General features: G+C 34.7%; 2 protein-coding genes across 2 annotated transcripts; one reads left to right on the top strand and one right to left on the bottom strand.

The window, feature by feature from the left end:
* Positions 1-33,279: 33,279 nt before the first annotated feature.
* Positions 33,280-43,330, top strand: LOC129219136 (uncharacterized). The gene is made up of 2 exons (XM_054853455.1): positions 33,280-34,049; positions 43,106-43,330. Exons 1-2 carry the CDS (start codon positions 33,280-33,282, stop codon positions 43,299-43,301), a joined length of 966 nt encoding a protein of 321 aa, XP_054709430.1. The 3' UTR covers positions 43,302-43,330.
* A 17,799-nt stretch (positions 43,331-61,129) lies between these two features.
* On the bottom strand, positions 61,130-121,469 carry LOC129219137 (short transient receptor potential channel 4-like). Its single transcript, XM_054853456.1, has 12 exons — positions 121,305-121,469; positions 94,597-94,790; positions 88,745-88,941; positions 86,582-86,775; positions 84,991-85,164; positions 82,692-82,960; positions 79,783-80,162; positions 78,325-78,481; positions 74,715-74,937; positions 71,854-72,048; positions 66,560-66,625; positions 61,130-61,607 (listed from the first exon to the last, which is right to left on the bottom strand). The coding sequence occupies exons 1-12, from the start codon at positions 121,467-121,469 to the stop codon at positions 61,383-61,385; spliced, it is 2,439 nt and encodes an 812-aa protein (XP_054709431.1). The 3' UTR covers positions 61,130-61,382.
* Positions 121,470-137,301: the final 15,832 nt, after the last annotated feature.

A 137,301-nucleotide genomic window follows, 5' to 3' on the forward strand; every position in this document is an offset into this window, starting at 1 on the left:
TGTCCAGTCTATTGTAGCCATTTCGAAAAAAAAGCAACAACATTGAATCTGGAAATATGTTAAAGAAGTCTAAATAGTAGAAGTTCTGCGCTTAGTCAGTCACTTTGAATTCTACAGTCAATAAACGAAGTGAGTCGTAATCTTTTTTTCCGATACTTGGTATTATTGAATATCCACTATGTTGCACATTCGCTTTAGGACATTTTTTTTTTCTTTTTTGTTTTCTTGATTGATTGCAACTTTTCTAAAAATTTATAACAGTCTTTTGAACCATTCACTTTATGCTTATTCTTTAACTGTAACTTTTCTTTCCGACTAGAAACTTGTTTTTTGAAGGCTCAGTTGACCACTGTCACACTCCGTGGTTACCACAGTGGTCAAAATATTTTAAAACCCTTCTTAAACTACTTATACACAAGCCACTGATACCTTATTATGCATGGAAAAATGTAGAATCAACTTTCAAAAAAGGAATAATTTGTGGTGCTTATTAAAACTAACACAAAATCCAGAAAATGAAAATCAATAACGTTTTAACGCACACAGTTAGCAGATTACTGCATACACGTGTTTCGGAGTTTCAGGGAACCCTTTTTTCAATGCGAAATAGTGAGCTTTTTGGTGTAAAAACAGCCGGTAAACACAACGAAAACGAGCAGCAAACAGCATAAATAGTAAAAATAGCAAGTAAAGTAATCAAACAAGAAAAATGAAACTCAGACCCGACATTTTTTATATGATTCCCTTCGAGAAACAAACGTTAAGCAATAAGTTTCCCCAAAAATCCCATTATAATAAATTTTATTAAAAGGGAATTCGCAAAATTTATTTTAATTGGATTTTTTGAGAACTTTATTGCTTAGCAGTTTTTTCTCGAAGGGAATGATGAAATAAATTTTGGCTCTGAGTTTCATTTTGTCTTGTTTCTTTTGTTAATTTGCTGTTTTTACTATTTGAGCTGTCTGCTGTTCATTCTCGTTGCATTTATCTTAACGCCCAAAAGCTCACTATTTTGCGTTGAAAAAGGGTTCCCTGAAACCCCGAAACACGTATATGCAGTAATTTGCTAATTTTGTAAGTTAAACGTCTCTGCACAAAAATATTATATTTTTATCACAAAATCAAGTGCCGGACAGGATTTGCACAACCTTTGCAAAGAATGACCCATTTCCTTCAGAATGGTCAAAATATTTGAAAACCCTTCATAAATTCTTTGTGTTCTTACCATTGACACTTTTATTATACTCAAATAAAGGAGAATTCATAGAAAAATGATTGATTAGAGCAGCGTTTCTTAACTTCTTTGAGTAGTGGAATCCTTTTTAATGCTCACTTTTTTCGTGGAACCCCTGGTGTTTCAAAAGTATTCAGGGCGGTCATTCCAAGCTCATCAGCTTGTGAGATCGAGATTTTCGCTCACGTGATCGGTTGTGATGTAGAAATGTCGCAATTTAGTATTCTAATCTACTCGAACTTAGCTTGCGGCTATGTTCGAGTAGATGAGAATACTACTTTGCAACATTTCTACGTCACAACCGATCACGTGAGCGAAAATCTCGATCTCACAAGCTGATGAGCTTGGAATGACCGCCCTGAATACTTTTGAAACACCAGGAGTTCCACCGAGTAGATTAGAATACTAATTTGCGACATTTCTACATCACAACCGATCACGTGAGCGAAAATCTCGATCTCGCAAGCTGACGAGCTTGGAATGACCGCCCTGTTTCGGAGAATGCCCAGGTTCTTACCCGAAAGGGACTATCACATTAACTATTTGTCATTATATTGCTAATTAAATATACATAATTATAGATCATTTTAATTATTGATGATTGCTAATTATAATTTCTTGTTGTAAAATACCAGTACACTCCTATTTGTGTTTCTGAGAAACACTCAGATTTTTTAAAAGGGATAAATAACTTTAAAATTTATGCATGAGTTATATGATTAAAATGTCTTCTTAGTTAGGAAAAGAAATACTGATGTGCTTTGCGTACAAAAGTGTTAATAATTCACTTCAATTTACGTAGAAAAAGTTTTAAACCATAAAGTTAAAAATATTTAAATATCTATCATTTTTTAACATTTTTTTATTTATTTACAAATCAGAGTTTTTGATGTCACAGTGTGTTCTTGTAGACAGAACTAGAGTCGATGTATATATAGGGGCCTTACACAGAACTAAATCACTTTTAGACCCTCGTGACCAGTACTCCTCCTTAAATTGGTCATCACTTGTTAAATGCTTAAATTGTCCTTTCAACTGCTGCCACAGATACTATTCCCTTTTCACTTCAGAGTCCCCGTAGCTGCCACTAATTGTGGCTTAACCAGTTGGATGGAACTCTGAAGACAGCTCTGATTTTTTGAACCAGACCAGAAACTGAACAATCCCTGGTCCAGCACCAACAGAGGTATCGTTTCACTTGGAGGACTTTGTGACCACGACCATATTTAACGTTCCCCCAGTCACCATTAATGAAGACGGTGGATCTTCAACCAGCGAGGATCAAACCCGGGACAAGTCCGATGCCTTATCGATCAGGTCACCACGGCCTTGCCATAGATACTGGGAGAGCGGCTAGTATCGAGGGCAAAGCATTTGAAATTGATGTCGAAAATCATAACTTATGGCAATATTTGGTAATGTTGCAGGAGAAGCATTTGATGCACCTTCCCCAAAATTGTTCAACATTAAAGCCACTATTTTTGGCGTTATTAGGGAGTCAATAGCTTCTTCCGAAACTTTTTCAAAATTGAAGATTTTAAAACCCAATTTTATGTTATCTTTGGAGACATTAGGTGAAAAATTGGCGTTTTGGGATTAATCTCGGGAAAAATTCGAAGTTAAAACCTTAGAGGCACCATTTCATGCTATTTTTGACAGTCAAAAATTTGCATTATTTTAGGCGATAATTAAAATTATTGCTATAGTGTCTAATCCAGATGGGTAATAATGCTTAAATTAGATGCGAAAGTGACAGATGTATTTTTGAAAAGACGTCATTTTTGTCGTTTTTTTAAGTGACAAATTTGAAAGGTGTAAAAAGAAAATATACAAATCTCATGGTATCCCTGAGAGAGCTCCGCGGAACCCCTGGGTTCCGCGGAACACAATTTAAGAATCGCTGGATTAGAGGATTGGTGATTAATATTAAAATTCCTAAACACAATTCAAGTGCGACGAACAGGATTTGTACTAGTTTTTCGAGAACTTTTATTATACTCAAATAAATGGAGAATTTATAGAAAAATGATTGATGAGAGGATTGGTGGTTAATATTAAAATTCATAAACACAATTCAAGTGTGGCGAACAGGATTTGTACTAGTTTTTCAAGAACTTTTATTATACTCAAATAAATGGAGAATTTATAGAAAAATGATTGATTAGAGGATTGGGGGTTAATATTAAAATTCCTAAACACAATTCAAGTGTGACGAACAGGATTTGTACTGGTTTTGCGGGAACTTTAATTATACTCAAATAAATGGAGAATTCATAGAAAAATGATAGATTGGATTGGTGGTTAATATTGAAATTCCTTAACACAATTCAAGTGTGACGAACAGGATTTGTTCTAATTTTGAGGGAACTTTTATCATACTCAAATAAATGGAGAATTCCTAGAAAAATGATTGATTGGATTGATGGTTAATATTAAAATTCCTGAACACAATTCAAGTGTGACGAACAGGATTTACTAGTTTTGCGGGAACGTCCCGGATATTTTCGTGCTAAAAAAAAACTCAATCCGCAACTACCTAGTCTTTCTATGCAAAGCATCAGCGGCAACTCTTCCGCATTCCATTTTTAATTTAAAATCTTCATAACGAAATAGAACAGCTACAACTCACAAGGGGTCATTACAGGTTCAAAAAATTTAGAAAACATTTTCAGTCCGGAATTAAATTGAATCATTTATTTCAAAAAGGTTTTTCAAAGAAACAAAAAAGTCCCATGACCTCTTTTGCTATTACAGCTTACTTCAAGGTGAACGAAATGTCTTTCAGCTTGAATATTTAAAAAAAAAAATCATTAGCAGTGTTTAGTTTAAAAGGTTTATTTCCGTTGATTAAAATAAAAAGAGTCGAAATTAAGTAGGTAGTATGTATACTAGACTTTGCGTGTTGAAAGATAATCGTTTTACATCAGTCAACCGTAGATCTACACAATTCTGATTTGAAAACAAAAAATAAGATACTGATAACCCAAACCTGTTTTTATGCGGTTGAAAGGGTCCACATAAAAAAATCGCTTAAAAAATTGTTCGAAACTTCACGAGTAGCTACGATTTGCCTACTTATCTATCTATATATATACTTATCTACTTATCTATATACTTATCTATCTACTTATTTATCTATCTATCTATCTCCTTATCAATATATCTACCTATCTATATCTATCCACCTATCTATATCTTATCGGTCTATCTACCTGTCTATATATCTATCGGTCTATCTACCTGTCTATATATCTACTATCTATCTCTATATCAGTCTCTCTACCTAGCTATGTATCTCTATATTAGTCTCTATATATACCTATCTATCTATTAAACACTACCAAATCTATCAATAAATTTATCGATCTATCTATCTACCTACCTATTCTATCTCTATATTTATCTACCTATATATCTATTCACCTCTTATTTTTTATATATCTATCTCTATATCTTCCTCTATCTATTTATCTATCTATATACAAACATACATATCCACCTATCTATTCTCTCTCTTTGTATATATATTTCTATTTCTCTATCTCTCTATCTGTCTATCTATCAAGAGAGATAAGGATATAGAAAGATAGATTTAGGTAGGTTAATATACAGATAGAGATATAGATAGATAAAAGATAAAACTCAGTAAAAAGTGCATTGTTTGCAAAGACAAAAATAAAGAAATTATAAATTATATAACGAAATACATAAATAAATAAGCATATAAAACTATCTGCATTACAAAAAAGTACGAAAATGAAAATATCTCAAAGAAACTTCAAATTTATTTTTAAATCGAAAGAAATTTTGCCGTTGTTCATTTACTGGATTTTTGCAATTTTTCGTACCCAGTGACTGAACACCCCTCTACCTGAAAATCTACGCATTCTGCATTGAATGAAACAATTTAAATCCATAGCCTCAATATGTATACCTAATTTTTCTTTCGTAGAGTTAAAAAAAAAACTTATCGATAAAAATAATATGTATCAAAATAATTGCTAGCACGAAACCAGCCTTATTATTTTGAAAGAGAGGAAGAACGATTCACGGCAGTAAAAGTTTCAAATTTTTTCCAGGAAAAAAATACGCATCCAAAGTAACCAATCAGGTGTCAGATAGCTTAGAATATCAATAAAGAACGCTTTTGTAGTGAATTTATTCAGAAAAAAAATTTTGGAAGCTTATTTTTTTTAAAAAAATGACGCGCTGTTCATTTTCACTGGGTGGTGTTCACTCACTGGTCGGTCTACCCTAGTCGGACAAAATTTCCTGAATAAGGAAATTTTTGGGAAGTCACACTGATTTCACATCGGAGTGCCTATGCCGTCACTTGAAGATACTACCTAGTACTCGTTTTAAAAATAGTTTCATCAAATGAATCTCAATCTGATTGAAATTTTAATTTACCGTAAAAAAAGTTTGAAAAGTTTACAACGTTAAAGCGATAATCTATTGAAAATAAATTGATTGCTGCATTTCTACAACAACAAAGAAATATGGAACCTTCCAACATTCTGAAAACAGTTGTTACTTTTGCTCCAATAAAGTCCTGCATCACATTTCTCACAAAAAGTTCGCAATTCATATTGGAGCACTGTTTTTGGTGGAATATGCTGAGGAAACCCTTTGTTTTGTTTTTCTTCCATTCCTTCATCAACTTCACCGTTTTATTATTTTTTCCCCTGTTACTTTTGAACTTGGAACAGTAGCCCCTCGTTATTGTCGGGGTTCCAGTTATCCGAACTCTAATTGCCCGAACTGTCCAATTATCCGGCCATGATGCACCTCATTTTTTTATGACTGAGCACGCATAATCGAAATTATTTCCAAAGGGTATAACAGAGTAAGAACTTGAAGGAAAATGGGGGAAATTTATGTCAAGACAGCTTAATTCTAATAGAAAGAAATTTAAAGTTTGAATTTTAATTTCTTTTCTTCTTATTACTATTGTTACTGTTGTTAATTCTCCGTTACCCAACTGATCATTAGTAAGCTTTTACTCATTTTATGAAAAAATAAATACCTAAAGTGTATAATAAAATGTTTCTAACTACTTCTTACAAAAAGATTCACATCGATGCAAAGACACTTTTGACAGAGAAATTTTTATAACTTAAAAATCCGAGAAAGAGGGCACCAACCCAATGTTCAAATTTTGGAGCACCGTATTAAAGCTGGGGATTTTATGTTAATGTTTATTAGATTATAGGTTTCAACCAACTTGAATATCTTTACTGAAACTTTGAAGGAGTTGATTCTAAGTTTTTTTCTCCATTTTGTGACTATACTAAACGATGTACATATACTCTTTAGTAACTATGCTCGCTGATTACCAGTTTTCATAAAAGATCTTCTTTAACCCACAAACCTTCCAGACATACACAAAGCCTTCGAAGAAAGAATGTTTGTTGTAAAAAAGACAATGAACGTGTTTTCTGTAATTGGATTGGACCATGCTTACACGAAAAATAATGCGGTGGTGAAAGAAGACGGAAGTATAATTGGTCTATCATCGATTTAGTTACCCAATTTTGAAAAGTTATCTCAACTCATTTAAAGAAACGCTGTATATGCGCAATGAAGAAATGTTAAGTTTCCAAAGCCTGTTTTCAAGAAAAGTCTTAAAGAGTCTGACCTCGATGAGAAATAGCTGAACATGGAAACATTTTTAGAAACTTAAGAATTGTACTCATTAGAGACGAATACAGCAGTAGACGAAGAATATGTGGAGCAACTCATGAAGATTGCGCAAGTTGGGGAAAAAAGCAGTTGCAACAAATTCATAGAGTAAAGAATTGTGATTCAAAAGTCACTTCACATTCACGGGTAGAAAAAAAAAACTTTTTTTGTCCTTCATTTTTACAGAAAAACCAAGTAAGTCTGTTTAATGAAAAAATGAAAATTCGATGCAGATTCATTTTCAAAGCTTTTCATTATTTGAAATATCGTAAATTAAACCCTGGATGAATTTCTCCTTTATGAAAATCAACCTCACTCTCCTTGGATTTCAATAAATGGAGCTCTTTGAACGGGAAATAATTCTAGTCATTAACATTCCTGCTCAATTAAGTAATAACATTCCTACTGACGAAGACTACTCGAAGCTGAGATGCTGCAGAAAGGGAATACAGAAGCATCTGCGTAAGAACTGTTGGCCCCCGCTGTCATTTTAGGCATATCACACTTCCATGAGCTGTATAAAAAGGAGAGAAAGAAGATGGGACTTAAATTTGTAGCTGGAAGACACTTTCGACTTATACTAGTTCAAGATTTTGCTCACAAATTCGGTCAGCAAAAAAGCAGTTGCTCGAAGAGGGTTCCACTCATTCTCAGGATGTGACACGACCTTTTTTTTTTTTTTTGCAGGTCGGGAAAAGTGACGATGTGGAAAAGATAGAAAGACTATCCCGATGTTGTTATGTTGTTGGTGCATTTTTATACTTATCCCAACCTCAAAAAATTAATAAATAAATAATAATTTGAATTCTGACATTTTGAATTCAAATTATGTATTTCGCAATCACGAGTTGCGACAGGACTCTACTCATTGGAGTTATTGTTTCTAGAAACGGCTCGTGTCCACCCAAGCTTGCCCCTCATCCAGGGCGGTTACGTGTGTATAGTTGTGTATGTGTGTGCGTAGGCGCGCGTGCATGCATGCATGTGTAGGCTTGTGTGTGTGCGGAGACCTGTGTGTATGCACGTAGGCATGTGTGTATATGCGAGTGTGTATATGTGTGAGCATGTGTGTGTACAGGACATGGACGCCTCCGAGCAGGAAAAGCGGATTCCGATGCGCCTGCAGAGGGCGGTGGGTGGTGGTGCTGCAGAGGCCCCTGGTCCAAGCTGAAAAAGGAACCACAACGCCAAGGACGGTCAAGTAAGAACAATAAGCAATCGTGATTGCTCAAAAAAAAAAAAAAAGCATACGTACCTGATTAAAAATTTCAAATATCTTAGTGAATCTTCGCTATTCGTTTCCATGTAACTTCCGTCCTTAAATGAAGCTAGAAAATGTTTTTCCACCAGCAAACAAAGATCAACGATTAACTTATCACCCACAGCTGAAGCTCTTGGGCAACTTTTTACTGCTTATTAAGGTAGATATCATTGGGGCAGTATGCCTTAAAATTTAGCCTCAACTTAAATTCATGATTGGGGTTTACAGTAATTGATGAGAAGCAAGTTCTTGTTTGAAATACACCGCCAGCTCAGTCATTTCCAGCCGAGGACTGCAGTTTCGTGCTTATTAGCACTCATCAGCCCGGCATAGGAAAGTGACTGAGCTGGAGATGGAAAACCTCTGAACTTACTGAATAAGTTCTTGTTTGTTTGAGTTTCCCCGCAGTTTCAAGTGCTCAAAGCGAAATTACGTCATGCAAGTGCAAAAAAACAACTGCTTTCAAATTACTTGTGGGTACTTCAAAATTGGACTGATCTGCACAGCGATGTGTAAATACTTCAATGCGAAAATTCTATGTATCTTCGTAAATCGCTATTAAATCCAAACATTTTAAATTACCTTCTTGTATGTAATCATTGTACGCATTACTTACTCAGATTTGTTTTTAGTTGTAGTTTTTGTAATAGTGAGTTATATTTCAGTAAATAACAATATTATTAATAGTAACAATACTGTTAGCTTTATTAACATAGCACTAAACTTCTTTTTGCAGTTAATAATTTATTCCTCTTGCATCGTTTAGAACATAGATCGAACGCTTTAAATCGTCTAATGAGAAAAAACTTAAAATTTATTTTAAAGCTTTTAATAATATATTTTGGAGTTCTATGAGCAAAACATTCGTGCCCCCCCCCCCTTCTCATTTTGCCAGTGCAAATATGACATAAAACTGCAGAATGTGAGTCAAACTTCTAAAAAATTGCAAAAAAAGTGTTTAAAGGGGTTTTTTTTTTTGCCGATAATGAAAATTGATTTCGTTTTAACTAATCAAGGCATTGTATTCATTCTTAAAACACAAATCACATGTTTGTTTCAAGTTTTGAAAAAATTACTAGGTTTGTTTATAATTTTTTATTTCTAGTTTTATTCTTAGTTTTGTAATAGATTTTTTATCAGTAAATTTGAAAACATATGTTCGGATTTTCAAATGTTTCGGACTTTTGTAGTTCGGATTATTGGTTTCTGCTATAAATGAATTGATTTTATTTAACAGAGTGCTTTAAAATACATAAAAAAATCATTTCTCAAACAATTTCAAAGACTTTAGTTAGTTAAAGTTTTGTTTAAAAAAATCAATGTTTTTAAAATTATTATTAAAATTAGGAGGTTCAGAGATATTTTGAAGGCTTTTTACGCTTTAGTAATTATAATAGAACTGCCAAAAAAAGAAACAGTGGGTGTTTTTCTAAAACTAAAAGTAGTTTTGGATTTTTGACCAAAAATGGCAGCCAGGTGATTTGGGGGGGGGGGGGGGTTTGAAATGTCTCCCCGTCTAAAAACGTTTGTAAGGACATTGTCTACATGCATGCCAAGTTTCATGATTTTATCCCAAAATGCAGTTTCCGACTATATTTTTTACCATAACCCCTCTACTAACACGGAAAACGACGACGAAATTTACGTTGCGTCATAACAACAGACTTGATATTTGTCGAATAAGCAGTCACAATAAATCCCCGTTATTGAGGTGTGTATCGCTCCATGGCTTGTTGACAACTAATTCACTATATGAGGTGTTTACTTTCAAAACGGTTTATATCCACTTTTTGGATTTTTTTTTTCGTTTTCAGAATCTCTAACATAATCCCTATCGATCCATAAATTTTTTCTTCTCGAAGGGTTTTATATCTACTGTTAAAAAAAGGATAAACATTGGTTTTACCACCTAAACGGTGTATATCCATCCCCTTATTTCTCGCCAGCTCTTTTAAAGCAAAGTGGAACTTATCCCTTATTTGCCGGTAACCACTCATTCACTTTCATATCAGAAGGGTACGTACCCAAATTTGAATGTACCACTTCTAATTCAAAAGTAGTCCACTAATAAAAAAGCGGAGCGAAGCACTGGCTAAGCATTTCCAATCAAGCATGATACCCGTCTGTATTAAGTGATCGCAGCACCTTGCTGTTATCAGTTAGGCAAGCACGACCTCAAATTGTGATCACTAAATTAATATTAAACAATTAATATTACTATTAAATTGTGATTAATTACTGATTAAATTGTGATTAGTTACGATAAAAATTGTGATTGATTAATTGTGATAAAAATTGTGATCTATTAATTCTACGTTGTTATTTGAATAGGCATGGGTGGTTTTATTGTTAATACGTAATTATCCATTTTATTTATTTATTTTTGAAATGTTCAATGAAAAGAATAAAGTAAGTAAGAAGGAATAAAGTAGAGTAAAAAAAGTACACATTTTGTTTCAATCTAATACATTCATTTCTGAAGAATTTTTTTTTTTTTTTTTTTTTTTTTTGCGAAAGGGATGATATCCACTGTTTTACACTAAAAAGGAATAGATCCAAAATAAAATTGGCAATTTAGGTCTGATAAAATTGAGGAAAAATTCCTAGACTTATATGCCAAAAATCACTTGTTGTGCTACCAAAACATCGCGAGAAATTTGAAATTCTAACAGCTAGTGTTTGTGCGTAAAATGTTTTCTTTGTTTTGCCAAAAAACTATATAATTGGATATAATCCGTTTTGAAAGTAAACTCCTCATAGATGTACATCATAAATATGAAAGCACAGTGACATTTGGCACCATCGCCATCTGCAAAAAATGGCGGTCCATTCAAATTACGACCTTACTTTTGCGCAGCCCTGTACAATGGTTTTTCGGTGAAATAAGAGTTTAAACCATACACTGTTAAAAATTCAGGAAGATTTTCTGGTAATTGTTACTGTAAAATGACGGACTAAACGCATCGCGGATTTCTACGGTAATTTATACCGGAGAAATAAACGATCCCAGCGCCAATTGGTAAATGTGGCCTACCGAGGAAACCGTAAAATTTTACAGTAACATTTGATTTTTACGGTAATAGTTACTGGCAACATGGATGCCAGTAACAATTACCGTAAATTTTCCGGAAAATTTTTAACAGTTTACATAACTAAACATGCAGGGAATTCAGAAGGATGAAACACGTCCATGTTTTATTTATTGGCTAAAAAGGGAAATCAACAATTTTCCTGAGAAACGGAAATAACTTTGGTTGCCTCCGCTAACTGAGCAGCATTAGTTTGAATTAGTCTCTCACTTCATCTCGGCTATGTAACTTACGGTTTTGTAACCTTTGTCGTGCCAATAAACCGATCTTTTGTTCTGAATTTTTAATCATTTGCTTATCACTTAATGGATCAAAGTTTCATGAAGATAGCTCCTTTTCCTTCCGGATGCATCTATGGTTTTGTGACAGAATGTATATTATCGCCTCAGAGCAACAGTAAGACATCTCAGCGTAGAAATTACAGTAAGATATCCCACTGTTGCTCTCAGGTGACGATGTATGTGGGTTATTCTTCAAAAAGTAACTTTTCTGTCACACGCCTTTTACAATAAAAACTTCAAGGAGAACAATTCCTGTAACAGTGTTCTTTAATTTCATCAAAAATACAGTGGTTCCCAAAAGTGTTCGTACATTTACGATTTTCAATGAAATTCGCCATTATCCATGGGTTAAAACTAAAATTTTGGAATAGGTATTTAATTATAAAATCTATGATCTATTTTCAATAAAACTACATGAAAATTTTCAATAACATAATAAAACTTGATTTTTAAGAAATCAAAAACCAAAAAGTGCCAGAAACTTTATCTCACAAAAGTCTTCGCACACTTTGAAAAAATATCTATAATCGAACTTTTTACTAAGTGTATGTTTAGTAGAATATCACGCAGTATCAACAACAGCTTTTAAATGTCTGTGAATTAATTTCATTGTTTTTTTCTTTCTTTTTTTGCGCAATTTCTGAGTAAGTGTTCAATCATACTTCGAGTCTTACTGCTTCTAGTTCGCTTTTCGTTTCCCCCAACGCTGTATTTTCCTAATCTATCCTCTAGATTTCTCCAAGTATGTTACATTAAGTTAAAATCCGACGAATGAGGAGATATTTTCTAAGCTTAAAGACCATTTTTGAGGCACCAGACGCAAACGTTGAAGACCGTGTGTTTCTTATCGTTATATATATATATATATATATATATATATATATATATATATATATATATATATATATATATATATATATATATATATATATATATATAAAAACAAGGTTGTTTTCGATTACCAAATTTTGGGGTAATAGTTGAAAATTGTTTTTTTTTTTTTAATATTTAAATGAACAGCATGATTCATTATTTCATCAAAACATTCCAAACTACCAAGTCCTGATGCTAATATGCATCCTCACACAGAAACACCTTCACCGTTCTGATTAACTGATCCAACTAAGTTCTTAAGATTAAATTCTTCACCTTTTCTACTATTAACAAATGTACAACAATCTAACCAAAAATGTTGAACTTATTTTCATCTGAAAGTAAGACGTTATTCCAAAACGTTTTGAGCTTATTTATCATTGATTTTGCGAAGGGAAAGAGTAAGCTTTCTGTTTTTCGCACGAACAAGAAAATTTCTGCGGGAAGAGATCCCATTTAATCCAGCTAATCAGCGAAACTTGGCGAACAACTTAAGGTGAAAATTAAACGTAAAATTTTTCATTAAATTCTGTAGAAACTTTTACAGCACTCAAACTGTAAACTCCGATCAAGCTTTGTTAACTTCTTCGGTTGACCTTTTCTTGCCTTGTTTTCGATCTGATTCTTTTCTTTAAAGCGTTTTATCAAGCACTTTACTATTGAATGGTATAAATTAACTAACTTAGAGACATTTCAAACCAATTTACTGCTACTGTGAGGAAAAAAAAAATCAAGTTTAGAATGGTGATCGTTGTTTTTCATGAATACCAACCATTTAAAAACAATAAGCAGAATATTAGGGAATAAATAAACAAAAAAAATAAAGCCAAATGACTTTACTGTGTTAATACAATGCAAAAATAATAAAAAACGACACATAATAATTTTAATCATGAATTTATTCGAAAGTATTTCAATGTACGATGACTTTTGCGGCGTGTTTCTGTCTCTTCGTTCTTGAAAAATTTCAAAAATAAAATCAGGCAATATTTTGAAAAAAAAACTACATAGTTTTATTTAGAATGGCATAATAATGATGTGAAAAAAAAAAATTAGACTTCATATTCGAATTCAGTTTTGCGTTATTTTGGTTTTACTACAAAATTTCAAGCTGCACGATCACTTTTGGGAGTCACTTTATATATATTTAAACCTGTCAACAATTTTTTAATAATAATTTTTATTTTAATATATTTTGGTTCACAGCATGTGAATTCTCACCTCCGTGGCATATCACACACTTGATGTAACTGTATATGTTGCTTAATAATTTGTTTAATTAAAAGTATATATTTGTTTCTTATTTTTTTCACAAGTGTCTTAAGAAGGGGAATGTGGGGCAAAGTGAAATGGTTAAGATGACTGAGTTTTTTCAAAATGAACAAATCGGAAGTTTGTTTCCAAAATTACAGTACGCAAAGAAAGGACATTGTATTTTATAATAAAACTTGCGTTGAAACAGTATTTTTTATTTTTTGGCAAAAAATTTGAGCCTTCAAAAAAAAGTGGAAATTTTTTTTTTTTTTTTTTCATGGGGCAAAGTGAAAAATAAAATATTTTCCCAATGAAATATGTTCTATTCAATTATAAAACATAATTTTGAACAAAAGAATCGGTTTATAAAAGGTTGTATGAATAAATGAAAAGATAATGATACAATAAACAAACAATTAAATGAATAAATGAGCGAGTAAAAGAATGAATGAATTAGAAAATAAGTGAATGAATGAGTTAACAAGTGAATAATTAAATAAAGGAATGTAAATGAATGAATTAATAAATGAAAACGTAAGTGATTTATATTAAACGATTGAATGAGTAAATGAAACAAGCTATTTCACTTTGCCCCGCATGTACTTAACTAATTGTACAGTTTATTTAAAGTATAAAAAAGCTTAATATTAACTAAATTAATACTGCATTGAATATTAGGAGGTCTCAATTAATATTTAAAATGTTAATAACAGGAACTTTTATCATTTTATAGTAACAAAAACAGTTTTTGATTTACAACAAAATATTACAATATGAGTACCAATTTTTTTAAATTGCCTATATTACCAAATGCTTTAATCTTCGGCTGTATTTTGTTTCCTGACTGGAATAGACTACATATGGTACTATATAGTTAAAATAATACCAAACAGGTGAAGCTAAAAGCAGAGTACTTATTTCACCATTTCACTTTGTTCCATGTTCCCCTACTAATTGTTTAAGTATATTTATTTTTTTAATACTGTGTTTTAGTAGGATAAGGATTTGCGTCACACAATAAATTCTCACCTCCGGTACCCAACCGCAAAATTCCAATTTTTACTAACAGCTGGCAGTAATGACATCACATTTTATTTCCTTTGATACAAGGGAGTCCCCTTGTTTATTTCCAGCCATAAAGAAGACATGTAATTCTCGTTGAAAAACAAGAAGATATGTATAGATTTTGTTTCAAAAACCAAGCGTGGTTATTGGGAATTCTAACCTCCGTGAATTTGAATTTCAGGGATGTAAATTAATGTAAAAAAAAAGTGCTCACGTTTTCGTATGCTTAACATGTGCAGATCGTAGCAACGAAGGAAACCGTACTTTAATACAGACAGCTTAATATTAGATTCACACTAATCATTAAAATAGCTCATTGTTTGCACAATTAACAGAATTACTGCTTTGACATTAAATTGGCCTCTATTTTCAAACACTAAAAGTTATTTTCTATTTTTTTTATTTCCGTGAACAAGGGTTTTTTTTTTTAAATTTATGAGTAAAATAATTGGAATTCAGCTGGGCCATTGTTTATGGTTGCTTTTAGTAGGTAACACTTTCATGTAAGAACAGAGAAAAAGAAAACAAAAGGCTTTGAAATTAAAAAAAATATTTTCGTTCAAAAGTTAAATATTTTGGAGAATGACCCATATAGGTTAAGTGCTGCAGTAGTCGGCCACAAGGACATTAAACTGCTTATAAATAGAATAGGTATAACTCAAAATCGGATATAATGATTCCCACATTCCTTTACCTGTCCCCAATTATCATCCAATAACAATAAAAAAGTAAATACTTTTTATTAAGTATTAATGAATCATTTTATTTTAAATGGTGTGCCCATCATCCTAGTTTGAGATTCTGCTTATTGTTTTGTTAAGAAGACACATCATCTTTAATTGTTAAGTACCCTTCTTTTTTTCGTTCTACTGCAAATTTGCTTTTACTAATGCTTTAATGGATTGTATAACATGAAGTTTCAATTAAAAAATTAACTCCTTCTTAGACTCGATTATTTTTAGAGGGGTGGCAGACCACTGGGTATTGCACTGTTATGCGTTTCCAATAGTCGGCCATGGCAGATTGACTACTGGGTCTATACTGTTTAGTTGATCTACCCAGTTGTTGACTGTGTACTTCCATTTGATTTTAAGGAAGTTGCAACCTATTAAATGTTCATATTTTGGCTATTGGATATTGTTAATTGACCCTCAAAACTAAAAAATTCACCATCGCCGAATTTTAAAACACGGTGGTTGATTTTTAATGATTTTTTTAAAATCCACGCGCAAAAGTGCGCGCTCCTGAAACGTCACGAGCCTACGTCACAGGGCGCGAATGGGCAGCCTTCCGCCGAAGATCCCTTGTTTTCGCTAGGAACATTTTGAGCGCGCTAATATTTTTATTTTTTAGAAATTAAATAATCCTTTTGAACACACTATGGAGACCGGATTCGTTAAAGCACAATCTAAATAATCTCCCTCATGTAACATCAATGAGTATATTCGAATATTTCCGAGAGGATGAGAGGTTTAATGTTCCAGAAACGGGAGGAGTTAAATGCGAGGAGATAAGCTTTTTACGTTTCGTCTTCGAAGTCGAATGCGTGACCTTCGGCTTCTCCCCTACCGGAAGGCGCATGACGTCACTTCCTATGCCATCTGACGTCACAGGCGCTTGAACTTTAAAAATTAATTTAAAAAAAAACTACTTATCGAATCGCAAAAATTTTTTCACCTATTATGTTCATACATGTTACTCTATCATATAAAAATAAAATTGAAAAATCGAAAACTTCCCTATTAAAGTATTGACACAGCGGCAATTTAAAAGTAAAAATTCCCTTTCTAATGTTATTTCTTCAAAAGAAAATGTTAAATTTTGTGCCTTAACTTTTTTCAACAGAAAGAGTAGTTTCATCATTTTTTTTTTTTTTTTTTTTGCTTCTAATGTTGATTTTAGTTTAGAATTCTCAAAAACAGGGTTGAAAACAGGTTGTGAATTCAGTCCGTTGTTGCGTTTAGAAAATAATTTCTAATACTCAACTTGTCATTACCAAATGGTAATTTATCGGGGTTCTTTTTAAAAATAAAATCATGATTCGTTGATGAAATTGATAAACCAAATGATTTGATTGTAATTGGTATTTAATAGGCAATAAATAAACATTCCCATTGTAAGAAATTAAGATGTAATACTTCAATAGTTACGTTAGCTCAAATTATTGATCATTTTGCTAAACTATTTGCTTCACCAAAGGTTCAAGAAACCTGTATTCTGTTTAGACTAATTATTCCAAATGTTGGTACCACTTCTTATTACTGCTTCTAACCAAATATTTAAGTCATTGGGTTTTCTTCACAATGAAATCAAAATTTACTTCTTGTTTAAAAGTATGCCGAATTTGTTTACAAATAACATGGTTTCAAAGTTGCATCACGTTGTTACCCACTCCATTTTGGTTTATTCATTGTTGACTAATGTTCTTGTTGAAAGCTGTAAGATTGTCATCATGACGTCCCCCATTTCTCAATTTCAACTTACCCACATACAGGCTAGTCATCAGGGAAATAAGTGGGAGGGGGGGGGGGGAATTGTCCCTCTGTATTTTTAAAACATAATTTAAATATGAATTATTGCATGTATTTTGATGCCTTTTTCCTATAAAATGCACTGAATTCATACACTTTGCCACCCCTTGCCGTCCGAGAAAAACTTTGGAAATACGGACCAGCCAACATAATTCGTCATATTCTAGTTCGTTCACTATAAAAATATCTTTTTCTTATGATAAATTTTGTTTTAGATGTGACTACGATTGCCAATCTTATGTGCTTTCTGAACGGATTTCTACTTGCTTTGTTTTGAAGTGAAATTGTATTCAAAACTACAATTTTAACTTTATGTCCCGCATGTTGAAGTTTCGTTCGAATGAACATAGACCAGTCAAGTGTCAATCGTATTGATCATTAGATCACTTTTTATTTGTAGTGAATTTTATCAACTCTTTTATACAGTCTTTATCTTAGCATACACAGTTAAAACTTTTTGCGCCAGGGGCGGGGGGGGGGGAATCTACGTTCTCATGTTTTCAAAGTTCCTTTCCCAAAAACCCTGGGTCTTTTCCATTCTTTAATTTCTATTTTTGCAGTATATGATACTTCTTTAGTAAGTGATGTAGAAGATAAATAATAAAAAAATTATTGCATATGATGCATATCCAAACTGGTTACAAATGGAAAAATAACGTTAACATAGATATTACAAAGACATCAGGAATGCAGAATTCATTCGTAATTATTGGAATAATTAATTTTGTAAGAACAATGCTGTGCTGTAAGTTTCGCATTCAATTTTGTTTAAATTTATTCACTCAAAACCCATAATTGTAATGAAAATGAAACGGCCGACTACTGGCTCATACATGGCCGAGCACTGTACTTCTATGGCCGACTACTGGAGCATTTTCTCGTGTTAAAATTAGGTTAGTTTTTAAAGTTAAAATGTTTTTATTTCTGAAACAATTTAGTGAATCATTATCAGAAAGGTATAGCCTAAAGCCTTACACTGTTTTTGTTGTTGTATTGATTTCTGAAGTTTATAAGTTAACAAAAAAACAGCTATCGCTGTCTTTAAACGGTCGACTACTGGAGCTTTTACTCAGTATAGATTTCGCGCAAAAGGCGTACTTACGGCTTTAAAATGCGTATGAGGAGAGGCAGGAAAGGAAAATAAAAAAGAAATATAAGGGCGCATTTGTGTTCTCCCCCTTACCTTCCCTGCTTCCCCCTCCTTATTTAAAAAAAAAGTTTCAAGCCTTCATAAATACTCTTCTTAAAGTAAAAAAAAAAAGAAAGAAAGCTAAAACTTCGTATAAAACGTTTTTTCTCTAGTAAGAAAATTTAAACTTTGTCTAAGATCAAAATAAAAGTAAAAAATACTGATTAAAATAAAACTACTAGCATGCTTGGTACAAAAGCTAGAATGAGAAAAAATATTGTTGGTTTGAGTGATTCGTACAGATGAAAACAATGCCGGAATGAAATCGTCGGAATGCGGTAACATTTCCAAGTTCACATCTAGAAATGGGTTAACATTAATTTTTATAAAACAAATACGTAACCTTGCGGTCGACAAAATTAAGTTTAAATTAAATTTTCACAAGAATGCGGATACGTCTCTTAAATAACGCGTCATCGATACCGTAATTTACTAAAAGTATGTAAACAGGATGCGAATGATCCTTTGCAAATGAAAGAAATAATAATAATGGAAATAACTCTTTGTGAAACTGCCTCCGAGTTCTAGATTTTGACCAACTTCGGGTTTGAACGTTTTTAAACTCTTTCTGCGTCGCATCTTTAGTAAGCGACATTGATTGATCATCTATTCCTAGAATACGCAGAACTTGGGTTTTGGGGTCTCCCTCCAGACGTCTAATTGGGAACAGTGGTAGATATTCAATTTCCGCATTCTTCGAAATTCCGATTTATTAAGAATCTTTGTCTTCATCAAAACCGATTGAAATTGAGTCAGTTTTATGAAGAATTTCTTTCATTTTTCTTTTCCTAGTTTCAAACATTTTTAGTGAATAAAATGGCGAAGAGAACGATCTAAAGAAAACGCAACTGAAGCTACAAGTTTTTCAGTAAGGAATTCTCTGACTTTTTGCCACTTCACGTAAAATAAAAGTGTCAAATCTTAAACCGCGTATAATCAAGTCCGTGTAAAACAAACCCGTGTAAAATGAGGGTCTGATGTACTTTAACGCGTTTGGAACGTTTGATTGACTGTGTATGTAAAAGAATTTTCAAAATCGTTCCCATCCCTCGCTTTAAAAAAAACTCTTTCTTTTTCCGAGGAAAGCAAGAAAACAAACATAGCCGCGAAATGTTAATATTGTCTTTTTCCCTTTCCTCGCGACCTTTTTAAGTCTATTATCTCGAAAACACAACACGCCTTCGAGCTGCTTTCTTCGCGGATCATTCATTCTCTACTCGAGATTTTCTTTTTAGTTTGTTAGAAAGCGAAAAGCGTTTAAATATACCATTCGACGTTCAAATACACCCGCTTTTCTTCTTGCTGCTATCTTCAAGTTACTCAGTAGCAAAGCGTTTGTTTCGATCGAATTTATCTGCTAGAAGCGCAACGAGAGTAGCGCAGAATTGTGGGTGGAGCGAAGGTTATTTCAGACTGCGCTACTGGTAGATCGAATTTGATCAAATCAAATACGATCTGTTGTGTTAAGGATGAATATACCTCTTAATTCCCTCCGTTTTTTTATTAAAAGATTATACCGTCGCTAAAAAGACGATGTGGCGTATCTCTCTTTTAAGCTTTCTGCTGAAAACCGATTATAAAAATTTCCAGTTTACTGTATCGCTTGAGAACCGCCACCAGTGTGAGGGACTGTAACTTTTTTACTATTTATTGTAGAGATACGTCCATTGGTCATATAATAAAATCGACTTTGGAAATTTCTGTGGTGGTCATAACTCATTTTTCGATTTTTTTGAGATACGCCCATTCATCTTTTTAGCGACGATACATACATTTTTTCCAGGACATGACGGCAAAACTTTACTCGGCGATAGAAAGCATCTAAGCAAGCAAGAATAGAATTATTTAGAACAATGGTTCCCAACCTTTCTGAGCCCATCGCCCCCCTCTAGAGTTTGGTCAACACCTATCGCACCCCCACCCCTCTTTACCTTGAGAAACCATAAGTTGGCGCTAGTGAGCATGGATACCCTTGTAAAAAATCTCTTCGATTATTGTTTTAAAGTGGTAGCTGATTTGATTGCGCAAAAATTTGTGAAGTAAATCCGCAGCCAAGGCGGTTTTTTACAATCCGAGATCAGATTCTCCATAAACCGCTGTAACTACGGATTTATTTCGAAGCTTTTACGATTTCGCACAACCAATGAGCTGTCGTTTTAAATTTCATGGGATTTTTCTTTTAGTATATGAACCACTTTATCCTAGAGGTCCGATGCCGATGCATTTCCTTTTTCCACAGATATGTGTTTACTCGGAAAAAGGTTGAAAAAATAACGTATTTAAATTTGTTTCGTTTTTATTATTACTATTCGTATTTGTTTTCTTTATTTCCTATTCATTTTAACGTTCACGCTAAGCAGCATTTCAAGAATAGAATCAATATTTCCGAATTTTAGAAATGAGTTACATAAAAATCTTCTAACGAAATACATTAATTACATTATTTGTGGTGTAGTGACCCATTAAAAATGAGCTTTTTCCCACTTTTTGGAAAACGCTGCCTTACACCATTAATAATAATATACTCCTTTTAAATTTCAAGTTTTCATTCAGCCAGATGAATCATTTCCTGCAAACTTCCAAACCGCATTTCACATCTTTAACGGGCTAAATATGTAGATAAGGCACAATTTTGCATAGTTTACTGCAGTCATCCCAGTGAACCCAACAAAGCATCGTTCCTTTTCTAGCTCCATTTCCAGAAGTTCACCCCTTCCCACCCTTTCTGGTCATTTTTTATCCGTCTAGAATTTTTTAAATGCTTTATATGACATTAAAAAGTCATTAAATTCAAACTTTTCTTCCATATGTAATGCGGCAAAACATTTTCCATGACTATTTCCGTCCGTATGATCAACAATATACGTAAACATTCTTTTTCAGTTGCAGATTAGCAATTATTTCACAACACCATCTCCGAATTCGGATGATAGATTTAACATTGAACAAATGTACTTTATTTTCTCACTATACAAATTTCAAATCTGCATTTTTCCTTCGAAGAATATCGCAGCAATGTATAACAGATGGAACCATTTACAGAATTTATGATCTAACAAAAGCGTAGATGTCCTACAGTCTTCCGACTTGATTTAATATCGTAAATATCCTATATTCCATGTAGTATCTAGTACGTGTAAATTTACATGCAACTAAAAAGATTAGGAAAACTGAGTTTTCACCATGGGTCCCATGCAAATTAAATGTCATTGGCCATAAATACTACATGATCATCAGCCTTCGATAAACTTGCCAGACATCCTGGTTTGACCGGGATAGTAGGGGAGATTGTTTTACCATGAACACTGTTAATTTCTAAGAAGGTATTTTTACCAGCCGTGTTTTTGTAATCTATAATAGTAACCACTAAATGGTGCCATAGTAAAAATCAGCATCAAATGAGTAAAATTGACGATTTTGTGTGAGAAAGAAAATTTCATGACTCAAAAGTAAATATTTTCTTCATTTTTATTTCATTTTCTGTTTTTGTATTTGTAAATTTAATCAACTGAATATTAATTTTGTGATAAAACAGAAGTAGGTTAAATATTTTGATTACGAGAAAATAATGATAGTGCATCTAGATTGACCATCATTTTGGTTTTTCTCAAACCTTGGTGGTGATTGTATCTAGGGACAGCCAAACATTTGGCACCTTAGGACACGTTCCAAGGTACAACATATGGATGGTTCTTAATAATTAAGATATGTTTAGGAACATGGAACAATGTTTTGGCCATATGTAGTCTTTTAAACGCATTTAATGTAAGATAATAATTCATAATTAATTATTCATAATTCATAATCAATTATTCATATAATTCATAATCAATTATTCATATAATTCATAATCAATTATTCATATAATTCATAATTATTCATATAATTCATAATTAATTATTCATATAATTCATAATTAATTATTCATATAATTCATAATTAATTATTCATGACTAAATTCACTAACATGAAAAAAATATTTTTTTTTGTTTTCTGGTGCAAAATTGGTTCAAGTATAGAGCTGTCCTGAATCATGAAGACTTCCCCATAGTACAACAGGTTGTGTCTCAAGGTACAATAGGACGTTGTACGTTAGGACAGCTTGGAACTTTTACTTTAAACGGTTGGCAACATTTTATTTTCAAACTGTCTGAGTTTTAAGGAATATATTGCATAGAAGTATGTTGGCGTATTTTAATGTAACTTTTAGATTTAAAATTTGATTCAAATAATTGACGTTAAAAATTAAAATATGAAAAGTGTCACAAGGTCCCGATTTCCAGACAAAACAGCGGTGTTCCGGCCGACTTACTTCACGTCCCGGTAAAAGATAAATTTGATTACAAACGACCAAAGATCTCTTAAAATAATTAACTGTGACGGGTTATTTAGGAAAATTACTTTATCATTTGTAACATTGACTTGTAAAATTAATACCGGATTAGCTTGTGAGGATTTTTACAACAAGATTTTAAAACCAAAAAAGTCCTATAAAATGAAAAGTATATCTAAATATCTTTCATTTTTTTATTCATCACTTAAATTGTTTCTTCGAACGAAAATAAATTGTAACTATTTACATCTAAGAAGTGAAAAGTTCAAATTTTATCTGCTTATGTGATTTTTTTTACCTCTGTTTTAGGTTCATAATTCGCAACCATTTATTCATAGCATTGATAATAAACTGCCATCCAAAACACTCCAAAAATCAGCAACAGGTGGATACCCTTTTGAATACTAGGCAACGATGGGGGAGGGGGGGAGAGCATTCCTGTGTCCCGGCTGAACATTTCAGAAATCTGGCAAGCCTATCCTTAGACCATTTGTCACAAATACACAAAATCATAAGGAATGAGTTGACATATTTCATGATCATTTTTTTCGGTTTACTAGGCAGTAGTTTAAACGTCTATTTCTAGGGGAAGGAGAGGGGGAGGCAATACGAAACATTCTTAACCCTTCAGTCATAATGTGCGCTACGATGTCAAGTAACGTATCGATCTAGTTATGTCGTCTTCATCCTTCCAGAATTCACATGAAAATGATGAGAACTCAATCGCGTGAGAATTTCTCACACCACCTATATTTAGCTCAAAAAAAAAAAATTAATTTGAATTCTTAAATTTTGAATTCAAATTATGTTTTTCGCAATCACGAGTTGCGACAGGACCCTACTCATTGGTTACTACTCTACTCGCTTGTTTCTAGACACGGCTCTTGTCCCTCCAAGTCTACCCTCCTGTTGAACGGAGACGTGTGTAGTAGTTGTGTATGTGTAGGCTTTTGTGTGTGCGTAGACCTGTGTGTATGCACGTTGGCGTGTGTGTATGTGTGTGAGTGCGTATGTGTATGAGCGTACGTGTGTCTAGGACATGGACGCCACCGACCAGGAGCGGCTACCGGAGGACGGAGCCGCGCCTGCAGGTGGCGGTGGTGGTTGAAAAAGGCATGGAACATCAAAGACGGTCAAATGAGAACAATAAGCAATCGTGATTGCTCAAAAAGTTATAAAGCAAATATTTTCAACTAGCGACATTTTTATTTATGCTAAACACCTTGTGTGATACAAAATAATAGTTGATGAAACGAATAAAATATTTGATGAAACAATACAAAAAGAAAAGTTTTTTCTCTCTTTGGAGTGAGCATTTGGCTCACGGTACGAGTTCCGGAGGAAAAAAAAAACTATGTCTATAAACTATTTGAATAGATATTCAGTAAATTACCGCCCATTAGCCAGGGCTAAAGCAAAAATACGTGAAATACACCGCCAGCTCATCTCCAGCTCAGTCACTTTCCTATGCCGGGCTGATGAGTGCTAATAAGCACGAAACTGCAGTCCTCGGCTGGAAATGACTGAGCTGGCGGTGTATTTCACGTATTTGAATAGAGTTACGTGTAAGTGGCACGTTCCATTAAAAATACGGCACATCACCGTATTAACGTCATTAAAAAAAAATCCTGTTTTTCAACACTACAAATGCAGCATGTGAAAATAAAATAAGTAGCAGTGAACTGTCTTAAGAAATAGAAAAAATGAATTTGTCATATGATGCTTCAATTTCACTCACAGTTCATAACTGTTAATATGCTAAATAAACAACTAAATTTGATTCTCCATTTGATCGCAGTGAAAGTGTTAACCCTTTTATGAGCACTGGAGCAAAAAGTTCCGGTGATTCGAGAATGATGTTTTGGTTGTAGGCAAACTTTCCTTGCTTCCTTTTTATACATAGTGATGTGAAAGTATTAAGTACTGATCACTACCAGACTGTTGTTCGAAACAGAAAATGAAAAGAAAACAGATGCTTATATCTTGATTAAAAAAGCTTTCATTATCTTTTTCAAGCCAAGATAAGACATTATGAGACGCATAAAAGTAGGGGAATGTGGGGCAAAGTGAAATACGTACTGTTTTTAGGGCCACCTATCTGGTAATATTTAAACTATGTAGTAGCAGATGTAGTCTATTCCAAGTGAGGAAAAAAATTACCTCTAAAGATAAAAGCATGTGGTAATACAGGCAATAATCAAAAGCTGATACTCATATTGTAATATTTTGTTATAGCTCAAAAACTTTTATTTTTTTTAATTATAAAATGATAAAGTACTTGTTAATAACATTTTAAATATTAATTGAGACCTTCTTTGACAGAGTATTTGTATAGTTAATATTAAGCTTATTTGTAGTTTAAATATTTTGCACAATTATATTAATACATGCAGGACAAGTGAGTTTATTTCGTTTACTTATTCAATCATTTGCTAAATCACTTACGTTTTCATTTATTAAACAATTCTTCCATTTAGTAATTCCTTTATTTACCCATTCACTTATTTTCTTATTCGTTCACTATTTTACTCATTCATTATTTTTTTTCATACCTCAATTTCATTTTTTGTTTATTGTTTCATTATCTTTACATTTATTCATTCAATCTTTTATTTACTCATTCATTTGATCAAAAATAATTTTTCATAATCGATCAAAAAATATTTCATTAGATAAATACCTACTTTATATTTTCCCCTTTGCCTCATAAAAAAAAAGTGAAAATTTCCCATCTTGTTTTTTGAAGGCGCAAATTTAGTGCCAAAAATAAAAATAATGTTTCAATGTCAGTTTTATCGTAATAAACAATGTTCTTTCTTTACGTACTGTAACTTTCAAAATAAATTTTCAATTTGATCATTTTGAAAAAGCTGAGTCAGCTTAACTATTTCACTTTGCCCCACGTTCCCCTACTTTACAAATAAATAATCTGACTGAATCCGAACACGTAAGAATGAGAAACATAAACTGTGTTTTATATGTGATGACAACTTTCGAAGTAAATGTTGACGGAATGGTCTATCTATTAATAAATCACTGCATCGATTATAAGTTAAATTTCTGAGCGAGCGCTTATTAAGAAATTGGGAGGACGGGGGGGAGGGGGACCTTAGTGAGACGGACAATTATGACTTATAGAGCAGGAGTTTCCAAACTTTTTCGAGTTGTTGGCATCCTTTAAAGAATTCGATTCTTCTCGTGGCATTCTAGTATAAATTTATTATTTATATACTGTATATTTTGATGCTAAAGGGTCTTCCGGGCACGCTGAGCCTTTCTTCGCGACACCCACTCTGGGAAACCTTGACCTACAGCCTGCATTGCGCTTTTTTTGAGCAATCACGATTGCTTATTGTTCTCACTTGACTGTTTTTGACGTTCCTTTGATTTTTCCCACCGCCACCCTCCGCACCATCACGGTCGACGGGCTCCTCACGATGCTGCACCTCTAGCGAAAGCCGTCTCCAGGTTGCATCCATGTCCTACACACACGCGCATACATACACAACTACACACACACACACAAACACATACACAACTACACACAAACACATACACACATACACCTACACACACATACAAACACATACACGCATACATACAGACACCCACACATACACACAACTACCCACACATTCATGCCTGCACACAGACCCAAACACATATGCCTACACACCACCATACACATACCCCCCCCCCCACAAACATAAACACACATGCCTACACACACATAACCCCCACACACAAACACACACGCCTACATACACCCACTCGTGATTGCGAAAAACATAATTTGAATTCAAGATGTCAAAATTCAAATTATTTTTTTAATTTTTGCAACGTAGAATTTTTTTTTTTTTTTTTAGCAATCACGATTGCTTATTGTTCTCATTTGACTGTTTTTGATGTCCGTGCCTTTTTCAGCTTGGACCAGGGGCCTCTGCAGCACTCCCGCCCACCGTCCTCTGCAGGCGCGGCTCCGAGCACTGCCTCCTGGAACCCGTTTCTCCTGGTCGGTGGCATCCATGTCCTACACACACGCACGCTCATACAGACACACACGCACACATGCTCATACACACGCACACACTCATACAAAAGCCTTTACACAGATGCCTACATGCATACACATACGCAACTATACACACGTAACCGCCCAGGAGGAGGGGAAGCTTGGGGGGACAGGAGCCGTGCCCTCAACGATCAAGGGTCCTGTCACAACTCGTGATTGCGAAAAACATAATTTGAATTCAAAATTTCAGAATTCAAGTTAATTTTCATTTTTTTTTTAAATTTATTTTGATACTCGGTCGTTATGAGCAGGAGCACACCCAAGGGGGGAGGGCGGGGTACACCTGTTCGCCAGGGCCTCGAGTCTGAAGGAAACCCTAGATTTAAAAAAATATATTCGAACTTTTTTTTAATAGTATCCAAACGCTAGGTGAAAAAAAACTTACATTGTTACGATAAAATCAGTAAGTATAAGAAATTTATATTTAAATTTAAAAATGAATGATTGGAACTTATAAGGGTCCAGCGCGAGTTATGCTGTCAAAAACTAAATCGCATTTCGTCAGTGTTTGAAAACTCATCACAATAGAAGCAACCAATCCGCTTTTAAAGAGAAGACATTCTTCGTTTTTTGCTGTGACGCTATCTGCAGGATCTGAATACCGAACAGGCCAACTAATCACGGTCTAAGGCCCCCGATTTTTAGGGGAAAATTATTTCGAGTAGAAAGATCCATTTTTTGGTCAAAAAATTAAATCTCGAATAAAAACAGAACTATTCATCGAATTTTTTCAAAATTTTCTATAAACCATCTCGGCAATAATCTAAACAAACTGAAAATTTCAACGAAATCGGTCCGGTAGCTTCCGAGTTAACCCCAGACATACAATTTCGAGTTTGTGTTTTATTTATATGAAGATTACGTGAAATGATTCACCTTACAATAACAATGCAGACAAACATTTTGGGAAGCAAAGAGGATGTAAACTGTATGATTAAAAGAAATAGGAGAGGGCAGTTATTTGACATGCCTGGGGGTGGCATTGCAAGAAGTTCGTCATACCGACTTCTATTTAAACCACGAACGTAAATATGTTCCTAAGGAATAAAAGGCAAATTTTTATTATGTCACTGACACAATTGCATTGTCTTTTCAACCCTGTCTTCGGGTAGTTTTCTTGGATGAAGGTTACCGGAAAGGAATTCGCGCTTCCAGACTGCCATTTGCAAAGTAACCGGCTATCATGTGAGACCATTGAAATATTTCTAGATTAGCTTTCTGAGTTTCCAACTTTCAACGCTTTAATTTCTAATTGTTTGTGGATTCGTTGGCTATTTTTTCTTTTTTTTAACGTGTCCACTACAAATTTTTCACGATTGTTCAATCGTTTTCCAAACTGCAGTTTACAAGTCACTTTTTGAGTGTGTCACGACAATCTATTAAACGGATATCTCGCATGCCAAATCGATTAACGCCATAAAACAAAAAGTAGAGAAAAGTTATGAAGAAGATAGTGCTATCCATAGGAGTAAATAGGACCTCGTGTTACATTTTCTGCCATCACATGGCCAGAAATGTACTGAACCAAAACTTTAATATAAATTCACACACTAAGCATTGATTAAGCACTATTAAAGCAGAAATGTTTTTTTTTTTTTTTTTTTTAAGTGGAGTTAATCGATTTGGCAACTGAGGCGCATCCAAATATTACTGTGCCTCTGAAAATCTGTTGCGTGCCTTCGTACAAATTCTTCAGAAGAAAACGTTATCACTGACAAGGAGACGGCACGACCGTGGGGTCAGAGATTTGCCTCAATCTTTTTTGTGGTGAAGGAGGACCCCTAGTACCTTAAGTGGTTAGAGTAATACGATGCAATACTCAGAAAATTATGATTAAAATCGATTTAAAGTCGCCATTGAGTCTCCTAGGCACCTTATGAGTTTAAAATGTCAGTCTCTTGACGAGCGGCCGCTAACCTAGTTGGTTAAGGCGCGATCTTGTGCTCCAGAGATAGCACGATCGAACCCCACTGTGTTTTTTTTTTTTTTTTGCTACCACTACAATTAGTGGTAACGAAGTAGTAGTAGGATGAAAAATATGAATTGTTTTAAATTGTTTTGCTAGAACAAAAAAAGATAATTAAAAAAAAATGATGTAAATAAATTCTAAAAAATTATGTAGGGAAGAGAAACTATTTTAATAATTGCTGTGATAACAAAAAAAAACAAAAAAAGATCCGAATGTCCTATGAGCAGATGTCCCTTATAACCGTAAGGGGACCACAGGTCAAAAACCTTTACTAGGCAAATCAAACCTCACAGAATAACAAGCAAAAATGTTTTTCAGTGAATGAAAAAGTTTGCGATCCTTGGCAAAAATAAATTTCAGAAAGTAATATAGGGGTGAAACGCGTTACCACTAATTGTTGTGATAACAAAAAAAGAAGGGAAAAGAAAAAGATTCAGAGTGGGATTCGATCGTGCTATCTCTGGAGCACAAGATCGCGCCTTAACCAACTAGGCTAGCGGCGGCTGGTCAAGAAACTGACATTTTAAACTCATAAGGCGCATTGGAGACCCCATGACGACTTTAAATCGATTTATCTCGTAATTTTCTGAGTATTGCGTCGTATTACTTTAACCACGTAAGGTACTAGGGGTCCTCTTTCACCACAAGAAAAATTGACGCAAATCTCCGACCCCACGGTCGTGCCGTCTCCTTGTGAGTGTTCATAGTTTCAATGTCTGCTTCCAATCTGGACTTCAGTGCCTATTATAATGAATCACCAATGATACATAATTTCACAATTGAGGCAATGAGAAGCAATGGGATGAAAACTAAAAAAAATAAAAATTTGTAGATAACCAGGACAAATGGTAAGAAAACCTCCCTTCTGATTTGGGGCTAGAGATCGTACCAGTAACTCTGGTAGGTGTTGCTATATAGCATGACTTAGAAAAACATTTCAATGAAAGTCTACCTAAGACCGGAACTCGAAACTTCAAAATGTCCACTTACATCCCTTTGCTTCTCACTGCCTCAATTTTGTTTCCACACAGTGGGTTTAGTGGGGCGCGGTTTTTCGTCGCAAATATTTAGAAGATTTTGATTTAATTGAAACAATACTCAAAGCGGGTTTTCGGGACCAATCAGAAACGTGAAATAGCTCCTAAATTTATCAGCAAGTAAAATATCAGATTTGATTTCATAGCGGTTCTTATTCTTGGTGAAGCAACCACGATGCTTAAGAGAATAAATAAAAGAGAAAAACAAAAATCTTAATTGCAAACCAAAATTTCGCTCAGCAATTGTCTATGAAAGGGACAGATACATGTTTGAATTAAATCATTCACTCAGCGCATGTTTTGCCAAAAAATCGTCACCTCAGAACACTAGCCGGATATCTCGCGTTTTTTCTAAGCTTAAATGTTTACTGTTGCTCTGAGGTGACGATATAACTTTAAACAAACCAATTCCTGATGACATCTATCATATTGTTTACAGCAAACATTTTCCTCGTTCACCTGGAGACACAATAACGGGATTAATAAATAGATTTATTTCTTTTTCCTTTGAAGATTCCTGTCAAAATTGCGTAGGAAGTATTTCTGGAAATGTGTGTCTTTCAAAGTGTCATTAAAGGAAATCCCGGGGAGGTCCAACAGGTTTCGTTTCTCTTGGATGGCGTCCGAAGTGATGCGCGGCAGCCGATTGACCCGGAGAGGGAAGAACTCGCTTCCTGACCGTGGAATTCGTAAAACGTGACCTTCCCCCCTCCCGCCTTCCTCCCCCGGCCTTCCCTTATAAAAAGGGCGGCCTCGCCAGAGACCACAATATTCAGCATCCCTTATCCTTAGGATTCCACATCTTCCCTTCCAGGTGAGTGCTTCTCCGATTCCCCTCCTATAACGGTCACTTAGAATTCACGCGTGAGGATATCGTTTTCCAGTCACTTTTTTTTTTCATTTCGAGATCGTTATCTTCTTCACATTAGCATTTTGATATCATCTTTAGCCGGAACTAATGCAGGAGAAAGCGAAGAATTAAATATGCTATTTTATTCTTCGATATTTAGGAATCATTTGACAGTCTAGTGTTCTCCAAATCGCGAAGCTTACTTTTTGCAAGCCCAACTCCTTTTATTAACATTATGTATTTTCGCGTTCTCCACTCGCAGTTTCTATTGCAGAGATAAAAAATTTCTTTTCGGGGTGTTTTTCATCGTTTCTGAATTTGCCCCTCATACTCAGAATTCCTTTTGCGTTAGAACTGAGTTACATCACCACTGTGTATTTCCATTTCCAAAAATATATTTCACTGTACTTTTGATTATGCAAAAAGTAAGTGCAAAGGCTGCCCCTTATTCTTTGCTGTATAGCGGGACAGGACTCTTTATTTTCAATATATATATTTTTTCGCTGGTTTCATGATTAGTTATTGTTTTATTTAAATACTCCACCACATTATTTTTCCAAATATCTCATCTGAATCTATTTTTATCTTCATTTAGACTGTCGTAGATCTGCGTTGTTAGACCGGATAAATCAATACTGAGCTTATAAAGGAGTTTGGGAGGCTAAAAGCCTTTTTAACTATTTGACTTTTTGATTTCTGCTTTATTTTGCTTTCTTGCTTCAATTTTACTGGTTATTTTGAATTGTTGTATCTCTGTATTTAATCTTTGCATCGCGTTATAATTATGTCAAACTGTCTGTCGCATTTTAAGGTAATAAAATTAATAATGTGAATTAATCTAGCTCGGTCGGTTTATATGACCTGCATGTAATACTGTATTGTACATAGAGTTAGTAATCACAACAGTTTAGCAAAACTGCAGTTTTGATTCAATATTATTTTGATCCATCCATATTTACCTTAATGAAAGTATCACCAACGAGTAAATGCTGTCGTTTTCATTTATTTGACTAACATTCGTTTTTTTGGTCGCTTTTTATATTCTCTTAAGTCGCACATTCGCAAGAGATACCGAATCTTTCCCAGTGATTTCTTAAGTTTTTTAACGGCTATATTAATGGTCCTTCTTTAAATAAATGATTTACTTAATCTATAGGAGATAACTTAATTTCGGTCGTTTATTTTTGCAATGTTTTATAACCAAACGTGCTGTAACCGATGTCAATGACCATTGCAAGGCCGATTATGTAAATAACAAGAGTTGTTTTTTGAAATGTCATTTGTGGGCAACTTTCTTCATATACCGTTATTTATATATTATATGCGCTACCCGCTCTATAAAATACGCTGTTTTTGAAACTAAAGACCTAAAGGGAAGGGGGGGGGGGGTTGGCGCGGGAAATATATTTTTAATTTGTATAACTTCAGTATCTTAAGTATCATTCTCATCTATAATTAGATCATTTTGTTATTAACTGAGCAGAATAATCATAAATTTAAAGAAACATAACAGACACCCAAAGAGAGAGACTCGTTTAGGTGGCAGGATGCAGTCTTGCTTCCTTTTTGAAGCATCTTGAGTACTTTTAAAGCACCTTGCTGCCTTTTAGAAACTGCTGTTTCAGCTATCGTTTATGCTGTTCTCGTGTACAGCAAGAGTAAGAAGTGTTTTTCCGTGGTACTGCATCACATTCAGAAAAATAAACTAAATGGAAAAATATTATAAATTCGTATTAGCATCTTTTATTTATACATAAGTTTTACAAAAATTACGAAGTGATTTTGACATAAAGTTAGATCGTTATAGTGTTACTTTAATATGCGAAGTTTTTCATTTACACTTTCCAAACACTCTTACTTTTATGTATAAGTTGCTCAATCCATTTGCACGCGTGTGACATTTTTGCAAACATATTTGCACTTACTCCCGGAATTTTCAACGTTGACTTAAAAGTTTCCTTGTATTTCAAAAATAATGATCTGTACGTGATTCGGGGTTGACCGTGCAGTCACACTGCACCACGTAAAAATTACTTTTGAAGTTTTTTTTTTCTTTAAAGAAATTTGATAATTCATATTATGATACATAATTAATACTTCTCTTCAAATATATGAAAATTGAAAGTCAAAGTTTTAAATACCGAGCACATATTACAAATATAAACATAAAGTTGTGACATTCGTGCAAATCGATTGAGTAAAGTATAAAAATTAAATTTATTAAGTGAAAACCAAATTCTGAGAGCGCATAGGATACCTTGATTGACCTATAAGTCAAATAATTTTATAATGGTAAATTTATTTAAAGTATATTTGTGTGTGTGTAGAAGAAATAGGCGACAACTTTGTACAATGAAATGAGTAAAAATGAGACAACGTACATACAAATATACTTACAAATAAGAGAATTAAAAACCTCTGACTAGATATATATAGTTTTTTTTTAAATTGTCGGTTTCAATACATGCACATGAAACTTTTTGCGAAACTCTTGAAACTTCAGTGAGAGGCCATTTACAATCTTCTAATCCCGTGTAAAATTTATTTTTTAGGATCACGATGGTTTTGAAGATTGCAATATTGGTGATTGTTGCATGCGCTTGTTTAAGCGTTGCTTCTAAAGAAGCAGAGCAGAAACCTCCCGAAAGTGTTGTTGTCGTCGACAATCATGTTGAGCGAAGACCCATCCCTGAAATAAAACCCGACTTAACGACTAAAGAGCCTGAAACCAAGCCGGTTACCCATACTGCAGAAAACGGAGCTAAACCTATCCCAGAGAAGCAGAAATCACCGGCCCAATCCATCGAAAATCACACATCTGAGCACCAAAATGAAACAGAAATCGAAACCGAGCCGAAAGTCGAAGCCAGAACTGAGCATAAAGACGAAATGAGACCAGCAGCACAGCAGTCAGGTGGACGTCAATTCGCTCCTATGTACCAACCAATATTTCCTCCCCCTTCAGGCTTCAACATGATCCGTCGTCAATTGGGTGGTGGCATGGAAATTTTGGGTGACATCGTGATGATGGGCATGATTGGACTACCAATTCTCGGACTTCTGACCGTTGGTTCTTCCTCCATCGCCAACTTTTTGGGCTTCGGATCCAACAAGTCCACCTCGAAAAGGAGTAAGAGAAGTTTGAAAGAGAAAGCAGCCGGAGCAGTCGAGTATGCCAAGAACTTATGGGACGTTATGGAAGAACTGGAGAAAGCTTTTGAAAAATACGGTTTGTACCAGGCCGAGTGCCGTACTAGAGCTATGTGTGAAGCCCACCAGAAAACACCTAGGATGGGAAATTGGGGACAAACCCTCCTGGACCTCATGAGGTAACATTTGTTTCATAACTTAATCTGTAAATTATAGGAAATTTCTGCACTGTCGATGTTGGAGCAAAAGTCGCTAAGTCCTCACAACACATTTGACGATATCCATAATTCTGCTTCAATTGTTTAATGATGTAAATCAATCATCAAGTTACGTTTGTAAAAGTTTAGGAATTAGGGGGTCCTCAAAAAATGTAGGGAAATGCGGGGCAAAGTGAAATGGTTAAGATGACCGAGTTTTTTTCAAAATGAACAAATCGGAAATTTGTTTTGAAAATTACAGTATGTAAAGAAAGAATATTATATTTTATAGTAAAACTTGAGTTGAAACAGTATTTTTTTAAAATTTTTTGGCAGTAAATTTGAGTCTTCAAAAAAAAAAAAAAAATTCACTTTTTTTTCTCATGGGGCAAAATGAAAAAAAAAAAATATTTGTCTAGTGAAATATTTTCTATTCGATTATAAAACATATTTTTGATCAAAAGAGCCAGTTAATAAATGGCTAAATGAATAATTGAAAGGATAATGAAACAAACGAATAATTAAATGAATAAATAAATTACTATATGAAGAAAAATAAATGAGCGAGTAAAAGAATGAATGGATAAGAAAATAAGTGAATGAATGCATAAATAATTGAATTACTAAATGAAGAAATGTAGATGAATTAATTAAGGGGGTCCAGGACACAAAAATAGTCAAATTTTGCAATTTTTTTTTTTTTTTATCATTTAAAAAAATTACTCCGTTTCTTCTGCTTAAAAGGACATTTGAATCGTGTTTCAATCTTTATTGGAACAAAAGATATAATTCTTTTTGTTGCCCGCACCTAACTAATGTGTATTGGACTTTAAAACTTTAAACGCGTTTTTCTCCATGATGCAATTTTTCCCGATTTCTTGCATTCAAACTCTTATAAGTCAAGAACCAATGAAGATAAAGTAATGAAATTTGGAGCATGTCTTTTTCAAACAGTTTACTTAATTTTTTTATTCGGCGATTTTGAAAAAAACGTTTACTGCAAAAAATATGGTTTTTTTAAAAAAAAGTATCTTCGAATTTTTCGAAATTTTTCTTCAAATATTTTTAATTTTTTATTGAATCAATATTTTTAAAATCGCCGAATAAAAATTAAAGCTTAGATATTTGTGCATACTTTTTTGAAAAAAAATTGAAAATTGACCAACAATACTTTGAGTTATAGCAATTTAAAGCAACCCCATTTTTTTTAAAAACAAATTAAATTTAAATAAAAAAAAATTTTTTTTTTCATATTTATGTTGTGATTTTGCTTATTAATTAAACGGTGAATCGGTGTAAATAAATTCAAAACTCTAAAGTATATAATAAAAAATTTTTCAAAATGTGTCCCGGACCCCCTTAATAAACGAAAACGTAAGTGATTTAAGTTAAATGAGTGAGTGAGTAAATGAATCAAAACTATTTCACTTTGCCCCGTATGTACTTGACTAATTGTACAATTTATTTAGAATACAAATAAGCTTAATATTAACTAAATTAATACTGCATTGAACATGAGGGGGTCTTAATATTTAAATGTTAATAATAATAACTTTATTATTTTACAGTAGAAAAAATAATTTTTGACTTACATCAAATTATTACAACATGAGTGTCATTTTTAAAAAAATTGCCTGCATTATCAAATGTTTTAATCTATGGCGGTATTTCTTTCCTGACTGGAATAGATTACAAATGAAACTATACAGTAAAAATAATACCAGATAGGTGGAGCTAAAAGCAGAGAAAATACTTCACCATATCACTTTGCCCCGCTATTTTACTTAGCCCCATGTTCCCCTACTACTACAATTTCAATGGTTCAAAAGTTTGAATGACCAATGTTTGACAATTTAAGTTTTGCAATTAGCGACTTTTGCTTGAACGCCGAAAATATCATCAGCACCATGCTAAACTAACGAATGTGAAAATTGGCGAGCTAAAACAATATTTTTTTTCCACCTGACGCGTTTAGTTAATTTCAATGTTTAAATTTTTATTGACAACTTTTAGTGTAAAACTATCGTTTGAAGTATAGTTATAACCATAGGTAGCCATTTTGAGTACTACAGCAAACCATCGAATTTGAAAAACGCGATCCGCGATTTTTCACATTCGTTAGTTTAGCATGGGGCCACAATATATCCTATGTTGAATTTCAAAAGTAACTTTTCGTTCATATTCGGTATTACTTTATCACTTCAAAAACTTTTTAAGAGCTTATCTGATCATTCACAGTAGTACAAAAATGATTCTCATTTAGTGACAAAAGACAAGATTTAGCTTCACAATTAAGTATGAATGCTTGAAATCTGGAACAGAATTTTAAAAGGTTTTGTCCCTTAAAGTTTTATCGGAATCATTGGCGCAACTAGATTTTTTTTCCCTCTAAGAGAGGGGGGGGGGATTGGTTCGAAAGGTTAGCAGCATGGCGCAAGGCCAACCTGGGGGGAGAGGTGGATAAATTAACTCTAAAAATTCCTTATTGTTGAACTGCAAGGCGCAACAAGAATGTTACGTCATTTTGATGAGTGCATCAAAAAATGATTTAAAATATTGCAGTAGAACCAATACATGGAAATTCAAAAATATGGATAAAAGTTTGGCAGGTGATAGAGCTTACTAAAAGAAGAAAATTTCACTGTACACACAAGGGTGACCAAAAATCGCCAAAAGAATTATAAACTAAGAAAATTTTCAAAGCATCATTTTTTTTCAAAGAAGGTAATTATAAAAGTGTTTCTCCTTTGTTATGACCGCTGTCTAATATTACTCATTCGAAGTTATTAGAAAGGGAAATAATAGACAGGAACGTAAAAAAATTACTCGTAGAACTAAAACCAAACCCAGTGGCACGACAACCCATGGGGGGGGGGGGGGACTACTGTGCCCATGTCAGTCTTCCTTACCAAGGGTTCTGCGGTGCTAGGCAAAAGTTCCGGTTAGGTGGTCAGCCTAACGCGGGACCCCCAGGGTTTAGTTCCCAAGCACGCTTGGTACTCATTATATCGACCCACGGAAGGGACGAACGATTGATACTTGTAGAACTACTTCTAAAAGAACTAAACTGCAATTCTCAATCGTATAATACAAATAAATATGATTTAGGGTAATTGGTGAAACAGTTTTTAAAATCCTTTCAAATTTAAGACGGGGTTTCATTTAAAATCTTCTAAATTTGGTTTTAAAAACTAATTTACCTGCTATGAGCCAGTAGGAAGTTCAGGATAGTGTTATTCCTCTCTGTAGTAGGGTCAAAAGCTTTTTTTTTTTTTTTTTTTTAATAATCTCTTATTACCCCTCTTTCAACTACCAAAATGCATTAAGACAAGAAAGACAAACTTCGGGATTTCGTACTCTCATTTTATTACCCGGGTATGTTTCCGAAATGGTTCTTTTGAAATGTTAAAACTGAGCTTAATAAATAGTGCTGTTCAGAACTAAAAGTCGAAATCTCTTCTATTAAGGTATGAAGCAGAGTAATGCAAATGGAATCAAATATTAAAATAAAGGTTAAAAAAATGCATAAGGAAGAAAAAATGGTATTAAATTCGTGAAGGACCAGTTCTGCTTTTGCGCAGAAATTCGAACCAACCTCAGGACCAACCGTAAATCATATTTATTACGTAATACATGCACAAAAACGTCTTATTTTGTAACAAAAATAAATCTTAATTTAGAATTTTTGAGTATTTCATAAAAATTGATTCAATAATAAAAAAAAAAAAAATAAGTTGTGACTTAGAGCAACTTGAGGAAAAAAGCAATTTAGCTCAAAAACGTGCTTACTTGAAAGTGTTATCAGTTATTGCAGAAAGTTTCGAAAGATACTCAGCAAGAATGGAGAGGTAGGTAGCTGACGTCATAAAATATTTCTGAAACCATGTGGTTTTTTTCTTGAGATATTATTCGATTGGTTTTGGTTATAATTTCTAATAGCTTCAGGCAGTGAGAAGCAAAGGGATACAAGAGGACATTTTGAAGTTTTGAGTAAAGCGCGTTTAAAGATCAGATCCTAGGTGGGCTTTCATTCAAATTTTTTTCTAAATCAAGCTGTATACCGGAACCTACCAGGGCTACTAGTACTATATCTTGTCGTAAGATAGATGAGGGGTTCACCTACCATTTGTACTGGTTATCTCCAATTTGTTAATTTTGCCACTTGCATCCCTCTGCTTCTCACTGCCTCATTTTTAGCATATTCGTTCCAGTTGCAGCAAAAAGAGAAACAACAGCGCACATTGCAATAAAAATTACATGACGGAATGACCCGCATTCAGTAGAGCTTTTGGGCCGAAAATAGAGATCATTTGTCTCTCGGTCTTTTTTTTCGGTCACGAGGTTCTACTGAAGAAAGGTCATTCCGTTATTCATTTTTTTTATTGCAAAGTGTACCGTTGTTCTTCCTTTGCTGGAGCTCTCACGAATCTACTTCAAGTTCAAGCTATTAGAAATGTTAAGCAAAACCAATCGGTTAAAAGCTGAAAAATAAGATTGGTGGTTTCTTTTCCTGGCAAATATTCAGCATTGCAAAATAAATAACTACATAATCATTATTAAATGAACTAAGTAATTACAAAACACATGCGTACATCAACTCATGTCTGAGAGGAAGGGAACCTGCTATTTAAGAAACAATACACTGTTAAAAATTCAGGAAGATTTTTTGGTAATTGTTACTGTAAAATGACGGACTAACGCATAGCTGTTTTTTACGGTAATTTATACCGGAAAAATAAGCGATCCCAGCGCCAACTGGTTGCTGCGGCCTACCGAGGATACCGTAAAATTTGACAGTAACATTTGATTTTTACGGTAATCGTTACTGGCAACATGGATGCCAGTAACAATTACCGTAAATTTTCCGGAAATTTTTTATAGGTTATCACAAACGAAAATAATTTTCAAAACTACTGAGTGTATAACTGAGTATGCGTGAATTTAAAGAGAAATATACCAAGTTTTTTTTTTCAGTTGCAAATGTTCAATGCGTGAACCTTTTGTTATACGACAAACATCTAATCTGTAACCAAGTTCGTGCCTCACGCTTTGTAGTATCACTCAGTCGATTGTTCGTAACGCGTTTGTCACTGATTCATAATGATGCGCAAATGAGTTCTTTAAGATCTTGTAGTGTTTTCGGCCTCTGAGAGGATAAACAATGTCTCCGACATAACCTCATAAAACGAAATCACATAGCGTGTAGAACAAACTGGATCGTAATTCAATTTGTTCCACGCACTGATTTTATGATGGTCGTGTAACAAAAAAAAGGGGCGCTTTAATGGGAGGTCAAGGGAGGTCACTGTGACCCCCTAAAAATTTCTTATTCGGTAGATTTGGAGACATCGCTGCAATTTTTAAATGCCCGAATGTCCCTTTTCATGTGTATGTATGTGTGCAATGTGCATTCCCGTATTTTACAGTTTCACAAAATTTGAAGTTCCATTCGGCTAATTTAGAATTTCTGCCCTCCCGAAAATTCAAGTTCGAGGTGGCCCTGAACAAAACTGCCACACATTGAGCATTTTGTAATTGAGAAAAAAACGATGTTTTAATCTTTACATTCATGTATTTACATGTTGCAATATGTGCTGTCGTTTCAAAAATGTGTTTTTTTAAAAATCGGGTCCATTTGTGCTCACCTTGTATTTCCTAGTCTTTAGCGTTCCCACTATAACGTTGAGTTTTGGCTCACAGCCCATCTACAGATATAGGTCACTCAACAAAGCATTCACATAGGGCATGATAGTCATTCATAAAATAAATTTAAAAAAAGTAATTACTATTATTCCCAAAATTCCTACTTCGCTTGCTGAACATTTAATCATTCTTCCCTCGCGTAAATCATTATGTTCTTTTGAATGATTACAACAATGAGCTGATGTCACAAACAGTCAGCGTATCTTTGTGTTGTAAAGATAGCTAAGTAACAATTGTGTGATAAGTACAGAAAAAAACTAACCATGTTAGATTTACGGCAACTTTTAGACCTCCAATTTCAGAGCTGGTTTGATGTCGTATAAAATTACTAAATACAGAGCAGCTATCACTAAAAAGGGGGCTTTTTTTCAAAAATATAATGTTTGTGCCCGTCTACTCTTTAAAATTGATATAAAACTAAGAAAAGAGTGCTTAATAACATTATTTTAAAAGTATTCTGCTATTACAAAAAAGAAGACTGACAAATACGTTATTTCTGTCCAATCCTTGATGATATACATCTTCTCTGTAAGGTGACGTCTGAAATAATATCGCAAACTGTAACAAGTATACACTATTATGTTGATGACTAATTTCTACTCTCAATACTTCACTAAAGCTGTCCTTTCTAATCATGCATGAAAAATGTTTTTCGAACGTAAAGCAGCGATTTGATGTTGTCATTTCCACAATAAATTTCCTTAGTTAGTTATTTAAACACCAGGGATTTTTCTGAATAGTCAAATATCGTTCCACTTTATAGTGAATGAAACTATCACACGTGCTATTTCATTACATGACATTCATAATCATCTGTAACTACCGAGTTGATTTTTCAGTGACAAGTCAGAAAAAACTGATAGGGAAGCACAAAAACATTGACAGCTTTGCTTTCGTTTAATACCTAATGTTTTGTTATTGGCTTAATGACTTGGGCCACACAACACTTGCCTTGCAGACTTATTAAAAATCAATTATAGAATTTTTCAAAGCAGAGACCAAGAAGATAGAGTGGTATATTTGTGAGACATTACAATTTGCACTGTCAGACTACGTTTTGTGTGAAAGATTGGCAAGCAAAAAATAAGGGAGACTCGTAATAATTCGATCCAGCAGGGATCAAGGATGCTCAGCTCACATGAGTTGATAACATGCTTTTAAAATCAAAAATTTATTCTCGTAGACAGTATTGTTTAAAAAGAACAAAATGCTTAGAGCAAAGAATCAATTCTTTTAAAAGTAGTATATAGTAAACGTTTTATTTACTACGTGACTTTAACTTACAAAATAGAAGCTTGCAGCCTTAACAACTAACCGGCGGAAATTATTTCGAAAAAGATATTTACCTTTCATTAATTGGTCGTAAATCTGGACCGATGTAGCTTATCTATAGCTGTATTAAAAGGTCAGTTTCAGAAAAAAATTGAACATTTCACCCAAGTATTTTTAATTGATAATTGTAATTCTTAAAATATGTTATTTTCAGAAAACTTACGTTATTATCTAAAGAGGTTGAAGTTTTTAAGCCTCGGAATTTGATCCCGAATCAAGCATCTTTATATATTGCTAAAAGGACCCCTTGTATCCCCAGAAACGCGTGTGCGCGATATTTCTGCAAAAATGTGCTTTTAATGTTTGCAAAAAAAAAAAAAAATCGAAAACTTTGTTCTTAAATAGGGGAATTAAAATAACATAACGTACTTTAAAGTACAAATGATAGCGGTAAAAAGATATTTCGAATTCCTAACTAAGTCGTTTTGCGGCTGTGAAAGCGAGTGTTTTCATTGCTGCAAAAAAAAAAAAAAAAAAAAAAAAAAAAAAAAAGAGGTTCACAGTAACTCAAGAAATGAGCAAACGATGGGGATAGGTTCACTCTGTAAGACTTGAATGTTCACTCCATTTGCACAAATGAGACATTTTTTACGCATATAATTGCACTTTATTCCCGGAATTTTAAACTTTCGCTTTCAATTTTCATATATCCTACTACAAGGAACCATCAAGTATAATATGAAGTATCAACTTTCTATAAAGTTTTCTAGCATTTAAAGAATAATGTACGTGTTGCAGCGAGCGGTCACATCCACAACCCGTAAAAATAATTATTTTTCAAGTATATATTTTTTCTCTAGAAGTTAATACTTCATATTATGATACATAACTGTTTCTTATGGTCGAATATATAAAAATTAAAAGCGAAAGCTTAAAAGTATGCATAAAAAATGTCTCCCTTTGTGCCAAATGGATGGAGAATGAAACAGCTGTTTGTGAATTCGAACTCATTCTACCACTTTAACTTGAGGCAGTGAGAAGGAAAGGGATGTCTAAGTGGCAAAATTAAAAATCTGGAGATAATTATTAGAAATGGTAGGAGAACTTCTCCTTTGTTTTAGGGCAAGAGATGGTACAAGAACTCTGATAGGTGCTGCTATACAGCATGATTTAGAAAGAAAATCAATGAAAGCCTACCAAGGATGCGAACTTTAAACTCGCTTTACTCGAAACTTGGAAAAAATCCACTTGCATCCCTGTGCTTCTCACTGCCTTATTTGTGCTTTGAGTTGCATTGCGTCATTTTATTTCTCATGTGTTTTCCTTAGAGTAAGAATAAATGGAGGGAGTAAGTCCAATCATTGACTTAGCAAAAGCTGACACAACGACCCCCAAGTCACGTGACTCATCTACGACGAATGGTTGCACGTTTTGCGTGAAATAAGCGAAAGAAACCTGATTTCTTCCAATGCTTTGCTTTAAAATCTGTTACGTAACATGGGGTCTGGGCTTCATGAATGATAGTCTTCACTCCCTCCCTTACATATCTTCTCAATGGTGTTTTCTTAACATCGTTTTTGAAATGATAATGAACTCGGTAGTTTCCGTAGAAGCTTTTTGTTTTTGAGCAATCACGATTGCTTATTGCTTTCATTTGACTGTTTTTGACGTTCCTTTGATTTTTCCCACCGCCACCCTCCGCACCATCACCGTGGACAGGCGGGCTCCTCACGCTGCTGCTCCTATAGCGAAAGCCGTCTCCAGGTTGCATCCATGTCCTACACACACGCGCATACATACACAACTACACACACACACAAACACATACATACAGACACTTACACATATACACACACAAAAACCTACACACACAAAACTACCCACACTTTCATGCCTGCACACAGACACAAACACACATGCCTACACACACATACCCCATACACACAAACACACATATCCTCCCTCCCCACACACTCGTGATTGCGAAAAACATAATTTGAATTCAAGATGTCAAAATTCAAATTAATTAATTTTATTTATTAACTTTCTTTTTTTTTTCACAGGAAACAAAAGGAATTAGAGAACCGCGAGATTCTTCCCGTCTCCCGATTTTTGTTTTCCAACTACGTGGAAGCGGCTCAAGTGGGCATGAAGGGAGAAGACTGCGGAGTGGCCTACCCCGAGTGCGCACAGCACCTCGCCTACTACACCAGCGATAAAGCAGACGAGGTCGAAAACGAAATCCATGGTCCCGAGTGAGCACTCGTCGTCTTAGTTGGGTAGTAATGTTCCTGTAGTCCATCTCCTTCATTTTTTTTCATTAGGGATTATTTATGACACCACCGTTTCTTTCGGATGTACAAAGATTTACGTGTACCTGTGACTGTCCTATAGTTATTCAAATAAAAGTTTTTGCTTAGCTCTCATGACTGAAAGTTTCTATTAGCCTCAACGTAGTACAATCGACACTAGAGTCCCGTTAACCTGAAACTTGTTCATCCATAATAGAATTTCAGGAGCATTTTTGCCTTACAGATTTGGAAAGTTCATTTCCGATTTTAAAACTCAATTTTTCATTTGGCCACAACTGACTCAACATATCGGCAATTGTATTTATAGCCAGTTTGCTGCGGCCTTCCTTTCAATCAGTAGTGTCCTGTAAAGGGACAGTACAGAAACAGATAATTTGTCTTTGAAACTATACAGTGCTGCACTCCCATATACAATCTAATATTGTAATCAATAGAACTATTACAATACATTATATACAGTAAACAAAATGAGCTTTACGTTCATTTTCTCCGTGTAAAAAAAAAATTTCGGCTAACCTAACTTTGAACAACGTCCAGTCCCAATTAGAATTATCAGGACTCTAGTGTCAAAAGACATGACAACTACACTATGTTGTGCATAAACGAGCAACGTAGTGTTTATCCTACTTTGCGGCAACAAAATATTCTAAATTGAACGACATCATTGCCATAGAATTTACACCAAGTAACCATAACTAAAAAGTGACTTTTCCCAAAATGTCCCCCCCCCCCCCTTTTTCTTTTGGCTTACCTTCCATTTGCTTTGGAACAAAATCTTCATTGAAATACACGAGTTCTTACATTCTATTTTCAACCCGGAAGTTTCCAATTGTTTTTTTTTTCAAGTAGTTTTCTAGATATTCGACTAAACATCTAAAATCAGAAGATACCGGTTATTCATGGCAATGTAGCTGGTGCAGATATAAGTTTAAAAAAAGTTCCGTGCTTCGTTCGCGTGAAAACAAGGATTTTAAAAAATGATTTCAAGGGAAGCAAGAAATCTTCTAAAGGTTTCAAAGCCGAGTTGAATTTTCAAAGTAAAAGCTTCTATTTCGCAGTATTAAGTAAACCTATTACATATATAGTAATATACATATACATTACAAGATATTTATATCAGGGTGCACCAATTAAAAAGAAGAAAACTATTTAAGATTTATGTTAATTCCTTTTTTATTTAAATTTTGATCCTTATTTCCTCAAGTTTTGTTTAACCCATTAGCATAATATTAGCGAAATACGTAGGTGGATCTACCATCGGAAACTGAAAATTGCGTCGATAAAAGAGAAAACTCAATGCATTCTTTACCTGTTGGGGTTTTGTCAATGACTAAGTTTTTCACACATGTCCACGATATTGACATATTAAAGAAATGATTATGGATGCGATATCATTGGTTACAACAAATATGCTAGCTAATACTTGGCACCAGAGGGGGATTGAGAAGGGTAATATTATGGATCAGCCCTCCAGAAGCCTTCATTTTAACACATATTGCTGATCCTAATACGGCAATTTGTAACCATGAAAGGACTTATGACCTAACTCTCACCTCCAAGAAAGTAAACGCTGGCTACGCTAGTGCCTGGAGCGAAGTAGAAAATCTTCTAAATCTTGTCAGAACTATACGAAAGGTGCACGCGCAAAAGTGGATTACCAAAGCGAAAAAAAGTTTCCGTGACAAGGAACAAAATAAGAAGAAAGAATGGCGTTCAAATCTGAAGGTTTTTTTTTTAATGAATGTTTTTTTATTAGTGCAACTCTTTATAGGTACCATAGGCTCAAACTAGACTAGACGGCATTTTAGCATACATGGGGCCATGCACCTTCTCTGTGACCTTAAGGGAAGAGGCCATTAAATTTGAGCTTTCTTGATAGGGTTCGAAGCGCGTCGTCACCTTACTTTTTTTTTTTGGCGTAAAAAACATTTTCTTGAAGCAAAAGTTCAATAGACTGAGCTGCTACCGTTTCAGTAATTTAAGTGGCACCTTTTTATCGGTTGATTCAAAATAAGATTGATAATAGCAGGAAACATTTCCTACTATCTTGCTTACAGCCTTAGATCTTGCAGTTTCAATAAATGAAAATGCGCTGATAATAAATTTACCCTTTACCATGCTCAAATCGCTATCAGTCGAGATACGCTACACTGATAGCAAAATTATCAAAATAGTTAAAGAAACGATTTACGACAGTAATTTCAATCATTTAAAGATATTTTAAATCAGGGGGAAAGCATATCCATCAGATAAAAATAATGAGATGAAATTGTAACAAAAATTACAATATTTCTATTAGTCAAGGAATGAATGAGCTTGATAGTTTTAAAAAGAAAAATTCCCAACTCTATTAAAAGTACATTTACATATTTCAGTCATCAAGTTCTTTGGCTTTTGAGCCATCAGTGATACAAATCAAGCCGTCGAAACTATTGGTTAAAAGTTCTAATTGGATTGACAGCCAATACTAATTATATAGTTTTTTCAAGTTTATACGTAATTGACAAAATCTATAAACGAAAGAAGAGTGTTTACTTGAATTTCATAAAAAATGACTTATAGGGAACGTATTAACGTTTTTTGATAAGCATGTCAGACAAGAGTCGAAAGAATCACTGAACAACTTTTTTCAAAGTTTAGATTCCAGTCCACCGAGAACAAACATAAGTCTATTCGGGAATATCTTTAGAACTGCTACATTACCATCTGATCAATCTGGCTCCTAAAGGGAGCTTCGTGGGAGACTAGTACATTTTGGTTTGGCTATCACCTGTGTGCTTTTATGTTCCTTTTAAATGGCAATTTCCCACACTTCATAGCAACTCTGAAAACATTCACACACAAAAACATTCTCGAAAATAAGCTACCCATTCTTTTTCAATAATAACAGTTTTCTTAACTTGCCAATCAAATTAAGCAATAAGTTCCTAATGAATTGATACAAAATATTTCATTCATTTATTAACAAATCTTTCAAATTTTCAGGCTCCTAGGTTGGGGTTTGTTTGGTTGGCAATTTGGGGTACCGCTGCTTCACTTTTCCTACTATACCGTAATTCGGTGCGAAGTCCGACTTCCACAGTACACACATACCATAGGAACCCGCTTATAGGGTAGGCAACCATTCACAGCACGCCAACACATTCACACAAAGGAAGGACATGGACAGGAGAGAGAAAGTATATCTATGAAAAAGTACATCTATGCCCGAGGTGGGGTTCGAACCCGGGACCTCCCCATCGCAGTCAGACTGCTCTGACCACTAAACTGTAATACACAATTATTCCTCAAATTCAAATTGCTTCATCTCTATCAAGTGCAATTATTTCCTTTACGTTCATGGCAGCCCGTATTTCCAACATTTATTTCCTACTTGATTCTTATCCCATTACAATGATACAGTCTAATCATAATTTTATATTATGGTAAAAATATACGTAAATTAATGTATGTAATACAAATGCAATAAATATATTAAGAATGGAGCTGGGGAGGGGGGTTATCTGCGAGAGCTCATAACTCTATACTTCAAAAATATAGATTCATTAAAATTCTAACTGATGCAATATAAAATAATTATGTGATTGGACCCTTTCTGAAATCATCGACTCAATAACCAGCAAGAGTCTAGAGTATTGTTAAGCTAGGACAACAAACACGAGACATTTAAATTTATTTCTCGTATGCGTAATGATGCTCGCTATTTTTTCTTTAAAGGTTGCTACCAACAATATCTTTAAACCCTTTCAAAATTGTTCCAACCCTCGTAATTTCATTTGAAAACTTATTTAAATCTTAATCGAAAATAAAACAGCTTTTTCTACATTACACAAACTTGATGAACAAGTTAAAGGGTTTAATGTCGAAACATGTCCAAACTCATGAAAATCTGTTCTTTATTATTGCGTTTAAGTACATATTAAGGACAAAAACAGAAGTTTAATGGAATCACTACTGACTTATACATTTAGCCAAGCATTTTATCACTCATCTTGAACGATCAGGCAAACATAAGGAATTTTAAAAGCTACTTACTACCCAATGGCTCAGCAATCGATGGCGACTGAAGATAGATGTTTTTCAGAATAAATTGTAACAATGCTTATGGACAGCATTCGGGAAATTTCATCTTCAGTCGACGAACGTTAACCTTCGAGTCGGAATCATTTGGTGCAATTTAAAACCGGTGCAATATTAAAAATATTATGTCGCACACACACCCACAATAAAGCCTATACAAAAACAAACCAATAAAAAAACGACCTATACAAAAAAAAAAAAAAAACATCTATAAAGTGTAGTTGAAACTGTCAAGTTCTGTCATACACCCCGTGTGTCAGCGACTATTTTCCTCCTTGTAGCCAAAAACAACATTAATTACAATGCAAGACACATAACCCGGAAAAGACAGTATCAATAATCTGGTGCATTAATTGGGTGCTACCCCCCCCCCCCCCCCCATTAATATTGAAACAAAAATGACCTGTCAAATTTATCTACTATTACTATGAAAAATGAAACTAGCTATCGCGAGACATAATAGAACTTTCGTTTACGATCAACGTGAAAGTTGTTTAATCCTCGACTGGTGAGGGGATCTTCTTTTATCACGAGATTGGGTGTATGTTACCCCAATACAGTGGAGGATCCAAGAGGGGTGGGGCTAAGGGGGATATAGCCCCCCCCCCCTCCCATGAGGTCAGAAATAACTCTAGACAAAACCAAAATTTCAAATACTTTTGCGAATTTTAATATGCATTATATTTAAACAAATATATACACTATATACGGTTGCGTATTAATGTTGGGTGGGGGGGGGGGGAACTGCAGCCCCTTCTAATATTTGGTTAAAACTTACAGCAGATTACACTGTGATTTGCAATGGAATGGAAAGGCTTGGAGGAAACAGCTTCGTCCTGCTATCGAGGGTTTTTAATCTGAAGTTATTTATTTCAAATTAACATAGTCATATATTTTACTTCGTTCTCTTGCTAATGAGGCTATAGCCCCCCCCCCCCCTCCGAAGTCAGAATTTACATTGGATAAAACCGAGTTTTCGGAGCTTTTAAATACTGCAATACTTTTACAAAGAGAGCCTAAAACTGTTTTAGGCCCTCTTTGAAAAGGCCTCTAATTTCGGGATATTTTCACGGGTGAGCCCCCGCTCCCCCTTAATGTCATCAAAGATCTCTTCCAACAACACATTTCATACAATACGATACGATGCAATTAAACAAAGTCTGTGTATTAGTATCTTTTGGCATTGAAAAGTAACAGAAAATGGCTTTAAAAAAGCGGATCCTTCAAATCGATTCAAAACAGAAAGAGAAGAATTTCAACTTATAAGAAATTAAGTTTCAGCTTCCTCCGAATGAGGGCATGTACTCAAATTCAAAGCAATTAAGTCTTAGGTGATAAACCCAAATAAACCGATGTATGCTTATAATTTTTAAAATAGTATTTTGGTGCAAAATTCCATGCAAAATATTCGTGATACAATCGTTTTAGATATTGTGTCAACGCTTAAAAAAAGACTTGAAAGTTCTGAGCGGAACTTTAAACCATTCAAATATCAGTAAAAAATATTTACAGAAATGCTTCAAACATCCTGTTAAAACATTTTAAAATAACTCATAAATAATGCAATTTACTGTATAAGTATGAAATAATTTTTAACTATGGTAACAAAATAATTTTTAAACGCTCATGAAACGGACATTTTTAAAACCTGATTTCTTCGAAAAAAAATCTTTTGAGCAATTAATACATGTTTTTAAATACGCTCACTTTTCATGCATTTTAAACAGCTCAAGTATTATTTAATCAATTCTAAAGCATCTGTAAAACATGGAAAATAGAATTAAAAAAAAAAACGTATTTACCACACGCATACTCCTGTCTTCTCGTCCTGAGGAAAGGCAAGCGCGCGAATATTAACTTCGTACGTATCCTCGGAACTATCACAACAAAACAAGTGGCAGTTGCCAAAAAAATAATAAAAATAAAACTAATAACTCATTATAGTCATAAAAATGTTTTTGATTTTTTTCAAAATTAAATTATTTATGACTCAATACTATTTTAAATAATTGTATCAAATTTAAATATAATTTTAAAGTTCTTTTATATCTGGAAAAAAAATCCAACTGTTGTTTTGCTGAATCTTTGTCCGAGTGGTCAGAAGTGATTCTTCGACAGATTCCTGCGCGCAGTAGCGGGTTCGATCTCGCCTTCGCTCTAGGTGTAGTTTTCTGCTTTTGGTGATACAAATTTCATTCTTACACTTGTACTATCTGTGCTGTATAGTACTCTGTGCTGTGGGGCACGGTAAATGTCTGTAGTTAAAAAAAAAAAAAAAAAAAAAAGTTGTTTTCAGCTTTCCAATAATTACTTCTTGTTTTGTGTTTTAAAAAAAATATTTAAAAAATAAACACCCTAGAAATAAATCACTGTACAGCTATTCCCGGTAAATATTTGTGAATAAAGTTCTATGTTTACGGCAAATCAAATTGTGCAAAAAGAGTAGTATTCGAGCAGTTGTAATGTGGTTTACGACGCAACAAGTCTTCAAACTGGAGATCGTCTTGTCCCCCCCCCCCCGCCCTTTTCTTTGGTGACATGATAGAAGAAAGGTGCCAAATTTTGCTTTTTTTTTCTTTAATTTCGTCGATTTTACTAATTTATTTAATGATTTAAAGTTTCTGCACAAAGGCAAGCATTTTTTACTTTTCAACAAATTATTCAAACTCGCTGATTCGTGAGAATCGTTCGCGCTCGACAGAAGGAATTCAAAAACTGGATTTTTTTAAAGGTATTTTTTTTTACTATTAACAAAAATACTACTTTTTTGTTTATTTTTCACTGATAGCGGTGGAAAAATCTTTAAAATGGTGTCTTACTTTTGAAGTTTAAAGAAGTACCAAGGAAGTCATGGCGTACCCAAAAAATGCCTTTGAGAAAAAATATACATGATACTGCGATTTACCATGTTAAAATAAAGGGGTTTTTTTTTCCCTTACTTCAATACTACAACCTAACTGAGGTTCAGTATCCTGTCCCTAATGAGTTAAGATAACATATTCATGGAAATTTGGATCAGAGTTCAGCTAAAAAAAAATTAGTCATTCAAAAACTACATTTTCTGACCCATGAGAGGATCGATTTCAAGACTACTGCGTTATAAGCAGAACGGGAGATGCTATACAGTATACACTAAAGCAATGCTCAATAAAGCAGCAAAATAAATTGAAACCAATGACTCTATTTTTCTATAAAAACTTGTGTACACTGTTAAAAATTTTCCGGAAAATTTACGGTAATTGTTACTGGCATCCATGTTGCCAGTAACTATTACCGTAAAAATCAAATGTTACTGTAAAATTTTACGGTTTCCTCGGTAGGCCACAGCAACCAATTGGCGCTGGGATCGCTTATTTCTCCGGTGTAAATTACCGTAAAAATCAGCGATGCGTTAGCGATGCCATTTTACAGTAACAATTACCAGAAAAACTTCCTGAATTTTTAACAGTGTAACATTATACTGCGACTGTTAAAATTAGTCTTTTGTTTCTTGATTTTCATAACAGAACTGTAGTTCAGAATCCTGAAATGAATTTAAATTATGTATTCTTAGAAATTTGAATCAGAATTCGCTGAAGAGCATTAAAGATATTAAAACTTTATTTTTTCGATCCATGGGGATTTGAACTCACGCTGTTCCCACTATTAGCACGACACTCTATCCAACCCACACAAGCGGGTCTCGTTTTTGAGATACTATGCATTGAGCTAATGCGCAATAGAAAAAAAGGTATAAATCTTTTCTCCTTTTTTTTTTTTTGACAAAGCCACCAAAGTGAGAAAACTCTTTATTTTTCGCTGAAATCCTTGGAAGAAATCATTAAAATGCTGCCTTACTTACAGAGCCGACGAGAAGTCAAGATAGCCTAGTCGGAAATTAGGGGCCCGATCCTTGATGGGGCCCAGCTCGGAATCGGAGTAGCATAAATTTGAAAAGTATGAGGGGAAGGGGGCCCGGCGACCAAACTGACAAGGGGCCCATCTTGGTTCTTGGTGGCCCTGCTTACTTAAGCAGTTCGATAAAGTTCTCAGGCAGTTATGGCGTTCCCACGAAAAAAATAAATAAAAGGGAAAAAATACATATGATACAAGGCTACAGTGTTATTTCAATTTTTCCAATGCTCCAAACAGTTGCAATGTGTTGTCACCAATGCACTACATTTATGAACAAATAGTTGAATTTCACCATTGAAACTTTTCGTTACAATAACTAATTTAAATCATTGATATTATGTAAGTCTTATTGATATTTTTTGCATCACTAGCATCTAAAGCTAATAAAGTTATAACGCTCATCATTCTGTAATGATTTTGAACTGTCTGGAACATTTCAATTTTACAAAAGCTAAAGTACTTCTTGTCGCAAAAATGTCCTTCCGTTACCCAATTTTTAACGAAAAATTTGGAACTTGCAAAAAAAAAAAAAGGTTTTTGCAGTTTCAACATTATACTTTTTATAAATAGTCTCAGTTTGGGATACTGATGCCTGCCATTATATTTTGGTAAAACAAAAGGTTGTTAAGGTGCCCCTGAAAATTTTTCCAGTTCCAGCTTTTAAGCTCTTTCCGTTAGTTATAGCTGGAAACTATAAAAAACTAAATGAAATCTGAACTTCCTTTTGTTTCAGCATAGATGATGCTGGAAACTTTCTAACCATCTTCCCGTTATCAACAAGTAAGATGTAGTAATTTATTGGGTCGCAACTTTCCAGCTGACCCTCGCCATTCTCTGAGCAAGTGGAGCTAGTACACTGCATACTAAAATGATATGTCATAATACAGTCCAGCATGTTGATCCACCGTCTTAGCTCACAAGTTATCCAACTCCGTCTTTTTTCTCCTCCAGCTATGACCTCAGCTATTAACTAAAAGAGTGGCACGTGATTACAGGGGGACACAAACAACTCGGAATTGGGTCAAGCTGACCTTCGCTCGCTCCCAGAGCAGAAGTTCAAGGACGTTAAAACACTACCCTCAACTTTTTGTTTTGCTTCTTGCGACGACCTTTCTATGCCTTGGTCTTCCCTCACCCTCACGCACATTTCTTTTTTTAAGCTTTTTAGTAATATTTCCGAAGAAAAAGGTCAAAGTCACAAGAGATATCAAGATCAATTTCCTTGCTTACGAAATTTAAACTACAGGGGGTGCACACACCCCTCCCCCCAAAAAACAAGCGATGGGGAGCAGGGCGCACTCTCAAATACTCCTCCCCCCCCAAGAGCGAGGCCCCCTAAAAAGAAAGTTACTTGCTAAATCATTCACCTGAAAATTTCAATGCCGGAGTCTGCGATATGAGCATCCCTGGAAGTACTGAATTGATACTTTTATTCAAGTCACGAAAACAACTTAAGAATCCCAGATTTTAAAAACAGTACATGTGCTCCCCCTCCTCTCTAAAAAAAATTGCATCACATCATAAATTTCAAGATATTTTCAAAATTTTGAAGCAGTCACAAACTGCACTAATAATAGTACACCAAATGGAGTTTTCCACGAAGAGGGAGGCATGGTTTCTTCTACAAAAAAGGTTCTGACAGTGACTGACCTTTTTTTTTTTTTTTTTTGAACAAACTGGCTAAAGGTTTGTGCCAGTGTTGCTAGGAAATGAATCAAACTTGAATAATAGCATGGCAATTTCAGTTGAAATTTGAAAATACTTTTGCTTTAGAAATTAGCGAAATGTCATGCCTAAACACACATTTAAAAAATATATAGTAATAATGGCATTAATAATATCAAAACTATACTTTTGTTAGAGAAATGAAATGTTTTAAAAGCTTCTTTTTACTCATTAAAATTGTATTCCCCTCAAATTTAGTGTCACGACCTTAGTTTTTTTAAGGTCAGAGTCAGGTATTGAACACAATATCGATTACCTAATTACAACAAAACATTCGTTTTATCACTAACTTTATTGTCAAGCTTCGCTTTTGTTTTCTGAAAAGATAATTCCTATTAGTTTACGTTTAAGTGAACAATCCGTCTTAAAAGGAAGGACAATCACCTTGGGAACACACCTCGTCTTATTCATTCCCATTCAAAAAGAAAAAAAAAAGAAAAGATTGACTGAAATGACTAAAAAATGGAAACTGAAATGCTTGATTAGTAGTGCCAAGTTTCCCCCAAGCAACAGATGATTTGGATTGCATAACTTTATTACCACCAATCCATTCGCAATCTGCGAAATGTAAAGAATCGCTGAAATTTCTGAAGAAAATTTTCTTTAATAGTTAAAAAACCATTAAAAACTTAATGCTTTTAAGAATAACTAAATAATGACAGACACGCCATTTAATATTTTACTGAAATTCATATCATGTGCATTGCAGCGAAAGTGCATTTTGTCGCCCTAATTACCAATGATAAATGAATTAAAACAAGAACAATGAAACATATATTTGTTTTACTTTTAAACTCATTCATAAGTCATCGAGATTCTATTTCGAAAGGGAAAACCAACTGCTGAGATTTGCTGTGTCAAAAAAGAAATAAACCATTCAAAGTTTTATTGGGACAGAAACACATCTGTTGTTGTCTCTGATGTCCCTTGGAGATGGATAACGAAGGCGTTAATCCGTTTATGAAACTAATATTAGCGGCTTCCGTTTGACTGAGCCCCATTTAGGTGGAAGTCCGACTTTTGCTCAGACACATAAAACAGATAGCACAATTCAGATTTATTGCAATACGAGGAAATCAGAATAACACACAGAGCAGTAGGCGAGAATTGAGCCCGCTCCTCTCTGCTTGCAAGCAGTTGCTGAGCAATACCGCTCTGCCACCGAGGCCCCTAAGAGAAAAACACATCTAACTAATTTTGAAGGGCCGTGGTAGCCTGATCGGTAGGGCATTGGACTCGGGGCCGGAGGGGCTCGGGTTCGATCCCCGCTGGTCGAAGACCCACCGTCGTCATTAAAGGGGACTGGGCGACGTTAAATATGCTCGTGGTCTCAATGTCCTCCAAGTGAAACGATACCTCTGGGGGTGCTAGTACCAGGTAGCTATTAGCTCTTGGACTAGTTCTAAATTCTCATTAACTGTTCGATCCGGTGATGGTGCTGCCATCTATCGGTATATAAAATAATGGAGGCAAGGCACTAGTATGCAGACCTCGACATAAATACAGTTGAAGTAGTTGTGACTCTTGAATAGAAATAGAACTAATTTTGAATTTTTGACTTAAAATACACACAGAGAGAGAGAGAGTTTGTTAGGATGAGAGGACGAAAAGACAAATATTTCATATCACTTCAATCGTGGCTCATAAAAAAAAAGTAAAGGAGAAAAATCAAAGTTTTGGCAACACTAACTAATTTTCATATGAGGCAGTGAGAAGCAAAGGGGCCGTGGTAGCCCGATCGGTAGAGTGTCGGATTCGGGGCCGGAGGGTCCTGGGTTCGAACCTCGATGGTTGAAGACCCACCGTCGTCATTAAAGGGGACTGGGCGATGTTAAATATGCTCGTGGTCTCAATGTCCTCCAAGTGAAACGATACCTCTGGGGGTGCTAGCACCAGGTAGCTATTAGCTCCTGGACAAGTTCTAAATTCTCATTAACTGTTCGATCCGGTGATGGTGCTGTCATCTATAGGTATATAAAATAATGGAGGCAAGGCACTTAGTATGCAGTCCTCGACATAAATACAGTTGTAGTCAGTTGTGACTCTGAATAGGAATAGGAATAGGAGAAGCAAAGGGATGTAAGTGGATATTTTCAAGTTTTGAGTAAAACGCCTTTAAAGATAACATCCTAGGTAGTCTTTTATTGAAATTTTTTTCTTAATCATGCTGTACAGCAGCAACTACCAATGCTACTAGTACCATCTCTTGCCCCAAGACAGAGGAGAGGTTTACCTATCATGTTTCCTGGTTATCTCCAAATTTTTAATTTTGCCACTTGCATCCCTTAGCTTCTCACTGCCTCATATATTCTCAAATACTACAATACGCACAAGGCATTTAAGATGTTTACTGCCTAGATTTTGCAGTCTAAGTGAATATTGTATTGCTAAAGTTTGAAAACATTTCTTCTAAGTTATCACATTTTGATGCACGTAGCCGTTATGTAAACAAACTTTGCAAGTTTCGTGACAAGAAAGAACATTAAATTTAAATTTCAAATTAATCACTAGTACGGTTTTTTTCTTCAAATTATTTCGACTCCTTTACCCCAAAATCAGTACTAATCTGACTCCGCAAGTATTGACTGAGACCCCGACTCCGACTCCTTAACCCAGAAATCAACCTGACTCCAACTCTTCGACTCCGCAGCCCTGGTTATTAGCACCAAGCAATCCCAAGAAGAAGATGCTCTTCTGGAAGTGGTCAGTGAACCACGACGGAAAGACGAAGGATTTCTCCTCGTCTTCACGAGATCCGTTTCACCCAGAGGGAGTCAGTCGACTTTCTATTCCAGCAGACCCGTTTTGAGTTTGTTTTGGAAGGCACGCGGAAGTGAGCCAAATGCGGGTCAAGCTCATTGCCGAGGAATGAGTGGCCCCGAATCGGGTTCATCGTTCGTCGACTCCACCGGGGGCCAGGGATCGGGGGCAATGCCACTGTCTCCAACAAAGAGGGATGGGATGTTTTCCACGAGATCAGATAACTTTTTTAAATGTGAGTTTTGGAAATGCTGGAAGGTAAACCTGACGTCATTTCTGCTGCCACCCATTCTGGTGGTTTCCTGGAGGGACGTTTAATACGATTCGAGCTCTCTTTGGAGATGAATCTGAGGCTACGAGCCTGTAGGACCAATAACACTTCAAAAGAAATGTATGAGAAGGGCATGAGGGTTAGCAATGTACAAACCCGGCGATTCTCGTGAACAGTCATCTGACAGAACGAGAAGATTCGCGAAGATTCTCGTGGCCGATTTGCAATGTATTAAGAAAACATGCTGTCACTTCATTATGAAAAAAAAATTCAGAATCAGATTAATGAAAGTAGTTTTGCTTTATTTTTAATTAGAATTATTGATTGAAAGTTTATACTTTAATCACTTGCTCTAGCATGAAATTCACAGATGCACGTATCGAAACAGCGAACTATATTTCACTACGAAGCGTTAAATATCAAAGAACTTTTTTTATTTTTTTATTTGCAAAATAACAATTTAAAAGCGACTTGCCATGTGCTTTTCTTTATGTGCATGTTTGTTTCTTTTATGCTATCACTAATATTTTCAATTTATTTTTGTTGATTGAATTTGATTGATTTTAATGAGCAATTACTATACATAATAAAATTGTAGATTAGCATTTGAATTCTGTAACCGTGTAACTTTATATTTGAATACCAACCGTTCAGTGTATTTTTCTACACAATCTATTGGTTTTTCCGGGACCTTTTTTCACTTTATTTTCCATCAGTTCTAGGAAATGGTAGCAATATTAGAGCCGTGTACTGGTATGGTAGAAACAACTCTACCGGTAGAAAAATCAACGTGCAAGCCGAGATAAAAGAGGTTTGTGTATTGATTTAGCTACCGGTGGAAACGTATTTACCGTACCAGCACAAGGTCCCAGGTGAGATTGACTTGGAAAAGCGGGAAAAGAGCAGGTTTTGTTGCTTATTTAGTCATAAAAATTAAGCCGAGTTAGTTTTGTTTGTACTTTTTCAGTGTTATACGCAAAGCGATTTTTATTTCTATTTGAATTTTGTGCTGTAATGAAAAAGAAATTTGCGACAGTAAGAGGCTACCAACAGAATATAATCCTAATATCGAATCAGATAGTGAATCTGACATTAACGCTTCATTACTAGACTTCCCTAATGATGACGAAACGGGAAAAAGTGCTTCAAAAATGCATAAAATTTTCTAACTCAGGCGTTCTCACACTGGGTGCCGCGGCATCCTGGTGTCCCGCAAGGAAAGGCGAGGTGTACCACGAAGTTCCCGGGTATCCATTAATAAATGTATCATAGAGATCGAATTATGTGCCGTGAGAGCGTTCTGATTTCTCACACTGGGTGCCGTGGCATCCTGGTGTCCCGCAAGGAAAGGCGAGGTGTACCACGAAGTTCCCGGGTATCCATTAATAAATGTATCATAGAGATCGAATTATGTGCCGTGAGAGCGTTCTGATTTCTCACACTGGGTGCCGCGGCATCCTGGTGTCCCACAAGAAAAAGCGAGGGGTGCCACGAAGTGCCCACGGTATTCATTAATAAATGTATCATAGAAATAGACTAATGTACCTTGAGAGCGTTCTGATTTCTCAAAGTGCGCTGCGAATCGGAAAAGTTTGAGAACACCTGGTTCTAATATATTTTCTGTAAAGGGATCTTTCCAGTTTAAATCCTTTTTCAGAGAAAAGCCAACATTAAGTGAAAATACCTTTTTTTTTTTGGAATTATCATAAATTAACAAATACAACATTTAAAACAGTTGACTGCAGATTGGAGCTCAAATAATCGATATCGATATAAATAGTGTTGATTACAAAAAATAAACATATTAGCTCATAAAATTGGGGTAAAAAAATAAACTTACGTGTTTTAATGACTACAGATAGTGCGCAATGAAAAAAGCTACTTCAGCTATTGCTAATTCAGAACCGCCGTCCTTCAGTAAAACATAAACTGCACGAAGTTATTTTATCTCGATTCCTTCTGCCAAATGCATTTTTAAATATGCAGGTACAAAAATACTCAGTGTTTGCATAATTTTTATTTCCACCATTTTGTGGAACTTATACACGGAAACAATTGCAACTAATTTTAAGAAATTTCTTAAGTGAAAAAAAAAAGAAAGAAAGTAAAAATAGATCTCATAAAACTTGATTTTGAAGAATCAGTCCAGTTGCACCGTGTGTTCTTTCAGTTATCCTCAGAATGGAAAATCTGTACAGTTAACCCTCGTTTATCGCGGGTAATTCGTTCCAGACTTGACCGCGATAACTGAATTTCCACGAAGTAGGATTCTGTATATATTTTTCTAATTAAAGCGCATAAAACGTACTTATGGCAATTTAAATAGGTTTTTATCATAGTTAGAGCCCCCTAGACATAAAACAGCACCCTCAGCCACCATTACATTTGTATTACTTAATATATTGCACAGAATATGAGAAAATTAGATATGTTAGACGTAATAGATAACACATTGTTAATTATTGAGAAATAAACTACACACACACGCAGTTCTTACACACTACTACTAGTCTATAAAAAAACCTCAACTTGTACGATGATGAATCAATTGCCCGTTAATCACCGTAGGAACCCCCGTTCTTCCTCTACATTTAGATATACAATTTAAAAAGCTAGCACATTGTTGAACACCATTTACAGATGTATTTATCCCCTAGTAATAATACTGTGATTTATACTTTCCAGTTAGTGCTTAACGGTTAAAATGAGATAGCGATTCCTTACACTTTCTTCGGCGATTTTATACTTCCACTCCCTCAACTAGTACAACTAGCCCCTCAGATCTTACTTAAAAGCTTACCTTACTTAAAAAACGTATGCTTTGTTATTCTTTTGCAGAAAAAAAGTTACACGAGCGCATAAAAAAGGCTAACTACTATATTTGAAAAAAAAAACATAGAAAAAACCGCGATGTAGTGATGCCGCGAAAGTCGAAGCGCGAAGTAGCGAGGGACGACTGTAGTCCTATTTCAGCCATGTTCGTTCCTTTGGTTCCTTTTTTCTAAATATTTTTATAGACTTTATAAAAACTCCTGAATATATATTTCATTTTTACATAGGTGCTCAGCGAATGGGGTTGAACCCCTCCGGACCTCTTTGTTTTTAGCCATGTGTACCAATCCTAGTATGTTCATATGCATAGATGTAAAGACTTATGACTATGAAGAAATAACTAAAAATGACAAAAATGCACTTCTCTTGGCTTGGTGTAATTAGGTTTCTCAAAACTCCTTATAAAGAGTATACACAAATGTGTGCGGTGCCAATTCAATTTCTATCAAAACTTTTCCGGTCTTTTTAAAACCTATCTGAACGTGTTAGCTTCCCCAATCTACGCTAATCATTATTGTATAATTGAAAAAAAATGCTTGTCAAGAAGCCAATTCGGATTTTACGCTAGTTTAATGTAATTTGTGAACATTTCTTAAACTGTGTGTTTGCATTTTTTCTTTATTCAGACTTCATAATACGGTTTGTACTTTGAAATGAGAAAATTATCTACAACAACGGTAACATTGAATTTTAAAAAACAAAGAAATGTTCGCAATTAGATAGTTAAAGGTGTAATATGTTAGTGAATTATGTAATCAAAAGAAAATGACAGTGTATTCTAAAACTAGTTTAATATGGCATTTTATAGACACGTAATTTATCACAAATCTACAAAACAAACAAAAACTTAACTCGAATCAAAATGTTCGTAAATTCAAATCAAACGCTCAAAAATGTTTTTAGGAAACATTTGAAATTTTTATCCTCAATTAACTCTTTGAGTTGATTTTATCACAGTATAAAAGACATGAAACTCGACAAACTCAGCAAATGTGCAGTAATTAATCCGAAAAGAGAGACATAAAAAAAAACCCTATCACACACGGTCCAATGAGCTCATACTTAATTTATTTAATTTTCACGATCTCAAACTCTTAGATTACATGACCCAGTCTGACCGATTACTGAAGCGTTGTCTGAAAGAAAATTTATGCAAGAAATATCCAAAGCTTAATAATAAGGATGAAATAATTGAGAGGAATGATTACCGATGCAATTTACGAAAAATCATCAAATACGAAACACAACCTCTGTTTGCAATGCATTAATACTATCATGCTAGCACCGCTGTATTGTCATTCCAATTTATTATAGACGTAACGCGTTTCGTTCAAATCTATGCTGCATCAATTAAAAGACGTAGCTTTACATTAAAGAGCTTTTAAACGATCTGCTACTGTTAAACTATAAATGATAAATTCTTCGAACTCTAGGCTCATTTTCATTATAAATGAAAGATTTTTACGCTGTTGCAGGTTTGCAGGCATAGTAAAATGCTGAATTTACGAATATTTTTTGAATGAAGGGGGGAAGCGTACGTCTGTTAAGAATTACTATCGAGTTAAGAAAGTTTTGCCTTTAATAGTTTTATTTCAATCATTTTATAGAAGTATAAAATATGTTTTTTGCAAAAAAATATACATATTTAGGTATTATTTATTTATGGATGGATGCGATTTTTGAGACCATAATACGCGTGACAAATATTATGTACATTTTGAAAAAAAAAACCCTTAAATTTACCAAAAATTTGTACACCTCGTAAATTAAAAAAAAAATAAATAAAGTAAAATAAAATAAAAAAAAGCGCAAAACATAATGAATAAACTTTCTTAAAGGTATATCACGGAATAATTTTAAAAGAAACCTATAAAACTTCATAATTTTAAGAAAATTAACTTTTTTCTTCAAAGTTATTTATCAAAGCCACTTTTTGAAGATATAATTTAGAGAACAATATTTTAAGACTGTTTTTCATTTAAGTAATATTTTTCTTTAATGGTACCTAACTACCAATATGTATTAGATTCTCCAAAATCAAATCCTCTCAACTACTTATTAAAAAGTATTTTTGACTGAAAAAAAAACGTGCTTCACAATTCCATAGAATTAATGAAATATTTTCAAAAAAATTCAAGCGCTCAACTAATATTTTAAAAAAAGTGAGAAAATGCGTCTCGAAAAGCAGTCTCAAAATTGGATCTTTTACTACGCCGAGCATGTCTTGGTATTCATATCAAAAGAACTCGCATAAAACTCAGGCGAATTGGCAGTCACTATATACATTCAAATAATAAATAAGAATATTATGATTTCACTAGAGCCAGTTCAAACTTCATTGAAAAGTTCTTTCTTCCGTGCTTCCAGCCCGCTTTAACAAACACTTGTGGTGGATTATCTGTATCAAAACTGATTTGGCATTTCCAAAAGGACACAAAGCTCTTGTTTTTTCTTCTTTTTTTAATGTCATTTCTTTAATCGATTTTTTGCTTCGGAAGGCGATGAAGTGATATTGGGGATTCGCTTTCGCCTGGTGTAACGAGTAGGACGTTTGATGGAATGTTGCAGATCTTGAACAATCTCTTCCTTCAGCTTTTCCTTGAAATCCGTGCTGAGAAACGGCTTGGAGGTTTGGATGGCTTGCAAACAATTGCCGTGGAGATATCGACGAATAAGCTGAACCAACAACTTCTGAAAAATCAAATTAACATCTAGGATCACTAAAAGAAAAGTAAGGCTCTATTTTTCGTGGAGGTAAAAATATACACCAGTAATAGAAATTAGGTAAGAAAACAGAGTTGGAAACCCTCATTTAGGGAGTTAAACAACTATTTATTGTTGATCTTTGGCATCGAATACTAGTAGGATTAAAAGACTGCATGTAAAGAACAAGACTGTGTGGAAACCAGAGCTGCGGAGTCGGAGTCTGTGGCTGATTTTGGGTAAAAGAGTCGGAGTCAGAATCGGGTTGATTTTGGGGTAAAACAGTAGGAGGCAGTAAAATCCTCGGAGTCTTTTCATTTTTCCTCCGACTCCGCTGCCCTGGTGGGAACTGATCGAGAACAATTATTTATTCGTAAGCTTCCTTAATTAGAAAGATAATAAAAACAAGAGATTTTTTTTATTGTTTTAAGGCACAAGAAATGGAGGCAAAAGAAACAGACAAAAAAATGTCGTAATTAAAGTGATTGCCGAGAACAGAAACATAAAAGAAAGACATGACGAACTTTTAAAACGACACCACCACTAAAGTCTTGGTTTCCGAGGTGCGAACACGCCGATCGTCGGCGTCGCTCCTCGCCGAAGCGAAAACTTGATTCTTCTGCGCATGCACGCCCGAACTAAATCAACGTCGTGAATGGCCACGCCAGAATCCACTTGACTTTGATTTTTGCGTCACGGCGAGGAGCGACGTCGAAGATCGGCGATTCGCTTCTAGGAAACCAGGGCTTAACTGCAGAAACTGAGGAATCTAATATGGGCATTACGAACGGCGTAACAACGGTTCCTTCAAATTTTGTCCAACAGGAGTTAAAAGTTGCGTTTTCTTGTGAATTGAGAATAGCGTTTTGTCTAATCCGTAGTGCAATTAGAATGGTTTTCGGAGGGGAGCTTCCAAACCTTACATGCGTGCACGGACTGCAATAACCTCTCCCCCATCGGAAAAATAATTAAGGAAATGAAAATACGTATGTTTTCAGATTTAAGAGTTCCAGTAATCTAATCCGTTTTATTTAGTTGAAAATCAATGATGCTATTTCTGTGTTGCAGCATTAAATCCTAAGTGAAATGCTAAAAAATTCTACATGAAGAGTTCTCATTTTAGTTTTATTTTATACGTACTTCAACATACTGGGTGGTGATAAGTCTTGCACTGTTAAGAAAATTCATTTTTAAAAAAACTGCTTCAGATTTGAACATAATTCGTTTTTTACTTTGATTCACATCGCGGAAAAAAAAAATTACGCAACCTTAAAAAACTTTTACGTGTGCATCTTTCGTAATTCTGAGAAGAACTAGATGATTTTCAGCTTTGCGCTAGGGCCTAATGCAGCCAGAATTAACGTTTCTGGCGGAGGGGGGGGGGTGAGGATTTTGCCATAACAGCCTCTCATATCAAGGGCGCCCATATAGGGGGGCAAGGGGGGCTTGAGCTGCCCTAGAAATGAGAATTTCCTTGGTTTTAGTACTTTTTTCGTTGCAAAAATAAAAAAACATTTCTTCTCCAGCCATTAAATGAATAAGTTATTAAAAATTTCAAATTTTAATGACTCGAATCAGTCCTGAAATCTGCTTCCATGGAGAAAATGTCCTGCTAAACCATGGTTAAAATATTTGAGCCCCCCCCCCCTTACAATTTTGCAAATGGGCGCCCATGTCTCATATGGATATAAATGTACCTATCAGAACCCAGGCAGCAGAAACAGAGCGGCGCTGCGACGTGCGTCGCTGATTCTTGAGAAAGTTTGGAGACTATTTATATTAGTTGGCGAAGAAAATATCACATTTTAGAGACCGAAGATTTGTACCGAATTTCTGGGATCTACAGGCAGCATGTACTTGTTGTTCTCAAAATTAGCATATCTTTTTTAAGCGTTTCTCTGTGATGATTAAAAGTTTACGATTGGTCTAATGTTGGTTTATCTTTCGCACTAGTTTTGAATTTTTCAATCGGCGTCGCAGACTGCTGAAATAAAATTTGCTGCCGGACTCAGAACTAGCAATATGAATTAAGGGGGTCCGGGACACATTTTGAAATTTTTTTATTATAAACTTTAGAGTTTTGAAATTTTTTGCACTGATTCACCATTTATTTAATAAGCAAAATCATAACATAAATATGAAAAAAATAAAAAATTTTATTTAAATTTAATTAGTTCTTTTATAAAAAATGGGGTTGCTTTAAATTGCTATAACTCAAAATATTCTTAAACAATTTTCAATTTTTTTCAATGAATTACGCACAAATATCTAAGCTTTAATTTTTATTCGGCGATTTTAAAAAAATTGATTCAATAAAAAATAAAAAATATTTGAAGAAAAATTTCGAAAAATTCGAAAATACTTAAAAAAAAAAAATCGTAATTTCTGCAGTAAACGTTTTTTTCAAATTCGACGAATAAAATTTAAAGTAAACTGTTTGAAAAAGATATGCTCCAAGTTTCATTACTTTATCTTTATCGGTTCCTGACTTATAAGAGTTTGAATGCAAGAAATCGGGAAAAATTGCATCATGGAGAAAAACGCGTTTAAAGTTTTAAAGTTAAGTACACATTAGTTAGGTGCATGAAACAAAAATAATTATATCTTTCGTTCTATTTAAGATAGAAACAAGATTCAAACCTCCTCTTAAGCAGAAAAACACGGAGTAATTTTTTACATGATAAAAAAAAAATTGCAAAATTTGACAATTTTTGTGTCCCGTACCCCCTTAAAATTCAAAGGGTCTCTGGACATGACCCTGAAAACCTCTCTCACGGATCCCATGAGAGTTCTTTCTCCCATAGACGCCATTTTCGGTTTTCAATGTTAGCGCCACATATATGCTTTAAGCTAATATTGTACTACAGTAGAAGACCGTTATAACGCCGACCTGTATAACGCAATTCTCTATAAACCGCACAACTTTTCAGAAGTAAACAATAAGTTTTAAAGTTTAAAAAATCCCTCTGTTTTGCCTTGCAAACATAAAAATTGTTAGGAAAATTAATTTTTGAATCAGTTTTTCATCTTTTCATCTTAATTCAAAGCTTTTAAATGAAAAATAGCATTCACAGTAAAATGAAAATACCAGATGGTTCTTGAAAATGCAGCTGTTATGCAAACCATGAAGCTAGCAGAAATGCAGGATATTTCACTTTCTTATAATAAAGAAACATATTTCTTTGTGAATGACTCATTGTATAATTAGTGCTTTAATATTCACTACAGATAAAACTCATTCTGAAGTGCTAATACATAGATATATTTTGAATATTAGTTTAAAAGTTTGTGAAATGATCTATATAACGCCAAAACCTGTATAGCGCAAAAACTCTGATCCCAAGGTGTGCGTTATAAGGGTCTTCTACTGTAATGGGTGAAAAAACCACATGAGATAAGGATCAAAATAAACAGAATTATGTATAAATCTTAATTTTTTTTTCAAACAAATTTTCTTTATTAGTGCAAGACTTTAAAAGCACCCTTTACTTTTAAAGAGAGCTTCTGTAATTCCAGTTAATGGTTTTTCATTGTTGCAATTAAATACTTCGCGTAAAGATGAAAACACATGATACGGTTTCTACTTTCTCTTTCTGTGCTCTACAGAAATATAAACTTTATTAGGTACGAATGCTTCTATCTTGCAATAGCATTCTGAAAAAATGTAGAAAAAAAATAATTTGAATTTTGACATTTGGAATTCAAATTATGTTTTTCGCAATCACGAGTGTGTGTGTGTATATATGTAGGTGTGTGTTTGTGTCTCTGTGCAGGCATGAGTGTGTGTGCGTTTGTGTCAATGTGCAGGCATGAGTGTGTGTGTGTTTGTGTAGGTGTTTGTATGTGTGTGTATATGTATATGTGTGCAGGTGTGTGTGTAGGTGTATGTATGCGTGTAAGTGTAGGATATTGACGCAACCTGGAGACGGTTTTCGCTAGAGGAGCAGCATCGTGAGGCGGCCGACCGACGGTGGTGCTGAAGAGGGTGCTGGTGGGAAAATAAAATGATAGCACATCAAAACAGTCAAATGAAAGCAATAAGCAATGGTGATTGCTCAAAAATAGAAACCTGAAAATATGAATTCTGAAACTATTTATAATTTATATTAATTTCTTAATTAGCATATCTTGGAAGAAAGGTCCACTACATTCCAAAGCTTTCTATTTTAATTTGAAATTCAACCAATTTAAAAACCTACCCTAAGAGGTGTGATTTGGAGGGAGGGATAAGTCCCCTTTGAAAACATCATTATTAGAGCATTTGTGCTTCCCCCCAAAAGTCATGCCCCCCCCATTTCAAAGATATTCATTACTTTTATCACATAAGTCTTAAATGTAAAAAGTCAAGACTTTAAATTCTTTTGTTTCGTACAGTCAGTAAGTTGAAAAGATACGGAAAGAAACATACTTCTAAAAAACTTTTAAAAGAAAAAATGATTCGGCAATGACCTGAAAAGTGAATTTATTTTACTGTTCCAGCGACTGGTGGAATCAAATAATTTAAGGGCTTTAAGTAAAGTTTTCAAATTCTTTTGATAAAAATTTCAAATATTTTTGATAAAATCTTCAAATTCTTTTCATAAATATTTCAAATTTTTTTTTAAATATTCAACAATTTAAAGCTAATTTTATATGCTTTTCCATGGACTTTGACAGTGATCTGAAAAGCGAATTTATTTTACTGTTCCCGCGACTGGAGGAATCGGAGAATTTCAGGACTTTAAATAAAGTTTATATATTCTTTTGATACAGTTTTCAAATATTTTTAATAAAGTTTTCATTCTTTTCATAAAGATTTCACATTTTTCTTGAAATATTCAACAACTTGAGACTGATTTTACATGTTGTTTCATGGACTGAATCGCTGTAAGCCAATTGATTCTTTATACAGTAGATAAATACTTGACAAATGTCCTTAGCCTAAAAATCTAAATTCTTACCTCATATTTTTCTTCCTCAATCTTTTGTATGGTGGAATCAATCTCCATATCCCAATAACAACAACGCTGCGAAAAGGAAAAGAATAACAATTACAAGCATATTTGTAAACGAATGAGTTCGAGACTGAAACCTTAATGATATAATGTGTCTCACTGCAATTGAACATTTCTGAAATTTATTTATAAAACACTGACTGCATTCCATGCGCAAAGTATCGCTGTCTGTATATACATTTGTTTTTTTTTTTTTTTTTTTTTTTTTTTTTTTTTTGAAATGGAGCGAAAACTGTACGATAAATGGAAACAATTAGAAAAGAATTCTTACAAAAAATCTTTCCTAATGAAATGTTTCATTTCCGCTTTATCATACACGATATAAACCATAAACCAATGTTTGGATCAGTAGAAAAAAACAATCAAAGAATTATTGAGTTTTTACAAAATTTTACATTGTTTTTGCAATAAAATTTCAAAGTCAGTCTCACAAATATAAAAGCACCGACTTTTTAAGGGCCTCACAAAACAAAGTATTAGCGATATGGTTCTATAAAATATTTTAAATACAGGGTGTTTTAAAATGAATAGCGGGGTTTTAACATGTTATAATATTTATTACACCAAACTTACAGCCACAAGTGATATATCAAATGAAAGAGAAACTCAGTTTTGTTTGTTGGCATCAGTGCGCATGCGCGTGGAATGTTTCTGCTGCAATCCGCTAGAAAGCGCTTGCAGCGAAGATGGCGACTAAAGAACAGAAAGCGTTTTGTGTTTTATCTTTCAGCAAGATGGTGCGCCGCCTCACTGGCATAATGAGGTACGCGATTGGCTTAACCTAACTGTACCCGACCGCTGGATTGGCCGTAAGGGGCCTAATGACAGGGCTTGTTTCCCATGGCCTCCACGATCACCCGACCTAACGCCGTGTGATTTCTATCTTTGGAGGTTTATTAAGGACAGTGTGTATGTGCCTCCACTGCGAGCCGACCTTCCCGAATTAAGGAACAGGATTGAAACAGCTGTTGCAGCAATTACTAATGAGACACTCATCAAAGTTTGGGAAGAACTCGCATATCGTCTTGACGTGTGCCGAGTGACGAACAGGCTCGGACTGGCCCGCCTGCCAACCTGCCCGAGGGCAGGTGCGCCCTTCCTACTCTTTAAGATGAAATACAATACAAACGCCTTCGCTGAAAAACAAAATTAAAAAAAAAACTTGTTTTGCAAATTCAGAACGAAGTTTTCTAATTGATTCGAAAGCTCCCATACCTTCCCCTCATTTTGAAGTTTCGAAAATTTTCCTTCGAGCCCGGTTTCCCTAATATTATCGTCTAAATTTTTCCGTCTTTTGAGTCTCAATTTCGAAAAATTGCCGGGAAAAGTTCCTTCTATCCCATCTCCCCTCCCTTTCCGTAATTTTTCCAAAGATGACTAACGAGAGAGTTTTTAAGACTCTTATTTCAAAAAAAAAGTAAAGGGATCTTCGAATCTTCAATCAAAAAGACTGCTTATTCTGGAACTTCGATTTCGAAAACGTTCTGGAAGAAAGTTTCGAATCGCATTTTTTCCCTAATGTCATTAAAGATGGACGGCAATAGCGTTTTAAGATTGAAATTAAAAACAATTTCTGGAGATAAGGCCACTAGACCTTCTCTCTTGACATCAATGTCGCCTAGTGAAAAAAAATCTCTATCTATGAAGATGCGAAATCAAACCACTGGGCGACTTCAGAAATTCGGAATGTACTTGTTCATTATTTTTTCTAAATTGCCGTTTTTGGCACTTGATTGAAAAAACTAGTGAAACGTGCTTTCCCCTAAAAGTTAACAAAGATGGCCTACAGTCAAGTTTTTACAATTTCAATGGGAAGTCCACAAGATCTCTCCTCTCCCAAATAAACAAAAATCGTCTAAAATTGTGTTAAAAAAATTCCGGGAAAAGGTCACCAAACACTCTCTCTCCTTTCAATTACGTTTTTAGAACTTCAGTTCCGAAAACATTCCAGGGGAGAGCCCTCAATCTCGAGTCCTTCTCCTAACGTCAAATGAAGACCCACTAACTTATGTTTTTGAAGTTTCAATATTGAAAATTTGAGGGTTTACTCCGGACTCAATCCTTTCCCTTTACGCTACCAAAGATGGCTAACCATCGTATTTCAAAGCTCCAATTTCCAACAATTTCCGATGGAAAGTTCCAAACCCCGTTCCTTCCCCCTACGTCATAAAAATTGGCTTACAACTGCGTTTTTGAGACTTCAATTTCAAAAAATTTCCGGAGAGGAGCCCCCATGTCTTTCATTCCGTCTTTCTTTCCTCATCTTTCAACATCATTCAAAGATGGTCTGAAACAGCGTTTTTTGGAACTCCTAACATCGAAAAGTTTCTGTTGAAAAGTTCTGAACCCCATGTCTTCTGCTACGTCATCAAAGATGGTCTACAATTGCGTTTTTAGGAGTTCAATTACAAAAAAAAATTTCGGGGGTAAGCCCCCGAACCCCCTGGTTTTTAGCAACACTAAAATTGCGTTTTTGAAGCTATCATAAAACAACTGGGGAGAACTCATGTCTCTCATCTTTTCATTCAAGAACGCAAAGATAGCAAATAATTGTGTTTTCGAAAATATACCCTTAAATTAAAAAAAAATTCCGGAACGGGACCCCCAAACCTCCCTTTTACTTGTCCTCCAAATAGTCTAAAAATGCGTTACGAACAAAAATTTTCGGGAGAAAGCCTGCAAACACTCCTTCCTTTGCGCGAATATTAAACAAAACTCAATCAACAAACAAATCCAAAACTCAATCAACAAACAAATCCAAAACTATCTTCAAATTTTATTTACAAATGCAATTTTAGTATTTCATAATGTTCGGTACGTAAACTGGTAAAAAGAGATGCCATTTTGTTGCTGCAACCTTTCTTTTATAAGGAAAAAAAACAATTGAGGACCTGAATAACAACTGAAAAAACTTCACGAGTTTTCAAACGAATCAAAAGTTAAACGGTTTAATTTAGATAATAGATCCAGAATATTAGTAGAAACTCTTTTTTTCAGTTTTTTTATTCTTGTGTGTGTGATACTCGAAACGCTAATAACTTTCATTCAAACTCTTTGAGCGAAGCACATTACACATTATTCGGGAGGAAAAAAAACATGCTACAAATTTTTAACTTTTTTAAAAAATTTATTTTCATTAGTTCACCCACCCCCCCTCAATGAATTACTCAATCGTCCCTCTCAACAGGATCGTCTGGATACGCCACTGATCGCTCCTCCAAAATGATCGTCTATATCCTTTCCGCGATCCCCCCCCCCCTCCCATTGGCATGCGCCTTCAGAAAAATTGGGGTATGCGCCTTTTTGAGGACCCAGTCCGACCCTGGTGACGAATGGTGCTCACATTTAACACTTGTAGGCTATTATGTAAAAAACTGTGAGTTTCTCTTTCATTTGATATATGACTTGTGGCTGTAAGTTTGGTGTAATAAATATTATAACATGTTAAAACACCGCTATTCATTTTGAAACACCCTGTAGACTGAGTGCGTTAAGTACCCATCTCATTAATCAGATGTTGTATTGAAACTAATTCCACCACTAAAACTGCGTATACAGCTCAGGACTTTTTCTTAATCTCCATATTACTCGATGTGCTTAAATTAGTGTAGTGCATTAAAAAAAAGTCTGGTAGTTAAATATATACCCCCCCCCCCCCCACTGTTATTTATCAATTAAATATTTGAAAGCTTAGAACAAATCTCAGAGCACTTTTGGAAAAAATTGCACACTTGTTTAAAAAAAATAACTATTGTGCATGTATATGAATTTTCTCTAAAGCGAACTAAAATAAGCATTTTTATTTCGTATACACACAAATGCAAGCATAGCATGGATACTGTAGAAAACTACAAGTTGAAATTTTTTTTAAAAAATGTCATACTTTGACGAAAAATATTCACAATTGTCTTCGAGAAAAAAAACAAACTAAAGAAGAAAGGTATAAATTTGATTCGATTTGGTTAAGTTTTATCTGGTTTAAATTTAAGGGAAATTGGAATTTTATAACAGTTTAAGAAAAAATAATTGCTTGACGAACAAAAAAAAGTCGATTTTTTGTTAAGAGCCCACACTTTTTCCCGAAAGTAACTACAGTAGAACCTTTGCAAGTTGACCCCTTAAAAGACTGCAAACAACTGATCAATATACAAAGGTAGCCGACTACTATGTTTGTGCTCTTGAGAAATAGTTTCGGTGGAACAAGACGAAATAAATCGGCAGTTTCACAAAATAAGATTAGGAAATTTTCGGGATTTCCTTTTCTAATTCATGAAAGTTCTTTATTTAGGGGGTTCAAAAAAATAAGTTACTTGCTTCCCAATAGATGACAGAGTGTCCGGTAACAAAAGGGAAACTTGTGCAGACGATACTCGAGTTCCACGGCTTTTAACCGTAGCAAATTCATTCGCAAAGTTTGTATCGTTACTGCGTAGTACGAGAACAAAATGTCGCGGCAACTAGAAACTTACTCCAACGCTGAAGTCTGCGGAACAGTAAATTTTTCGTGGGCAAAACGTCTAAATTTGAAAAATAAGCGAGGTGGAAAGTTAAGCAAAGGCGTGGTCCTCCAGCACGACAATGCAAGACCTCACAAGGCAAGCACAACATGGCGTTTGCTTCGCAGTTTTGGAAGGGGGGTCTGGCAGCATCCATGGTAGTCCCAATCTGGCGCCCTGAGATTTTCATGTGTTGGACAAACTCAAAGAACATTTGGGTGGAAGACAATTTTCCAACGATCACCAGATTCGGACAGCTGTTCTAAGCCGAGTCCAGGACCAAGATTTGGATCCTCGGGACATCGAACGATTAGTGCTATGCTACGATCCGACAAATGTCTGCAGCGGCTGCGAGATTTTGTAGAAAAATAGTGTGATGTATCTGTGTCACATTGTATTGAAGAGCACTTCTCAATAAAATATTTTTTGACTTACTTTGTTTGAGTGACTTACTTTTTGAACGCCCCTAGTATTTGAAGTATTTTTTAGGTCGCGGTACCTTTATTTTCCTATTTAAAAAAAATCTTCCGACTGGTAAACAACTTCATGGACTTATCCAAAATCGTGAAATTTCTTGAACTTTTCCAACTTTTCTAGTTGCTAGTCACTCTATGCTTATGACTAGTAAACAACTTCATTGACTTAACCAAAATTGCGAAATTTCTTGAACTTTTCCAACTTTACTAGTTGCTCTATATTTAGTTTCTTTGAACCATAATTCCTCACACAATGAAAAAGTCTTACCTTGGCAGACCATGATAATTTCGGAGTGTTAGCATCGTCTAAACCCGTCAATTTACCAACAGACCAGCGACAGAGAAGTGTTAACCTATGCATGGATGGTACCAAATTGAAAGGAGGAGGAACTACGCTGTGATTATCCAAAACCGTTAGCCATAAAGTGGAGCAAGCAAATTTCCACTCCATGTCGGCATTAGTCTGAAATTAACAAACATGAATTAACAAAAACTCTTTCATCGGTGAAGAAAAATAGATATGAGAAATATAAGATACAACAGACATATAGAACATTTTTGATAAACGGCAATTTACTTCAGAGAAGTAAAAAATAATATTTAGTAGAAAATAGAACACACACATACAATTCTCTCATGAGTCTAGTCAAACTCTCAACTGCAAAATGACTTAGTAAAACTAAAATTTAATAAAATGCTTCTTGATACCGACATAACATTAAAACTACGCAATTTTAACTACTGCATATAAAAAAAAATATCATGCATTTCAAACAGTTAATGTACCCTTTAAATTATGCTTTTTTTTTTTTTTTTGAATAAATGGTTTTAATTGAGAATGATTGCCTCTATGATAATGCAGCAAGTAATGCTTTGTAACAATTTTCATTTTCCTACTTTTTCAAGTTTAACTACCAGTTCCGTTCTTTATTTGTAAAATATTTTCAATTGGAAAAAGCACTATAGCAAAATTTTGTAAAATTTCTTTAAAAAAAATAATTTTAAAAAATCCAGCATTTAATTTTACATTTGAAAACTCGCACTCAAAATTATCACAGAATTTCCTTTAGATGTTTCTAAATTTTTGTTTTAGTGAAAATAAATATTTTATTTACTAAACTTTTAATAAAGCTTAATAATAATCGAATCTGGGGGAAAAAATCCAATTCCCATCACGAGTACAAAAAGATAGCATTATAATCAGAGGTATTAAAACGGAAAATTAAAAACTTTTTAATGGATAAAATAATTCCAAAAGCGTATTTTCAACTGGCCATGATAAAAATAAAAATAATTACCGACATCGTCAAATTACTGATCATTGGAACTTTTGGATATATAAAAAACAACGAAAGAAAAAGAATCTTAGATCTGGTATAAATTTTGCAACTTTTACCATTTTTTGTCACGCTCGATCTCTCGCGAGTTCCCAGTATTTTTTTTAAAATAAATAATTTTAACCACTTTTTCTTTTTAAACGGGAAGAAAATCATACTTACACAGGGAGACGAACTAAAAAAGAGGGAAGTTGCCGTGAAAAACAGTAAATTCGGCAGCTATGTACCTCGTAAAAAGGAGAATAAGTTTTGTCAAAAGAGAAAAAAAAGTAAAAGTTCAGCAGTACTCCTTAGTCTAATATCCGAATATATATGCGCGAATTTGACAATGAGCTTTCGTCAAAGAAATCGTCTCGAGAGTTACACTAGTGTGCCTGTGATCTGGAGCTGCGTTTGTACAGTACGCTTTTTTCATCGCTCCGCTAGAGAAGGAAAAAACACATTTACAGTAAAATTATGAGGCACTGATTTACGTCTTGCTTCCATTGGATATTTTCCAGATTTCACTCACTGGAACTCCGCTCTTGGCAAAAACTCTAAAATAAAGGTTTTGACTAAGAAAATAACCTAAGATGAATTTCTTTGAGTTATCTCTTTGCGGGAACCATTATTGAGGGTGTCTGCAAGTGGGAACCTGTGTGAGTTTGAAGGGAATATTCTTCATTTACAGCATTACTTTACTATTTACATTAAACAGTCTTTTGTTTTTCTAACTTTTTAGCATGAAATCTGGAGAAAATCATGCATTCTCCAATACCGCCAGACCCAAGTGGTAAGGTATTTCTTATGCTGGGAATCCTAGGTAGCTTAAATGAAACGCATCGCTCTTAACCGCTTGACACATAACGACGTCTCGGAAAGAGAAAAGCATGTACTGACACATAAAATGAATGATATCTCGGAGACGTGACGTCTCTCGTACGTCATTGTATGTCAAGGGGGTTAGAGTTTATAAAGTGGCCGTAGCTGTAAGAGATTGATAACGGTATGTCAAGCGATTAATACCTACATCCGAAACAGCTTTAAATCGCGAGTATTAGAATTATGAAATTGATGCAAAGGATGACTGAGTTGTTAATGATTTGTGCGATAACACTCCAGAAAAAGTTTATTCTAATGGAAATTGCTGAAAATTGTTATCTGATGTACTGCTCTTTTTTATTAACTCGTTTCTCTGGGGGACATGTTCATGCTTTTGAGGTGAGTACCATAATACTCTCAGAGCAAGTACTCTAGTTGAGAGAATATTCCTTTTTGGAACCGTGCGAAAAACTCAACGACATTCACTTTTTTAATCATCACGTGACGCCTTGCCATTGGCGGGATAGCTCGATGGCGATCATTGCTTGCTATTGGTCTAATAAGGCCATCCTGAAGTATTCAAATTATTTCTCACCAAAAAGCGATAAAATGTCTTTGCACGCCATTGAAGTTCAACTAAATGGCACGTGACTTAAACAAAACCTGCTTTACGTTGGCAGTTGGGAATCAATCCCGTACTATAGCTACTGGATATTTGCTGTAAAGTAATACCTTAAAAAATGCATCATACAAATCCTCACTCTATTATCAAACAACATTATCAAAAAAAAAACATTGTTTTTTGGTCGTGTTCTCTATAAACCTCAAAATTAAACAAATATATTGTCTCCTAGTTACAATCTAGATTCAAACCACGCAAATTAAAAAAAAAACCGCACAACAAAATTAGAAGTAGTTTTTCTTTTCTCATTTTATAAGGACCGAAATTGCATTTTTCCTTTATTTGAGTACCAAAGTAATTTAATTTCACCTGTATGTTCTGATAACTTTCCGTCATCATGGCTATCAGCATGTTGAGTAGAACTACTACAGTTACCATGTGGTAGAAACCCCACAAACTGTAGCCCACACCTTCAGTAAACAAATGCTCCTTGGGCTCACTTTCATTTCGAGAAGCCACTACAATCTGTGCGAAGTCTGGTTCTCCCATTCCAAAAATGGCCCAAAATAGAGTTTTGAATGTCGACCGAAGCCTGGAAAAAATAGTACCACCTTATTTTTAAGAACGAAACAAAAACATTTTCTTGTAATATAAGTAAATACATTTTTTCCTGTCTTGAGTGTCTTAAAATGTATACTCAACTTACCACGGACGTTATCACATCAGGTGCCGTGTTCTGGTATTTATCTCAGTACACGACCCCTAAAAGCATCTCAGTCAGCTAACAATTTAGGACTTAGCTTTCTCATTACGGCACCAAGCAATTGCTTAGTGCGATTGTATTAGTAATTGAATGCATTCTCCGCTCCCAAAAGTGAAATTTTTGTTCAAAATGAGCATCACTCTATCATATACTAGTGTTTTAGTTCCAAATAATGCAAGTAAATGTGACATAATATAAATCACGAACTTTCCTTTTGTTAAAATGAAAAAAAAAGCCATTAAGAGCAAAAATGTGCACTGTTAAAACTGCGGGTTGCATGTGGCGCCTTTCAAGGTGAAATGTTGTAGCACCAGCGACACCTCCGTAAAAGTGTCAATTGACACCTTTTTATTTGGCACTTAAAGGTGCCATTTGGTTCCGTATGGCACCCTGTGGCACATCTAAGGGTGCCGATTGGCTCCCTCTCGAACCCTGAATGGTGTCACCGAGAGCTAAATAGCACCCTTAAAAAGGCACCATTGGTGCCACAACGTTTTAACCTTATAGGTGCTATACGCAACCCGCAGTTTTATAAGTGTGGCACTCTGATCACGAGAACCTCTTTATTCAAACACGAAGGATGTGCATTTCAAAATCAGGTTTGTCCTTTAAAAGTATTCCGGAGAGAGGACACAAAAGGTACATACTCAATACTCAATGCATATTAAATGAAAAAGCAAAAAAAAAATAAGAAGAAGAAGAAGAAGAATAAATAAAAAAAAATACACACATGCAAAAGTTTGCAAACCTTTGTAAAATTCGAGGGGGGGGGGGACATTCCCTCTCCATATACCCCAAATGACGGACCTGCTTCGCTAACTAACGCATACTCAAAAAATGAAAGGTTCACTGAAAGGTACAATGAGCTTCAACATTGCAATGCAATATAATAATAAAATCAGTATCCTTGTGAGATGTTTCGAATAAGTGCTATTTTGAGCTCCGGAAGCATCATAAAGATTATCTTTCATCGAGTATTCATTGCTTATCAAATCCTTTTTCGTATCAGTAGCTTAGCAGGACAAAAACTTTTTAACTCAGATGCACTGGCAGATGAATACCACGCCCGTCATTAAGGGGGGACCTGTCCCTACCTTGGCATTGAAAAATAATGTATTTTTCAAAATGCGTGTATTTTGTAATTTATTTATGTTTGAAAATTTAGTTGTTTCGAATGCATTTCTCGATCAGACACGAAGTAAGGGCTTCGACCACCTTCTACAAAGCTTCACAAAAACAGCTGTAAAATAAAGATTCAAACCGTATTAATTATTAATATCCGTATCGGAAAAAAAAATTAACTTTTGCGGCTTTCTTTTGCTTTGTCTATAGCTTCCTAAATATCGTTCACTCTGCCTTTGAATGCCTTAAGGAATTTAGCCTTATTTCAGGGGTGCATCAAAAAAACATGTACCCGTATATATATATATATATATATACACATATATATATATATATATATATATATATATATATATATACACGGTATATACACACACTCCTCTTTGTGAAAATTGCAACACCACAAAGGACTTACGCGAGTGAGATGAAAATTGCAAGAAATGTAAAGTAGGGCATGATATACAAATGATAAGAATTGCAGACCGGTGAGCGCATGCATATGATGAGCAGCGCCCTCTGAACGGCGGATCGAACCGAATATATGTAGACGGCTGTACGAGGCGTGTATGATTATCGGTGGTTATATGTTAAAGTAAACGTTAACTGAATCTTTACTATGCCTCTTCGACGAAAGAAAGCGAAATTTGAGCAAATTACGGAGTTTGAAAGGGGCAGAATCGTCGGCCTTCGTGAAGCTGGATTGTCTTATCGTGCAGTAGCCGCTCGTGTGCAGGATAACAGCAGCACAATCATGCGTGTTTGGAAGCAGTGGACGGACGAGGGTCTGATAGCTCGGAAATCCGGGAGTGGACCCCGAAATGTGACGTCAGCTCGTGATGACAGACACCTGGTGCGTATGGCGCTGGCGGACCGCACAGCTTCTTCTAGACAATTGGCAACACAGTGATCTACTGCTACAGGTGTTTCATTGTGTGCTTCATCAATTCGGAGACATCTGCTACAGCGTGGGCTGCACACAAGGATTCCTTTCAAAACCATCGCCGCCTGCGGCTACAATGGGCCAATGTGCATAGGAGCTAGCGTGCTGATTGGCAGCAGGTCGTCGTTTTTGACGAGTCCCCCTTCAATTTGTGGCACCATGATGGCCGAATTCGTGTCAGGCGCTATGCTGGTGAACGGCACATTCCGGAGTGCATTATCGAAAGCCACAGTGGACGAACACCCGGATTTATGGTCAGGGGTGCCATAGCATATAATGGACGATCACAATTGCTACAAATTGTGTGTAATTTGAACAGTAACTGATACATAAACGAAGTTTTACAGCCCCAAGCTATTCCTTTCCTGCAAGGATTGCCAGGGGCTGTATTCCAGCAGGATAATGCCCGTCCACATGTCGCCAGGACTGTCAAATCCTACCTTGATTCGCATCAGGTACAGCTTCTTCCTTGGCCTGCATATTCCCCGGATATGTCACCGATTGAACATGTGTGGGATTTCGTTGGACGGCGTCTCGCTCGTGATCCTCGTCCTGTTGCTTCGACAGACGAACTTTGGTTGCGCATACAAACAATATGGAATACTCTTCCGCAAGCAGATATTCAAACCTTGTTTTACTTCATGCCGAGTCGTGTAGCAGCTCTTATTGCGGCGCGTGGTGGCCCCACAAAATAGTAATTTCTATCTCTTTTTATTGTTTGTTTGATTGGAAAATGTAATCATTTATTTGTACCATTACCCCTCAACTGTGTATTAAATTTCATTCAACTATGAGGCTTCCTTCATGTTGTTGCAATTTTCACAAACAGGAGTGTATATATATATATATATATACTTCCTAGATGATCGGCTAGACTCTCAATGAAGTAGATAAAGGTTTTGTTCAAATGCCAAAGAAGTTTATAAGTGCTTTTAAACTTATTTTTAAACCTTGGAAGAACGAGCTCCAATTTTGTAGCAAATTTATGGCATGTACAATGTACGTGTTAAAGTTTACGAATTTTACTTTCGTTAATTTTGAAATGTTCAAGTAAACTATTGACTAAACCCTTTTCGTGTTGTTTTTTTTTTATTCCACCTTCGGTGAAAAAAGTGTTTGAAGAAAAGAGGAAAAGTCTTATTAAAATGGCTTACGTAACAAAATCTGATGGCTGTCTCTCACCGTTGTTGTCATCACTTTCTTCCACTCCCATAGACGGGTCTTCTTTATAGTTTTTATATATCGAGTTCAGTCCCGTTGCAAAAGCAAGCATGATGATGAAAAATAGCATGAAAAATTGAGCAACATTCACTGAAAAGAAAAAAGTATATTTTTAGGTTATTTAAAAATTAATTCAAAAGACATTTAGTTTTGAAGAAGATGCAACATTGAAGGATATAAACTGAAATTTTTCTTTGTCATTACGCTGCCGTTCAAAGAGAAAAAAAAATAACGAATTCCCTGTCTAAACTTGAAATTAAACTCTTGAAAAAATTTGAAATGTCCTAAAATTTCCTTTTGATTATCCTTAATAATAAACTTATAAATTTTTTTTTGATCCCCCCAAAAAAAAACTACAAAAATGTTCATATTTCCAATTCTTATGTCACATTAATTGATTAAGTTTAAAATTGTAGAATTGGTTAAAATCAAGAAATTCTAATCGACAGCAATGGTCCGTCAAATTCTTTTTGCGACTCTTACTTGAACGCCAAATTCATGAAATATTACAATGGTTAGAATAATTTCATGACTAAAGGAAAAGTAATTAGCGGAACTTGGGGCACACTAATGTCTTTCAAATGCGTCAAATGTTATTTTTATACAAAAACTACAAATGTGTATGTCCGCGGTAAACTCGGAAACTACCGGACCGGTTTCGTTGAAATTTTTAGTTTAAGTTGGTTATTGCTGAGTAACTTTCGAAAAAAAAAAAAAAAAAGATGTCTAGTTCATTTTTGTATTCGAAATTGAATTTTAAGACTTAAAAATATATCTTTCTATTCGAAATAATTATCGTACCGATGTTAGTTTCATTGGAAAGCTGAGAAAAAAATACTCCAATCAATTTTAAATTTGACATTTGATTTGTTGTCATTTTTGCTCAAATGTGAACAGTAAAATTCTTCAACTGTTTTTAGGCTTTACCGATAGCGGTAGATATAAAATTTCTCCCTTTTGATAACAAAAAAAAAAAAAGTCATTTACCATGTATTTATTTGTTCAGTCAATATCGGAAAAAATTTTTTGAATTTACAATTCAAATTTTTATTACTGTTGTATTGAGTTTTTACTGTTTGTCTCGCTTCGCCCTCACCGTCTAACCAACTGCGGCGGGTGGCAATTGATGATTTTAATGCTTTTTCTTATGCTTTTACCCCTGGATCCTTTTTTACAGCGGCTCACTCACCCGATTTTCGCACTCATAGATTCAAATACTATTTATTAACCCTTTGAACTTTTTATACTGGATCCAAGCACGTGTTTAATTTCCTGGCTGTAATTAGGCGCAGAATAACTAATTCTCAGCATCATAATCCATACAAATACAAGCAATTTAACCTTCCCAAAAATTGTTTACTGTAACCACATCAAAGGAATTGGTCTCTTACCAATCATTTCTTTAACAGATGTTCCTAAAGGGCCTAACCGAGAGTTGACTTGAAACCAGATCATCAGTCGACAGAAAGCCATGATAGATGCAGTTGCATAGATCCCTTCTCCTAGGAGGATGGGATGATACCACTCCCAACAATCGCGGCTTGAGTTCGTGATTGTTGGATGAAAAAAGTTCAAGATAAAAACGCTAAACCACATGATTTCCGTTATGAGAAAGAGGGAAAACAAAATTGTATCGTAGACAGACCACCACGAACGGAAATAGTGAGAAACACCAACTGAGATCATGTTAGTGATGATGTCCCATGAATGGCCCAGTACACACAAGCATACAGCACCTTCGGTCCATGAGACTGGGGAACGTACATCGTGCCTAAGGAAGAGAATACAAGACAGCGTGAACATGCAAAGTAGTAGGAAACCGTCACTAACAAATTATTCCTTCACATTTCTAGCATGAAAATATGAAACTCTCGAAAGAAAAACCAAATAACTCATTACAAACAAAAACAAAGTCAATGCCACATGTTTTAGTTTTGTTTTACTGGTTTGTTAAACAAGAAGATAATGAAAAATATAAATCAATTCAAAACAAAACAGTTTATTAATTGCCGACTTTAATTTATAAAGACAGCAAGACATGCTCGGTATAGAATATACTGAATTTGAGACTCCCTTACGTTTTTGACATGTATTCTTCAAAATTGGACATCTTAGATCTTTTTGTGATCAAAAAGTATTTCTTAAATAAGTCTAGATTTTTTTTTTATTTTAATTATTTATTTATTTATTTATTTGAGACTATAATAAATGTGTAAACAAGTGGTTCTTTAAACTTTAAAAATAGACTGGCCACTAAAACATCCGTCTTTATGTCTAAAATAAATGAATCTTGAGGCAAGAAATCTAAAAGAAATTTGCACTAAGCTGCTTTTTTACAGAATTCCCGCATGTAACAGAACTAAGTATAACGCAATTATGATTTTAAGCAAAACAAAAAGGAGAACACTGTTGGAATAAAAAATCGTTCTTGAAAGAAGGAGTACGACACCAGGTTTCTGTGGGAAAAGGCCGTTGAAGTACTGAAAAAAGAGGGTTTTAATAAAGGTCCACCTCCAACTGAATTCTATTGGAAATATCGACTTTTCGCGACAGCTAATTAAGATGGTTTGCATCGACATGCGCAGCAAATACCAGACACGAAGCAACTTGTGTTTCAGCTTGCATAAAAACCTTGGAAGTTTTAAACCAAAAAGGTTTCTGCGCAGATGGCCCCAAATATGCTTTAACTGATTCCGGTCTGACGATAAAGCTTACAATTTTACTTCCTCTAAACCAAGACCCTCAAAATCAGAGCTCACTTATTTCATTCGTTATAAGCCTTGATCTTCAACGTGGTAATCAACAAAAACAGCTAGGTAGTGTCTCGCATTACAACCAAATAATTCATTACAAACAGCAGCGAGAGATGCACACTTGCATAGATCCTCAGAACAGGAATTAGTAACTGGAAGGAGCAAGACCAATCATTGACTAAGGAAATGCTGAGGCAAAGATCTCAAGTCACATGGTTCAACTTTGACGAATAGGGGACACGTTTTACGTAAAAATAGTGGACAAAACCTGATTTCTTTCAATTCTTTCAAATATACCACGTGACATCCACGCTTCTGGAATTCAAAACTTCATTCTCTTCATCTTTTATTCCTTCTCACTGTATAGAACTCGATCGATGGATGTATCAATCTCGATCAATAAAATGGATCGACAAGAATCGATAATCCTCAATAGAAGATCTCGTTCTTACATCTCAGACCAGTCAGAGTGCCTCCATGGAACGCATGCAGGTCAGTATAGCCACCGAGAGAAATAACCGCGATGATTCCACCACTTCTGTAACTGTGTCTTTCAACAATACTGGAATGATTGCGTCTTGTTGGGTATTTTTCCCAGCTCATCAGACATCCTGAATAGAGCTTCTGAGTGAACTGAACTCTTCTGGTAAAAGAACAGGCACTCATCGTTATCTGGTCCAGGATAAGCGTCCGCTAGCCCAAGAACCAACATAAAGCATTCTCCGTTGTTGGTTAAGGGAGGCCCACACTAAAGCCCTAGATCCTATCTGAAGTAGCAACACGTCCGCCATCTTGGGGCTAAACGCCGATTTCTTCCTCTGCCTGCTACGATGAAGTAGCGTGTTTAGTTTCTTGATTGTAGATTAACATGGAGTTAGTAAGAAACCACAATAAAGAAGCAAAACACGCTACTTTACCATGGCAGACATAGGAAGAAAGCGGCGTTTAGCCCCAAGATGGCGGGTTAGTCGCTACTTAAATTACGCACCAGGGCTTTAGCACACACAATGCACAATCGATCGCCTCACATAGATACCTACTTTCTGAAAGCGCATTTTTACAGCGTAGCAGCTAATCTGTAGCACTTGGTATATGACATTAACAATATGCAGATTCATTTGAGAGTTTATTTAAAAAACTGGGAGAATTTTTATGGTTCTTACTTTTTTTTTTTTTTTTTTTTTTTGTTTCTTTTTGAGGTAGTTTAAATGAAAACTGGAGTAGCAATCCAGTAAAGGAACGTATCTGGCCCACGCTCAAGACGTTTTCCTTTTGGAATTTTATAGGAGGATGTTAACGTTGGAAGTTCATTCAAGAAAACACATTTAAAACCTTACTGTTTAAAAAAACTTACAAACTGTTCATTTACTAGGGTGTGTTCATTCGCTGGCCAGATAACACCATTTCAAATAATTGAGCATTTTTTAATTTTGTTTATTATTATACCGAGCATGCCTAGGTTTTCGTTAAGCACACACTCCTTCATAGTAAGAAATATTTCTCATAGAAAGTAACATAACAATCGTTTAAAAGAAGAAAATCCGTACCTTCGGTCATTGAGCAGCGTAACCATCAGCAAACACAGGAAAAATAAGTATGAAGTTGCCGAATAGATGAATCTGTTGAGAGGCACGCGAAGCGGTCTAATGATTTGTGATTTTGGAATGATGATAAACGCGACGGATATGAATGGCGTAAACAGAACATGCTTCAGTACATGAAGAGCTCGCCACCGCAGAGGCCAACTGTACCAAGAACCTAGACTATCGACCCACATGGAACGCAGGACTTGTTGACAGCTGGCATGTGTCACGAACTAAGGAAGAGAAATGTATATTTTAAGTATTCGAGAAAGTTTCATTTTGCTCATTAACGCTCCAGAGCACGTATCTAACAAAATGTTTCATATTTTTTAGTTAAAAATATTTCATTTATTGTTTATTTTATTCTGCTTCACCAATTGTTATACAAAATAATAGCATTTGATGAAACAAATAAAATATTTGATGATATAAAATAAAAAATAAATTTCATTTCTTCCTGACGTAATATTTTCCTCACGACGCGAGTTCTGGAGGGGTAAGAGTACATGAAATACACCGCCAACTCAGTCAATTCCAACCGAGGACTGCAGTTTCGTGCTTATTAGCACTCATTAACCCGGCATAGGAGGGACTGAGCTGGAGGTGGAAAACCTCTTAAGGAAGCCAAGAGTGCCAAACAAACTGGTAGCTAATACAGAATTAGCACTGACCAGACGAGTGATCAAAATAATGACTCGGTTCTTACTCGGCAACTGACTGAATAAGAGTACATATCTTAAATCCTTAATCCCAAAGAGCAATGCCATTGTTTGTGCCGTGGATATAAAGAGGGGAGCCACAGCTCTGAGGATCACTTTCTCCAATGACAGAATAAACAGGAGTTATACGCAGAACAAAAGGAGCCAAAAAAATAATGAGACTGGCACCACTGAGAGCGACCTGGCAACAGTAGTTGCTTTCACTCAAAGGGAATGCTAGTATTGCTAGTTGCCTACTACAATAAAATCCGACCGTATCTATGTATGTATGCCATTGTAACTCTTTGAGAACAAAAGCAAGCTGAGACTCGATCTAGGTACCAATAGATTCGCAATTTTTCGGGGAAGCCCAATCTTACTTATGTACGATTTTAATTAGCAGACATATTTATTAAAACTTCAATTCTCAGCTACGTTTCATGCTCTTCAAAAACCCCGGAACGCTGCTGCAGGCATCTTGCCAATAATTCCTTTATCTGCTTCGAGCGAAAGTGGCGCGACAGAATACTTGACCTTAGTAGAATAATTCCAGGTTCCAATGAAAGTGGATTAAGTTCGACGCGTGCCGTAGCAGAAATAGATGTATATGAATAAGTTCATATGTATATAGATAACGGCATAGCTATTTAAAATACCAAAGGAAGACTTAAGTTTTTAGAGAAAAGTTAGAATGCAATCGATTAGCTTAGTGAAACAGTCAATGCAAAAAAAAAAAAAAAAAATGAAAGGAGGAATGGATAGAAAAGTTTGATGTTGAGGTGAAATTTTGAACACGCTTTGGAGGAGATTAACGAGCATAAGGGCATACGAGAGGCCACATTGGTTTAGTCGGAGACTAGGGGACCGGCCCTTCGAAGGACCCGGCTCGGCATTAGAATAATACAAGTTTTACGGGATGGGGAGCCGGTGACCATGCTGACAAGGAGTCTGCCTTGCCTCTCGGCGGCCCTGATGCCATGTCCATACCTCAAGGAAAGACAGATCTATAGCTTCGTTTCAACAAGTTAATCAGTTATCCCAGAGCCAGTTGCCCCTAGATCAACCGTATTACAAAGCCGGTTAACCACGTGGCATTTTTAAACAATCAAGAGTGAACCGCTTTAATCAAAGTTCTGTAAGAGTCAGCTTAAGTAGCCGCTCAATAACAAAAAATTAGGCCACAGTGGCCAAGTAGTAGAAGCACCTGCTTCGTATGCTGCAAGTCGGAGGTTCTATTCTCACCGGTGCCCGAAGGGGGGGGGGGGGCTCCTTCTCGTTTTGATGTTAATAACATTTTGACTTGTACTTTCTGTGCCATTATTACTCGCTCTCGAGTGCGATAAAATGCCTGTATTAGTTTTAAAAAATAGTAGCAAAAAGCGTTCAATAAAACAACGAAAATCAGAGCGACCAGTCTGATTTTCGTTGACTACTCACGCCATTAAGTTTAAATTGTTTAAAATTATGCACAAAAATTATGAAATCGGTTTTAATTTAATTGAGAATTTATATTAAAATTAACTCTCTATTAATGAAATGTAAAGTAAATGATTGTAGAGGCCAACCTCTTTCTGTTGCAGTTCTACGGCAAGGTGCAGTCGGCTAAATTGATGAGGTCTGGGATCTGTGAATCCTCTCTTCTGAATAAGAACTGTTTGAACTTCTTCAGTGTTTCTACACTGATGAAGCATATCAGCGGCAAATCGGCGACACTGATTGGAAAGCTCACGATACTCTTTCTGAAAAGAAAATTAAAAAATATATTAGAGAAAAAACTTTCGTTAAGCGCTAATATTGATGCAGCAAAGTTTAACTCTTCGATCTGCAAAGTTATGAACAAAGAAACTAGTCTTTTTGGGAAAACAAATGCATTTCTCGTAAAAGCATTTTTATACACTATTTTCTGGGAATGTGAGGAAACCAGTTACAAAATATATCGTATTACCAAGAAAAATTATTTTAATTCATTAATTATGTGAAAGATAAATTTATTTTTAAGCAAACTTGCTTGCAAATATTAGTAAAATCAAGTTTAGAACAAGTCCCTCGGTAGGCGAGTACACAACATGAATTGCACATGAACACTAACACTGCTTTTCATGAGTAACACACACGGCATCGCACCCAACGCTGAACGTTACTAATAATTTTAGTAATTTTATATTGCTTTTATTTATACAATGTGGAAAACACATTGTCACCGACCTGTTACTGATAGCGGAATAAGAGCATATTAATATGGGAACGACATGTTACCAATAATAGAGAACAAACACATTAATATGAAACCGGGCCGGTTACTGATAGTCGAGAAAGAAAACTTGTCGCAAGCAGGTTATTGGTTGCAGAAGGAAAATGCAATAATGAGTCGTCGGCCGGTTACCATTAGTCGAGACAAAATAGTGTCCGTTTTTCACGAGAAGGCACTTCGTCACGCCCCCTTGAACGCAGAGTTCCATTTTACGCGGGGGTGATCGATACGCTATCCACGCGCTTCTGAAAGAGACAACCAGACAGCCTAACTTGGGCGTGCATTTTAATGTGCAAAAATGTCTTAGTGTCCTTTACATCACTTGCTTCACTTGTCTGTTGTCATTTTAGTTATTCTTACATTAAAAACCGCTGCTTTTACAACAAAATGCTATATGATCCGAATATACCTTCAGCCGAAAACAGCGAAATAGAATCATCGGATACCATGTGACGAGAGAGGAGTCAAGTGCCTTCTTGTGAAAAACGGACAATACATTAATGCGTCGGCGACCGATTACCAATAACAGAGCAGAAAATATCGTAATATGTCACCATCTGGTTGCTTATAGTAGAGAAAGAAAACGTCAAAGTGTCCGACTGTTAGTGAAGAAAGAACGCACTGAGTGACTGTCAAATACGTGAAATACACCGCCAACTCAGTCATTTCCAGCAGAGGACTGCAGTTTCGTGCTTATTAGCACTCATCAGCCCGGCATAGGAAAGTGACTGAGCTGGAGATGGAAAACCTCTTAAGGAAGCCAAGAGTGCGAAACAAACTGGTAGCTAATATAGAATTAGCAGACCAGACGAGTGACCGAAGCAATGGTTCGGTTCAACTCGAAGATTTGATGTAATTTACTGAATATGACTATCAAATAGTTAAGCGTTAAATACCGAACTCACCTGGTTTTCTGCCAGTTCTAGAGACAAATTGTCCAGCTCCTGGCTGAGCTGAAAGGCAGCCAAGATGGGATCTTCTGCGGTTAGAATTAAGTACGTGGGGCTGGCCAGGGCTCGATAGGCATTCACGCGGTTCATGGATTCAGTGAGAGTTTCGCCGGTGTTGTTTCGAGAGGCGCAAGCCTCACGGCACTTACCTGAAATTTGAAAATGCAATTACATATACTACTAGAGAGCTTCAATCACATCTTAAACGCATTTTGTGGAGAAATGGACTTTTGCCTGGTTATCTACATGTCCAATTATGACCGTCGGGTGTATTTTAATGATCAAATCCACAAAACAACTTGAATATTATATTTGGAAGTAAAAACGTGGTAGTTAGTTGTAAAAATATCTTATGCAACATTCTCCACACCAGATAAAAAGAGGCCGCATGTACTTTGATCCAGATGCAAGAAGCTTAAAGCCACCCGGAGCTTTTGAAATCAATATTTCCCTTTTCATATTATCCCTTCGCATCATTTTGCATCACGACCACTCTCAGAGTACAAGTCATATTACTACTAACCGAAACAGCTCAAATATTTTTCGTTTTTATTGCTAAGAATAACATGAGGCATGTAGAGTCTTGGGGGGGGGGGGGGGAAGCACTCCTAATAATTCGCCTATCCTTGCATCCAACGAAAGTAAGGTGATAATTGACAGCGATTTAAGACATTTATTCAGATTATTGACACAAAATGTTGATTAGGGGACGTTTAAATGTAAAAAAGGGCTCAAAGTAGTCTCCTTGAGACTCTCTGCATGCCACACCGATGCTGCACAGTTGGAAGAATTCCAAGAAGGCCTATTTCAGAATGAAGTTTAGATCGGTTGTCATTGCAGCCGTAATGTTCTCTCTTGTCTGGAATCTCGTGCCATTCAATTGCTGCATGAGCTTGGGGAACAGCAAGAAGTCACGGGAAACCATATCAGGAGAGTAAGGAGACTGCTTTTGTGAATATTTTTTTTTGCCAAAAATGTCTCAATCAAGTGCGAGAAATGTGCTAGAAAATAGTCACCGAAAACAGTCTACATCTATTGGGTGTTTTTCACCTGGCTGTCGCGTAGTTTCTGTTCAAATTTGATGCAGTAGTGCTGCTCTAACATTTTCATCATTTTGCTTCGAATTAAAAAATCCGACGAGGGCACGACACACTGCTTCAGTCAATCTCTGTTCACCATGGACTGACGCTATTTATAAACGGGAAAAAATTCACCGTGCACAAAGGGTCAAAGTCAGCTCATGCGAGCACGCTTGGTTCATATCCAACAGAGGTTTTCACACAAAAAATAAGGTGTGAAGTGTGATCTACATTTCTAACATCCCTCGTATATAGAATCCATAAAAACCACCGTCAGTAGGACAGTAACTTTTTTTTTTATTTTTTAGGAAGTAGCGAAAAAGAATCATGTCGGAGCTTCACCCTACATTGGATTTCAAAATTAATTTGAAAAGGTTTGCTGCAATGACAGTTTCCCAAAGGTCTAATATAAACTTTTTAGAATCAGTTTAGTCTTCGTTAGAATACAAAAGAATTTTTGAAGCTCATAGGTTGTTGTAGCTCATTCCACACAGTAAAAAAAAAAAAAAAAAAAAAAAAGAAAAACTACAGTACTATACTAGAAACTATCTAAGAAGAAGGGATCCACAAATCTGCCGTGGGCAGGTAAAGGGCAGTATCTGCAGAAATGAGTTTGAGATATTTGACGAAACAGATTTTGGATTCCATACCAACAGTAGGGAAATGTTAGAATTAAACCTCTACTTCAAGCTTTTTTTCCGCGGAAACCGAATAAAAGCGAGCTTGTACAATAAAGGTTACGTACAATAGGTGGCAAAAATGCAAAAAAAAAAAAAAAAAATTGTAGTTACTGCCCTTTACCTAACCACGACAGAAATGTTTCTAGTAACCGATTGAACTTCTTCTGAAGTAACGTTACTGCATAGAAGCATTAAAAAGTTTCATGGAATCCCAGAGATTTGAAGTGTTTCTTAGTGCTACCACTGATATCATTTAGCAAAAATTCCATGGAAGCGAGTGCTTCAACAATCAAAATATCAAGAGCATTACATTAGACGGAAACATTTTTATCAATATGAAATAACAATGTATATCTTACATTTAGCACTGTGAGGTTTCTGGATGCAGTAACCTCTTTCGAGAAGAATCCGGGTGACTTCTACATTTCCACTTACTGCAGCAGCCATGGTCGGTGTCAAGTTGGTGACCGCCACGTCGGGCAGACACTTCTTACACTCGGGCCCTCCTATCATAAAGTCGCGTAGTTCGTTCTGCAGATTGTTATCGGCTTCTGCCCTAAAAAAAATTAAGTTCATTAATATGTGCTTTGAAATAAACCAGAGGTTTAGCTAATCCGAAAATTCGGTTAATCTAAAGAGGATATTCAGAAAATAAATGAAAATTAAATTTTCATTTAATGAATTATGTTTCCATTTCGCTACCATTGACTAAACTCGTCAGTAGCAGTATAGTTACACTGAAATAGAGACGTTATGAGTCTGTTTTTCCAGAAAAAAAAGTTAAAGCATAGTTCTTTTACACTAGAAAACCAAAAGTAATGGGACACTTTCAAAAATTCACATTTTTACGTATATCTTGAGTAATAAGAGATCAATTGCTCGGTAATTTTTGTCACATAAAAGGTATGCTCTAGCTGTCACTTTCCAACACAAATTAAATAACCCATGCATTTAGGGGACCAGCAAGGTTTATTGATCACCCTTCATTCTAAAGAATAGGAATACGCAGTAACTTCCAGAAAAAAAGTTTATTTACTATGTACAATAATTGTATAGATTTTTGTCAAAGTATCACTTATATTCACGATTTACGAGGATTTTAGCATTACTGCCAACATCCAACAATATCAATTTTGTTCGCATGTTTCTATTTCATAACAGGCAAAGTTTTCCGTGTTATGAGCCAAAACTTTCAGAAAACTTGACAGCGCACAAAAGAAATAAAATACTTAGAATTAATTGAAATATGAATGATTAAAGCAATTTATTTTTCACCGCGCATGAGCGAAAGATAATGAATGATTTGTAACCTTCATACACTGGTGTAAGAAATTAAGAGAATTTTCAGATTTGGTCAATTATCTCCAGAACTACTGGACCGATTTTAATGAAATTTGGTGTGTACATACATTGAAACAATACAAAACAAATAACCATCTAAAATTGAAAATACACAAGCTTGATCATAAATAACACTCGTTAGAGACGGATGGTATGAAACAGCAATTGCAAGATTTTTAAAAAAGGGGGGGGGTAGTAGGGGGTACGGTCCCTTCTAACAGACATATAGGCCTCGCAGTGTGACTCCATACTTGAAATAAATCAGTTCATGGGATCCTTAAGCAATTATTACCACTCGTTCCTCAGGCTATGGATGGTCCCCGGAGGGGTGCTGCGAGTTGCCCTCCTGAGAGCGTTCCCCACATGTTCTATAGGATTGGAGTCTAGAGATCTACTTGGCCAATCCATCGAGTGAATATCCTCCCCTTCCAGAAATTCGGCGACTAGAAGAGCTGTATGTGGTCTTGTGTTAACATCCATTAAAACTAACTCGGGGCTAACAGCGCCCCTCAAGACGGGATCTTAGGGCTCCAAGACCACATCCCTATGTATCGCAACTGTCACACAGCTTCTCTCAAAGACATGGAGGGGTGTGCGGCCATCCAACATGATGCCTGCCCAGACCGTCAAACCACCAAAGCCATAATGGTCGATTTCGCCGATATTGGAGGGTAGGTGGCAGGTTTCTGCATCTATCCATGTTAACGTAGGACAAGAATAGTCGTTTAGGCTGAAACGACTCTCTATTTGCCTTCCAATATCCGCGAAATCGACCATTTTGGCAATGGTGGTTTGACGGTCTGGAATGACATCATGTTGGATGGCCGCACACCCCTCCATGTCTTTGAAAGAAGCTGTGTGACAGTTGCGAGAGATAGGGATGTGGTCTTGGAGCCCTAAGATCCCGTCTTAAGGGGCGCTGTTAGCCCCGAGTTAGTTTTAATGGATGTTAACACAAGACCACATACAGCTCTTCTGGTCGACGAATTTCTGGAAGGGGAGGATATTCACTCGATGGATTGGCCAAGTAGATCTCTAGACTCCAATCCTGTAGAACGTCTGGAAAGCTCTCAGGAGGGCAACAGCAACTCGCAACACCCCTCCGGGGACCATCCATAGCCTGAGAAACTGCGTTGAGGAACGAGTGGTAATAATTGCTTAAGGATCCCACGAACTGATTTATTTCAAGTATGGAGTCACACTGCGAGGCCTATATGTCTGTTAGAAGGGACCGTACCCCCTACTAACCCCCCCCCCTTTTTTTCAATTTTGCAATTCCTGTTTCATACCATCCGACTCTAACGAGTGTTTTTTATGATCATGCTTGTGTATTTTAAATTTTAGATGGTTATTTGTTTTGTATTGTTTCAATGTATGTACGTACCAAATTTCATTAAAATCGGTCCAGTAGTTCTGGAGATAATTGACCAAATCTGAAAATTCTCTTAATTTCTTACACCAGTGTAGTTTAAAACCCAAGTAGATGTGGTAACTCATAAAAAAAAAAATCTTGTTGAATCGCTTAAAAAATTAGAAAGATATCGGCGATATAAAGGACTGTATTTTAATGATGCCCGGAAGCGCGATGAATCATTAGAGATTATTCACAAATAATCGGTTGTTATCCCGAATCACACCTAAGAAACGCTGAATGATTGCAAGCAAATGTTGCCAATTTGCGAACGATCCCTTACGATTCGTCTAATATCCGAGAATAATTAAAATTCGACTCATTAGGTGGCATATATCGTTTCAAATTTTTAATATATTTAATGAGTTGCCACGTCTACCTTGGTTTTGCATTATATGAAAGTTAACGAGCAGATGTGTTCATCACATGACATCCTTTTACACCAATTTAATGTTATTTCCCCATTACTGGCAATTTTAATGGATTTAATAGTTAACTCTCTGAATATCACCAACAGTGGCCAAATTGAAACCAGATTTTAAAAAAAAAATCGCCAAATTTGTCGCTAAGTTGGTGACAAAACTTGGCGACTAAAAGATAGGCGATATATCGCCAAGTGTCCGCAAAATTATAACACCACTTGAGTTTGCATCGAAACTAACAATGATTTCCCCAAAAAAGAAGTTCAAAAGATCCCTTTAGAAACACCCGAATGCAACCAAAAAGGGAGGTGCACAGCTAGACCCCACGAGGAGTCAACGTACCAAATTTCAGCTTTCTAGGGCATACCGTTCTTGAGTTATGTATGAGTGTATACGCACATGTACGTATGTGCGTATGTATGTGAGAAATACATACGCACATACATACGTACATACAGATGTCACGAGAAAACTCGTTGTAATATTAACTCGGGAATCTTCAAAATGGATATTTCGGCCGTCTATACGTTCTTAGGTATATATGCACGTGTGGCCGGGTCGAAAAAAAACTCAACTTTCATTCGGGGGTGAGCAAAATTGAAATTAAGGTCGATTTTTGAGTGAAAATTTTTTCCCGAATACAATACTTCCTTTTTTGTAAAAGGAATTAAAAAAAAATTGTTATCTTTCGCGCATGTGCAGAGAAAAGTTGCTTGAAACGTTTCAAATTTTCAAGATTTTTAAATCAAAATTTTAGGTTAGTTTTCTTGTATATGCTGTCAAGCTTTCCGAAAGTTTTGGCTCATAACATGGAAAACTCTCCGTGATAGTTATGAGCCAAAAACATGCAAACAAAATTAATATTTTTGAAAGAAATGCGAAGTCTTCGTGGACATAAGTGATACTTTCGCGAAAATCTATACAATTATCGCATACAGTAATATAAGTGAACTTATTTCTGAAATGTACAGCTTATTCCAGCTTTTGACAATGAAAGATGATCAAAAAAACGCTTTTGTTTCCTTAATTTGTTGCTGGTTCCCTAATTGCATGGATGATTCAATTTTTGTTGGAAAATGACAGCTGGAGCAAACCTTTTATATGATAAAAATTACAAAAGAACTGATCTCCAATTCCTCGAAAAGTTGAAAGGGGATTACGGAAGTTGAAGGAGGAAGAATACTTTCTGTATAAAAAAATAGGGGCGCAGTTATATATAAAAGGTTTGAAACCACTTCTCTCTCGACTACTAAGACAGCTCTTTCACAGATTAAGGTAGTTATGCAGTGAACATATTAATATTCCTTGGAAGAAAATGAAACATCCGGCTTGTCAAGGATGTTTCACGCCTTCAAGATGAACGAAAGAAGGGAATGTTAATGATAAAAAGAAAAGGAAACGTAAGAAAAGTGAAATAAAATAATCCCGCAAGAAATAAACTCCACGTGTACCTATCAAAACCGAAAAGGTGACCAAGAAAAAGTTATCACGTGGATTTGCTGGAAATGTAACATTAACTTAAATTATTTTGTGACGATATATTGTACGCTCAAAAAGATATTTATATTTAATACTATATTGCAATAAAAATGAATGTTTGAATCTAAAAAAAAATACGAAAAATGAATTAACAAAACAGAAGAGTAGTCCAGACAGTGAATAAACACGCCTCAGTAAACGATAAGCTTTTTTTTTTTCTTTTTACTAAACGCTTTGTATTTGATAAATAGGACACAGAATACCCTTATATGTTATTCTAAAAGGAAAACGATTATAAAATGTGTTTTTCCATTGGTAAGAAATGTTCTTCTGTTGGGATACTGCACTAATTTTCATTTAAATTGGAAAAAAGTTGGTAAAAGTAGAGGAATACAAAGAATGAGTGACCGAGACGAAAGAAAAATCAGAAAAAATGTAGTGAAAAAAGCAAAAAATATTATTTTAAGAAGTGGGATGAAAAGTTGCAATTGATACTGAAAGATAACACTTGCCCCACTTCTGCTGCTCCTGGTCCAAGTGGACACAATACGATTCACAGAAAGTCAAGACTGAAAGTAGATAAAGGGAACAGGAGAAAGAATACACAATGTTTAAAAAAAAAGATAAAATAATTGAAAACAAAACTTAAGAATGCAAATATTGGCTAGGTAAATACAGGCAAAAACTTCACAGAAGAGAGAGAGAGAGAGAGAAAAAAAAGACCTTCACCAAGGAAAAAAAAAAGTGCACTAACTATTGCCTGGTCAAATAGCTACTCCGATAGAAGGAAATTACTTTTCAGTGCAGTTATTGCTGCTTAAATTAAAAAAAAAAAATCAAAAAAGGCAAACGTTACGTTTATAAGCGTAACGTCGCAGCTAGTGTTAGTGGGAAAATTGTTTTAAAATATAGATCTATTTCATAGCATGAAGAAATTAATTCCGCTTAGAATACTCAAGCCTATCCAGGATCTAAGAGAAAAAAGTCAAGCTAAAAACACATTGAAGTAACTGTATCGTAAGAACTTTGACAATTTGCGTTAAATTATTTTCGTACGATTAATTTTTTGTTTTCTTGTGTATCTAAGCTGATTAAATATTTACAATTTATTTCACAGCAGTAATTATTGATTTTATTATTATATCACCTCCGTGAACCAGGGTATTTTTATATTTCCAGTTTGTGAGTAAAATGTTTGGAATTTATTTGGGCCATTGTATATGGTTACTTCTAGTAAGTAACAATGAAAAAAGAAAAAACCTGAAGTTTTGATTCTGAAAAATACTTTTGTTTAACAGTTACACATTATGCACGTGTATGACAAGGTTTCGTTTTTGCGATCGCGATAGTTTTACCGTAGGATCTTTTCCGATATAATAATCACTGAAAAATGCTTTTTTTTAATTAATTTAGTTGCTTTGAGGAAAATTTGAGAGATAGTTACTTCATTAGGGAGTTTAGGGAAAAAAATTAGGGAGTCTCTCCAACGAATCGTTAAAGTTGGCATCTATGTAACGCAGACGAGAATTTTATAAAAGCGTCGTAAAGGAACACCTACCGATCCAGAAGCATTTCGAGGATGGCAACTTCATTTTCGAGAACAGCTCGAAGTATGGCGCAATAGTAGTGCAAAGTACTGACATCCAACTGCTGAAGAAGGAATAGAACCAGATCGAGATCTCTGAGGCCTACTGCTATATCCAAAGCTCGCTGGTCTCGATAATCACTGCAGTTCGGGTTGATTTGCTTCGCCTAAACAGATAAAAGAAACATACGTAACCTGCGAGACACATCTTTATTAGTAAATTAAAATTGAAAACTAAACCATCTCTCAACGTAAAGTGTCATTTCATGTAAATAAAAGGAGTGTCGCGAAATTTTAAGTTATGATAAACCGGGAGACAGCAAGAATTTGCTCAGTGTGGAAGATGAGAGCTTTTGGATTTTCTTCCACTCATAAGCTCGCATCATTTGCCTTTAAAAAGTGTTCCTTGTAACTCCGATACGCATGCAGGCAATCATTAGTAACTTTTGCACTCCTACAACGTTGTTTTTGTCCTTTGTCTCTCAATGATGACAAAAGATAAATGAGTTCTTGAAAAATTACCATACATTACGAAATGCATTTCAAAAGAAAAATTGAACGCTGTTAAGTAAACTACATGATACGAACGCGGCAGATTGCCCAAGGATTTGTTATTTTCCAATTCTTTTTGGCCCTAATTGCAATTATAGAAATCATCAGCTTCATTACGTAACCTTTTTCTAGCTAATCCTGCTAAGCCCTGCTAATCCTGTTAATTCGAAAAACTTTGCGAAAATGTAATATTTTTCGGAATTTTTTTTAAATAAAATTATGTGTGGTAAATATTTTGTTAAAAGTACTTTAAGTACTTATGTGCCCGTACTTAAGTGGGCACCTAAGTACTGTACACACACCCGCCTGTGAGAAAGCATGTATACCTACAATGTAAACGCAGATTACTAACTGTACAGTTAACCATTTCTGATGTGAGAAAAATTGCAAATAATAATAAAAATGTGGAATAATTCTGACTTGTTGCTTTTTTAGAATAATATGACTGCTTTTGCTTACGATTTCAACCTGATAATAATAGACAATACTCAAGGGGGGGGACACAAAATCTTCTATGTCTTTTAGTTAAGAGAACGATAGACAACATATCACTGAAAATTTATGAGGTTCCTGATGTATTAAATGTTATCATTTTTGTTGATTCTCGTTGCTCTCATCGTGATCAGGGATTCAATTTTGAAAACAAATTCTCCAGATATGAAAACGAACGACAAAATACGCTTAAAAACGTGTGACGTTATAAAGAAAAAAAATCTTTTCAACTGACAAAAGTGTACTGAAACATTTCCCCCCATATTTATTCATTTATTTATTTATTATTAATTTTTTTTAACATAGTCTAAATTTTAACAAATGCACCTTCGAATCAACCTTTCCATCTTGTCTCAAAAGATAAAAAGCTGTTTAGGGAAGAATGGTCATTCCCACGAAAATAGTTCAAGAGTTTTGTTCAGCAGTTTTAATAATTTCTACCTACCAATCATTTTTTTAAAATTGATTACCCATATATTTGTTTATGGTAAAGTGTCAATGATGTGTAGATAAGAAATTTATGAAAGGGTTTTGAATATTTTGACCACTCCGTCGTGTAACAAAACTGGACAAATAGGCTTTCATAAAAATCGTGGAAATCAGAAAGAAAAAGTGCGATTACAGAACAAGCATAAAATGAAACACTGGTTCTATAACATATTTTGTCTGCAATTTCAAGGAAAAAAAAAAGCTTTTTATCCTTTTACTTAACAGAGTGGACATTCAACTGTTCAAATTAATTGTGCGAAAAGAGAATTAGACTCGCTTTGTTTGTCGACTGTGGAATTCTAAGTAGCTAAGTAAGCACGGAAGTTGAACTACTAAGTCCTAAAAATATCACCAGATTCAATGCAATTGCTTATTTTATTTTCGAAATGTCTGTTACAAAACAGACAATGCGACACAGAAAATGAGGGATAATAATACAAAACTTTTTTTTCCCAGGGAAAAATGTTTTTTCCCCTTATGTTTTAAAACTTGATTTTTATGTAAAAGATATATTTTAACTGACAAACTTATACTGTTGTTGAAAATCCAGCACTCTCTTAGGACCTGATTCAACTCAATTGTGTTCGATTCAATCAAATTCTATCTACCAGTAGCGTAACGAGAAATTTACTCTTGCGGGTAAGTACAATTGATCGTATTAGATTCTATAGAATTCCGTTCGAGTTGAATGTGCCCGTTCAATCACATTCTAACGCCTAATGATTTGAAGCTGGAACACGTAGTATTTTCCTTGTTCCAAAGCAAAATATTTTAGTAATTATTTTTAACGATGACTAATGGACAAACAATTGCTGCTTACACACAGTTAAATGGAGAATCAATTTTAAAAAATAAAAAATTAATGGTAATTATTAAAATTATTTTTTTTTTTTAATTCCAAAGCCTCTGACATGATTTGTATCATGTTCGGGAGAATGACCCAGAAACAGTGTTGCCAGATGGTCAAATCAAGTTTTCCCCATTTCCCTTCCAACTTTTGCCCAAAAAGCGATGTTTTCCATCAAAATTCCCCAAATTCAAAAATTATTTTTCCACTAATATTTTCATGAAATGAATCGACTTCCTCTAATATTTTTGTCTCTTGAAAAAAAATTTTTCCCCCAAATTGCCAAGTTTTCTTATAAAATTCCCCAACTTTTTTTCCCCCCATTTTCGCTTTTTTTTTTGTCTTCTTGATCTTTATCTTTCTTTATTTTTACTAATAATAAAGCTGAAAGTCTCTTTGTCTGGATATCTCTCTGTCTGTTAGGATCTCTATAACGCGCATAGCTAGACCGTTCGGCCGATTTTCATGAAATTCGGCTAAGAATTAGTTTGTAGCATAGGGGTGTGCACCTTTCAGCGATTTTTCGAAAATTCGATTTTGTTCTTTTTCTATTCCAATTTTAAGAACATTTTCCCGAGCTAAATTATCATAAGATGGACGAGTAAATTACCAAGCTATCATAACGTGGAACCGTAACGTGGGCAAGCCAATTGGCGAGAAATTCATCATGCATTATTTGTAAATATACATGGGAACCGAAAGACATTTTAATTTTCAACAACGGGCAAAACCGTGTGGGTGCCTCTAGTCATAAATACAAGTACCTGACTGAAAGATAAGAAATAGCCAAATGTTTTTTTTTTTCTACTTGCATTTACTGCTCTGCTTCTGTATGTACATTTAAACTATGATTTTTGTATATATTTATCCAAGAACATTCTTCATCACACTTATTTCAACCTGTTTCCCGTATCAACTAGTTACTCACGCAGATGCGAATTCCGTAGCATAATATTCCACATAATGCGAAGTGCGAATTAAATAAAGCTAAGCAAAGCTGAACCAACGCTGTTTGATACAAGCAATGTAACTACTACTTCTTGACTCGAATCTAAATACGAAAAAAATTCTTTTTTCCCCGAGGGTTTTATTTTTCGCCAGGTTTTCCCCAAGAAAAATTTTTTTTCCCGAAGAATTCCCCTCAAAACTCATTTCCCCAAAATTTCCCCAGAGAGCACCAGATTTCCCCAAAATGGGGAAATTTCCCCCAATCTGGCAGCACTGCACAGAAACAATATTTCCTAAGACGTAAACGTTTTCGCTTGTACGTAAACAAATAATAGAAAAGCAGCATTTGTATTTGTAATTTTCAGTACATGTTGATTTGACATAAAAGCACCAATTCTTCCCTTAATCATCACACATTTAACTCCTTTCCTGCTTTTTACTACATTCCCTTGTTCATGTTTCAGATAGTAAAAAGATTTCATATAGCAAATAAAGAGAGAAAAAAAATAACTACCAAACGACACGACCTTGAGGTTCACGAATCTGGACGAAGTTCTAGGTTAATTCCCACTAGACATGAGCCCAGGTAAAGCGGTTTGACTGCATAGGTTCTAGTTTGACCGTAATGGGGGGGGGGGGGTCCAAAGTTTCTAGTTTAGCTCCAGAATGCAATGAGTTTTCCTTTGAAATTAACGTTTTTTACTCTTTTCTTGATATTGCATGGTAGTATTACCCAACTGAATGCATTCACAGTATAGAGTAAATTCCACCGCCCCTACATTGTACTAATAGGAAGCGCGGCAGATGTTAGGAAAGCAAATATTGTGCCAAAATTTCATATTCCAAAGAAAACGCTATTGCTGTTCCGGAGCCAAACAATCAAATTTAGACCCTCCTTGCAGTCGACCTAAAGCCTATGTACTCAAACTATTTTACCTGGGCTCATATCTAGTACGAATTGACCTAAATACAGAAGTTTATCCAAATTCGTAACCCTCAAGTTTTTGCCGTCTGAGCTACACTGATTTGCATTACTCCAGAATTGCATAGACGGCTTTATTGGAATTTAAAACTTTTGGACTATGTCCACCCTCCCAAGACATTCGACGTCTCTTGTCAGTACAACGAGGGGAGGGAGATTTATTCAATGTTGCGAATGCATTTAATTAGCACATATGGCAATGAAAATGCAAGAAAAGGGTAAAGAAAGTTTAATTTCAAAGGAAAAACCATTGTTTTTCTGGACTCAAACAGCAACTTTGGACCCCCGTCGTAGCCGAATTAGGGATATGCAGTCAAACCGTTTTGCCTGGATTCATATCTAGCGCGAAAAGACCTAAATCCAGAATTTCATCCAGATTTGTGACCCTTAAAGTCGTGCCGTTTGGTAGTAAGCTTAAATGTAAGGAACTGGAGATCGTAAACAATTGATTCCATTTGAAAGTCATCGTTTCCGTTAAAAAAAATCGTACTCGAGAGTTTTCCATCGTGTTACGAGATCGACTGGCAAAATTTTTAGTTTCTACGTAAAATTTCGAAAATACTATCGGAATCGCTTTTTTCATTTCTAATGAATGTCTTTTCCTTTTTTTTCTTTCTTTTTTTAATGATCAGGCAAAGAAAATAGACGACTTAATCGTAAGTTATTGCCTCAGAATATAAATTCATGCATTAAAAAGTTTTTTTTTTTTTTTTTTTCAAAGTTTTACAACACTGAAATAAAACTGTTTGAGCTTTTTGTTAGCATCATCAAAGCAGAGCTTTTCATCAAATTTTGTAAATTTCATTGGTGAATTCAATTTAACCACGCAATTCATATACGTGTCGGCATTAACGCATTTATATGTGATTCTATTCACGAAGTATGTTAAAAGTAATTTTATATTTATGCTAGCTACTGAAAGAGTTCATAAATTTCAATAAATCAAAGGTCTACAGTGAGGCGCAAATGTATGCGGATTTGGGAAGAACATTAATTGGTGGGGAAAAAATATTGACAAAAAATTTCTGAAGATTCATGACCGAAAAGTAAGGCTTTTTTTGAGCAATCACGATTGCTTATTGTTCTCACTTGACTGTTTTTAAAGTTCCTTTGATTTTTCCCACCGCCACCCTCCGCACCATCACCGTCGACGGGCTCCTCACGATGCTGCTCCTACACTGTTAGAACTACAGGAGCCGTTGAAAGGTCCTTTGGCACCCTGGGGTGAAAGCAAGGTGCATACGGGTGAAAACGGAGGCTTGGAGATGTCCTTGCGGTTCTTTTGGCTCCTTTAAAAAGGGTGCCCAACTGTCACGTGATCTGTCACATGATATTTATGATTTTAATGGCGGCGTTCATGAAATGATAAAAGTCATTTTCACGCATTTTGTATTATTACGTTTATTTTTCAAATTTATTCTTCGTGATTACAGTAGTAGATGCCTTCTTCTGACGACTCGATTTTACTAAAAGGAGCTTGTAACCCTGTAACCGCTGTTCCATGCTTGTTTACAAGTCAATGAAGTGAAACTGCACCGTTACTTCGTTAAGTTTTTTTTTGTTCTTATATTTATTTCACGTATGATTATTTTGTTTCGATCGCTATTCTTTTGAACGATGAGAAAATTATAGTTTCGCTCACAATTCTGTAAATATCTTTGACTTTTTTTCGTTTTAATGAATCTACATCGCGTGTGCTGATATACATATGTGCTGAATTTAAGGTGAAACATTTTTTGACTTTGAGATATTTACCCACGTGATTTCATGCTGTCAATTGTTTCGAAAGCTAAATTGCATGCATTTTTATTTTGTTTCAAACTATTTGGGTCGTTGTACAGTCAGAGATGTTTTAAGAAAATTTTCTGCCTTGCGAACGATCCTATTGGTTTGAAACGCTGCTTCTCCTTGAACGAATGAAGTTGAAATTTCTGAAGATTTGTTTACTTCTCATCAAAAAAGTTTTAAGACTAAAATTTAAGGCTTGTGTAGTAAATTAAATCTTGACTAACATGCTTCACTATAAATAATGATGTGAAACACCTCTTAGCTGCTGCATAGGTTTTAAATTCAAATTGGTAGGTTGTGGCAAATAGAAAAACATGCTTTGCTCTGGCAACAGAGCAATTGATATTTTTTGTATCCCCACTGACCAAAATTGTGGAAGGATCCTGATTGAGGAAGCAGTCTTGAATTTACAGTCAAACCCTGACTTAAGGCCCACCCTTTAAAGCACCAATCCTATTATACCACCATAATTGTGTCGCTTGTTATGACGCAGACCAATACCATGCTCCAAAAAAATGCTTTTTCAAAAAATTTTCTGATGTTTACAGTAAGTTGACAATTATTTAATTACAAATACTGTTTATTCCCTTCTGTATCTATAGTGTAATAAGCACTCCCACCCCGGTTATTCAAAAGTAGAGTACACCAAAATGTTTCCAGGCAAAAACGCTTTGTGGAGAGCTCGTTTGCAATAAACTTGTGGTCTACTCTCTACCGAAAAACACTATCAGTGGTTAAACAGGAAAGTGGGGCTTCGTTAACATGTGCCTGCATTTTTTACACCAGGGCTTAAATTTTACACAACCTTTACGACGCTTTTAGCTAACTGGGTTTATGGGATGAAATTACACCAGAAACTTGTCAATAGCTGGAGATATGTAGATTTAGTTGAAGGTGAAAAAAACAGTGCAGAGTAATGTTGAAATGAGAGATTCAGAATAACATCAACATATAGATTGTTTTGCAAAATCTTCCACAGTAAATAAATACATTGATGCCGAAAAATCATTTTCAACTTTTGAAAATATGGCTCTCGAGGAAATTATTAAGTTAGCGATTCCGATCATCTGAAGGAGAACTTGAGAATGTAGAAGGGAATTTTAAGTCAGAAACTGTAAAACGAACGTCGCATTTAGAAACTAACAAAATTCTTAAAGGAATATGCGACTGATAGAAAAATGTTGAACAGCCTTCTTGCATTAGAAAAGAACAGAGCTATCTATTTTGAGCAAAAAAAAAAAAGTCAAACTGAAGCTAAAAAATATTAATATTTTGGACCAGAAAACAGGTAGTTTAGATAAACTAATTAATGTTGGAGCCTGAAATCTATTAATTTTTTTAACTTAAAGAGGTAAAATCGTGCTTTAATTTTATCACATTTCTTAACATTATTTGTAATCTTACACTTTATATTTCGATATATTACCAAAATCGATATAACGTTACTAAAAGATGGGATTTGACAGTGGAGTTATATCAGTTTTACTGTTACTATCAAACGGTCATATTAACATGATGACAGACTGCAGGGCTTTGTCGAAGCAGAAAGTGGCTCAATCACATAGGCATGATCTTACAGCATTGTATCCCAAGATGTCACGAAATAGTGCTCAAAGAACAACTCCATAACTTGAAGGTGAAAATTCTGGTTTTTAAAAGCAAAAGCATTAGGCTCAGAGCTGAAACATTAGGAATATTATCTAGTAATTGTGGGTACTAATAATGCAATATATTCATTAGGTTTTTAGTTGTTGCTTTGTAGGAATTGAACATTTTTGTATTCTGTCACTTTTTTTTTTACCTGGGTGCAATGTGCTGTCAGATAATAGTACCAGGCTTGATGGTGCACTGATTTGGTGCAAGTAAAAAACACCATAACAAGATTAAAAAATAACTTTATAAAGTGCACAAGAAAGATGTTGAAAAAAAAAAAAACATTGTCTAGCGTGCATCATATACAGGGCCCTTGCTAGGGATTTCAAATTGTTAGCCAACAAATTAGTCAAATTTCAATTGCATTAGCCAAAAACCTAACTTTAGTTAATTTTAATTGTGAATTTAAAAAATTTCTAGAAAATTTCAATTGGAAACCAAAGGAGTAATTTTATAAAATAGACAATGCAAGTACTAATATTTTAAATATGCAGTATACACTAACATTTTACTAAGCACTTAATAACAATGCATACGACATGGAAATCCCAATTTGTTTTTTTTCTTGCAGATTTTCCAATTATAATTTTGAGGGCGGAGGGAAAAATCTTTTTTCTATTTTTTATGAAAATTTCCGAAAATTTTCCGTTTGCCAAGAATTTTAGCAAATCAGCTTCTTTTGTTGAATTTACAATTTTATCACTTTTGGCGCAGTGGCGAATCTTTAGCGCGGGCCCTGACATTTGTAGGTAAGTTTTCATTTATTCTATAATTCTGCATACATTATTTTCTTAAAAATTACCGCAATGATGTACAATAACTTTGTTATATTCAGTTGGACTAAGCAATGTAGAAATTTCTACATCGTGATGCATCGCCAACCTTACATGGCAATGTCACAATACATCACAATGTAAGTTTTTTTTTTTAAAGATACAGTGAAATCTTGTCACAACAAATACCAATACAACTAAATATCGGTTTCAACAAAGGAAATTTTCTGTATATTTCATTTCCATTACTTTGCTCTAATTCAATTGCAGCGAAAATTCCGTTACAGTGAGCAAAATTTACGGTCCCTTGAAGTTCGTTGTAACGAGATTTCACTGTAAACTGCTTGTTTAAATTTTACAAAATATATTCCAGATGAAAAAATATAAATTATCCCAGATACTACAAACAGATTCTAACGCTAGCAGGAAGTTGCCAAAAAAAAAAAAAAAAAAAACTTTTATAGGGACAAGATAGCAATAAATATTACAGGTGTTCTGGTATTACAATGAATCTATTTTCCTAATGCAAAAAGATGTGAGCAGTCTTTTAGCATTTAAAAAGGGGTTCATCAAAACACCAAAATATGTATATGCAATCTTAGTAGCTATTTTACACTTTAAGCGTTTTTTTTTTCTTTTGTTGTTGAATGATTATAAGATATATATAAACTTTGTTCATCAATATTTTTTCTGTCAAGAGCTTAAAAAACTGCATTTCCTGCAAGTTTTGGGAAAAGTGAAGGTCTTTGTTCGCTTATGATACTTCCACGCAGAGATAACAGAATTTAAATTTTTAGTTGGGAAATTTTTTTAATTTGCTGAATTGTACTGCATAAGCTATAAGTATGAATTCATCTTATGAGAAGAGACATTAAACTTCATTATTTTTTTAAAAGGTAAGTTCAAAAAGTAATCGTTAAATTTTATGAATCATCTGAAAAAAATTGTGGAATAAGGGCATTTTTGTAGGTCACAGTAACCTCCCATCTGGGTGCCCCTGCTTCTACAGAATTTTGAAACAATTAAGATATTGAAACGGTAACGATTGTGGAATGGTGTCTGAATATTGGTGGTAGGATTTGTAGCCAGTGCTATATTGATGAATTGGTTTAGAGAAAAATTCTAATCTGATTTAAAGATGTAGGATGTACAACAGTTTTTTGCGATTCATTGCCCAACCCTAATATCCAGTAATATTCTATTGATGTTAATTGAGATGCACTAAGTAAAAAAATATTCAGTTGAATACCTGGAAAAAAATTTTTATCTGAAAAATTTAATTTTTATTTTATGCCAATTTGAAATATTTTGCAGTAAGATACCGCCTCTAAGCCAAGGCTAAGGCCCCAGAACAAGATGTAATGTACCAAACGGCCTGATCACATCCTGAGACTGCAGTTTGGATCTTTTTAGAACTCCTCAGTCAGAATTGGTGAATAACTGAGCAGATGGCAGATGATATCTCAATTGAAGCTGAGAGTGCCTACAAACTGGTAGATAAAGTGAATTCACCAGCGAGTGTTCGCAACATGGTATGGTTCCACTTGTGAGTTGAAGACCAAGTATGGGTTTTTAGCAGTAAGTTACTACCCCTAAGCCAGGGCTAAGTCGGAACTGAATTGAGATGACATCCGAAACCAGCTCTGTTATTCACTATTCCTGACTGAGGAGTTCTAGTAAGAACGAAACTACAGTCTCAGTATGTGATGACCGGGCTGTCGGGGTATATTGCATTCAATTTGAAGTAGTTTATCTAATTTGTGTCTTATGTGAAATTTAAATGCACTTCCATCAAAAATCCTAAATTTATTTTCCTTAAAAGCATAGTTATTAACTTAAAATAAATAAAAAATAAAATAAATTATTCCAAAAATAACTTAATGTAGTACAACTAATCTTGGCTATGTTTATCAGTAGAGACGTACCAAGTATTCGGTAACTACCGGGTACTCGGCTTGCTCGCACAATTTGCCGAGTACTCAGTACTCGAGCAAATTTTGATCAGGTACTTGGCCAATACTGAGTAGTTGTAAAAAATTGAATAATGTTCAAAGCAGATGTTACAATTAATAAAAAAAAAGTGCAAGCATATAAATAATATACTGCAATCATTTACAATTCAAATTTAAAAGTCAAATTCAAATTCTGAGAATAATGAAGTTTGTTATGCCTCAATGGTGTAAATCTTATATTTTAATGCCCCAAAATTAATGAAACTTATATATTAAAAATGGAGCAAAAAGGCAAGTACAGAAAATATGAAATTTTTATACTATTAAATGGATTTTTGCCACTAACAAAATTATTTATAAGAAGCATAAAAATACCCTTTCTTAAAAAATAAAACAATGTTAAAATCACAAATGTGCAGGAACACTGTAGACACGTGTTTTGGCATTTCAAGGAATGCTTTTTATAATGCACAAAATGTGAGCTTATGGATTTAAAGACATCCGACAAAAGTCGGATTTTTTTACGTTCATTTGCTCACATTTTATGCACTGAAAAAGATGTTCCTTGTAATGCAGAAGAATGTGTCTACAGTGCTCCTGCACATTTGTACTTTTAACATTGTTTCATTTGCTTTAAAAAATTATTTACATTTGTCTGACTAGAAGTATAGATTGATATAATTTGTTTTAATTCCAACTTGATAATCCTACCTTTTATGTATTTGTTTATTTTTACTTTAAAAAATAACTTATTTGTAAAAGTATTGACACAAACAAAATCTTTTAAATAATACATAATTAAATTTCAGCTGGAATTTTGTTTTAAAAACTATTTTTTTTTATATGGAGGTCTATACTACTATTCCAATGAGTTCACAATTTGTCACGTGTGTGTCCGTGGTTCTTCTTAAAATATAATTGGAACTCGGTACTCGGCTGAGTAGCGAAAGGCCGAGTACTCGACTACTCGGCCAAAGTGCTGCTCGGTACGTCTCTATTGATCAGAAATTCTGCATAAACTGATTAGTTTCTTTTCTGGGGATATAGGGTTTCATAACTGACAATCATGATAACTGGTTATGTTGTAAGGTATAATAACTATGTTTATGTTTTACAGCCTGTACATTGTAAATTTTCATCTTTTCACGAGGTTACTATGGGACTGAGAAATTTTCAAAGTTAAAGGGCTGTAAGTTTACAGCCTTATTTTGGCTTTGGTTGACAAAAACTAAACTTTATAAAGTGTTTAAATAGTATTAGTTACACTATCTTTTTTTTTAAATTTCATAGCAGTTTAAAATAATATCGTAATCTTTTACTTGTTAGTTAGAATGCATTGTTCTTAATTATCTATTTAATATATAATATTCTAGGATTGATATAAACTCATTTCCTTTGTTGTTCCTAGTTTAGATCAGGCACCTATGGTACAATGGTTCGAAGTCATGTTTCCTACTGTTTTGAATTGGGATAAAGCACTGTTCCAATGTTATCCCAATCAATGGGGTAAGATTAGGACAAATTTAGATTTTTTTAAATAAAATATCACTATAACTAGAGTTATTCTTTTGCCATATCTTGTAAGAGGAATACTCAATTGTTATATTTGTGATTATTTAGCTTTTTTCTTTGAAAATAAAGATAGGAGCAGTTAAACTTTGAAAAATGTTCCAAAGTTATCCCATCCTACAGTACTTTTAATAAAAGGTAGCTTATAATGCTTAACTTTATTTACAAATTCTGGAATACAAAAATCAAGTTGAACAGACAGAAAACAATTGTTACAACAAAACGATTAGAATTCAAAATTGAAATGTGAAGTTGTTTTAACTGATGCAATTTTAATGTATTGGGTTTAATGGTTGATATCTAGAGTAGAATGTTAGGATCAGCATTTAGGCAGCTTCAGTGTATAGTTTTGGTTACTGCATAAGTTAAATTCAGTTTTGCATATATAAGTTATGACAGTTGGAAGGACAGGCTTTGTGTTTTCAACAGCTGGGGTTTTTTGGTGTTCAGCCAAAACCAAAAATGGGTAACCACAGACTGACAAAAATTGTAAAATCTTTGGAGGCAAGGAAAATTGGTGGGCTCCTGACAAATTGTTTTTAGAATTTGTGAGGAAATTCATAATAACATGGTTTGTAGAATAATATTGTTCTGAAATAACTAATTGCCAAGGTATTTCTTTTTTAGTCAGACCTTCAAGTGAAGTATCTGTAAGGTAGATTTAAAGGTGCAGTTTGAAGTTATGTCTATCAAGCATTCATATTCACATGACGACAGACTACAGGGTTTTCTCAAAGCAAATAACGGTTCAACCACCTACGCATGATCTCGCCACACTGCCAGTGGCCAAAGGCGAATTCAGGGGAGAGTCAAAAGGTGACTCCCCCCCCCCCCCTGTGGTGAAAAATATTTTTACATTAGTTACAAAGTCTTTAGCATTACGTAAGAGAAGGTATAGTGGGAAAATGTTTCTATAAAATAAATTTAAAATCTTTTTTCCTTACTTAGTGTTATTGTTGAACTTCACTTTTATAGAAACTGTAAGCTTAAGTGATGATTGACTTTCAGGCCTAACTGAAGAAAATATAAAGAAATTCTATTGAAATATTGCCAGGAAAAACTTAAGTTCAAATTTGACTGGAAAATTTTTTTGGGGTACAAGCACGCATAAAAAAAAGGGGGAAACTTGCTGTTTACAATCCTGCTCACCTTAAGTTCACATCTTGATTGCATTGTAAAAGAGTTTTATTTTTAATGAGTTACATGAAGTTGTTGTACAACATTTTAATGCCACATTGTTGTGCCTTTCTTGTTTCTTGTTTTCATGGAACAAAAATTTTCTCGACACATTGAATATAAAAAATGTATAGAAATATGTTGTTTGGAAAATTAACTTTAACCATGAAGAGTGTAGCAATTAATGAATTTAAATTAACATTTTTTATGTGAATGATATTTTTTTAGAATACATATGTTGGTAATTTAATAGAATAACATAAAAATATTAATTGAAATGGCAATACAGTGGAACTGCAATTTTCCGATTCAATTGAAACTGAACCCCATTCGGATGATTGGATTTTCATTAGTCAATATTTGTGTTGAAAAGGGGAGAAAAGAACATTTTTAGAGAAAAAGTCTTTGATTAATTGAAAGGAAAGTCAACACATTAACTTGTGTGTGTGCTGAGTGTATTTACTTGTGCTGTACATTAGAAGCTTCTGCACTATGACACTGACTCTTCATCCCAATAATGTTTGTGCTGCACCTACACTAGGTTTGTAGTCTAATCTTTTAAAAAATTTATCTTACTTTTATCATCCCATTAACGTTTATGCTGCGCCTACATTAGATTGGTAGTCTAATCTTTTAAAATTTATCTTATACAGTGAAACCTGTGTAAGTTGACCACTTGCGGTGCACTACTTTATTGATCAATTTAAACAGATGGTCAACTTATAGAGGTTGATTTATACGATAAAGGCTAATTACGTTCCTGAAAAAAGGCGGTCAACTTACAAGGGTGATCAACTTTACAGGTTTTACTGTATTTTTGTTTCAGAAATTCTGAAGGTGATTCGGAAAGTTGGAGTTTGGATAATTGAAGTTCTACTGTAAGAGATATTCTAAAATCTGAAAAATTGATATGGCTTTCAAAAAACACAGTAGAACTCAGAGTTTACATATTGTATCAGATAAGGGTCTGCAGGGCTTAAAAATCTAAGCATATTATGAGGAGATAACATTTCCGGGCTTATTGGCCGTGGTCTAGTTGGAGTAGAAATTCCAGACGTTTCGGCTTGCTTTGCTGCAGCCATCATGAGCCCGGAAATGTTATCTCCTCATATTGACGCCGGCCGTGAAAGCCTTAAACAGTATCTAAGCATATTGTTTAAAAATTCGATTCTTTACCACTCGTCACTCTAGGGTAAAGAATCGAATCCGTACCTGCCACTATTTGTAGTTTAACCAGTTGGATGTGACCCTGAAGATAGCTCTGATTTTCTGATTCAGACCAGAAAATGAGCAATCCCTAGTCCAGCACCCCCAGAGGTATCGTTTCACTTGGAGGAGTGTGTGTAACATCCCCCTCTCAACTCTTTACCAGTGGGCTATTGGAATAAATCTGTAACACTTGCTTGTTTTTCGTTTATATGTATAATTTTATTTACAGCACATTCTGTACTAGCAACTTTTTACAAATTTGCTCCTTGGCTTGTATTTGCAATAAAATTTTTTATGCATTGACTAGCATTCAGAACCATTGGTGGTCTGTTGTACCGAGACGAGTAAAAATTGTTTCAGACCACCATTAAGTGGAATTCAGTATAACGTGGTGCCAGTGGTTGATCACAGGCAATTAAGAAATTTCCTGTTACAGTCAAACCACATTAATGAGTTGAGCGAGTGGCGCAGACTTCATATTTTTAAGGTTTGTTTTTAAGAAATTTTAATTTTTATAATTTTTTTTGGGGGGGTGGGGGGTGCTTTCACCCTCATAACATGTGGGTAGGAATTCCTATTTAAAGGGGAACATCCCCTTCCGCTATAACTCTGCAGTAGAGAAAAACCATCGGCCTTCTGGATTAAAAAAAAATCAAGCTATTTATTCGAATAAGACCAAAAGTAGTAGGGCCTATTGGTGGGGGGGGGGGAGGATGGAGCGGGTCATGGCGCAGACTTCAAATTTTTAAGGTTTATTTTTTAAAGATTTCAGTTTTTGTGATTTTCTTTCTTTTTTCGGGGGGGGGGGATTGACCCCCCTCGTTTTACTTAAGGGGTTAACTTTTACTTTCAGGGAAGCACCCCCTTCCCGAAAGTAAATGCAATATGGAACAGGCATCGGCCTTTTGGATAAAAGAAATTCAAGCAATTTATTGCAATAAGATCAAAAGCAGTGGGTCCTACGGGGGGGGGGGGTTGCAGCGGGTCATGGCACAAGCTTCAAAATTTTAAAGTTTTTCCTTTAAAAATTTTAGTTTTTTGATGGTTTTAATTTTTTTTTTAAGGACGGGGGGAGGGGGTATGCCCTAGACCCCCTAATACCTGAGGGGGTGAAATCCTATTTTAGGGGGAACATCTTCTACAAGTGACTGATATAGGGAAAAGCCATCGACCTTCTGGATTAAAAAAAAAATCAAGCTTATTATTTGAATAAGACCAAAAGGTAGTAGGGCCTACGGGGGGAGGGGGGGGAGTGATGGAGCGGACCATGGCGCAGACTTCAAAATTTTAAGGTTTATTTCTTAAAAAATTCAGTTTTTATGGTGATTTTCTTTTTTTTGGGGGGGGGTTGACCACCCCACCCCCCGTTTTACCTAATCGGGTTAACTTTTACTTTCAGAGAAGCACCCCCTTCCCGAAAGTTAACGCAATATGGAACAAGCATCGGCCTTTTGAATAAAAGAAATTCAAGCAATTTATTGCAATAAGATCAAAAGCAGTGAGTCCTACGACAAGGGGGGGGGGGGTGGAGCGGGTCATGGCGCAAGCTTCAAAATTTTAAAGTTTTTCCTTTAAAAACTTAAGTTTTTTGATAGTTATGTTTTTTTTTCCGAAGGAGGGGGGGATGCCCCAGACCCCCCTAATACCTAAGAGGGTGAAATCCTATTTTAGGGGAACATCTTCTTTTACAAGTGACTCTGCAATAGGGAACAGCCATCGGCCCTCTGGATAGAAGAACGTTCAAGCTATTTTTGTTCCATTAAGACCAAAAGCAGTGTGGCCTACGGGGGGGGGGAGGGGATAGTTGAACGGGTGGCGCAGACTTCAGATTTTTACGGTTGGTTTTTGAAAATTTTTAATTTTCATATTTTTTTTTGGGGGGGGGAGGGGGAGCCCCCACCCCCCACCCCCATGACCTAAGTAGGGTAAATTTCTATTTAGGGGGCATCCCCTTACGCCCTGTAACTCTGCGATAGGGAACTGGCATCGACCATCTGGATAAAAAATTTAAGCATTTTATTCGAATAAGGACAAAAGCAGTGTGGCTTGCGATGGGGGGGGGGAGGGGTAGTTGAGCGGGTGGCGCAGACTTAATATTTAAGGTTGGTTTTTGAAAAATTTTAGTTTTTTTTATTGTTTCGTTTTTTTGGGGGGGGGGGGGGGAATCGCCCCCCCCCCACACCCCCATGAGGGGGGGGAGAATTACTATGTAGGAGGAACATCTCCTTCCGCAAGTAACTGCAATAGTTAACAACCATCGGCCATCTGGATAGTAAAAAGTCTATTCCAATAAGATAAAAAACAGCGGGGTGTACCAAATTGGGGGGGGGGGGCGGAGTGGGTCATAGCGCAGACTGCTTCAGTCAAAAAAGGGGATGTTTTTTAAAAACTATCGATTTTTTACGATCTTGTATTGGGGAACAGCCCCCTGAAAAAAAAAAAATTTTGTAGTTCCTGAATAAATGTTCATGCTGCATAGGCTTGTTACCTTACTTTCTGAAATCCCTTCGTACCTTAGTTCTCAAGAACCTTTTGCCATCCACTGTACAAAAAATCAACTCTGAATCCTTAAAAATCAGTTAGCTTTGTATGAAAATTTTTGAGCCATTATGCGTAAAAATGGTATAAATCTTTTTTTTTTTTTTATAACTTGTATTTAAAACATCAGAAAGTTTTTACTTCAGTCTACTTATCTAAAGTGACGCAAGTCTAGTGGTTTTCTTTTTATTTATTTTTTACTAAATTATGCAGACGGTACGGAAATAAATTTGACAAGTTATTATTTTGTCCAGCATTTCTACTAAACCTATTAACTACTCAAACTCTTGCTCTATTGATTTACACTACTTTTGCTCTCAACGGCTCAACGGATGACATTTTGAAAAAAAAAAAATCAAATTTTTTGTCTTATAGATATCGGATTAAAAGGAAATCAGATGGTGCTACAGTGAAACCTGTGTAAGTTGACCACTCGCGGTGCAGTACTTTGGCGGTCAACTTAGACAGGTGGTCAACTTATAAAGGGCGGTACTTTTTTTTTGTCATTTTTTGCACCATGTATTCATTTTTTTGAGGAATTCACCCTTACTCTTTCTGTTTAACTCCACTTTCATTGTTTAACATTATTGAAAGTTATACAATAATTAAAAAATTCCAATCCAATACTTTTGTTATTTTTCCCTTGTTTTTAACTGTATTAGACACTAGTTTTAGAAATTCCATATATGCCAGCTAATTTTCTCTGGCTTTCTCCATTTTCAATTACTTTTAATCTTTCATACTTTTAATTAATCTCAAGTCCCACTAACTTTCTTTTTGAAGCCTTTTTATGTAAAACTTTTAGGACAAAAAGCAACAAGCTCGACTCTCCCAGTTCATAAAGGCAAAATTAAAATGTCCTATCTCTTAATCCCTTGCACCAGAAACATGTAACTTTATTCATTACTCATTAGCAGGTCCAGATCTGCGTACCTGTAGTGCGAGGGGTCCGCGTCCTTAAAGGGGCTAACGACTCTAGAAATTGAAGAAAAAATAGAAAAAAAAACTAGCACTAAGGCTTATTCGCTTTACAAATAAACACTGCTGGCCGCTAGTAAGGAACCCTACATATTTTGTTGCAGGGGGGCCCAAAATGTATTGATCCGGGCCTGCTCTTTTACCAGAATTCCTGTGTTGCCACAACGTATTGCAACTGAAAGAAAAAACTTTGAACTTTTCTACTGACACCTATTTTCATTGAACAGAGTACAAAAAGCTATCTCAAATAGAACAACAAATGAAAAACAAGTTTGGTGAATAAAGAGCAGCATAAACTTTATGCTGCTGTTTAGTTAGTAAAATGCTAGTATGTCATCAAATCATTAAAAGCATTCTTTGAAAGCTATCAAAAAAAAAATATTATTATAAATAAATAAATAATAAAATAAAATAATATGCTGAAGGAAGTTTAAAAAAATAAACTAAGTGGTCAACTTACAAAGGCTTTTTTACAATACTCCAGACCAAATTTGGCGTACATTAGTGGTCAAGATAGACAGGTGGTCAACATAGAGAGGTGGTCAATTTACAGAGGTTTTCCCTCATTATATGAGATAGGGCTAGTTCCGTTCCTGATAAAAACGGTCAACATAGACAGGTGGTCAACTTACAAGGGTGGTCAACTTTACAGGTTTTACTGTATTTAAAATGATGTGGTGGGTGAGGTAAATCTTCTTAATACTTGAATGCTTCCAGATTTCGTCTTGAGCAGTGATGCCCTAAATAATCATGAGTCAGAATCACGCCTTTCTGTTTACAATCGATGGAATATATTCGCCCGACATTACATCATCTGATTTCTCTACATTCGCGCAATACTTTCTATGCATAAAAATTAAAAAAAAAAAAATACAATAATATAAAAACTTTAGCAGATAGGAAAAATTCCGTCCCTTGATATTAAATTACTAAACCATTTTATTTCTTTCAATCTGGTTTAAAAATTAGCATACTAGTTGACAAACGATTGTTGATTATGAAGGTAAATACACCATCGATCGAAGATAATAAAAAAAAAGTTAAAATTTGTTAGAAAAAAAACCGCATTACATTCCGATCACCTTTCTAGCTCACATCCTGAAGAATAGTGGCACAACTCGAAAAGACAAAATTTTGGATTTTTAGGAACGTTCACGAAGCCATGATTTAGAAATCAAAAATAATACGTTTTTTGTAGGAACATTATGAATTGAAATGATGAGAAATATTCATACTTAGTGTACCATTGACTGCATCATAATTTGAACCGTTGATCCGATTTTTAAGGCGTGAAATATGCTAGTAGAGGCGTTAAATATCTTCGAGTAGAATCATTTAATGAAGATGAAAAAAAAAAAAAAACTCATCGTGTATAGATGTATAACATTCATACTCAATGTTAGAAATATATAACTGACAGGCATTTGAAACAATAACGATTTCGAAACATTGCAAATGTAGAAAACTGCAATTTATAATGTGAATTTATAATTTTCTGGAAAAGCTTTATAAAATGTTGCCAATCTGAAAATATATATATATATATATATATATTGGGTTGTTCGGAAAGTCATTTCGTTTTTTTTGGGTAACATGAAAGACAGTTTTCGTATAATGAATAAATATTTTATTAAATTATATATTGGCCATTCTGGTCCAACACCTTTTGCCATCTTTCTGGCAGTAACATAATTCCCCTCTCATAAAAGTTTTGGTCCTTGCTGGCAAAAAACTGGTTCAGGTGGTTTTTGACATCTTCATTTGAGGTAAAGGTTTTGCCATCCAAAAAATTTTGCAGGGACCGGAACAAATAGTAGTCGGAAGGCGCCAGATCTGGAGAATATGGTGGATGTTGCAGTACGTCCCATTCAAGCTGTAAAAGTTTTTGGCGAGTGACCAAACTTGTGTGAGGCTCCGTAAGGACATGGGGCACCCACACATCGAGCTTCGAGGTTATGCCCATGCCTTTCAAATGGCCATAAACAGTCGAATTCGACAAATTTAATCTCTCACCGATCTCTCGTGTGGTTATTCGCCGATTTGCATCAACTAATGCCTTTATCGCATCTTTGTCAGCTTCGACCGGCCTTCCAGACCGTGGTGCATCTTCGACATCAAAATTGCCGGATCGAAATTTCGCAAACCAGTTCTGGCACTGGCGTACTGTTAACACGCCTTCTCCATACACATCCTTCAATTTTTCTCTCGCTTGGACAGCATTTTTACCTTTTCTGAAGTAAAAAAGTAAAATATGACGAAAATGCTGCTTATTGCTCTTCATATTTAAAAGGGCACCAACCAAAAACTACTGCGTAGAATTAATAGAACTTTTTCACACACAAGCCTTGCAATATCAGCTCTCAAGACATATAATGGTCATGCGGCTTAAGTGTGAAGTTGGTTTCGAAATAACGTAATTAAGTCCTCTGACGGGAAAAAACGAAATTACTTTCCGAACAACCCAATATATATATGTTAAAGCATCAGGAAGTCAGAAAAAAATCTCAATCTGCAGATAGGCCACAATCGTCTTTATTTATTTATTTTTGTAACTTGTCTTATTTTTATGACATTCATTAACACTGAAAGAATTATTTTTCATTTTTGCCGTTATTCATCAGCTGACCGGTCATAATAAATAAGTTTTATAAATGAATAAAATAGCTTAAAATTACTTTTGGAGCTCCTTAAAAGTTTGTACATATTTCTGTATCAAATAAATTTCCTTGTGGTAAGTCTCACAAGTTACAAAGAAAAGTCTAAACATAGATATGCATCAAAAAAACATTTTTTGCGATGTTCGAAACAAGAATTTAATGTTTTTTAAATTAAACAATCATTACCCCTATTAAGTAGAAATATTACAACCATGCTACTCAAAAGATAAAGAAGCAATAAAAATAATTGGGAAGTTTTAAATTATTATTCCTATAATTGACAGAACAAGCATTCCGAAATTGTTGCTGTCCTAAATGTAACTGTGCAACAACCCATCTTATTGAAATTGCTTCGAAGCGCTCTGTTCCTCTCTCTGCGGATACATAACCTAACTCTTGTTTACAACATCGAAATAAATGACAACTACATAGTTCATTAACCTGTCGCCCACGTTGCACATCAAAAATGACATCACAATAACGCAGGCCCGAATGACGCTTGTTATCTTCCTTCTATCCAGTCAATCTATTTTAGCTCACAACGAATTATTCTGTGAATCTGTTTCCGAAACCAAGGTCAAGGAACACGATGATTACGTCTCGACCAAGCCTCAAGCTTAGTCATGCGTGAGGTCAATAAGATTTTATCAAAGTGCCGAAATGAAAACTAATTAAAATGCATTCTTTTTCTTCGGGCAAGACCGGGGCCGCCGCGGAAGTAACGGAGAGCAGCTGTGCTGTTCCCCGTTACACTGTAAAAAAAACTGCAAATTTTGAAGAAGTTATCCGTATTTTTTACAGAAAAAAACTGTTCGTAATAAAATACAGGATTTCTCTGTTTTTTGAATCTGTAACCGGTTATACTTTGTTTTTCTTCGAATCTTCGAAATTTCGCCCGCGTGTTTGGATTTTGGTTCTCGTGCTCGAGTTTTTGATCTTATATTTATTTAAAGCGAGTAAGTCTTAAATCGTTTGCAACTTCCATTTCATTGCATCCTAATCAATATTTTATTATTATGTTTTTTTGTCATCTGTTACAGAGGCATATTCGGAAATTTACCTTTGTATACATGTATTTCGTAGTAGTATAGTAAATATTGAAATGTATTTATGAAAGTATAGTTTCATTTTTTAATCTTCATAAAATAATAAATCAGCTTGAATAAATAATAAAAATACGGAAGATTTCTGTAAAATAAACGGAAGAAAACTGGCGTCCTGGCTGACAGTTTATTTCCGTAAATTTTACGGATTTTTTCTAAAGTGTACTTTCGCGACGGCCCCGGTAAGACTAGGCTAATTACATCGATTCAAAGCAAAACATTGATTTAAGACTGACATCACCGATCCGAGTATTATACTTAAGTTTAAAAAAAAAATTCTGGAACCCCGATTGTGTTTAAATCACCGCCACAAATTCGACTTTGCGCGGCTCAACGCTGATTATCGGCAATCCGACTTAAAAGTTTATCTCAAACGAAATTCTGGAATTTTGATCTTAGGCAAGTCGTTATAACGCGCTTGAATTATCTGTTAACTGCAGCGCAAAATCTCGGTAATAATGAAACTTTCTGATACCTCTTCCTTCAAAGTTTAAGCTATTCGTTACAGCCTAAGTTCCGACTTAGGTTGAACTGCCCTCGTCGAGTTTCCTCTTAAGTTATAAATAAAAATATAGCACATACATTGGTAGGGTTGTCTAAGGAACCGTGGTCAAACTATAGGGTTGTCGAGATTTGAAGTTTCAATAACTAATAATTCTGCAGGTATTTTCAAATTTTTCAGGAATCTGCAAACTGTTCGCAGATTTTTTAATTTGGAAGCAAATTTAAATTTCTCGCAAAAGACGCTTATTCGACTCGAAACTCGACGTTTTCGCAGGAAAAAAAAATGTGTGATACCTTTATATAGTTCTACAGAAAAAGTCTTCTTAAACCCGAAGATACCTGCAGAAAATCTCAATTATTGAAATTTTAAATCGCAACAACCCGCGATTGACCACTTTGCTTAGACAACCCCATACCACCGTGTTTAAAATATTTTTATCTACAATTTACAATTTTATACATAATTTATTAGAAAACTCGATGATGGTAGATCAATCTAAGTTGGATCTCAGACTATTTAGTATGCAGCAAAATCGAATGAATTATACTTCCTTCCAATATGATACAAATTAACTGCAAATAATACTGGCATTTTACTGCCAGCAGCCAATGTTCTGTTCTTCCTTGGACATAGTAGCAAATACTGCTTTCTGTTTGGCCTGCAATGATACAAGCGTAGATATAACTTAAAATAGAGAAAAAATGTTATTCCTGTATTTGAAGACTGAATAGAGATTTGGTAGGAGGACTTATTTTTATCTTTTTGTAATCAAAACTATTCATTTAAGTCTTTTAAACATTCATTCTTTCAGTTTCAAAGTTTTCAAAAAAGTCTCGTCTTGAAAAGTTTTAAAATTTAAAACTTGAATTCCTACAACCGAGACTAATTGGATTTTAGCTGGATTTTCCCTAGGCTAATAATATGAATATTTTGCTCTCCTTTAAAGGAAAAACGCCAGGAAAGATCTACTTCACTTGCGCGAGAGGGAGAAAGATACAGCTATCATCACTTTCTGATTACAGTCGGCTCCCGCTACAATGCATTCAACTTACGCGAAATTGCTATAATGCGAGTTTTTCACCAGCAATGAATTTCAGAGCTATTGCGAATTCCTCACCCGCAACACGAAAATTTACGGAAAGAAGTATTTGCTTCGTTATTGGTTACTAAATATTGATTTCATGAATTGATTTGCATCCTTTTAGCATCACTAACAGCAGCAGTTCCCGCACCACGCTAGTCTACAAAGTGCTTTGTTAGTGTATCAAATAACCACTCAGCATTTCTCTTTTTTTTTCATTCTAAATATTAATGTTTATAAAATGTGATGGCACTTTCTCGCACTGTTTCATTTAAAGCTTGTGAAGATGGAAAGAAAAAGAGAAAGTTTCTGACAAATTAAGAATTCGATGTGTTAGAGCAACTAAAAATGCGTTGAAGGCAGCACGATAATAAGTATTATAAGTAAAACTTCCATACGTACAGCTTAAAAATCAAGAAAAAAGTTTACCGTGAGATCGTAAGAATTCAGAATTTAGTTTTAATGTTAAAACTCGCAGAGTAATGTCTAAGCAAAGTTTGTATTATGAAAATGGAAGTTGCTCTTGTATTTTGGATTAAAGAGACCAGATAGAGGGGTGTTGCCGTAAATGGAAACGTTATAAAAGAAAAGGAGAAGCAACTGTACAAAAAAATTAGATAAGACTAACGATCTGATCATCGTGCATAAATCATCATCATCTTGATTTTTAATTCATAAATATTATTACTGTGTCTACTGTACAGTACTATTATAGTGCAGCATTTTATTATTACTACATACTGTATGTTCAGTGCTGTATTATTTTATGTCTCTCTCTCCTATTGATCATTCATTTTGTGCATTTTCACAGTATTTTATGTTGAACAAAGCAAACATTTTTTTTTCTTTTAAAATACAGTAAAAGTTCGTTTCTTTGTGTAGGAAACTGTAGTGTATAGTTGAGGAATGGTTTAAAGCAGTTTAAGGGTTGTTTATAATTATCTAAAAGAATTTGGTATGTTTTTAAAAAAATCGTATATACCTTTTTCTACAACGCGAAATTTCGACTTACGCGAGGTGTCTTGGAACGCATCCCTCGCGTAAGTCGGGACTCGACTGTAGTTTACTTTTAATATTCCTGAGGAAAAAGGAGAAAAGATTGGATCTTTTTTCCTTCGGGAATTTTAATGGCATATTCTTTTCACAACCCCTAAATCATCGATACATACATTTGAAATGAATGTATAACATGTCTGAAATAAAAAAAATAAAAACTATGTTTAAAGTTACAAGACAAAAAAAAAGAAGCCATTTAAGTCTCATTTTGTTTTGCGTTTTTACATGTTTAATACTGCTTCCCCCCCCCCTCAGCATTCGACTCTCAAAACTTTGCACATTATTATTCATCGGCAAAAATGGAAAAAAAGAAAAACATTGCAAGTACTTCGGTTAAGTAAGTCAAAATAGCACGTGTGGGAGAGATTGGACTAAATTGTTCCTTACATTTATGAGTGTGTAGGGGAGAGTGTTGTACCTTGGGACAATGCTAATTTCTAAGAATCTATTTTTAGCAGCCACGTTTTTGTAATCTCTGATTTTTACCTTCACCGCTAAATGGTACATAGTAAAAATCAGCATCAAATAAGTAAAATTGATGATTTTGTGAGAGAAAGACAATTTCATGACTCCAAAAGAAAACATTTTCTTCATTTTTATTTTATTTCTGTCTTTGTATTTGTAAATTTAATCAACTGAATTTTATTTTGTTACAAAAGAGAAGTACTTTAAATATTTTGCTTATGAGAAAGTAATGATAGTGCATCTAGATTGACTATTTTGGTTTTTCTTAAACCACGGGGTGGTTGTACCTTGGGACAGCTAAAGATTTTGTACCTTAGAACACGCTCCAAGGTACAACATATGCGTGATTCTTAATAATTAAGAATTGTTTAGGAGCATGGAACAATGTTCTAATCTTATGTAGCCTTTTAAACACATTTAATATTAGATAATAATTCATCATTAAATATTCATGATTAAATTCACTACCATAAAAAAAAAATCTTTTTTGTTTTCTGGTGCAAAATTGGTTCAAGTATATGGCTGTTTCGTGAATCATGAAGAGTTTCTCATAGTACAGCAGTAAGTGTCCCAAGGTGCAATAGGATGCTGTACCTTGGGACAGCTTGGAACTTTTACTTTAAAAATGGTTGGCAACATTTTATTTTCAAACTGTCTGAGTTTTAAGGAATATATTGCATAGAAGTATGTTGGGATATTTGAATGTGACTTTTAGATTTTACATTTGATTCAAATAATTGACGTTAAAAATTAATATATGAAAAGTGTCACAAGGTAAAACAATCTCCCCTAGATATACGAAATTGTTTAAAATGTTGATCTAGTGAGGGCACTGCGCTTGAGAGTTTTATTAAGCTAAAACATTATTCCGATTTATTATTTGACAATTATTTCTTGAATTAAGTTTACCTGTCACGTGCAGGACGCTTTTGGACATCAGATTTAGACTTCTCAATTCTAGCAAGTAATCTTTCGAATCGATCGCTGTAATTTTTTTAATATATACGTTGTTTCCCTAACAATAATTTTTTAATGTTAGTTCCAAAACGAAACAAATAGTAGGCCATTCTATTAAAATTCAGACACTTTGTTCTGAACGTGACAGCTCTATGTTTTATTTCAAAAGTTATACCTTAAAAATAATAAAAAATCTATTTTGCCAATGAAATTACGCATTTTTGTGATTTCTCAGACAAAAAAAATGCTGTTTTATTGCACGTTTTAAAATTAAATATAAAGCTATCAATGGCAGGACAAAATTTCTGCTTTTCCGTGGATTGTCCCTCCTATAAATGATATAATCAACGCTATAAAAATGCAGAAATATTACATATGAATGTTTCGGAGTTACATGGAGCACCTTCTTTAATGTAGAAACTTTTCCGAGCTTCAACTTAAAGTGACTATTATTTAGTGTCAAAAAAAAATTTTTTTTTTTTTTTTTTGGCATTGAAGATCTTCTGTCACTCAAATACGTGTATACTAGATATTTTTGGAAATTTTTGGTTTTCATACCATTCATTGTTATTTTTATAGCAACAAGGTTTTGTTTTTTAGCTTACTGACCACTTTTCCTCACAATCTTAACGAGTTAGTAGTCAACAAATCCTTTTTCTAATAACTACGTTTTGCTATCTTAATTTTTATTGGATGAATTATGTTTAAAAAAAAATTCACTTCGCAGTTTTTAAAGCAACTTGTTCATCAACGGCAATTTGCTTGGGAGAAAATAAAACTGAGGAAAAAAATTTTTTTTTTTCAATTACCATCCCCCTTCCCTCCCAGTATTCTCCCCCTGTGGTGAGTGGATATTTTTGGATATAATAGACAAAGGCTTCATGAACTTTAAAATAAAAAAGTTGACTTACCTCGAGTAAGGTTTTGATTCCATCCTTATCTCCGATGCTGACTAGGTATAAGAACTCTTGTTCTTGCTCACTCAGGTAATCCTCCACATGGCTGGATCTCTGTTGAACGAGACCAATAGGACAATCATCACACATTGCATATGATGGATCATGTGTTACAGTCATGGTGCTTCGGGAGCATCCTCCTACTCTGCACCTCCTAATGAAACGTCTAACAAAACTGAAAGTGTGTCCTTGACCAACCAGTTTCTAATACGCTTGGCGAAGCGATTGCATTCAAAGCACTCGCTAGCCAGAAACCAGCGAACCATGTGAACGGAAAAAAAATGAAATGCTTCATACTAAAACACCAGTAATTTTTCACTGGAAGGGAGTGTCAGAAAACTTAAGTTTTTGTTTAAAAAACAAGTTCAGTAATCGCTAATCTTTTCGCATCATTGAATGGATCATGTTCAAAGAGGGATTAAATATGACGGGACAAAAAATAGAATTACTTAAGTGAAAGGAAATCGTTTTACCATCCAGGAATGAAAGTTACATCTGAAAGATCGCGCACAGTTTTTTTTAATCAAAACATGTTTGATTGACATCAAAGCAAATTAGTTTGAATTTTAAACAGGAACAAACTTGACTTTTTCCATTCTTTCAAGTTCGGGGCAAAGGATATGTACTCAAAAAAAAAACACTATGTGTGGGGGGGGGGGGGAATACGTACACTTTTATAAATGATTGATATTTCTCAAAGAAATCAAAGAAATTTGTGTGTGTATATTAGGGTGTTTCCAAAAAATCGAAAGTTAATGTTTCAAGTCGCACACCTTCTTATATTTTTTTCTTTTACGTCAATATAAATTGTAAAAAAGTTTCGTGTATTTTTAACAACGGCAACCAGTGTCGACTTCTGTTTGAAAGTGTAAACCAGAACTTGTAATGCTAGGCCAAATAATATTTTTTTTTTTTTTTAGAAACTCGAAATTTCTGTTGTTGAACGTTGCCCCACATGCACCACAAAAACATTTCTTCAAATTAAAAAACATTTAGGTATCCCACACTTGGCCTAAAATTTGTAATTTTTACTTCGAAAATTGATTTTTTATTTGGCCCAGCATATAAGTGCTGGTTTACACTTTTAGACGCAAGTCGGCACGTCTTCAAATTATATGAAACTTTTTTTCACAAGACTTACGAGGAAAAATATGAGAGGGTATGCGACGTGATAAACAGACTTTCATTTTTTGTGAGACACCCTAGTGTGTATGCTTATTTATTCACTTATTTTTTGAAAAGTAGCAACTACATTTCAATAGTTTGTAGTTGCTACATTTAAAAAAAAAGTAGTTGTAGTTAACATTTGTAACAAAGCAATTGTACAGTCGACTCCCGCTACAACGCGATTCGACTTATACGAAATGGCCATAACGCGAGTTTTTCTCGAGTGAAGAATTTTATAGCTAACGCAAATCCCTCGCCCACAACACGAAAATTTTCGGCGGAAAGTAGAAGCTTAATTTATCCCTCTTTCTTGTTCTTCCTCTTCTTCTGACGAGTTTCCTGAAGCGCATGCAATGTCAGGAGAAGAGTGATAACAATCTAATTGCACAGCATAAATCATCACCATCTTCATATTTTAAATTATAAATATAATTACTATACCTACTGTACAGTACTATTATAGTGCTGTATGTTATTATTACTACATGCAATACGTACCGAATTGTTTTATTTTATCTCTCTCCCATGATTTTGTGCATCGTAACAATATTTTATGTTGAATAATACAGATTAATTTAAATTAGAGTTGGTTGAGGTAAGTGAGTCACTGGGGTAAGTGCCCCCCCCCCCCCTAAAATTGAAATATGGATAAAGTTTTCACATGTTTTTGAAAAGACCATGTTAAATTTCATCACAGTGATTAGTTTTGCACATATTTAGGATTCGTGGATTTTTATTTTCAAGGTCACAGCAGTTAGTCAAAAAAAAAAACCTCTGAAAAAAAAGTTTTGCGAGTTCAAGCAACATTTTTCAAAGAAGTGTTTCCAAGTTAGTTTTTATTATTTTTTATGATAATTAAATTTTCACGTATATTTTAACTTAAAGTTCATACAGCAACAAGAATGTTTGCATAAAATATTATTAATGAGTGTTTAAGAGGAGGGGTCCCACTTACCCCGTACATTTTCGCTATACGGGGTAAGTGGGTCCCCCTATAATAATAGGGATTTCAAAATCAAAAGCAACTCTGATTAAATATTTGTATTGGTGAAATTCAAGACAACTAGGATGACTTAGTAGGAATTGATAGTTCATCTACAAAAACTGCAAAAGCTGGTGATTATGTATTTGTGAAACATACATGAAATAAAATCATAAAGATTTAAGTAGGTCTAATGTGGCAAGTTGATGATATAAATTACAAAATACTATTGAATTTGCAGGAACGAATAGAAATAGTGACACTTTTTATTGGCATAGTGTACATGATGTTTAAATAATTACTGAGGATGAAACGATAAGGGTTCTTCCTTTTCTAACTCGACATGAACGCAGTCATTTAGTGTTTCCAATTTCTTTTTCAACTTATAGTTTTGGAAAATTTTCTCAAATTGATCTTATTCAACTGTATTACGTTAATTAAACACACCTTTATATGTAAAAAGAAAATATATACCTATACGTTTTCAATAAATTTCACAAATAAAATTGTTTTGTTTTTCGATTTCCGTGATACAGATTAAAAAGACAGTAAATATCTCATTAATGGATGCATTTACAAAAAAAAATAAATAATAATAATAATAATAATTCACACGAAAAATGTACATACTTTACCCCCTGTTTCATCTAAATTTTAATAAAAGGGGTGTGACCCACTTACCCCATAGTATGGGGTAAGTGGGACACCGTTCCGATTTTTTAATAAATTACTTTTAAATAAAAAAAAACGCCTTCAAAAAATATCCATTAACTAAAAAGTAAAAAATAACTGATTACACTTACATTCTATTTCCTACACAAACATAGAAATGAAATTTATTTTACAATTCCAGTACAAAAATCAACTAAACTAAACACGAATTATATAATAAACACCGATTTAAATTACTATACGATGAATTATTTTAAATACCTAATTATATACGATCTCTTAATTTTTAATAACCTTTTGAAGTCGGGGCCTCCTATAAACAACTACATAACGTAACTGACAACCCACCGAATCCCGAATTAAACATGAATTTAACTATACGGGAAATTAGTCTTTAAAACTAAATCTACTCAGTTACGTTAGGTAGTAGTTTATAGGAGGCCCCGACTTCAAAAGGTTATTAAAAATTAAGAGATCGTATATAATTAGTTAGGGGTTATTAGGTATTTAAAATAATTCATCGTATAGTAATTTAAATCAGTGTTTATTTTATAATTCGGTGTTTAGTTTAGTTTAGTTGATTTTTGTATTGGAATTGTAAAATAAATTTCATTTCTATGTTTGGGTAGGAAATAGAATGTAAGTGTAATCAGTTATTTTTTGCTTTTTAGTTAACGGGTATTTTTTGAAGGCGGTTTTTTTTTAATTTAAAAGTAATTTATTTTTTGCTTTTTAGTGGTGTAAATAACACGGCGAGCGTCTCGGAGACTTCCGACGACTGTGAAGAAAGGCTTTTTCAAATGCGTAACTATGTACAAAAAAAAATTGTCTTCATCATTAGTTCAACTTTATCAAAGTTTGCTTTCTGAAAGCAAATGCACGAGTCACTAAAAAAAAACCCGAAATCGCTTTAAGTTTAAATTTGTAAAATTATAAATTTTAGAATTTTAATATTGTAAATTGTAGTTTATGTTTCGCAATACGCATCATGTAACTCGTGATAAAAGTCGCATATTTCTTCACATGGCCCCACTATAGATGAAGATTAAAAATTCCACTAGAATGAATTTTATGTTTGCTTCAGAGAATCCTTAATTCAAAATTTTCATTATCATTACTCTTAATAATATATTTTTTAGTACTTTCTTTAACTATAGGTAAAGAAAGTATATACCTTTGTTTTATGGTCTTTGTTTATCAATGGGTTTTATATTTAATCGTTTGTGAGGGAAACTGCACGAAATTTATTGTTTTACCTTTAACTTTTCCCTAAAGAACAAATAGGGTAAATCAAGGATTTGGAACCTAAGTTATACCACCCCTAAACAAAACCACCACTAAACAAAAAAAAGTATAAAAACCGGTTCACTAAGTGAGACGATATACAAAGTTAATGAAGTACGAATTGATTTAAATGTGAGTGTGATATTTGAAGAGTTCCTTCAATTTCATCAAACCTGAACTTGATTACCATTAGACCGCCGAGAAAGTATACCGTTTCAAAGAAAAAAAAGAATTTTCCTTATCGGTCCAGGCAGGGGCGTGCACAGAAATTTTGGAGTCCATCACAAATGACTTTTCCGGGCCCCTCTCCATATTGTTTACCCCTATATAACAGGTGTCCCCCCCCCCTCCTTGTGCACGCCCCTGGGTACAGGTGTCTTCGAGTATTTATGGAACATTGTACAAAGGAAAAACAAATCCGAGTTCAGAACCTCCTTTTTTTGAAGCCTGCTAATTAATATAACCCTAATTTCAAATTGAACTGGCGTGATCGTGAAATAGTAAATCTAGAATATTGGTCAAAACTTCAGAAATCATACAGAGTTATAATGTATATTATTAAAGAACCTAAATTAAATCCTGGGGGAGGGGTGTTCTGTATTCAATTCCCCCTCAATGGAACACTAAATATATTTTAAAACTGGAATATTAAATAAAGAACTTTATATTTTAGTGCCTAAATAAAGTTATTTATTAGTAAATGAAATATTAAGGTAATTGATTCAACTATTAAAGTAGCAAAATATATTTAATTTACTGCTTTGCTACGCAGTAATAAATACATTAGTAACACGGAAAACAAAAAATTAACAGGCGGCGCAGCGTTGCGAAAATCAATCATCCATGTACCGCGAGAAGTAAAGATCGTTTAAGAGAAAGCCAAAACCTTAGGTGTGAAAATACACCGATCACAGCAAAACCATGTGACGGTGACGTATGAAATTTAAAGTTTCTTGGATTTCTCCGAGACCCCTTATCAGATCCAGACCAAATTACAATGGGGCCATCTGGGAAGTATACCCTTAAAAACAAAAAGAAAAACAAAAAATTCAAATCGGTCCAGTAGTGTTGGAATAATTCGAAAACACACATAAAAAGCCGCAATACGAAATCATAACCTCCTTTTTTGAAGTCGGTTAAAAAATAGAATCGTTAAGAATATTTAAAGCATTATTTTAGAAAATAATGATGAAATTTTGTTTATTAATAATGTCCAAGATAAAATAAGACAAATTAAAAAAATTTTGTTTCAAAAACCTTTTTTAAGGTTTCAAAAACGAAGTATTCTCAAAAGTGGTCCCATTTACCCCAACCAACTTTACAGTAAAAATTCACTTCTTTATGTCATAAATGAAAATATATAGTTAAGAACTAGTTTAAAACAGTTTGAGAGGTGTTTACAAATGCCTTAAAATAACTATAGGTATGTTTATAATTAATTCATATACACACCCTTTTCCACAACGCGAAATTTCGACTCACGCGAGGGGTCTTGGAACGCACCCCTCGCGTAAGTCGAGACTCGACTGTAGTTCGCTATAAAAAAAATTGAAGTTTTTCCAACAACAGACCTTGCTTTGCCAGTAACATCAAAGTAGCTAAGTAAATTAAATCATTTAGCTACTATAAATGGTACACACGGCGTTATTAAGGCAAAATTAAAAAAAAAAAAAGACTGACTTGTTTCACCAGGGTTAGATGGAACCCCCTTTAATAAAGGAAAAAGCTATCTTTTATCCACTAGCCCACTGCTGCATTGGAAAAGAGGTTCTTTGTGACCCCGAAAAACGTAACAGGTTTTTTTTTTTTTTTTTGGAAAGTTTTGCGCTTCATTAACGTTATTTACCAATAATAATTTCTGCACAAAAGTGTTGTTTTTCCCCCTTGATTTAGGCTGTAATTTTGTGGGGACTGTGTTGTAGCAAACCCACCCATGCAAAATAGCGGAAAAAAAGGTAGGAGCTTTCATTTCCAGATTCAGCATAAGAATCAATTGCACAAAACCTTATAAACACAATCATGGCAGTGTATAGGGTGGCTCTAGTATCTTGATACTTGACTTTGAGGAACTCATTATTGTAGTAATCCCGAGGTGGTGGGTTCGATTCCCGCCCTTTGCCCTGGTTGTAACTTCCTTCTCTGAGCTGTTAATTCTGTCCTACACTATGTGCCTGTATTGTGCTATCTGTTATATTGGGCGTGTATTCATAAACGGGTCATGTGTACCAGGCACACGAACTCGAAATGTATGTTATCAAAAAATCTAAATCTTTATTGCCTGGAGCAGCTTATTACGTAACCATTAACTTTCTCAAGTAAATATGAAGTGCAGCTAACGTACAATAGATGACGAAAATGCAGCAAAAAAAAAAAATAATAATAATAATAAAATACAGTTACTGCCCTTTACTTGACCACGGTAGCAATATGCAAGAGCTTTAAATCTAAGTAAATAAGATCACTGAATAATTTTGACTCGAAGTTGAGGAAATTGAAATCAGTTTCATTTAACTTGCAATCATAACAATGCAATACAATTTGTGACTCTTATCAATCGTTAGTGTCTCGTCTATTTAAACGTGACTTTTTAGAGGCAGCATGTATTTTCAATTGAAAAAGCTTCACTTTTTAACCGACTTCAAAAAGGAGGCGGTTATCAGTTCATACCGTATGTATTTTTTTTTTTTTTTTTTTTTTTTGTCCACTCACAGCGTCTCACCTAGTGAACCGATTTTGATGATTCTTTTTTTAATGGATAGGGGATGGCTCAACTTAGGTCCCATTACTTTGACCATATTTGTTCTTTAGAAAAAAAGTTATGGGCAAAAAACAGTAAATTTCATGCAATTTCCCTATTAAATGATTAAATATGAAACCCATTGTTATAAAAGTTTGGTGCCATATAAAAGTAACATTAATAGTAATTGTAATGATAATTTTGAATAAAGGCTTGGAGTAAGACATGGAAGCAAGGTGATGCAGTGATCAGGATCTGCTTAGCCTTCACAATACTACCAGGTTATGTTTGCCTCAACTATACAGGACTGAATCACAAGCAACTAGTATGCTGTGAAATGCAAATTAGTTAGGGATATTCAAATGGTTATAATTAAATTAACACACAAATGAATTCCAGAGAGGAACAAAAATACATTTTTAGTGCCAATCGCTTAAAGTTTAAGACGTGCTTGTAGTTTTGTTTTTTTTTTTTTTTAGTATGGAGCATTTTTAGGAAAATAAAAGGGTTAAGTTTCATGACGGTAACTTCTTACTTTTACTGAAATATATAAATTTACACTAAAAAGAATGAAATAAAAAAAATTTGGAAAAAAAATAGAACCGACTTCAAAATTGCTCTAAAAAGGGAAAAATAGTTTTATTCTTTAAACACCATCGATAATACTTTTAAACATAATTTTTGAAGTTGGTGCAAAAACGATAGAAAAGATCATTCACAGCCATAACTCAACTACAACTATAAATTTAACCAGGCCTAGTTTCTTTACTACCACATACATTATGCATTGATAACAGCATATTTGAGTAACGATATAAATGTTTCGTTTCTAACTTTGGATGATTTTCTGAAAACAATATGAACGAAGCATCGTTACACTGGATTTTACTTTTTGTTTTTGCGCCAACTTCAAAAATTATTTTTAAAAGTATTATCGATGGTGTTTAAAGAATAAAATTACTAAAAACTCTCGTGATTCGCAAAAGAAAGAAAAAAAAAATTAATTTTATTAATGCAGATTGTCAAAATATTTCATATTATGTTAGAATTTGCCTCTACGAAAGCAATTTCATTTATTTTAATAAAATATGTTATTTATGTGTTACTATTTGTCACGTATAGGAGCCGTCCAAAAAAAAATATTTCGATTTTTAATAACAATTCAAATAGTTGGTTCTAAAGAGAAAACAATGCGAGTCGTATGAAAAATACACATTAGTATCAAAATAATACAACAACATACGAAAAGCTTTTCTTTCGTTTAAAACGTAGCATGCTAGTTTTTCTTTCTTCCTTTTTTCTTATTCATTTTTTATTTTATTTTATTTTTTGATACTATGGAACATTGGTTTGAGATGCCTTGTTTTTGTACAGAAAGAAAAATATCTTTCTTATGGTTCAATGCAAGACAAAATCTGGAAAAAGTCATTTGAGGCATGAAAATCAGTTGCCCCTCCCCTTCACTTTTAGAGAAGAAAAAAAAAATAACACGTGTATTTTGATTAGTGAACTTGGTCATCTAAAACTAAAAGCCGGAAAAGCTTGTTTCAGTTAAGTTAATTTACGTTACTGCAGTCGTTTCAAATCATAAGTTTTTTATTTAGGATAATTTAACTCGGTACGATCTTCTCAAATCATAACATTTTTTTTTAGATCAGTTTTCTTCAAACTTCAAGCTTCGTGAGTGCCAAGGTTCCACCTCACATCTCTAGGCTTTACGCGATTCTAAATGAAAAAAAGTAAAAAAAAAAAACGGGTAAAAAAAAAAAACAAAAACAAATTTTCCTGGTATTCACAGAGGACTAATAACAAATCTTAGGGTTCAGCACAAATTTTTCGGGCACATTCGTATCTTTAATCAGTTAATCTCACAAAATTTGGGGGAGTTTCAAACTCTGAGCAAGGGATAATGTTTCCATCCCCTTTTCCATCCACTGCACTGTTTGTTTATTAACTAAAAACTATGAATAAAAATCACTAGGAAGAGCGACTGAAAACAACATCAATAAAACCAGATTTCGGTAGTTTGAGTTAAAAAATCAATACAATATAGGCCGAGTTACCAAATATGGCAAGGGTTAGCATTCGTTAATGCTTTTTTTTTTCCCATTGCTTTCAGTTAAAATGTTTAACAAAAAACGTTTTTTTTTTTTTTTTTTCTGAAAAATTCTTTACAGTAACTATTCATGAAACATTGATCTACTTCGAATATTACCGTAAGATCGTTCCCCAAAGATGATTTCCGATGAAAGACCCTTGTAAGGGTTCCATAACTCGGCAACGTTTGAAAAGCTCTGGCATACGGTTTTGTTTTGGCATGAGAAGTTTTTTTTTTTTTCCTGATAGCTAGCTTATAAGACAACTATGTCAAAAAATACAAAAAATCATCTAAAGAGAACAGGCTTAAGAAATTTTGCATGAAACTTTTGAGCATAAAATCTAAATCTAAAATTAAGTTAGAAAAGTGGTTCTTAATCTGGGGGATGTAGAAGAGTTGTAAGAGGAGCGTCAATGTTTTAAAAAATTAAAATGTAAAGTAAAACTATAATTTGCTTTTTTTAAAATATAAATTGGTACTATTTCGTGGTCACATGCAACAATTTTTGACACTATCGACTACTTTTTGCTGTTTTCAAGGTATTTTTCATCCGTACATCTTTGAATTTGGATTTTCACTATTGGTATACATAAGGTCAAAACATAAAGTAAGGTATTTAACGTAACAGGCAGCTTTGTCCCAATTAAAATCGAATATTCGAAGACTTATCAATGACAAACTATGACAACATTATTTCCATTGATGATGTGCAAGTGACGGGTATTACATGATAACTTCATCCAATCCTAGATTCCTTCGCATTAATTTGTATTTAGTTCTTTCATTTCATGTGTTCTAATAATATTTTCAAAATAAAGTTATGTGCAGCAATACTAAATTTTGTGTTACTTATCTATATTCGTTTCAGCAGTTCAAATAATTCCAGTTTTCCCGATTGTACTACTTGTATTGACCTCAAATGAGGGGAGTGATTGGGGAGGGGGGAGGGGCGTGACTTCACATCAATGTTCAAAAATGGGGTGCAGAGCTTTAAAGTTTGAGAACCCCTGTGTTAAAAAACTAAACATTCACTCTCAATATTATTGTTTCAAGTTTCTTTGTTGAAGTTTTTAATTTAAACAAGAAAAATTTCGGAAAGTTCATTTGAAACGGTGGGGGTAATAAAGATCACCTAAGAACCACACTGTCACAATACAAAACAGAAAATTTTAAGACTTTTAAAAGGAATCGTTTTTGTAAAAGCAATTGGCTATTACGCAGGTATGATCGTTTCACCTCACTTGCACTCGTAATGTTTCTAAAACAAACTTTTATCTTCGATTTCTAAATCATGGCTTCCATAAACATCCCTAAACATACGAATTTTCGACTTTTTGAGTTGTGACCCTTCTTCTAGGTGTGCGATTTTAACCAAGGTATAGCTCCCGATGTGGGATATACCCCCCCCCCCCCATTTAGCGAACCGATGCTTCAAGTATGTTTCAATTATAACGAGCTGATGTGTGCATCACATGACTGCCTTTTACTCCAATTTAATGTCATTTTCCCATTATTGGCAATTTTAATGTGATTCAATAGTTTACTCTCTAAATATCAGCAAAAGTAGCCAAATTGAAACCAAATTTAGAAAGGAAAAAAAAAAAAAAAAGAAACATCGCCAAATTTGTCGCCAAGTTGGCGACAAAACTTGGCGACCAAAAGACTGGCGATATATCGCGAAGTGTCCGACAAATTATAACACCACTTGAGTTTAAATCGAAGTTAACAATGATTTCCCCCCAAAAAGGGGGCAAAAGACCCCCTTAGGAACATCCGAATGCAACCAAAACGGAAGGTGCACAACTAGGCCCCACCAGGAGTCTTCGTACCAAATTTCAACTTTCTAGGACATACCGTTTTTGAGTTATGCGAGATACATACACAGATACATACGTAAATACAGACGTCACGAGAAAATTCGTTGTAATTATCTCGGGGGTCGTCAAAATGGATATTTCGGGTGTCTGTAGGTTCCTAGACATATATCCACGTGTGGTCGGGTTGAAAAAAAAACTCAACATTCATTCGGGGGTGAGAAAAATGGAAATTAAGGCCGATTTTTGAGTGAAAATTTTTTCGCGAATACAATACTTCCTTTTTTTGTAAAAGGAAGTAAAAATGATATATATTTCACTACACTAATGCTCAAGGGTAGATCCAACTTCTGGTTATGGAGGGGGTGATCATCGGAAAATAAGGGGAAGGGGGCCATCATAAGTAATATTTAGGCACAAATAGGGGATTTAGGGCACTTTTTTCGAAATGTTTTCTGAAAACACAGTTCTGGACAGCTATATTTGGTAGGTGAAAGAGGGGTCATTACCCCCATGATCACCTTCTAGATTCGTATTATCTAATGCCTCAAACTTCAATGAAATCCAGAAGCAAAAGAGACAATCAATATCATCACTACACATAATACTTCTGAATTCATTTTCGTTTGATTACGATAAGCAACGGTTTCAAGAAAAACAATTGCTGCTTACGTTTTGTTACATAATTCATTTATTCCAATGACATTTAAATTGCGAAAGTTTTATAAAATTTACATGACTTGCTGTGAGCATTAATTTCTCGCTACTTCAATATCAAACACAATCAACAAAATTACTACAGAGTAACATGGTACAGTAATTAAGTACCTAATACAGAGAATGTGCACTATGTACTTAAAAAATTAAATAATACTTAATGTTAAGTATTTAAAGCTGAAGTTCAACTTCCGTACCCTGTAAACATTCTTTCATTGGTCTCAAAAGCATAAACTCAATTTATCGTTAGCGATGTTTGACATTCAAGAGACAATGTATGCATGTTTGTATGACTTGTCATTGAAAGGGAACAAAGATTCAATAAAACAAAAATCCACTTACTCCAGCATCAACATCAGTGTAAACGAAGGCTCGGAGATACACGTTATCTACAACTTGACCAGAACTCATCTCTGTAGCTCGACTTTGTGGTGCACCGAACGAGTTCCGGTAAGTGTAATAAAACAATTGAAACGTAACTTCCTGTTTCGAGATGCTCCTCGGATATCCTTCTCAAGATTGCCTTTACTCATGCTACCAATCAACACTTCTTCGAGCTCTAGTAACAATTCATCACGCGCAACAGTATTAAAGATGATCTCTTCCGCTTGTTAATTATCCTGATTTTAGAAACTAAATTTTGTTACTTCATAATTTTGAATGAGCGCTCTTTTGAGTCAGCAAAATTTTTGCTGGTACCTAACTTTAGTTCCTATTCCTATTCAAGAGTCACAACTGACTACAACTGTATTTATGTCGAGGACTGCATACAAAGTGCCTTGCCTCCTAACTTTAGTTAATTGGCGTCATGTGTCCAGCTTCTTGGTAGCTTAAGGCATTATTATCCACATACAGACATTTTGTTTCGAAGAACCAGCTTCTTAAATACGGTAAATGAGGCGGGATCCAAAGCCGTTTATGAACCTAAATGTTGGATAGCTGAGTATTATTATTACCGTTTTCAAACACCTGTGAGGTTATAAAAGCATCCAGTACGTAATTTCTTGCCTCTGCGTTGTGCACTCGTCATAACTTGTCCTAGATGAATTGGATTAAAAAAGATCCAGCAAATTAATCTGAAGATTTAAATCTGTTCAATATTGAGTAGCAGACCGGATCGCTCAAAGCTAGTGCCACAACCCATTTCATTTTTGATACGAACTACAGCTAGTGTTGCCATCCCGGGATAGTTCATATTTTAGGGTCGTAAAATTGTGTCCCTACTGAAATGGTTGGAAATGCTAGAATATCCCGAGTTGGCTCTTTGAAGCTAAAATATGCTAGTAAATTGCAAAGTTGCAATCTTCAGGAGTTTTATTTTATCATACCCGTATCATCATAATTCAAATGTCGAGCGGGTATTTTCAATAATGAATGTCCAACAGACTACTGTAAGAAGTACCCTGAACATTTCATTTGATAAAACTATTCTATCGTTAATTCTTAATTTTTACGAATAAATTATTATATTTTGGTGCTTTTATGATTTTGTAATAAAAATATATTCAAACTTTTGAATTTATCTAAAGCTCAGCTCACTAAACCAATTTATTTACCAAAATTTATGTTTTACTGGTATACCACATTATATTTTAAGATTTACGCTCTTACAGAAGATTTTCTGTTTGAAATATCATGGGTCTACGAAAATGTATGGCTCATAAATACCTAATATTATGGGTAAAACACAAAATAATGTACAAACATTTAACAAAATTCACACCTTTCATTACAGAAAAAAAAGGTTTAAAAACATTTTAAGGTAGTACCCGAAACCCTTAGTAACAATCTTTTCTGCGTTCATTGGAAATATAGACTGGATGTAAGCAAAGAAATGCGCCACTTGCCGATGTCAATCACGTGTTTGGCTTTGACGAGATCGAAATGGTGCCAAACAGACGGCAAATACAATTAATGTTGGTTTGCTTTTTGCTATTTCAGACAATATTCCCAAAAGTGGCCACAGAGGCAAACCTTCTAACAACTTAACGTGAACTGAGTGTATGTACATCGGTGTCCTGATTTGATTGACCAAAAGTATGGCAACACTAACTGAAGCATTTTGAAGCATAGTAGCAGTTAGCTATTCCAAGCAAATACCGAACTCCACGTTACAATATCCGGAGAATGCTTTATCGCCCTTCTTTAGGCTTTTATGCCTAGACTAGCTGCAACAGAGCTGAAGGCGATTAACCTCATGAACAAATTGAGTACCTTCATACTCGTAGTCAGCTTCTTTATAAGGCTTTTGCCATGAGCTGCTTTATGGCTGTACCAGACAGACGAGCCCAAACAAGAGCGAAACTAATCTTTGAAACCTGTGACAAGCTTTTCGGTTTTTGCTGGCAAGTATGTCTTGGTTCCGGCCATGGGGTGGTAACTTGTGGCTTTATGACAGTTATGTTTGAACATAGTCGTCGACCTCAAAGAGACAACGGGACAAATACCTTAGAACAGGAATTAGTAAATGGAAGGAGCAAATCCAATCATTGGCTAAGCAAAAGCTGAGGCAAAGACCCCAAGTCACGTGACTTAATAACGACGAATGGTTGACACGTTTTGCATGAAACTAGAGAAAGAAACCTGATTTCTTCCAATGCTTTGCTTTTTATTCTATCACGTGACTTGGGGTCTTAGCTTCAGGTATGAAAGTCTTCAGTCCCTCCATTTTATCTCTTTTCAATGAAAAATACCAGTTTTGGAATTTTTCAGCGTGCTACACAGACCCTCCAAAATAATGCTTTAAACCAGGGGGTTCGCAAAAAAAAAAAAAAAAGGTAATGGCGGAGTTTTAACATGCCTGTTTCGGATGAAGTCTCATGTTCAGGCAAATTTTGCTCCTTTTTACTTCCTTTTACAAAAAAGGAAGTATTGTATTTCAATCAAAAATCGGCCTTAATTTCCATTTTTCTCACCCCCGAATGAATGTTGAGTTTTTTTTTCGATCCGACCACACGTGGATATATAGCAAGGAACCTACAGACACCTGAAATATCCATTTTGACGACCCCCGAGTTAATTACAACGAATTTTCTCGTGACGTCCGTATGTACGTATGTATGTGCGTATGTATCTCGTATAACTCAAAAACGGTATGTCCTAGAAAGTTGAAATTTGGTACGTAGACTCCTAGTAGGGCCTAGTTGTGCACCTTCCCTTTTGGTTGCATTCGGATGTTCCTAAGGGGGTCTTTTGCTCCTTTTGGGGGAGAAATCATTGTTCATTTCGATGCAAACTCAAGTGGTGTTATAATTTATCGGACACTTGGCGATATATCGCAAGTCTTTTGGTCGCCAAGTTTTGTCGGCAACTTGGCGAAAAATTTGGCGGATTTTTTTTTTTAATTTGGTTTCAATATGGCCATTGTTGGTGATATTTAGAGAGTAAACAATTGAATCACATTAAAATTGCCAATAATGGGGAAATGACATTAAATTGGAGTAAAAGGAAGTCATGTGATGCACACATCAGCTCGTTTATTCATTTGTCTCTCGCACATTCGATACTCTTAGCATGAAAATATGTGTATAACTGCTGACACATTTTACATGTAAAGAATTTAGTCTCTCATTGCAAAGCGCCAGTTTTAGCGCTTGAGAATGATAGTCCTGTAGCCATGCTGAAAAAGCTCTACTTACGAAAACAATGTTCTCAGATGAAAGAATTTCAAAGCATTCCTTTTCTCAGAAGCTTTTGATCGGAAAAGTTGATTAAACTTGACGAAAACATTACATGGAGTATTTGCGAGCGTCTCAAATATTTTGATGTTTAAGTTCCTTTACCATTTGAGTCCGACGAAGAGTTATCGCTCTTCTTGTGTTGAGTCAAAAATGCGCATAGAAGCGAGATCGCGCTGTTTGTTGCTATAATTTTCACACTATATAGACTATAATTTTTTTCGAGTTTTTTTGTCGAAAAAGAGAAAGAATGGCTAGCAACCCAAAAATACACAGGAAGTATGGAAAATTAATTACTTGAGAAATATTTCGTGAGTGAAAGTTTAGTAGTGTGCGGTTTCGCAGTAAAAATAAAATCAACGGAATTTAACCATGCAACTTAATTTGCACTAATTTAAACAAGGAATTTATGAAATTTGTGTAGAAAATTTCACCTGTAGTAAGTGAGCTTAAAATATTTGTTTTGTTAAAAATCACCTTTTGTGTAAAAATTAGAGTAAATGCGTTTATTGAAAAATAGGCGCTTCTATTATTTTTCAATATACGCATTTTACTCCGCACTTATAGCATAATGACAAGAAAATTCTTCAGCAATCAAACGATTAATGTGCGCAGTATATCCTTATCAAACAGTTAGGCTCGTAGTTTATTTAGTTAATCTGAGACAGTTCCCTGAAAGATATTTTAAAGATCACTCTCTAATTGACGTCAGATTTAGTGATCGAGATAAATATACCGTTTTGTCAAAAAAAATTCAGTCAAACTTTGAGTTCTTTGTTCCACAAATACTCCATTTAAAAAATG

Source organism: Uloborus diversus, chromosome 3 (assembly GCF_026930045.1).
Source record: "Uloborus diversus isolate 005 chromosome 3, Udiv.v.3.1, whole genome shotgun sequence".
NCBI classification, from domain to species: domain Eukaryota; kingdom Metazoa; phylum Arthropoda; class Arachnida; order Araneae; family Uloboridae; genus Uloborus; species Uloborus diversus.

Coding starts and splice junctions, on each gene's coding strand:
- LOC129219136 (XM_054853455.1), top strand. CDS start 33,280: ATGGTTTTGAAGATTGCAATATTGGTGATTGTTGCATGCGCTTGTTTA. Junction 34,050..43,105: donor ACCCTCCTGGACCTCATGAG/GTAACATTTGTT, acceptor TTTTTTTCACAG/GAAACAAAAGGAATTAGAGA.
- LOC129219137 (XM_054853456.1), bottom strand. CDS start 121,469: ATGACTGTAACACATGATCCATCATATGCAATGTGTGATGATTGTCCT. Junction 82,961..84,990: donor TAGAACTGCAACAGAAAGAG/GTTGGCCTCTAC, acceptor TCTCTTCCTTAG/TTCGTGACACATGCCAGCTG. Junction 61,608..66,559: donor TTGAGGAAGAAAAATATGAG/GTAAGAATTTAG, acceptor TTGATTTTTCAG/AAGTTGTTGGTTCAGCTTAT.